The sequence below is a fragment of the Stegodyphus dumicola genome, chromosome 1 (assembly GCF_044657685.1).
Source record: "Stegodyphus dumicola isolate Sdum_Otavi_A_Nest chromosome 1, ASM4465768v1".
NCBI lineage: Eukaryota > Metazoa > Arthropoda > Arachnida > Araneae > Eresidae > Stegodyphus > Stegodyphus dumicola.
The window spans coordinates 117,654,444-117,798,622 of record NC_140768.1 but is presented as its reverse complement, the minus strand read 5'-3'; the positions used below and the strand labels follow the sequence as shown (position 1 = coordinate 117,798,622).

The 144,179-nt window shown below is 34.1% G+C and overlaps 2 protein-coding genes across 3 annotated transcripts in view; one reads left to right on the top strand and one right to left on the bottom strand.

The window, feature by feature from the left end:
• Positions 1-7,528, bottom strand: part of LOC146999216 (uncharacterized) — a 12,184-nt gene extending 4,656 nt beyond the window's left edge. The window contains 6 exon segments of the mRNA XM_085813750.1: positions 1-35; positions 992-1,507; positions 3,614-4,152; positions 4,154-4,501; positions 4,947-5,108; positions 7,376-7,528. The exon segment at positions 1-35 is cut by the window's left edge and continues 605 nt beyond it. Coding sequence (XP_085669876.1) covers positions 1-35; positions 992-1,507; positions 3,614-4,152; positions 4,154-4,501; positions 4,947-5,108; positions 7,376-7,528 — 1,753 coding nt within the window.
• Positions 7,529-76,044: 68,516 nt separating this feature from the next.
• On the top strand, positions 76,045-129,711 carry LOC118196724 (uncharacterized). 2 transcript variants are annotated; one of them, XM_035368182.2, is made up of 3 exons: positions 76,045-76,258; positions 116,129-116,894; positions 127,968-129,711. In XM_035368182.2, the coding sequence occupies exons 1-3, from the start codon at positions 76,225-76,227 to the stop codon at positions 128,347-128,349; spliced, it is 1,182 nt and encodes a 393-aa protein (XP_035224073.1). In that variant the 5' UTR covers positions 76,045-76,224; the 3' UTR covers positions 128,350-129,711. The 2 variants fall into 2 exon arrangements, with proteins under 2 accessions (XP_035224073.1, XP_085675853.1); XM_085819727.1 differs by lacking the exon at positions 76,045-76,258 and adding an exon at positions 107,513-107,587.
• The last annotated feature ends 14,468 nt before the right edge of the window (positions 129,712-144,179 follow it).

Below are 144,179 nucleotides of genomic sequence, written 5' to 3'. Positions count from 1 at the left end.
TACTTAAATTGGATTCGTTCATCACACCTAACCATCTTGGAATTTTTATATTTTTGAGGTATTTCAGTTGTTTTCCCCATTTTAAAAATTCTTCTTTATTTCATCATTCACTTCACCATCCCATGATTCTTTGCTCTTCCAAGCGACCTGCAGCAAAATCTTAGGCTGAATCATAACAGGTGCAAGGAAACCTATGGGATCAAATACTCGACTAACTAGTGAAAGCATTTTCCTTTTAGTTACTTTTTCTCTTTCATCAAATTTCAAAAATTCGGTGTCTATTTCCAAGGTATCTAAATCTTTGTCCCAAACCAGTCCTAATACCGGTGATGTTTTACTTTCTGAAAATACAGGAATGCCAGAACTTTCCCATCCTCTGAGATCAAACATTCCTTCTTTCATTACATTAGTTGCAGATTCGATGAATATTTCTAGTTCGTCATTATTTTGTACACTAGTTACGCAATTATCGACATAAAAACTATCTTGTAATTTTTTAAGAAATTCTTCAGAATATTTTTCTTTCCACGTTTCTTTGGATAAATGATGGTCAATAACCGCCATCAGCAAAAATGGACTACAAGTAATGCCAAATACCACACGGGTGTGACGAAATGTCTTCACTCTACCATCATCACCATACCAAAGAAATCGTAAAAAATCTCGATCTCTTTCATTTAGAGATATCTGTAAAAAAGCTCTTCTGATGTCTGAAATCACACCAATTTCATGTAAGCGAAATCTTGCTAGAATAGACGGAATAGTTTCAATCAAATTAATTCCAGTCTCTAAGCAATCATTTAGAGATGGCTGATTAGAAAGCTTTGCCGAAGCATCAAAAACGGGTCTAATTTTCATGGAAGATAGTGAGGACGTTTCCTTAATGACTGGACGATGTGGGAGGTAATGAACAACGGGTAAAGACAACTCCTTTTGGGGAACTTCTTCAATCACTCCTTCCTGCAGCCATTCATGAAAGACTTCATGATACCTTTCACGATATCCGATTTTTTCCAACTTCTTCGTAGTAGATTCGAGTCTTTTCAAAGATAGGTCATAATTGTCAGGTAAGACTGCATGCTCAATCTTCCAAGGCATATCAACCTCGTATCTACCGTTTTCTAATTGACGAACTGTTTCTTGGAAATGAACCATAATAGCTCTTCTTGACTCTTCTTTAGTTTCTTGTTCAACAGGATCTCGGATACCCAATAATTCTAAGTCCCACAACGATGAAATAGGCAGGTCTTCTTGAGATAACATAGAAACTATAGTCATATTTACATTGTGCTGATGTTCGGATTGAGGTACTTTACCCATCAAAGTCCAACCCAATTTTGTTTCTATAGCCACTAAACCTGTTCTTAGTTCTTCTCGTTTGCCAGTAAATAACTTCCCTGCAACGTCTGCCCCTAACAGTACTTCAATAGGGCCTGGATTCCCTTGGGTATCGGTTAAGCGTATTCCCTTATTTCCTAATTCGCGAATCCAAGAAGCGTATCTTATGCTTGAAATATCATAACAAATAACATCATGGTCTACAGCATCTAATTTACACGAATATTTACCATCAAGGCTACTCAAATAAATCTTGTAACATTGATGTTTATAAATTTCAGTTTTCTTTCCACCAAATAAAGAGTGACTAAATTCTTCCTCCCATTGCAAGTCAAAACCCATTTCTTCTGCAGTAGACTTTAAAACATAACTTTTTGAGCTACCCGTATCAATCATTAATCTAACTTTACGCCTTTTATTCTTACCCTCTATGTTCACAACTAGGGTCTGAAGGAAAACTTCATTCGTAGCACGCGAATGCAAAGAATCGATTGTTTTCTCTTTTTTCTCATCATTTTCCTGATTATGCATTTCACTAGACTTATTACATTCAAGACTAGGACAAAAAAAATTTCAAATGCCTTTTTGAACAAATCTGACACTTAACACTTGATCGACACTGGTTACTGAGGTGACCTTTAACCAAGCATATTCTGCATAAACCTTTCTTTTTTACCGCAGACATTTTTTCATCTAACGGAATATAAAACGCCTTTTTACAATTACGCGTTTCATGATCTTTTAAACAAAACGAACAAGAAGGTATTGCTTCATGATTCATCAAATCCGACGCGGAAGGAATATTTTGGCTAGTTGCCAAGTGCTTACGATCAGACTTAGAAAAAATATCCGCTCTGCTTAATTTTATTTTTTCTTCTGACTGAACTTCGCTTTTCAGAAATTCAATTATTGCATCAAGACTCGAAATGTTTCGTTCAGATTCAGTAATTTTTCGTTGTCTTTCAAACGATCGCAATACGTGAATAGGAATATCACTTTCCACAAGAGGATATAAAATTGTTCCACACTGATCAGTCGTTACACCAAGACTGCTCAGGGCTCTAAGTTGTGTTGAAAGTTTGTTATACAAACTACTCAAAGAATCCTGCTTCCTTTTCGCTGCGTTATCCAAAACAAGTTTTATTAACTCTCGAACATAAAAATCAATTAAAAGTTCTTTGCGCCCATATCTCTCAGTAAGGCTTTCTATAGCCAAAGGATAATTTTCGTTCGTCACCGGAAACGATTCTACAATATCTCTAGCTTCTGATTTAATTTTTGTTGACTGTATCAAATAATGGAATTTGTCTGCATTCGTTAAGTTATTATTTTTATATATGTTTTTAAACTGATTCCAAAACGTAAGCCAATTTTTTAAATCACCTGCGAACTTATAAAGTTCTACTTTCGGTAGGCGTTGGCACAAAGTTTTACATGTATTTTCATCAGTAACTAATTTCTGACTACTCTCTGACGATGTATTTTGGATTTCGTTTAATTTACTCTTAATATTATCGAGAAATCGTTCCGATTTTAACTGTATCCTAACAGCCTTCTCTCGATAGTCCTCTGTTATTTCAAATTCTGTTTCGAATTCTTTATCATCAGTTATAAATTCATTCATTCTTTATCATCAGTATATATGTTATTTATCATCAGTAGTATCTAAATAAGCACCGTGCGTCAATTCTAATGTTTCTGCTTTTTTCTTGAACAAATAAAAGCACATTTCTGCTTCTTCATAATCAACATTATCATCATTTAAAAGATCATCTAGTCTTTTATATGCTTTAGTAAAAGCTGAACGTTGCGCAGTTTTGTTTCTTTTCATCACTTCCATTTTGTCATAAAAGTTTAAAATATTCAGATAAAAATTAGGAAAGAAAAGTATTTTAAACTTCAGTAAAACAATAATCAATAACTTCAAAACGGAAGTATAAGGTAATCAACTTACCCTATCTATTCTTTCATCCAACATGTTTCCAACAAACACGCCCACCCGGGGGCGCCAGAAATGTCGTGAACATTGTGAGTTTAAGAGAAAATAATGAGCGGTTTGTTAAAATTTAGATCAGATGAAAGATCTTTTAATATATAGCATTTTAATACTATTTAGCACAGTGTAATAAGTTCATTTTACAGTACGCAACATCCTCAAAAATGATCGTTACAACGCAGTTCGATCATCCATCTTTTGAACAACAATCTCTCTCGTTGCCATTCCGTAACAGAGAAACTTACCTCTCATGGAGTTCGATAGTGGCACGACAAAGGCTATAAAGCTTTAAGAGTTAAACCATACCCATATTTAATTAAACTATCAAATTCAAGATCATGTAGTTTTCTTATAGTATTAAATGAGGCTGCATTAAATTCTTCACTGCCAACAGCGTTAAATTTAGGAAAATACATAAACAAGCCATCATTTTTTTGGCCAATCCAATTGTTACGAATACATTTTAACAAATGAACAGGATCAATGACAAAAAAAAGGGGTCTGTGTGGTTCATATGGATTTTGGTACATAATTTTAATTTCATGCTTCTCACTAAAGAAGGACATGGCTTTCCTGTTAATGCTATTATTATCACTAACCACACAAACTACCTTAAGACCTATCTTTTCAAGACCTACAATTACATCTCTTAAAATTTCAAACAATTTTTCTGCACTAAATGATTTTATTGGCAAGATGTGAGCAACATCTTTGTAAGATGATAATAAGCTTCTAATCATAAATGTATATGCTGAAGAAGCAGCAAATGCACTGTCATATGCAGAACCAACAATATTACCACCTTTAAAATCATAAAAAAGGTTTTAGATGAATTTCATCCATCATTAATATTACATTGTGCTCACATTCTTTTAAAGTTTTAAATTTTTGTTTAATATACCTTAAGAAATTAGAGTGCTGCTGCTCTTCAGAGACACTGACATTTAGATTAGAACATATGTTTCGTAGAGTAACAGTGTGAGGCATGATGAGATTTCCAGAATTTCGCATAAATTTATAGGCGTGGGGTGAAATCGAATTTAAAATACAGGCAAAAATTAAGAAATGGGGGGAATATCTTAAACGTTGTTTTGGAAGGCACAGCAAATTCAGTTGCTCTTTTAAAAATGTTAAAATTATCATCTGAAACAATGGCATCCAGTTTATCTATAAATATATTAATAAAATTAATTATATTTACAATACTTTTTGGAGCTCCTGCTTCTAGAAGTTCAAGTGCATTTAAAATATTATCAATTTCATGAATACTTTTAACATGCATGGGTAACTTACTATCATTTAACACTTTTAGTTCTGCAGATTGGTGAAACGCTGATAACTGCATACTATTATTGATAGAAATACAGTATTTAAATACTGGAGAAGGACTTATTTCAAAAATTCCAATAACAATTGTATTTCATTTCATGACAACAGTAAATTTTTGAGTAAAATTGTTGTAATTTAAACAGTTCTGTAATTCACTGAATGTTGTAAACACTGATTTTGAATCCTCAGATTTTTTTGACATAATGCTTTTGGAGATAGCCATTTGTAGTTGTCGGTTTTCACGGATTGTTTGTCGTTCTTTAACACTTTCTCTTATGGATACATCAGTGGATAAATATGATGGGGCACCAGGAAGTTTTGTTGGAACTGCATCTTTCCTTAGTCTTGGAATTTTTAATGGAGCTGATAATGTTTCACCAGTTTCTTCAAGATGCATATACGTCTCCTTTTCAATATCACAAGGGCTAAAATGAAGTTCACACACCTGTAAAAAAGTAATTTTCACTTAAGAATCTGTTATACATAAACATACAATTTACAAGATTGAAATCGGTTTAAAACCAATTCATAATTGTATTTTAAAACTTATAAAACTGAACTTACAGAATAATTTTCTTTTAATTTAGATGTTAATACTAATTCAATATATGAATGTAAACTGTTATGCACAAAACAACCAGATACAATTACAGTTTTAAACCCAGAGAATCAGTTTTTGCCCAAAGACAAATATTTTAGCAAAGAATTAAGGTTGTGATGCTTCTTTGGCGAAATGAAGCAACTCCAATGATGGAACACAGCAATAACTTTTATTTAACACTAAAAAAAATGGCGACATACAAACAAGAAGAGAAAACATATTCTAACATTTAAAAATAAATTACATTCTTCGCGCGAGAGTCGCACGAGGCACTCGAGTCTGGTTTCAAATATTGCCATTCACAAATACCTTAATGTTCATCTATTTAAACTACTAGATTTTAATATTATTTAAATCTGTTACAACTTCTTCCCCAACGGAGAGACTTTTACCGAAGGGTAAAGTTCTGTAAATTTCGAAAGTTTATACGCTCGGCTTGCTCAATTGCTTAAAGAGAAAAGATAACTTCTCTCATAAGTTTCCAAATTTTCAGGCCGAAAATTTTAAATTTTAAACAAATATTTTTACACCACATTTAAATAGGAAATGGACAGTGTTCAAATTAGTCTTCCTTTTTTTTCTTGACGGTGCCCAGATCTCTTCCATGGTGGACCAGTTCCTCGGCTATAATTCACAGCAAAGCCTTTCCTCAGTTCCTCTGTGCCTTTCGGATAATATTCATTTGTCATTTGCTTTCGACAATTGTTTTTTTCGTCTATTAGTAGCGGCTTTGATATTAAATCAAAAGCCGAAAGATGATAATAACGCTGCATTGCAAAATGATTCTCAATATTAATTTCTTTATCGTTTTTCAAATTTTCGTGAACATCTTCCTCGTTTAAGTCTGGTGATTTAACTTCTTCTTCAAATACATCTCTGGATGCTTTATTTTCTTCCTTCATCGGTTCCAAGATCTGCTCTTCAGCTATTTTACTTTTCCTTTGAGCTCTAGTAGAAATGGCATTAAAATGGTATCACTAAGTTTACGTTCAAGTGATAAACTAATAAAATAAGGCAGTTCAGTGTTAACAGGAAGTAATAACCTGATATCACTAATATTACGTTCAGTGATGAACTAATAAAATAAGGCAATTCAATATCAACAGGAAGTAATAACCTGGTATCACTAATATTATGTTCAGTGATGAACTAATAAAATAAGACAATTCAATATCAACAGGAAGTTATGTTCAGTGATGAACTAATAAAATAAGGCAATTCAATATCAACAGGAAGTAATAATCTGGTATCACTAATATTACGTTCAGTGATGAACTAATAAAATAAAGCAATTTAATATTAACAGGAAGTAATAATCTGGTATCACTAATATTATGTTCAGTGATGAACTAATAAAATAAAAATACGCACGATTATTCGATCTCGGTCGGTGCCTCCAAAATAATTAAGACTGTAATACTTCTTTGGCGATATGAAGCAACTCCAATAATGGAACACAGCAATAACTTTTATTTAACACTAAAAAAAATGGCGACATACAAACAAGAAGAGAAAACATATTCTAACATTTAAAAATAAATTACATTCTTCGTGCGAGAGTCGCACGAGGCACTCGAGTCTGGTTTCAAATATTGCCATTCACAAATACCTTAATGTTCATCTATTTAAATTATTTAAACTACTAGATTTTAATATTATTTAAATCTGTTACAAGGTGATAAAATATTTATGAATTCAAGAAATGAGTTTATAATGCATCACAATTTCTCCTTTCGGAAGAAAAAAGAACTTCACCAAAATGAGAATCGAAGTACATTATAACACAAGTTGCAATGTTTGCATAAACAAAAATAAAATACGTAATTTCTCTGATAAGTTAAAAATTTTGTTATTTTACATCGTGCTTTGGCTACATATTATGATTTATACATCATGTAATACAACCAATAGTACGATACCCCTTTAGAAATACCTTAACGTTTTTAAAAATATGCAAGAAAATCGTGTACTATAAGAAATTTAAGCAAATAATGTGACAAAAGTAGTTATTACAGCAGCATATAATTTTACAAAAGAATAGCGTTATCTTTAGGTAAGTAAGTACTATTAAAAATATTAACATTAGTAATAATAAATATAAATTAACTTACCTTAGAATTTTTAGTTGGCTCGAAATTGTCTCGTTTTATTGAATAAATCCATTTCTTCTTCAATTCAGGATCTCTTGGGAAGGAAAATACGCGGACACGAGGTCCACCATTATAGTTTCCTTTACATAGGGGTACACAACATTTAAACACCATAGTGAAATAATATAAGTGCCTTAAAACATAATACTATTATAAGAATAATTGACGACGATTTTAAAACACGTGCAAGCGCAACGGATATGCCACACACATCGACGAATTCACACCTGCAGCTTCGTTCACTGCTAAGCCTAAGTGTGATGACTCATAGCTTCATTCTCACACCAGTATTCCGGCTTTGTAGTCTAGGTGGCGTTGACTATACTGCGCGGTTCACTTAATTTTAGTTACTGCTGGCTGCACTGCCAGCGAAACAATCGCGCTGATAGATGTCTGTGGATGTGATAGCATCCACCAAAAATTAGATAGAACTGTACAAGATACGGAAATTATAGACAAATACAGAGAAGGTTATCTGATGCTAGGTATTCCAGAAATATCGTTCAAATTAAAACTAATGTTAAGACAAGTGCATATCGGCTTCAACGCGTCAAGGGACTCAGTAGCTCTTGAATGATTTAAAAAAAAAAAAAAAATTAAGCATTTTCATCTACTTTTTATGAATATTATTAAATGGTTTTGTGAGACAAAATAATTTTAAGCTGAAAAAAAGTTTTTTCTGGTAATTTTCTTCAATTTAAATTTTTGAAGAAAAATTTTACAATTAAAATATCTTTCTTCTCCTACAATTTTCAATGTCTCCCCCCCCCAGTTTTTTATTGTATTTATTAGAGTTTTCTTAATAACTTCAAGGAATGATTTTGCAATTAATGAGTTAATTTCTGAGAAAAAATAAAAATACACTTTTATCTAAAATCTTTAAAACAAATACGATCTCAGTCACATTTTTGATTTCAAATAATTTTTCTTTTCAGTATTTTGGAAAACCCATCCTTGTTTCTATAACGTATATAATTTTAAATAAGCAGTAAAAATAATAAATAATTTAGTCCATACCTGTATATGTTTTAGGACTTTAAGTAAAAGGATTTATCGAAAAAAATGCAAAAGGTTTCTCAGTTAGCACTTGCAGTTTAAAGAATACAAACTGTCTAAATAGACATTTAATCATTTCAAATCTTTAAAATTTTATTACTGAATTTCATTGCACACACATATATATATATATAAATCAAACCTAGTGCTATTTATTCAATTGGTAAATATAAACATAAATTACAAACCTTTTTTTTAAAACCTTATGCGGCCAGAAAAATTGCAAAAAATCATAAAACGCAAGCAAAAGTTTTTTTTACCTGTTTTTGTTTTGTAAAACACGTTCAAAACAATTTTAATACATTAATTAATCATAATATTATTACGTGCGTACGGGCTTGTAATAGATTGATAATAGTTCATAAATGATTGTCATTGCACTCAGATCCGATGATAGCTTAATTAAATTTATTTTATCAACAGAAACACTTCAAAGTTCTGGAATTTTCCACAGAAATACTCGTACAAGTGTTTAGAATATTATTATGTATAATCAGTAGTTATGCTTCAATCTAATAAGAACGTTAAACACAACGGAATACAAAACGCATCTTAAGAGAAAGTTAACTCAGAAATATCTCCAATCTCACGCTGAACTAAAAACTGGCAACAATAACAACTTATTTAGTATAAATAATGTCATAAAAATAGTGTGGTATAATGAGATTATTACTTTGAAACCGATGTTTCGTATTGATGTCCAAGAAAAACCAATATTTCCCATTCTGCTTCAGTGCATATCTTTTAAAAAAGTAAAAAAAAAAATCATCGAATTAATTTCCTTTATCATTTTTTTTAAATGCGAAAAGTTTGTTTTTGTAAATGCGAAAAGCTGTGAAAATGTCGGAAGTTTGTAATCGATATATTTTTAGATATGAATTTTTTTTTAAAATTTCATATCTAACGATTTTCAAAAATTCTCCCAAAATATTTTTTTTAAAAATTACGCTAAAAATTTCATTTAATTTTTTTTCCTCCACCGTGTGTTATGGTGCAAACTATAATATTCTGAGATTCTTAGTTTACTTGGTAATATTTGCAAAAAATCGTTTCAACTTTAAATTAAAAAAAAAAAAAAATCTAATCTTCTAAAAATCAAAAAAGTGACACCACATCCACAAGCAGTGTAGGTACAAAGTTTGAGTTCTATATCTTATCGGGAAGCAGTTTAAAAATCCATGACCATCTTTTAACCATAGCGACAAGCACCAAGAGTGAACTAAATAACAACTTATAAAATAATAATAATAATAATGAAAAAGCACATATTTTTCAAGAATCATTACGAAAGTTCAGGTACCAGTTGCGAAAGTACAGATTACAAAATTAACAACAGTAAACAACGTTAAAAATGTGTAAACAGTATTAGAAATCTACCAATTCGGAGACGTGATTGTTCACAGAGGCTTAGGTGTAAAGGGAAGGAAGACTGTGGTCTTCTGAACGGGTCCTAAAGACGAAACTCTTTCATGTCTCCTTTTTCTCCTCTTGCTAACGGCAGCTGTATGACTTAGACTTAGACTTAGACTCTATAATTGACCGAGCTATTGCGAAGAGCAATGTTGCCGGTTCCAAAATTAAAGCCCAAGGGCACTTGACATAAATAAATCCGGACGTGGAGAAAATCTCAGATGAGAAAACGGAGATAAGGGGAAGAAGAGAAGTACCAAAAGGAGCAAGACAATCCAATCGGACAAGTTCGCAAAAGGTGACGAGCGAACATAGCTTTCAAGGAGGACCCAAGACAATGGAAATCAATGACAACAATACGAGAAGATACACTACAGCAATAGTTCCAATGACAAATTCATATAATTAAACAACATCAATCAGTAGTGCTATATACAACACAATACAAAACAACTATACAACACAATACAAAACAACTATACAACACAATACAAAACAACTATACAACACAATACAAAACAACTATACAACACAATACAAAACAACTATACAATACAATTTAAATACAATTATTCAACGAAGCAACAGAACTTCAATCAAAATCAGATGCATTGGAAGTGTAAATAGCTAACAATTGAGGATCTAAGTAAAAAGTTGTCTCCTCCCATGAAGGTGTGAGCTGCAAGTGGTCTGACGCTTCTATCTTCGAAGAGAATTTCATAATTAAAAACTTGGGAGTAATTAACAAAGTCACATTGCACAGCTTTGTTGAAGAATTTTTCATTAGATCTTCTGATGTAATCTGGAATCGTCTCAAGTTTTAAGTCTCTGTGTAAAAGTTTATTGCGGATAAGATAGTGAGAATCAGTAATAATGCGCAGAAATTTGTTTTGCACTACTTGTAATTGATGCAGTTGAGTTTGAGTGACTGTGTTCAAAGCAGGAGCAGCATAACAAAGTATCGGTCGAATGCAAGTGGTATATATATGTTTTTTGGTACGCAAGCTAAGATTTGAATATTTTCCAATGACCGGGAGAAATCTGCATATTATGCCCATGGCTTTGCTCTTGACACTATTAATGTGATTAGACCATGTGAGCCTTTGGTTCAAAATAATTCCTAAGTATTTGGCCTTTGTGACCAGAGGAACAGCTTCCTGAAAAAGGTAGAGGTCTTTAAAAGCAATTTTTTTCTTAGTTTTGCTAAGAATTAAAAGTTGTGACTTGCTAGCATTGATTTTTACTCCCCAATTTGTGCACCAGTCTTCTACGGCATAGAGGTAATTTTGCATTTTGTCTATTGCATGATTAGCTTGAATGGATTTAATTGCAATCGCCGTATCGTCGGCATAACATGCTAACAGAGAGTAATTGTCCAAACCAGGGTGAAGAAAATCTGATATGTAGAAAAGATACAGTACTGGACCGAGAATACTTCCTTGTGGGACGCTGGATCTTATAGGTCTTGAATTGGATTTTTCATTTCCTTGAGCGACGAAGAAAGTGCGGTTTTGCAAAAAGGAGAAGATCAGAAGAATGAGCTCTCTAGGAAGTCCCAAGTTGATAAGCTTGAAGACGAGCCCCTCATGCCAGACGCGGTCAAAGGCTTTTGCCACGTCCAGCATAAGGAGCGCAACACTTTGCTTGTTATGGAATGCAGATCCCACAAATTCTACAATTCTTACTAGTTGTCGAGTAGTACTGAGGTTTTTTCTGAATCCGTACTGATCATTAGGTAGCAGGTGAAGGAAAGGTTCCAATCTAGTGAGAATAAGTCTTTCATAAATTTTACCAAGGCTGGATAACAAACTGATAGGACGATAGCAATCAGGCTTGGTCACATCTTTACCCGGTTTGGAAAGAAGAAAGATCTTGGCTTGCTTCCAAGGATCAGGGAAATAGTTGAGAGCAAGACAAGCGTTGAGAATACTAGCGAATTTACTGATAAGTTTTCTAGGTAAGTTACAAAGCATTTTATTTGTAATTTGATCACTTCCAGGAGCTTTTTTGATGTTGAGATATTTAATAATATTAGTAATTTCCATAGGAGAAGTAAGCCTTGGGATGTTATGAGCCGAAGAAGAATGAAGCCAGGAATACACATAGTTTTCGAGAACATCTTTAAAGGTCTGATTCATAGGCTCCATATTAGGAGTAAACTGCTTTTCCAGGTATTCAGCGAAAATATCGACTTTATCTTTAAGTGAGTAGGCAATTTTAGTATCCGTATGAATAGGTCTATTATTAATACTACTTCTTTTAAGATTTTGAAGATACTTCCACAGAGAACCGTCATTAATATTAAGTTTAGATATAAAATCTTCTCTTGTTTCCTTTTTAAAATCAGTGATAAGTTTCTTGATTCTTCTATTAAAAATATTGATTTCTCTTTTAAGGGCAGGGTCCCAGTTACGGTGCCAAAGCTTCAGCAATCGGTTTCTTTCTTTGATAATGTCTCTGATACTGCGAGGAAGTCGAATATTATTGTTAGTTAATTGAATGGTAACTGTAGCATCTCTGAAAGCTTTCAGTATACTGTCAGAGAAGATATGAATGGCAAGATCGATATCCTGTTTGGTAGAAAGTGAAGTGAAAATAGGAGGATGTTTGATTAAGATATTGTGAAAAGTAATCCAGTCAGTATTATTTCTGGTAATAGGAGGGTCTTCTTTAGAAACACCAAGAGAAGCAATGACAGGTACATGATCAGATGTAAGTTCTGCCTTGACTTCCAAGGAAATAGGGATAGAAGTATTTGTAAGGATAATATCCAAGATGTCCGAGAGATTTGGAGAGGCAGGACGATAAGTGGCTTCAGAAGGTACATGTAATGCGACAGGATGATTGCAGATAAAATTATGCATAATACGTCCATTGGTGTTAGAACGACGACATCCCCATTCAAGGTGCTTAGCATTCATGTCTCCGGCAATAATAACTTGCTGATCTTCAGGAAGTAAGTTTTTTAACATATTTTCAGAAAGTCGGTTTCGTGGTGGATTATAAATAGCCGTAAAATGGATGGTACCAAATTGTGGGAGTATAACAGCAACAGTCACACTTTCGAATCCAGAAGCAGAGTTTGTCGAGACAAGACAGGATTGCAGAGAGTTTTTAACAAAAATTGCAGCTCCTCCTCTTCTTTGTGAAAGTCTATCACCTCTGTAGGTGCGATAATTAGCAATATACAGTCTATCAGCAGGAACAACATGCGTTTCAGAGATCATGCCAATATCTATGTTATATTCTATAAAAAAGTCCGAAAGTTCATCAATTTTGTTAACAATGCCAGCAGCATTCCAATAGCAAAGTTTAAGCGAATCTGACTTATTGAATATGCTGGTCAGAATTAGTTTCATCTGATACTGTATTAGTGGCATTTTGACGAATGTTTTGCGCAAGGAGTTGTATTCCTGAGTTTTTCAGGAAGGTGACTAGAGTATTAAGGTCATCAAATATCTTTTTTGCTTCTGCAATAAGATTTGGAGAAGGATTGTTATTAGCTTTGATGGCTTCAGCAAAAGACTTATTGATAATAAACCTATCAGCATATGATTTGATTTGTTCTTTTTTAGCTTGCTTCGGAAACTTTTCACAACCTTTAAATGAAGCTGTGTGGTCTAGACCACAATTTGCACATTTAGCAGGTGCATTCTTGTCTTTTTGACAGGCTCTTGAGTCATGGTTATCACCACATTTAAGACATCTAAAGTCATTGTGGCAAGCAGCTTGTGAATGGTGAAATCCTTGACATCGGAAGCACTGGACTAGGCCAGAGCGTCCTTTATATGGTTCGACTTTGATATGTAATCCACAAATTTTGGTTTCTTTGGAAATTTCTTTAGATTTTTCATTTTTCTTCAGAGTGATAAGAAAAAGTGGAAATTTTTTAACTTCTCCTTTAAATCTACGAGAGAGTTGACTGACACTTATAACTTCGTAATTTTTGCTTAAAAGTTCTTCTTTGATTTCATCAGGATCTGTGTCCATTGTAAGATGACGGAAAACCACTTTATGATTCTTCTCATCAGGCAAGAGAAAGGAGTGATATTTAATTTCCTTTTTGTTCAGAACACTTGTCATTTCTCTATGAATGTTGACATGAGAGACTTTAATTTTAAAGCCTTCTTTTTGAATGTAACCTGTGTAATCAGATTTGTCTGATAATTTATGTTCTGCAAATAACGCTTTTAGTTCTTTCCAATCAAATTTTTTATCATTTATATAAATGGCAGGTGGCGCTTTGCCTTTTTTGTTTTGATCGTTTTGTATTTCTTCATTTATCTGAGATTCATTTGGAACAACAGGACTAGTGTCCATTGATTCTTGACTATGTCATTTCGCATTGTCATTGCCGCTGAATTTGCAGAAGAGGTTAGATCGATAAACACCAGCCAAAATTAATAATTTCCCTAAAATTGGACACTTTATTTTAAAATTTAAGCCAGACAAATAGTCATACTAGCTTAGCAGCACAAAGGTAGACAAAGAGAAAAAAGACAAAAACAGAATGAGATGAAGCAGTGTGCAATAAATACAACATATCGGAAAAATGGTAATAGGAATAAATAAAGTACAAATAAAATAAATATAAAAAAAAGATTTTTTTCATTTAAAAATAAATAAATAAATAAAAAGTGATTTAGGCAAAGTATTAATACATACTAAAGATAGTGGATGAAAAATAAAATAATTAAAAAATTAAAAATAAATAAAATTCATATATATATATATATACTTATTGTAATGCATAAACAAGGAACAAAGATAATTTAAGAAATGATTTTGAATGAAAAAGAGATTAAAATAAAACAGGAAAATTATAAACCTAAAAGGAAAAAAAAGGGCCAGGAAAAAAATAAATAAATAAAAAAGAAGGTTTTTTTTTAGTACTTAGGACAGAATAAAAAAGAAAAAAAAATAGATAACATAAGAAAAATGAGTGAAAACAGAAAATTGTACAAAAAGGAAATTTTATATTTATACGAAAAGGAAATTTAATGTTAATACGGTGTATTACAGAGAACTACAGAGTAGGCCAATCAAAGTGAGATATTAAATTAAATGAACTAAAAATGAATGTCAATATAGCAGATATAAGTTAAAAGGAATTGAGAGAGAGGTAAATAATTAAATTATGAAACAAAAAAGTGGTAAATTAAGACTTCCTTTTACTAGCAAAAATATATATATATATTATGCACGTTGCACAATGTAATTGCACTTATTTTAAATAATTTTAGAAGGTAAAATTTAAATAATGTTCATTATTTTAAAAAAGAAACTTAAAACTATTAAAGTTTTGAAATTTAACTGCTATATAATTACTATTTTCTTAATACTTAACAAATTCTTAATATTTGAATAAATGCCAGAAACATGATATAAGAAAATAAGTGATTGAAAGTAAACATATTTGTTGTATTTGGATGCAAGAAAAGGGGATAAAATAAAGTCATTCATGTCCCCCCCAAAAAAAACATAATTTTATGCAGTTCTTACACAGTGTTACATGAACATTACCAAGTATTAAATACATACATTACTACTTCACACATGTCCGCATAAGCAAACGCATACAAAGAATATTTAAACAAACGCATTCAAAGCAGTCTGTTGGCGTATAAAAAATGTCGCCAAAGCAGAATACTAGACTAATTAAAATTATATTATATTACTAAAATTTTAACATTTTTTTCAGAACACAGTTATTAGAAACATACATATATATTAAGATACTTTTATTTAAATGTTATTTCAAGTATGTATATATTATATAAAATTACAAAACCTATTTTTTATTAGAAAGTGGCAAGTAGAGTGGATAAAATAAACCTCTGCATTTTATAAAATTAGGTTTTAAAACATTGGGAAAAGCTCTCCTGTGAAATGTTACTCCTCCACCTTTCACGTATCTGGAATTACATCCATATACGGAGCACGACAGTAACATTTTTGAAGTCCGAAACAATGCGCGTACAAGCAAAACACTTGCTTCTCACAAATTCTCCATAGAACTGTAATGGTAAGGAAGATTCGCGGGAAATACGATCTGGGAAATGTTCCAAATGTCACGTGGTTCCCATTCCTGTTCCCCTTCAGGGTTGCCGTTTCTCTCTCTAGTACATTACAGCTCTATGATGTGAACAGGGCTTTCATGACCCTTTAACGGAATCTTTCATCTCTTAAATGTAGTAAAGGCTGCCATCGGCTGTCTCAACTGCTCCTCCATCGCTCTTGTTTGGTATTCAAAACCCCACTCCTGACTCCAAAAAGTGTTGCGTGCGTACTTTATTAGTAGCGTAGATTTCTCTTCAAATAAGTCGCGTGCAGCATTGCACGGGGAAATGAAACAGTTTAATAACAATTCTATTAAAAATAGCAAACTAAATAAATCAATACAAAAAGCGTAACAATATTATTTCTTTCAACGAATATTCAGAACAAAACTTTGATTACGGTTATCTCACAATAATACTAATGGTTTAATTCACTGTGGAACTGTGGTTGAATAAAACCGTATTAATAATAAGTAAATATATTATCTGTTATTTTGTAATCATACTGTTACGTTTTTTGTATTGATTTTTTTTCCTCGCTATTTTTAATAGAATTGTTATTAAATTGTTTCATTTCCTCGTGCAATGCTGCACGCTACTTATTTGAAGAGAAAGCTACCCCGGAAAAATTTAAATACAGAAGCACGCGGCATTTAACATTTTCATAATAGATATCTCGTAATTGTACTCTTTAATATCTAGAGAAATCGAGAAAATACCAGAATATCCTCGTGGTTTTTAAAAAGCTTATAAAAGCGGGGTCAAAACCTCTCAATTGAGTTGTTTAGAAAACTGTTCTTGCTTACTGTAGCAAATTCGCGGTGAAATCGGGTTAATTTTCTCTGTTTAGAACTAAGTTCTGTTGAACGTTTTAGTATTTAAAAAATAACTACTGTGAGATATTGCAATATTTTACGAATATCTGAGGAAATTTAAGCAGTTTGTTTTATTTGTCGTGATAATAATAAATTTTATTCATTTTTTATCGGACTTATGCATTCAATTTATTACGAACCCGTACGCACGCAACACTTTTTGGTGTCAGAAGTGGGAGTTGAATGCCAATAACAAGAGCGATGGAAGAACAATTAAGGCAGTTGATATCAGCCTTTCCCTCGTTTAAAGAAGAAATGAAAGCGGGCCAAGACGGGGCAGGAATCCGTTAAAGAAAAGATTAAACGATTCAGGAAAAGATGGAAGCTGTTAAAAATGAAATGAAAGTGGGCTAAGAGGAAATAAAAAGAGAAATTACTTGCATAATAGAAAACAAGTTTGAGGCTATGGAAGGCAGAACAGACGCGGTTGAAAATAAAGTTAGACAGATTGAAGAAAAAGTTTCTTTTGCGAAAGAGCAAATAGAAGAGAAAGTTTCGGCCGTAGAACTACAAATAGGTTACAGAGTTTCTTCTGTCAAAGAAGAAATCGAAGGAAGAGTTTGTTCCGTTCAACAACAAATTGATAGTTGCCAAAGACAAGGGTTTTTGCAGCTCCCAAAGAAGTTGATACTTTAAAGAGATTCGTAGCGAGGGCAAGGAAAAATTCGGATGATTTTAAATTTCTACCCATGCCTGCTTGTCCCTCTCTGAAGCTATCGACATATGATGGGAAGACCTTCTGGCAAGTGTATAAGACCCAGTTTTCTATAGCTGCCGACGCGAATGGATGGGATTCCAAGGCAAGGCCTGTCATCTCGCCGCATCTCTGAGAGCAGACGCAACGAATAACCTGTAGACTTTTCCCGAAAACAAGAGATTAGACTTCGAAGCTCTATCCGGCGCGTTGAAGCTGTGCGTCGGCGAGAAATGTTTAAAAGACTACAACAGGCTTCAGTTAAAATCCCGTCAACAGAAGTCCATCGAAACACTTCAGGAGCTCGCCACAGATGTTGAAAGGCTGTCCCGTCTCACCTTTTCGGAGTGCCCGACAGAAACAAGGGAAATCTTGTCCCTGCAATACCTTATCGACGGCATCTGCGATCCTGAAATACAGAAAGCTCTACGAATGGCAGATGTTAAAGATCTGAAACCGCCACTCAGTCAGAGCTGCTCGTCTCGTGAACGAAACTTTGAATTGTTGCGGGCTCCCGGGTAACAAACCCTATCCTGGTAGAGCAAAAATAATTCCACTTTTCGATTGTTATCTAGCATGAAACTGATGTTAATATCGTGAAAAAATCCTGTCGGTGTTGTAGACAAGTCGAAATTGAATACAGAGTCGAGTCCCTCAGAGAGTGAGTGCGTAGCTGGGAAGAGCTGGTAGTGAAGACTTGGGTAGGGTCTGTTGATATGTGGTGCCATCTATTGAGTGTTTATGCAAGTCTGAAATTCAGGAGAGGTAGAGAACGAACATCGGCTGCAGAGATTGTCAAGGTGATTGGTCAGCGAAAGATCCTTAGTGTGCTAGGGAAAGGGGCTCTTTTCATTGCAATACTAATTTAGAATGATAGCCAAAAGTTGGGGGAGGGGGAATTTGCCTGCTGAATTAAAGTAGTTTCAATGAAGGCTGAAATGAATTAAATATAAATTTTAAATTAGAAATAACTTAATAGGATATTTGATACGTAACTTAGAGAATTATGTTTGGAGTTGTTTAATTCCTCGAACATTAAGCATAAGATGTACATTTTCTCCATCATAGTATTAGCGTTTCTGAGTTCGTTAAGTTTTTGGTTGATTAGGTGGGTTATTTGGGAAATTTGTATACCAAAAATGGATTCTAACTCTTTTATTGCTTGAAAAATTCTAAGAAGACTGATGGAAGTGTGTTTGCAAGGTTTTGAGTGTGGTTTAGTTTATGTGTGTCGGAAGTTGGGTTGGGTTGAACTGAGTTAGTGTCTGATGATTGGGAGTTTGGCTTCTGAGATTTATATGCTATTGCTTCCGAGTAGAGTTTTCTGGGTTTATTTGGGTTATTAATTTTGGGTTTCGGGAACTTTAAACATCCACGATATGATGCTGGGTAAGAATTATTGCAGTTTACATAAACTGGATTTTCTATAAAACCTTTCTTAGGGCAGAATAAGGATTTATGTTCTCCTGCGCATTTCACGCAGCGTGGCATTAGAAAACATTTGTCTGAAGAGTGATGTCATTTTGGGCAGTTATGACATTGTGGAATGAGGTTTTTGTTTGTGTGTTTTTATACTTGAACTATGATAAGTGAAATGTGTGTAATATTGTATAAATTGTTTCAATGTTTGGAGTGGGGAAAAGTAGCACCTGAAATAAAGGCATTGGTTGGCGTGTGCGTATGCTTGTCATTTGTACAACCATATGAACGTTGTAGCCTAAGGCTGTTAAGATATCGCTTATTTCTGTGGTGTCCATATCTATCGGTAATCCACGAATTATTACTTTAAGTGGTTTTTTATGCTGTGCGTTAATGAGAATTCTATGGAGTGGTTTTTTTTAGATAGGTGGTGAGTGTTCTATGATTATCTGGGGTGGCTGGAAATATTTTAAAGAATTCTCCGCTGACTTTGCTATAAAATTGTGTGGCAGATTAAGTGGTAAGTTATTTTAAGTAAATATTTTCTTTGATGTCCGCTGGTGGTTTGATCATAATAGGTGGAACTGATTTAGCTTTGGTTTGTGGGGGTATTTGTTCAGTGGGGGAATTAGGGGCCATCTTGCGGGGCGGAGGTTGCCACATAATGAAAAGCAGATGCTACATGCAATCGCATGCTTTTTTCAACGTCAGAATATAACCTTATATAATATGTTTAATGTTTTGGCAATGCTGTTTTTAATTCATATTTTGTAAACAAAGCTTACAAATGTTTGATTGACAAACTCTACGATCTGAAAGCGAGCAGCCGCATGACTGAAAAGGGAATACATAGTTGCATTGTTTTATAACAGTATTTGAAATTTTCATCTGAAAATTCTGAATTTAAATTATTTTATTAGTAATATTAGTAATATATGAGGTATATAGTTAAAGAAATTAAAAATTAATCTGACTCTAAATCAATAACTTATTGATTAACAGTCAGATTAATGACACTCGCATGTTAACTTCTATATTAACTGCTAGCAGGAACTACAGTTAATACCAAGTTTGGGAATAAACATTTGTCTCCTTGTAGTAACTATGAATCGCCCTAATCTTTCTTAAGCTTTGAGCCCACTCTTGTTGTATCCGCTTCAATAAGATCTCCAGCGCACGAGAATCTTGCCAGTCGGAAAAATTAGGGCGAAAATTAGCATTTGCAGGTTTAAATTAACACTTTGGCTCATTAAAGTCGTACGAAGATGAGAATATTCGAAATGGCTTCCCAAGAATTATTGGAATCCGGGGTACTTCTCTCCAAACTCAACTCCCCGTCGTTCCGGAGAAGTTGATGTCACCAACAAACAAACAAACATGCATACGCACACAGATTTTAATACTATATATAGATTATTATTATAGTTATTTGTTATTGTAAAATTACTATAATCAATTATATTAATTATTATATTAGAATTCATTGTAATGAAAATTATACAATTAAATATAATTATTCAATAATTATAATAACAATTATCACACAAAAACAGTTATTTATTACACTTTATCATAAAATTATGTATACATAGCAAAATTATTCTTTGAAAGCACTCATATTTTTACCAATATATATATAAATGAATACATACATGCACAAAATTAAACCCAGTGTAATCAAACAAACTACAAATTATGATCAACATTTTATTTTAGGTTAATTAATATTAATTTTCTGTTTCCTTAAATCTGTGTTCTTTGAAAGCAGTGAAAATAAACAAGGAAAATATAAGAACAGAAAAAGCCCCTCCTACATAACAGATGTTCCATCAATACTATTTCATTAGTAAATCGGTTCGAATGGCACACGCCTATTTGTGATCATAGTAGTGGTCAGCGCGATTAAATTATACTCCTAGGTGGTATATCTATTCCTACCTCCGTGAGTTGAACTATTATCACTGAAACGTTTATTCTGTTGCAACCGAAATATTTGTTGTTATTTCGGCAGTTACGGTTTATTCCTCATTTAGTTCACAGCACGGCTTATAGATGGCAGCACCAGTAAATTCGATTCACTTAATTTCTCATTCAAAACCCTCATTTAGTTCACAACATCGTCTATAGATGGCAGTAGCAGTAAATTCGTTTCGACTTAATTACTCTTTCAAAAAAAGGCAAAATATGAAATCGCAAAGTGAGAACTCACCTGTTATAAGGTTGCTCGATGTAGGGCAGTATCGGATATCACGGGAATTCTGCTTAAGAAGTATTTTTAAATAACGCTGTCTCCGGATAATGCAATTATCTTTATATATATAAGCGGCCAAAGCGTCTGTCACCGATAGTTTATTGTTGCCACTCGGAAAAATGAGGATTAAATGTGTTTTGATAAATGAGGATTAAATGTGAACTAAAAGAGGATGAGACGATATCGATGGAGTCGGAGAATTTTTCGCAATCCGAGGATGCGCGTCTCGAATTTTAACTCGGTGCCGTTCCGTAGATATTCGAGAAAAAACAATTTGGTACGTAGCCAAATCCCTCTAATAGGGAAAACCCAAGATAGAAAGTGGAAAATGTAGAGAAAACGTAGGGGAAAATTAGTTTTTAATTAATATCTCGGCTAATTAAAGTCCCATGAAGAAGCGAATGGTCAAAATGGCGTACTACGGACCTGCGGAATCCAACGGTGTGCTTCGCTAAGCCCGGAAGCCAGCCGTTTCGGAGAAGATGATGTTACTTCACCCCATATATATATATATATATATATATATGCGGCTTAAGCGTCTGTTTGTCGCCGATAGTTTATTGGTTGCTTGCGTAACTGTACTAGTTAATGGGGTGAGGTTGCCACGGCACAGGGTTGCATCTTCAATTGAGACGTAGACAATTTCCTGTAAAACTTGCCTTTGCTATGACCATCAATAAGTCTCAGGGCAAAACGCTTAAGCGTGTTGGCATTTTTTACCTGAGCCTGCATTTGGGCACGGACAACTTTATGTTGCCTGTTCAAGAGTTCCTGAAAGAACGGACGTAAAATTAAAAATAATGCATGGATACTCTGCAAGGCGAGCTTAAAAATGATGGAAAGATGTACACAAGAAAAGTTGTGTACAAAGAGATCTTTGACATGTGAATCAACATTTTATTATTTAAATCACCTTTATTTATTGAGCTAGCGGTGGCTCTTAAGAAATGTACCGTCAATGGTTTCCTTCATTGCACTCTACTTTAAGCAATTAAGCAAGTAGAAAGGGGAAACCCGATGGGGCAGTAAGCAAAGGGGCGTCCTCGCCGCCTGCCCTGTGTAATTCAGTTTGAATTAGCACACACCTTTGCACAAATCATTTTAATTACAATTTATAATACCTAGAGCAGCGGTCATTTCGTATGAGCACCGGGCTTTCCAGTTAATAATATAATCATGCATACGACCGACGCCAATAAATAACGCGTTATGAAGAAAACCAGGCTTAACTTCCGATGATTCGACAATTAAAACATCTCTTGGATCTTAACAGTTTATATCTAAATAAAGCGCTACGTTATTACGAAAATATTTAAAATGGTTTATTTTAACACTGAATAAAAGATAAAATTTCGAAACTAGATAAATTTGTCTCAACTACCAGCCCAAAAGAGCTATTAGGCTCGAATCACGATTACGCGTTGATTCACTTTTCGAGCCTGTTGCCAGCTTTTCAACTGAATCTGTCTGTTATGAACTGATAAACTAAGCTATTTAAAAAACAATAAATACATCTCTTAAGAATATTAATTTTCAGTTAAAAGGGACAATTTGCTCTAAAGGACTATTATTTTCGTTTTGGCATTTTGCGTTGGTTCACTATAAATGTCCGCTTCACTTTTCAAATTGTTGCCAACAAATATTATTGCCCTGTATTATATTTAAAGAAATGAAATAATGAAGAATCTGCCTATATGTATGTATATTTCTCGCATTGTGATAAAATAACGGTACCTAGAGCCATCCAATTTTGAATAACGTACGTTTCCATCCAAATATGGGCATCTGGAAGCCCAAATTTGGAATTTGTTTTATTAACTATTTCATATTTTGTAAAACTTTAAAGAATTTTTGATTAAAAAAACTCAGCGATTTAAAAGCGAGCAATGTCAACACTTGAAGCGCGCGGAACTGTGTATCGGAAATTCTAAAGATATGCTCATTTTAAAATTATTTTGCGATATTGCTGTTGAACGTAATGTTAGGGTTTATGTGCGAAGAACATGATATTTAATAAATAAAGGTAACACACAAAACGTTAAAAAAAAGCCTCTTGGGACGTAATTCAAAATCTGAAACCTTTCCGATTATATATATATATATATATATGTAATAATAAAATTCCATAGTCAAGAATACACTTAAAATTCTAACTGTATGTTCTTTTCATTTTTAATGGCGACGTTCTCTTATTTGAAAGTAGGTGGAATTAAATCCACAGCCCCGTAGTCAAGTTGTTTTTCCAGCCTTTTCTACACGTACAGTTATAGAATGTTCTGGAAATATTTAAAGCGAACTTGATTGGTTGACGAGGCTGACGAGTTACAAATGGAATTTTATGAGTAGCTGAAAATAACTGACAACAAAAGTACTCTCGTGTTACCGATCCTTAATTCAAACGGAGAAAATATTTTAGTGACTGAAAACAACTGAAAAACATCGCTTCCGTGTTTTTTGCCTTTAGCGGCAACGGGTAGGATTTTTATCAATAACTGAAACAATGGTATGTTAATTGTCTAAATTTGTTTCGAATGAAGAGAAGTTGAATTTAGAAGGTCCGAAACGATGGCTAGAACTATTTGACACGACTTCGGAAAATGTTACCTTCTTTTGGGAGGGAGGAGGGATTCTGTTGAAAATTCTGTATGACTTTCTTAAGATTAATTTTGACTTAATACAAACTTCGATCAAATTTCTAGTTCTATACAAATCAGAGCTTTAGAAATGCGTGCCATTTCGGGCGGAGCGTATAGTGTTTCTTCAGTCACATGCATTATAAAATTATCACTCATATTTTCACTATCCTTGCTCTCTCTCTCTCATATATACACACACTTATGTAGTCACAAGAAACCTTACTTCAAAACAGCCTTTATGATTGTACTCCCGATTCAGTCTCTAAGTGGAAATAGCTTTTGATCATCATTTCCATATTAGCCTTCGTTTTCCACAATCTTTACCCTCGCATAGGAGGACGATACTTCAATTTTCCGTCTTTGTATAAAAACGATGACATGACGTTGTTAGCGTCTGAATTTCTTAAAGACCAATTTCTGATAGAAGTCTCCCCCCTCTTCTTTTTCTTTCGTTAGCTTGCCATTTCTTGTTAGCTATACTGGTTACGTTAGGAGTTCTTTTAACAATGTCCTAAAAAAAATAATACATTGAAACTCAGAAGGACCAAAAAGCCATTGTTTATGATGACAGATTAAAACATACAAATCAAAGTGGGAATTTCGGTTTGCGAATCTAACCGACGGGTGTAGCTAGAGAGGGTCGGAGGAGTACAATTTTAGGTGCGGCAATTTTTTGCGTGACAATATTATTTTATGGGGTTTAGTCAGATAAATGGGTCTTCGAGACACGTGAAGAATAATTAGATTCTAAATTCTCGTACGAAATTAAATCTAAAAGAAAAATAATTTTTAATCAGGATAAAGTATTCAGAGAAATCGCCACTTCATTTCAATAGCTACATACTTTCTTTTTAATTCCGTCGAAACTTTTGAATGCAAATTACTATATGAACGATGTTATGATATTAATATCGTTATGAACAATATTACGATAGAATTTATTACAGTTTTATGATATCGAATGTGAACAATGTAATGATCCTAGAAAACCCTTCTTACCACTAGTAACATTTACCGCAATTGAAAGCAAAGTTAGCAATAGTATTATAATGGTTTCGTATTTTGTTCTGGACATTATATTTTAGAATAAAGTGCAAAAATTCGAAAGGACTGAGCTTCCACATTTCGTTTTTCCTAGTAATAGCGGAAATAATAGATATCTGAAATAATATTTTCTTAATATGGAGTTTTTCCTTGTTAATGTCGCTGAAATCATAATTTAATTGATTTCATAATCTGCATTCAGAAGTTGGAACAGAATAAAAAAAAAAAGGTATAAATGAAAGTGTGTAGCCGTTGAAATCATGGAGGTAGGAAAGGAAGGAGGGGCCAACCGGCACCAGAAGTAAAGCACTGCTTTGAAGCTTGGGTCACCAGATGGGGTGTTCTTTGTTTACATTCAGAAGCTCCCTTGACAGGGTTCTGATAGTATTTCGACACACGACAGTTCCATACAAATCGAAAAAGGCCATTTCACATGAAAGAAACATTCATAGTGGGATGGATAATAGCAATTTGTATAGTTTAGTGACATTTACGCACAAATCACATCTTGGTTATTTTTCGATAACTAACAGGCAAGTAAGGCAATCAAGATTGCGATCTGATGACAATACGGTTAATTATGTGAATTGGATAGTTATTATTTATTATATTATCAAAGAATTATTAAACTGTGTAAAATTGCTAAAAGAGATACTGAGTGCTCTGCCAAAATTTATTTCCTAGAAGATTTGAAAAGTTTGAAACTTGATGGCTAAATGTAAATATAAAATTATGTATGTTAAAATATTTGTAATTAGGCACATAGATCAGATTAAGTTTTTATTAAATAGAGTAACGCATGCAAGGGCTATCTGCCTAAAGAGAGAGATGCAATCATGGAGGAATTTTGAAGAAACACTGACCTTTGAGTGGGTATTAAAAATAATGCATATAATTTTCATTCAAATTATATTCATATATATTTTTTATGTAAAACTTTCGGGTGTATGCTAAATTAGTGTAAATTACTTTACACGAAAAATATAGTGAATGCAGAGAAATTAAAGATTTGCACATGCCGGAAATGAAAAATAGGAAATATGTATGGGTATTTATGCATGTGCTTGCAAAAGCATGTATCTGCCTTTGACAAAATACATAAATATTCATTAAATTATTTATAAATGTATTTGAAATGAAGAATTTATTCACTTATAAACAACTGTGAAAGTACTGTGAAAAAATCTAATTATTAAATGTATCTAATTTATAATGATTATAAATTTTATCTAAATATATAATAACCTTAATATTGAATTGTAAACATAAATTGAAATCCTGTTGACAAATACGTTAAACTATTTAAGCAAGAATTGTTCGTACTGAAAAGCAATCTGTTAAAAGGTATTGTAAAGCAAATGCTATGAGATATACGCACTTAAGAACGTAATAAAGCGTTTTGGAATATGTATTGTTGAAATGAAGGGTAAAAAAAAATCTGATAAGTATAATTAAAAGAATTATTCCCCTTACATTTTATAATAACTCAGTTACAAGTTTTAAATAATACTTTAAAAAAAAAAAAAAAAAAAAAAAAAAAAAAAAAACTTATTTTATTCCCTTTCAGAAATGTTCAGAGAAAGTCAAGTACTATTTAAAGCATTTCGCTAATTCCTAATAATTCTCTAATTTAAAATGAACCGAATAGAGCATTAATTATAAATTGACTTACATTTTTCGATTTAAAAGATGCCTCAGAAGCCAAAAAATCATGTCATATTTAAGAAAGTATTTTAGGAAGAAGCTCTATAAATAGAAAAGAAATAATGCATAATTTTAATATTAATAATACAATAAACTTTGATCTTAATTTTTGTACCTTAACCGAATAAAATCGAATTACCTTAATATTGTTTTCTAATGTAATTAACGAAAACTTGTGAAAATATTTCATTCAAATTAAACCATTCTGAGAAAACTGTCCTGCGAAAAGTATAGTATTTAATTCCGTTCAGAATGAAATGTTGTTTAAAAATATGTTGTCTTCATATACTTAGGACTCTGAAGTGTTGTAGAAAAAGAAAATATATACATTTATATGTATATTTACGACGTAATTACAAAATATTTACATCCGAACGCGTCAAATCCCATTGAACTCAATGGTAAATGACCCAATGTTTTGGTCACCACGTAGGGATCGCCGGTGCTTCAGAGCAGGGTACGGGAGAAATTTGTTTAGGCCTACTCCATCTTACTTCCTACCTCCATGGTTGAAATAGTATGGTGTTTACCTTGAGTATTTTTATTTTTCTCCTCTTAATTACGTATGACAATTTAGAATCTAATTATCCTTGCCTTGCCTCGAGGATCCACATGACTGACACCTACAAAAGGATGTTTCAAGCATAAAATGTCGCCCGGGGAGGACCGCCATCCTATGGTTACGCCACTGGGCGTAATGCGAACTTTCACAAATCGGGACCTATCTGTTAGCGATCATTAAATAGCATTTCGCAGCTGAAATCTCCCAATTTGATGGCAGATCTTTCGAAGGAAAAGCATTTACCTTGCCAATAATATAATCGTACCATTCTTCCAGAAAAATAGCCAAACAAATCGAGACGAAAGAGAATGGAATTTTCTGAAAAAAAGGGAGGCACCATGGCAAATGATATTCCTTCTCGACCACTCCACCCAAACTCCCCACGGAGCGACGGACCTGAAATAGCAGTCCAGGTCGAACATGACGACTCGTGGACCCCCAGTCGTCTGCACCGCTAATCCTCTCTGATTTGAGGACAGCGGGACATGCATACCAAAACAAAACGTTGCGGAAGACATCTTGGGCAAGGGGGAAATCACAGTTATACACCGTTCCACCGTCTTTCTCGTTTTCATGTTCTAAAATGACCACAATGAATCAATCAAAAGGCTGTAAGTGCGGCGACGAAATTGCCTTCGAAGACCCCCACTGCGACAGAACGTCGAAGACAGTGCAAGATTTATGGAAGAGTGGCTTCTTGGTCTATTTTGCTTCTTTCTTTTTTTTTTTTTTTTGCGCAAAATTTGGCTTACAGCGAACACGTCTCATTTTTCTTTTCTTATGTGAGTGTGATGCCTGTTCATTTTTTTTGCTTTGGTTGGTATATGTTGTTGTTGTTGTCGATACAAGTGACTTCTGTTACTGAGGCAGATTTGTCCCTTTTCTTTTCTTTCCTTTCTTTCATTTTTTTAATAATCTTTTTAACTCCCGTCAGGCATTCTGTTATTTACGACCAAGATTGCTGAAGTCATTTTCTCTGTTTCGTTTCGCTGATTTGGAAAAAAAAGTTGCTTTGTCAGTCGTAGGAGGTTGGTCTTTCCCCCCACCCCTTCAGCCTTTCTTTTTGAAATGAATTCTGACTCTCTCGATGCCAGATAAAAGTAACCACGAATTAACTGTTTCTTCGCAATCGGAATAAACGAAACAAAGCTCTAAATTTATGACACTTCTAAAACATAATGATTAAGGTCGGTCTTTATAATCGGCTTACTGCAGATGGAATCCGCTCCCAAAACAGCCCTAATAGTTTTGTTCCCATTTGAGCCTTAGAAGAGAGGATTCAATAATTTTATTCCCAGCTGAGCCCTAACGGGGAATTTCCCTTCATGTGTAAAACGTTTTTATACCCCCTTCTTTAATTAACAGAACGTAAAGTTTATGCTTTCAACGGCCTAACACTGTGGTAATTTATCTTGTTGTGATATGATTATATACGAAAACAACATTGCATAATTATTCTGGCCGTAATTTAAATTGTATTATTTTATTGGAAGCTTTTACCTCATTTTACACGTGTTCGTCATTTCTATTTTTCACGTTTGTCGCAGAGTGATGCACACTTTCAGTCAGTGGAAGTTCAACCGAAAAGGAAAATAGTGTATACTTAAGCCGAAAATTTCCCTTCATTTAAGGAAACAGGTGCAAGTAACTGGACAACTAGCAGCTTTAGTCTGGATTTAATAGTTTCCCTCTTCTCTAAACTATCCATACGCACAACTGTTCTTCGGAGTTCGAAAATATGATCAAAGGGAGAAAACGCAAGTGGTCTTGCTCTGTAGAAGTGAACGTTGTTGATTAATATATTAAATTTGGCAAATGGTTCTTAAATGTAAGCCAACTAGAGACATCAGACTTAAAGAAAAAAAATAATAATAATATGCCTTAATAAGGCGGGCAAAGTTGGGTAATCTTGGCTAAATATGGGAAGCGTTTATTTACTTGCAAGCTGCTTCATTTCTCCTTCCTTGGGAAAAATTTTCGGTTCAAAATATACTATTTTCCCTTTCGGCTAATCTTCCACCGACTAAAACGACACCAAACCTATCGTCAGAATGGCTGTTAATTATTCCCGACATCTTCTAATGAAACTCATTTTGCGTTTCTGTACTTCAGTTTTTGCTTCATCTCTTATGCATACATGACTATTCTAGTCGATGATTTTTAGAACACTTCGATTCCAGTTGCTAATACTGCATTTTTTAAATTTCTATTATTAATATTTTTTTAATTTCTTAATAATTATATTGTATTTACAGATTATTTTTATACTAAAATAATTTATTATCTTACTTTATGTTAGAAATCCTACAAGAAACACACTGCAAATTAATTCAAATAAGTCAGATTTCAAAATCCAAACTAGAAAATACGACATTCAATTATCCAAAGTTTTACTGAACTTCTTGAATACGAGAAAACTTGACCACGAGAAACTTGAATTCGAATTACTTGAATACGAGAAAAAGTCGTTTCCTGGACCTACTTTTACGGATTTTCAGGAAGCGATGTTTACTCGCACTGTAGAAGCCAATAAAAAAAAAATTGACTCCTTTCGATGCCAACAAAAAATTCCGACTTTAATAAATTCTCTTTAAAAACGCATTAATGAAGAATCTCTGTCTATGTACAATACAATAGGTGCCACATTTGTGGTCACTTTTGTCCACGGCTGTTTTGATAACATTAACCTATGAGAAAAAATGTAATGCCCTTTAATAATAAAAAACGTAATGCATTGGGATTTAACTAATTTAAAATAAATATAATAATTTGCATATAAATACTTACTTTAGAATTTTAACAAGACAAAAAATCCTTGCTGATGGATTGCCTGTAAGCATAATGCAAATGTTCATTTGTCAACTGTTTCTAACGTTTCGGGATATTATTTGACCGACCCCTAATCTTAATATATATATATATATCTAATGGCGGTCACTTGTCCATGCTGGCATCGGCCACTCCTAAGGCCAGATTGGTGGTCTCTTTATTATGGAAGCGCCTAATACGTGGGCCATGGGCCACCATCGCCTCCTATGAAGGTACAGACAATTTTTACATCCATGCCTTCTCCTGGATAACCCGAGCCCTTCGGTATCGCAGTGAGGCTCCCCTAACCACTATATCGTCTGGACCGCCCTAATCTTAATATTGGGAGATTGTTTGGGGTTTTGACTCGAGGTCGAATTACACGTATCGGCCACTCAGCTATTATCTACTCATTTGCGATATGTAGAATCACGAGATGCCTAACTATGATACGAAACTGAATTGAAGAGAGAATTGTTTACGGCTAGAACATTAAAAAAAAAAAAATAACAAAGACACTTCAGTAGCTTCACTTTCTTGTCACAGTGGAACCTCAAGACACGATTTTAATTCGTTCCAGCATTGAGCTCGTATAGCGAATTTCTCGTATCTAGAAACAAACTTCCTCATTGAAAATAATGGAAATGCTTATTTTCACGTTAAATGTAATGAACAATTGACTCACAAACGCACAAACTTTTTTTTTTTTTTTTTTTTTTTTTTTTTTAGGAAAAGTTTTGGAATAACAGTTTCTGGCAACAGTTTATTATCTGAAATGAGAAAAATCGTCTGATACAATTAAATCGATTCTTCTTTCCAAGTGTCGCATGTAAACTAATTATGGGCTTGAGGCTAAGCAACATTTTTACGGAAAGGAAAGGGAAAAACCATCAGTTGAAGCCGTCTTCTGCATGGAAAGAAGATTCCAAACGAATACCCAAAAAAAAGGTAGGTACTGTTTTCAATGTTTCTAAAGTTACATCATTGGTAATAAAAGAAAATCCACCGATGCAGAAATCAATTGCAGATTCTTTAAATACATGTGTAGGAACAATAAATAAAATAAAGATTTACAGCTTCAAAAAGCTAAAAAAAACATAATGTTCACTGGCTTTTGTCGAAGCATGTGGCTCAACGCAGAACAGTTTTTAGAATTCTGTATGAATAATATATGAAAAAACATTGTGATCCTTGATGTAGCATGATGTTAGCTAAATGACTGCCACACACAAAAAAAAAAAAAAAAAAAAAATTCTATTTATTATAGAAAATGAAAGGAAAGCGTACAAACCTAGATCCGTCGATGCAAAGTAAGCTTCACTATGGGGTTTATGGTTGTCGCAGGATTCTCTTACAACAGGAATTTACAAATAAGAAGAGCGGGGAACAAAATTAAAATCAACTTAACATACTATCAAGATAACATTTTACATCCGTTTACAGAAAATATTCCATTTCTTTAGCCCGAGGATTTTCAAAGAGTGAAACTTCATCAAGACAAAGCAACAAGTCATACTTCGAAAAGTACCACTGCCTTCCTCGAAAAATTGAAGAGTGATACATTATTGAATATGTATACCTTTTCAGTATATTCGTATGAATTCTCCTTGTGTCTCCCTTCTAGGCTTTTGTGCCACTGGTCTCTTGAAAAGAATTCTTTCTAAGCGAAAACCCACCAGGAATGTAGATCTGCATCCCTGGAAATTTTACGAAAAGTCCTTGTGTCATGGAAGTCACGATGCAGATTTATAGACCAGAAAAAAGGATTAATATTTTATAGATTTGGGGGAGTGGGTGTATTGACAGCGTAGCTAGAACTTTTGCCTCCCTGAGCAGTCCCTGAGTCTACCGCCTGAGGTGGTTCTTCAGTTTACCGCCCCACTTGATATATAAATAAATAATTTTTTAAAAATTGCATAGGCTAAAATGAAATTAAACTCTACGTTTCTTTTAGAAGTCAAACATTCATTTCGACATTCGAAATTATGTAATTACTTTGCACGTTTTTCTATTAGAAAACCATCGATGATATCGTAGAGGTCTATTCCATTGCTTTTGCTGTTATATAGATAATAGAGAAATATTTCTTAAATGCAAATGCTTCTTTAATGATTTCTATTGAGAAAACTTCGAAACTTTCAACTAGTAACATTTATCGCAATTCAGATGAAAGTTAGCAATAGCTTGGAACTTTGTTCTGAACATTGTATTTTAGAGGGAAAACTGCAAAAATGCAAAAGAACTGACCTTCCGTGCTTTAGTTTTCCTAGTAATAACGGAAACAGAACTCTGAAATATTGCTTTGTTAATGTCACTATGATCATATATTAGTTCCTAATTGATCCTAATTTGCATTCGAAAGTTGTAACAGAATAAAGAACGCATGACAAAAGTATATAGCCGTTGAAATCACATGGTGATTACTTTGAATACTTTTATCTTTTCTTGTTCGAAGGGAATATTTACCCAGAAGGACTATTAATTTCGTTTCGGCATTTTGCATTGATTCACTACAAACGTTGTTTCATTTTTCAAATTGTTGCCACCAAATATTATCGCCCTGTATTATATCTGAAGAAATTAAACAATGAAGGATCTGCATAAATGTATGTGTGTTTCTCGCATTGATATAAAACAATGGTACCTAGAGCCATCGAATTTTGAATGACGTATTCCTCCTGCGAATATGGGCATTTGGAAGTCCAAATTTGAAATCTAGAATTTGTTTTATTATCGATTTCATATCTTGTAAAACTTTAACGAATTTTTGATTAACAAACTCGAGGATTTCAAAGCAACGCTGTACAGACAAAGCAACGCTGTACAGAGGAAAAAAAAAAAAAAAATATCTCCAGCGCGCAAGACTGTGTATCGGAAATTCTAAAGATATTCTTATTTTAAATTTATTTATTATATTGCGATATTGCTCTTGAACTGAATTTTATGGTTTAAGTACGAAGAACATGATATTTAATAAATAAAGATAACACGCAAAATGTTAAAAAAAAACGCTTCTTTGGATGTAATTTAAAATCTGAATCCTTTCAGATTTTAATTAATTTATTTATTTATTTTAATTCCGCATGGCAATTTATAATTTAATTATTCTTCACCTGCCCGGAGGATCCACATGACTAATCCCTATAAAATAACGTTTTACGCGAAAAATAATAGCCCCTCTAGCTAGACCATTGATTGAAAAGGGCGGCAAATAGACACCCTCAGGCGACAAAAGCTCTAGTTGAGCCACTGGCACTGCTACGAAGCGTTTTCCCTATAATAAAATTTTTGCATGAATGCAATTCTGAATCGCAAATTAAATAATTAAAAATTATGAAATCGCAAATTAAATAATTAAGTATAAATTTATGGATGCAAATATCTATCTCCTGTCTGTACCTCTCCACAAAAAGCTTTCTGCGGACGCCCATGTGAGCAGTAATGCTTTTTTCTTTTAATTTTTTACTTGCAACCTTGCCACAAAAAAGTGAAAACAGGAATTAGTGATTGCGTGAAACTATTTCGTCTATGGCGCCCACGAATTGCAATCGGAGAAGGTTTGTTACAGTATTTCCACAAGTAGCAAAGTTGTTTGTTGTAGCAATGCCGTTCCACGCCAGAGAATTATCTAGTCCGGTAGGCGGCGTCCTGCACGAGGACGGACAGACGCCGCCGCCGCCGGAATCACGTTAATTGTCGATGCCACAGGACGCGGATGTGTTTTCTGCGAACACGGTAGCCGGTGATCGTGACCCATCGCCGGCTTACCCGCTGGCTTCCATGAATCCGCCATTTTTAGACATTTTCTCATAAATGTGGTATAAAATGGCGAGTTACAGACATGTAAGTAAATGCAGATTTAACGTAAGGTAATTACATGAGAGGCTAAGTTTCGATAACCTGCAAAACTACTATTTCTTGCTCTAAAAAACTATGCTCACAAACTTATGCAAATCAGCTTCTAATTTTAAAAAATGTAGCTTGCGTAAAGGTGCTGGAAATTTTATGCAAGTTGGCTATTATTCGAAATTATAAAACCCTTCACAAGTTTTGGGGAAAGTATAAAATTGACCGCAAGGTGTGACTCCAGCAAAAAGATGCAGGCATTTTTCTGCAAGTTGGGCATTATCCGAAATGATAGAAACCTTCATAAGCGTATTCCGGTATAAGGGTGCCCACAAACTTACGCAGATCAGCTTCTAATTTAAAGAAGGAATTTTTAGGCAAATCAGCCATTATTCGAAATGACTGAAAACGTTTCTAATGTTTTCCGGGGTAAAGATGACCACAAACTTATGCAAATCGGCTTCTAAATTAAAATAAATAGCCTGCTTATAGGTGTTTTTCTAGCGAAAGTGTGAAGGCATTTTTACGCAATTAGGCATTATTCGAAATGACAAAAAACTCCACAAACGTGTTTCGGTATAAAGATATCTATAAACTTACATACACCAGCTTGTAATTTAAAAAAAGTAGCTTACATATAGGTGCTGGAACTTTTACGCAAGTATTCGAAATGAGAGAAAAGTTCATAAAATGTGTCCCGGTATAAAGGTGCCCCAAAACTTATGCAGATCAGCTTCTAATTTCATATTTAAGTAATAACGGGGAATTTATCAAACACGCGCCTGTCCATATACAAATATAGTTTTAAACTTTATTGTCAGGTTAACTTTAACATAAAGGCCTAGTTTAAGCTATAAATATTATATTCTGTTCATAATGGCTAAGCTATTAAATTACTAAGGCTTAGGTTAGCCTATGATAATTTATGTATATTCCTAACATACCATAAGAGTTGAGTTACTAAGGCCTAACTTAGACTATGAAAGTTATGTTATGTTATTCGAGATATATATATATACGTCACGAAAAAATTCATTTTACAGTCTGTTTTAGAATTAAGAGTCCTTTATTCTGTCCGTACATACAGAAAAAGTAATCAAAATTGATGGGGGAACGGTCAAAATAGATATTTCCGTGACAATCTGGAAAACAAAATTTGTCACGATTACAATACTTCCTTAACTTCGTACAAGGAAGTAAAAATACAAATGTATAATGTTGCTAGTGCATGACCTCTCACCAATTCTATGTAACGATATGGAGTTGGCGGAATAGCAACGAGCTTTAGGTAAACTATGACTTTCGGTTGATCGTTTGCAAATAAAATTTCATTTGTTTGTAAACATTACTGCTTCAATGTTAATTAAGGCACTTTTCAATTTTAGTTATTTTATTGTAGAATCGATGTAGGAACGCCTTTATCGATGTAGGAAGGTGAAAAATGGGCAGTGTCCTCTCTGGGATTCAAACTGCGGACCTTTCGAATACACGTCGAGCGTGCTTCCAATTACACCACCAAAGCATGCGGGAAGGCGGGAGAAAATACCTCATACCGTTCTTCTGTACGATGAATAATGATAACTATATGTGCTCATGTATTCATCCACTTCAGCGCTTCGAACTGAAAATATCACTTCGATCGTAATATAACCTCTGGTACAAAACTCTTTTCCGAACTTCAAAGCATTACTTCCGGTTTATCTATTTTACCTAAAATATATTGTTCTCAGGCCCATTCCTAGGAGATCGAGCCCATGCTTGCAGTTTTTAGCCCAAAGGGGCAATTTGATCAAAAGGGATATTAATTTCGATTTGGCATTTTGCGTTGCTTCAGTATAAACAGCGAATGACTTTTTAAATTGCTGCCACCAAATACTGGAGCTCTGAATTATATTTAAAGAAATCAAATAATGAAAAATCTGCATAAATGTATAAATAATAATGTATAAATGTATAAATAATAATTGCATAAATGTTTCTCGCATTGTGATAAAACAATGGTACCTAGAGCCATCAAACTTTGAATAACGTGCGTCTCCACTCGAACATGGGCATCTGGAAGCCCAAATTTGGAATTTGTTTTATTATCTAATTCATATTTGCAAAGCATTTATGAGTTTTTGATTAAGAAGCTGAACGATTTCAAAGTGAGCAACGGTAACACTGTACGGAAAAAAAAAAAAAAAAAAAAAAAAAAAAATGTTTTGTCTCCAGCGCCCGAGACTGTGTATCGGAAATTCTAAAGATATGCTCTTTTAAATATTTTCTGATGTTGCTGTAGAATCGAATTTTATGGTTTAAGTGCGAAGAACATGATATTTAATAAGTAAATGTAACGCACAAAACGTTAAAAAAAAAAGCGCCCCTTTGGGTGTAATATAAAATTTGAAAGCTTTCAATTTTTTTTTCCTCCTGTGTGTGTGTTTGTGCGTCCGTATATAATTTTAAATATATAATTTAATAACTGATCTTGCCTTCGAACAAATACCGCCTTTTTCACCACCTTTCCGGGGGGGGGGGAAATTAGAAATTTTGCCAATTGCGTGGTTGGGCATTCGTTGTATAACAGCCAGAACGGGCCTAATTGTTCCTGTCGATATAAATGTCTTAAAGACTTAAAACGAAAAGTTTGCGCAAAGATTCATGGTATGAATTCGGATATTTTCCGGCAACATTAAAATTTACTTCAGGATTTTACCGATGGATGGCGCTACAATGTCATCTTTTCCTTCGGATGCCATTTAACGAAAGGAATCTGTGCTGCACTTTGGTTTTATCGCAGTGTTTTCGACTATTATGTGTCTAGTGGATCCTCCTCCCATCCACACACACACACACACAAAAACAAAAAAAAAAAAAAAAAAAAGGAATGTTAAATACAGCATACAAAAGTTTAGATTTTGTGTATCGCTAGAAAAATCTTTCCTGTAAGAAAAGTTATTTATTTTATATTTATAACTAAACGCATGCTGATGCTTTAGTGGCCAGCTGTCCAAACTGGTTATTAAAAAAAAAGAAAAAGTATATTATAATTTTAACGCGTGTATGTAGTGTAATAATAACAGAAAGTATATAGTCTATAAATCGCTTAGCTTGTTAATCTATATTAGAGAGATTAAATTTAAAAGAAATATTAACGTTTTGTCGAACGGCAACAGACTGTCTCAGGGAAGGTAAAAATATATTGTTTCCTGCAGTGGCAGCACATTTCTTTAAAATCTCAGAGTCTGTGAATTAAATTTGAAAAACCAAAATCTTCCATTTTGCCGAGTGGCAACGAATTTCTTTTAAATCACCGAATTTGTTAATGAAAATTTCATTAAGTTGGCGGCCCACCAATGGCTGAGCGGTAAAGCAGCTGAATACTGATGGTAGTTTGGTTTTGGGGCGAACGGGCTGGCTGCATAGGTATTTTCGTATTTTTCCCCATATGTAACGTGTATATCTGCCAGCCTCCATTAGAAAGTCCTCCTGGAAGGCATTCCTTCCTTTAGGCCGAAGCCCTCGAGCGCTTTGCCATAAACAAACCAAACCAATTATAAAGTTCGCACGAAACGTAAAATAAATAAAAAAACTAATTCAAAATTCCGGCTTCGCGAGAGCAATGCAAGAAACATAAATGCATATATATACATACATGCATATGTACATACACTCTACGTGCATACGTACATTCAGATTTTTCATAATTTAATAATAGAAATAAATCACCGCGTTAATTATAAATTGCGTTAAGTTAATAGAAACTTTCCTTCCCCCTACTCTTAGATTGTTCTCTTATTTTATAACGATACAAATATTTAGTTTTGTCTCTTCTATTTTCCTGAATTCTAATAAGCGGCTCATCCATACGTATCGATGAAATCGGAAACATATTGATGAACATATCGAAATGAAAATATCGAAAATCGGAAACATATCGAAGTTTCCCTGCTATATTCTATAACAGGAGTGGTCAAACTTCATGTCAGTAAGAGTTTGGTTTTGGCTTATTTAATTCGGGTCACCCGAAAGCTATCTGTTTAAGGGAAAGATGCCTTCGTGGAGGAACTGTCTAAGGAAAACTGGCTCGTGTACACGTCACACATGAATCCGCGCACCAGATAATCCCAGCCCTGATAATGATAATGATAATCCCAGCCTGATTCATGGAAATACTGTATAAACAAGTTTATAGTGAATTTGATGGCTGCACTTGAAGAATTGATGAAATTTTTTTAACATTTAGCCTCAAACTCCTTAACGTAATCATTAAATCACCTAGTTCAGAAATTTCGGTTAATGTGATTACGGGCTATCTGTTTAAGGCAAAGGATGCCTTCGTGGAGGATTTTCTAATCGAAATTGTCTTGTATACATGTTACACATGGCGAAAACTATAAAAACGCCCATGCAACCAGCCCATTCGAACCTCAGACCGAACTACCAGCATTCTGCGACTTTACCGCTCTGCCGCTGGTGGGCCGCCCTCGTTCAGAAATATTCAGCCTATTTCTTGTTTTCCGTAGTAAATTACTGACTCGACAGAAACCTGCTCCTACCCAACAAGAGAGAAAAGTCAATAATTTTTTTCTATAACAACGTATATTTTAGGATGTTTCTCTGAAATGACTTTAATTCCAAAACTTAGCGCACACATGTATTTTGAAAAAGACTTGTGTTTGATCCTTCTCCTTCAATGCAATCAAATCTTCTTGCATCATAATATCAAAATGAATATATCGCCTTTGAGCGGTTCTGTGAACCAACCATCCAAATTTTCAATGGCTTGGAAGCGATCTTGAAAATCTTCTTTTTAAATTTCGGTATATGATAGTATTTCTTCTGATGAAGTTTTGCGCTCTTTGTATTCATTTGGTTATGTTTTTACTGCGTTTTACTTTTATATATTGCATTTTTCGCATAAAAAATTATATATTTCAAAACAATATTATTGAGTTAAAAAATATTCTAAATAAATATTATGTATTTTTTCATCATATTTATTTTATACGATGCTTTCCTACATGATAGCTTTATATCCACGAAATCGTTTAAATCTTCATGCAAATACATGCGTATCGCTCGCTTATATCCATAAAATTATCAAAAAATATATTTGTAATGCATGTGATCTTGAATATGCCGTTTGAACCACTGCCAATGTATAGTTGGCTATCGACCAGTAATCGACCTCTTGATTATCATTGGCATCTCTGAAAATTTCATCGATTCCTAGAAGGTTAATACCGACCACACTCGGAATCCCTAAATTGAATAAAAAATCATTGACGTAATTACTTGCTCCCAGTTTTTGCAGCCACCCGGAAAAAATTCTGTGGCGCTATTGCAACAGAAATTCTAGTTATATTTCCGCTATTTTTATAATGGAATTGATAGGATTCCGCAAACAGAAACATAATAGCTTATATCACGGAAAGGGAACCGTATTTTGACATCTCCGTGCCCACACATTGTTTGGGATGAGCAGCAGCTCATTTCTGAGCCATTGCACCTAGCCAATGACGTCACATCCACACATAAGAGATCGTCACACGGAGGATCAATCTACAAATGAAGCGCGCCAAAGAAGCAAGCCACAGACAAATCATACGGGCTGAGCGCATCCAAAAAAATAAAAGTTGTGGTGGGTGGCATTTACGGCCTAAGTACCACGGTGTGGGGGAGTGGGCGCATACCTGGGGCCGAAAAAACGTGCGCAGTCTCCCGGATTTAGCGGCACGAGGGGCGGCGCACCCTACCTAAGGGTCAGCGATGGCCGCGTGACGCTCGTGACCCGGCCACACGTCTGCAGCTTTCCACAGCGGGCTTGCAAGTAGCGCTCGCTGTCGCTTGGCGACTAGTCCGAGGCATTATTTGGCAACTAATCGCTCACGATTACAGTTACCACATTCCATGGGTGAAATTTACAGCTAAAAAAAAAATAAAAAAAAAAAAAAACCCAGAAAGTGGCACATGCCACATGTCTATCGAATTTGTTGTTTGAAACATTCCTAGCGTTCACTGTCTTTTGTAATTTTTGGAACGTTAAGTTACGCAATCATACATTTATCATTCACTCGCCCATTTAAATATTTGCCCTACGTATAACGACAATAAGTTAATCGTGATTTTTTTTTTTTTTTTTTTCGCCGATTTTGGATTTTAGACCTTTTCCGTCAACAGGTTTCTCTAGTTTTGTAATTTCAACTGTGGTAAAAGTTTGCTAAATGGAAGAAATGTATCTTTTGAATTAGGTATTTCAGTAAATGGTGAACGAAACAAAATGATATATTACGAAATTTTTTTACTGACAATAATTACTTTAAAAACAAGAACACTATCGTAAGAGAATATAATTTTACGGTGTTTAATAGGCAATGCTGGCGCATATCTCATTCCACAGAAAATTCTTTAACGCGTGTTTTATAATGGAATTTTGATTTTTTCCCTATTACAATGTACTCTCGATTATCCGGACTAATGACGGAGAAGCAAGTCAGGGATAATAAAAACACGGATAATCCAAACTAACACTTTTCATGCATATTATATGTGTCGATTTCTTTAAAAAATCAGTAATTTTACTGTGTATTTGATGTCTTGTTTACTTTGTTTTTGTCAAATTTCAATGCGCATTTTTCGCAATGCTATTCTAGCAATGTGTTCGATTTCCCTCTTCTCGACAAACTCCAATGGAGTTTCATCAACAGAAGTCATTGCTGTCCCGGGAATAATGTAATTGTCAGTATCTTCTTCGCTTGTATTTTCAGTATCACTCTCTAACTTTTCTGTTCTAGTGACATTTGAAACGATATTCGCATCACTCGCCTCCCAGGGGGTCGACGTAGAGAATTCTGCGAAGCTACTGGCTAGGATCTGTACCTAGGCAGTCTCGGCCACGGGGGTATAAAATTTATGAACCTAGTGGTTCTGGAGGCCCGGAAAGGTCACTTATGGCCGGCCTGGTGCTCTGGTGAGTCCTACAGCGGTGTGGCTCTAGTAGCCCGAGGGATAGCGCCTTCGAGTTGGCTGGGTAATGTCCCGCTGTGACGGGCAGCCCGAGCGACTGACAGGTAGGCAATTGACGACCAGTGCTGTTTGGGCAACGTGTCCCAGGCGGTGCGTCTTCTCTCTAATGTGCGAGGGTGGAGGTCGAACCTCTGAGGGGAGAGGAAACCTGAAGTGCGGTTCAGTCTCGCGAGGCAAGGAAGCCAATATCTTATCTTATCCGCATCACTCGAGCATTGAAAGCTCGGCCTTGATGTTTCTCTGATCAGCATTTTCGAAGAATTTTCTATTTCAATTTTTTGGCATACAGCTTCAGTTAAAGCCTCGACTTCTTCATAATTAGATAAATCTGCACATGTGGAACGAATTGTACAAGCTGATCGTTGAAACTAAACCTAAAGATACAGTTAAGTGTTTTCAGTGCATGCTCGGATTTGCGCATGTCGTTTTTTATACACTCTCGCGCACAACGTGAAGTATGAGTGCATGAGCACAGCCATGCACGAATTACCTGCACTCAGATAATCGAGCGTACACTGTATTTTAAAATTTCTTTTACAGTTACTGTATTATTTTTATATATAACTCAATTGCATAATACTTTCCATTAAAATGTAGAGTGAGCCAATCCAAAATCCAAACTAGAATTTTGAACTATCCTCAGTTTTGAGGTCCACCCGCGACCGAGCGGTAAAATCGCTAACACTGGTGCTTTGACCTACTTTCAAATCCTGGCAAACGGAATGGTTGAGCAGGAGCTTTGACGGTTTTCCTCGCGTGTAACGTGAATATTAGCTAATTTCCCTTAAAAAATCCCCCACAAATGCTTTGGTTTGGTTTGGTTGGTTTGGTTGATTACCGCTAAGCACAAATAGGCTTTATCTCACTGAGAGGTGGGATACTTTCGTGGGGGATTTTCTAAAGGAAACTGCATCGTGTCCAAATAACACATAAGAAAACACACGGAAACGCTCATGTACCTAACTCGTCTGCCAGGATTTGACCCCGGGTCGATCTACCGGTGTTTGTTTGTTAAATGATAGCAAAGCATGTAAGGGCTATCTGCGTAAGGAAAGGGATAAAGGTCTTTCTGAGGGTAAATGACTTGTATACACGTTACACATGGGGAAAACACCCATGCAGCCATCCCGTTTGCAGAGACTCGAACCCCGGACCGAACTATCGGTGTTCAGCGACTTTTACCGCTCGGCAGCTGTTGGGCTCAATTATCAAGGGTATAGCGAATACAAAACAAATGTGTCAGCCGGGACATATTCGGTTGCTCTTTACAAGCAATATTTTCGAAAATGAGAGTAATCAAAAAACAATATCAGAAGGATCATTGAGCACTCAGAAAATATTAGTTCTCTCTGGACGAGGTAACCTCAATATCAACACATCAAAAAATTATTCGAGGCGGATGTTTGGGGACTGAAAACAAGGAATGAACGTTGAACAGAACGTTGAACACAGGTACGTCGATTGGTCATTTTAATTCAAAGCATTATTCTATTCGTTAGAGAATCGTAATAGTAATGACTAGTACAGAAATAAGCCTATCTGAAGACAAAATTATTAAAAAATTACAGTCGCGCCAAACTGCCAATTGCTTCTCTTTATACGCCGAGACGACTTTCTTTTTCACGGCAACCCTAATCGACGGTACGTTATCGGAGATGAGTCGAAATATAACAACAATTACAAAAACAAGAATAATAATAATAATAATAATAATAAAATTGCCCCCCTTCCACCCGTCTCTTAAAAAAAATGAATACGGCCGGGCATTCGCTGGGGGTAGGCAAGGGGAAAGTTGGAATTTGCACAAAAAATTCCATTGAGAAGGGGGGGGGGAGGTTGCGCGTGCGACCACTTAAAAAGAATGCGATGAATCGTGCCCAGGAGTGGCGCTCAACGATTGTTGAGCGTCGATTGAAGGATGGAAGTCGTGCGGCGTGGGTGGAGCAGAGAAGTCGGAACCCGCATTTCTGGTATTGAGTGCTACGCCGGAACCCTATTAATAAATTGGTGCTCAAGCGGATATGCGCGCTTTGCCTTCTGGGATATCGGAGAAGGATTGTGTGGGGGGGGGGGACGTCGCTCAGAGTTGAATCAAATGATTTCGTGTATTTCCTGGAGTTGTTTATGGTTGCCAGATCCAAATGATGATTTACACCTTCAGTTAATTGACCGTAGCTTACAGTAGCCCATACCGAAAGACATATAGTTGGTGACTCAAAAAATGTCCTGACACTATTTCAACATACAAAATACAAAATTAAAAAAATTAAGTACGTTTTGAAAACGTTTTTTAACTACCGCTTATCCTTCTTCTAGTACTTTATGAGAATGTCTCGTTAGATACCAGTGATCTCGATGCTCATTTTTTGTCCCTTTCAAGTAGCAGGATGTTGCCACCCGATACTATCACTGTGTATTATTTTTAAAGAAGTAACATAGCAAATGTAAAAAACTGTATGACATTCCATCGGGAACTCTAAAAACAGGCTGCTTTTAAATATTTTGTGATTTCTTTGTTGAATTTTATGAGGCGCAAGTGATATTTATATAAAAGTTAAAAAGACAAGAAGTTTAAAAAGAAAAAAGTTGTATGAATCAATCATCTTACTAAGAAAACTGAATACTGATAAGATGAACTGGGGGGATGAAAAAAATAAAAATATATATATATATAACAACTCTTAACACTCTATCGGGAATTCAAAAAATAGACTGCTTTTAAAAATTTTGTGATTTTACAGTTTAATTTTATGTGCGAGAAAAAAGTTCGAAGAAAATGATATTTAATAATAAAGTTAAAAGACAAAAAGAGTTGTATTAGCCGGCATGAATCCAAGGCCGGTCTGGTAAACTGCTAGCTCAGCGTCAGGATTCGGTTTCCCTTGCTTTGCTCACAGTTTATTACGGAGTAACTTAAAATGCACAGTTTATTCCCTACAATGTCTCCGTCTTCCAGTATCTTCCCACTAACTTCTATAATAAAAAGTTAAAAATAGAAATGCTTAAATGGTACGGTTTTCAATGTTCTCATCCAGAACATATGCGGAAAGAGGGGGGGGATTCCTGAAATGGCACAGTTTTTATTGTTACTTCCAGAAAGCCTGAATCGGGAAAGCCTGAAATGGAAATTACTTTAGATGCAGTTATGCAAGCTGGGTTTTTGCTTTGCAAATTTTATTATTGAAATGACTTTATAAAAGTTGCTTTTAATCTAGTTAAACACTGATCTCAGTAAAGATGCCTTTATCTCAAACTGATCTCAGTTAACACTGATCTCAGTAAAGGTACAGGGAACTTTTGTGAAGATTTCTATGTTGATAAACAGTGGCTCTCTTGCAAAGGGGAGAAGATATTCTCACGATGGAGCACTCTTAAAAATGTATCTCTTACAAAGTAGAGCCCACCAGCGGCCGAGCGGTAAAGACGCTGAACACTGGTAGTTCGGTCCGAGGTTCGAATCCCGCGAACGGGCTGGTTGCATGGGCGTTTTCGTGTAACGTGTATACGAGCCAGTTTTCCTTAGAAAGTTCTCCACGAAGGCATCCCTCCCTTTAGGCAGATAGCCCTCGTGTGCTTTGCCATAGTTGAATATTCCAATCCATTCCAATCCTTACGAAGTAGCAAAACAATAATAAATAATACATTCTTAAAAAAAAAAAAAAAAAAAAAAAAAAAAAAAAAAATTACAAAATCGTAACAAAAATAATTACTTGTAAATAACTTAGATTTTGATACAAGAAGGTGTGTGGGTAAAGGCAGTAGAATTACAAGTGGCAGCATTTTACCGGAGTACATATGCAAAGTGTGCGGCCCTGGAGAAATTGACCCAACTTCCGTGATGTCTCAAAATAGATTTATCCCAAAACATCCCTTTTTGGCACCTTTATTACCAAATCAACACGAACCGGAAATAGCTTTTTATCATTCTTCCCATATTAGCTTTAGTTTTCCATCCTCTTGCATAAACGAAAGGATATAGTATATATGCATCTCGTGTAAACCTGAGATTATGACACTTCACCCTCCGTCCGTTATACACCAACTACCAATAAGTATTTGGACGCTTATGCAAATGACGATATCTGCGGTCCTAAGGTACGTCACGGACTCCGTCGGTATATATCGTGTAGGAAACAGCATTGACTTTAGTCGCATGCAAGATGCCTCGCAGTTCGGAGCTCTCTGATTTCGGGAAAGGTATAATTATCGGGTATCACAAATGCGGCCGATCCTTAAGGGACATATCTAGCGATCTGAAGTACCCAAAATCGACAGTGGCCTATGTGATTAAGGAGTGGAAGGTGAGCCGTGATTGTCGGAATGTGCCCCGAGTCGGCAGACCAACGAAACTGGGAGATAGAGACCGACGAGTGCTGTCCAGAGAAATTCGGAAGAACAGCACCCAACCGATGGCCCTCATTCGCGAGGAGTTTCACAGGCATCTGTGAGTATTGTTTCAATGAATACCATCCGTAAGGAAGCACATCTGCATGGTTTTCATGGTCGTGCTGCTGCCCATAAGCCTTTGATCACAAAGTCCAACCGCGCTGCTCGGTTAATGTGGTGCAAAGCACATCGAAATTTTACCGTAGATCAGTGGAAACGGGTTCTTTGGGGAGTGACGAATCAAGGTTCACCCTTTACCGTTCAGATGGCAGGGTCTGGGTCTGGCGTCTACCTGCAGAACGTCTCCTGCCAGAATGTATTGTGCCAACAGTCAAGTTCGGCGGAGGTGGAATTATGGTCTGGGGGTGTTTCTCCTGGTATGGGCTGGGACCCTTAGTCCCCATTCATGGTAAGCTCAACTCCGATGCCTACTGCACTATGTTGGATGACAATGTGCCTCCTACATTGTGCCAGTTTTACAGGTTGGACCCCTGTTACTTTCAGGACGACAATGCCAGTTGTCATGTTTCGACGTTAACCAAGATTTGATATGGTGGCAATGGAGTTCATCGAATGGACTGGCCTGCCCAGAGTCCAGACCTGAACCCTATCGAGAAACTCTGGGACGAGTTGCATCGCCGAATTCAGGGGTGCACTACCCGTGCAAAATCGGTGAAGGAACTTCTATGTCTTCTCCAAGCCGAGTGGAAGAATATACCACTAGCTGTCATACAAAGACTTGTGGAAAGTATGCCCCGGAGGGTCCACGCTGTAATTACCTCTCGTGGAGGCTCTAACAACTATTGATTTTGAATAAAGTTAGTTTTAATTTTCTATCACAGGTGTCCAAATACTTATTGGTAGTCAGTGTACTAAAACAATCCTGTGGTTTACATTAGTCTAACTCCGCTTTTGACTTTTCTTAAATGTCGGTTTCAAGCAACCCGATTTATTCTTTAAAACGTATTTCTTTTCACTTAATAAATGTTCTTGAAATCAAAACAATATTAACAAATTTTGTGAGAAAAAAAATTCAATCTCTTCCGAAAATCTTTATATCTCCCTCCATGCCAGAGATCATTTCAAAATTTAGATAAGGAAAAGAATTCTATTTGAAAAGGATAATTTAATTCATTCATTTCAATCACAAATGAAAATTTTGCAGATTTTATAATGCTTCTAAACGCATTAAAATTTCTATAGTATCTTTTAAAGAAAATTAAATAAAGAAACTTATTTAGAATTCTTTAGAGTCATGGCCAGATTTTCTATAAAACGAATTCCGTATTTTAAGTAGAATTCCGTTAGATGATTCTATGAACATTTAATAATGTTCAATACATGGAACCTTTACAAACTTTACAAACACAGTTTTATAGAACCGCTGCACAGATCTCTATAGAATAACTACACATATTTTTATTCGCAACTGCATAAAAGTTTAATTTAAGGTTTTATAAAATTCTATAGTATATCTTTGACCCAGTTTGTCGAAAATTGAGTCAAAATTCTAAAGGATTTCAAAGAAGTTTAATTTAAGAACTTTTTTAAACATAATTCTATGAGATATTTCCATAAGTGATGGCTTCTACATTTTTATACATATTTATTTATTTATTTATTTTTTACTCTGTGCGAGTTTCATTCGTCTCTATTTATCTAAAATTTTAACTTCAGCACTTCACCCTTTCCCAAGAGAAAGCATGGAGATAGGAAGTTAGATGGAGTGGCCCTAAACCGGTTTCCCCATACCCTGCTTTGAAGCACTGGCGATCCCTTCTTTGGTGAACTTATTTGGTTTACTCTGCAGAACAACTTTATAAAAAACATCAATAAAAATGTATTATATGTATAAAAAAATGACAATAAAATATGCCAATCTCTTAAAAACAGTGACACAAGAAATACGATGAAAAATTGTTGCCAAATCCATATTTCTAAAAGAATGAAACTATTCAAAATGATGCGATTTCATCAAAATCTATCAACAACAATAAGAAAGGAAAATTGTTGCCAAAATCATATTTTTAAAGATGTGAGAGGTGAAAAGTGTACTCGGAAGCTTCATTTAAAATTTTTTTTAAAAATACAAAATATTATCCTTTTTCCAAAATTCTTTTTGTAAAAGCAGTCGCAAGGATGAAAGTTTGACGTGTCCAAACATCAAAGAAAAATAAAATGTGCATTTTTTAAACATAAACGTTTTTAGAATAAATCCCATTGAAAAGGTGTTAAGCTCCCTTTGTTAAATAAATTGGTATTTAATCGATTTATTGAAACACGAAATTTATTTTAAGTTCGTAAAATAGCTAAGTGCCTACATTTCATGAGGATGTAAAAATGGAATGCGTAGAGTAAAATCTCGCTTTCCTATAGCCCATTATGTCTCAAAATAACGCGATTTCGTCACAAAACATAAAATAAAAAAAAAAATAAAAAAATCGAATTCGAATTTCGAAAAAATCGCTTCGAGGTGCACTGGCTCTTATCTAGATGCACCTATATACCAAATTTCGTAGCGGTGGGTCTATTAGCTTACGCGGAGCACGAACGAAAGACACACACACACCATCTCTTTGTTTTATTATATGTAGAGATTTATCAACAGGATGTCAATTGATGTTTACAATTCAATGTTAAGGTTATTATATATTTAGATAATATTTATAATCATTATAAATTTAGATACATTTAATAATTAGATTTCTTCACGGTAATTTTCACAGTTATTTATGAATGAATAAATCCTTCATTTCAAATACATTTATAAATAATTTAATAAATATTTACGTATTTTGTTAAAGGCAGGAACCACATGCATAAATACCCGTACATATTTCATATTTTTCATTTCCGGCATGTGGAAATCTTTAATTTCTGTGTATTCACTATATTTCTCGAGTAAAGTAATTTACACTAATTTTAAAAAGTACATGTTACAATAATATGTGGATGTGAAAAAAAAAATTATTTTATTTAAAACATTTTGGCGTTTGGAACATAAAATAAAAGTAGCGAATACTGTATTAAGGGTATCGAAAAATGTATACAATTTTAAAGGTACCGTGAGGTATTTTTCATTCTTTAAGCATAACGTTTTTGCTAAAATCTATATTTTTATAGTTCAACAGCTGATAATTTTATGAAACAAATTCATAATCTAAATCGCTATTGTTAGTTATCAAAAAATAACCAAGATGTGATTTTTGCGTAAATGTCGCTAAACTATACAAATTGCTATTATCCATCGTACTAGGAATGTCCCGTTTTTCGATTTGTATGGAGCTGTCGTGTGTCGAAGTACTACCAGAGCGCTGTCAAGAGAGCTTCTGAGTGTAAACAAAAAACACCCCATCTGGTGACCGAAGCTTCGAAGCAGTGCTTCATTTCTAATGCCTATTTGGCCATTCCTTCCTTTCTTACCTCCATGAGAGAAAGACTCATCGATCTCAAAATTGCCATCTGGGGTGGAAATTTTACACAATTGTAGGGGTTAAATGGGGCATGTTAGCCCCTAAAAGACACCCGTTGCTTCGTGTTTTCCGAAATCCTAGAATCCAACGAAAATGAAAGGAGGTGATTGACAACTGTCCCGAATGACTGACTTGTGATTATATAATATAAAATAAAACTAAAACCATGTGAGTATTTATCTACTTATATTTGATTGTTTTTCTGTCGCTCTCTTTTCACCCACGCTTTCCATCCCAGAATGTAAATGAGACAGCGAGCGTTTATTCAGATTGAGGGAGAAGGAAGTGCTATTTAAGAGAAGGTTTCGCAAGTTGATTTTTAGAGTGTCTTCTGCCTACTTGAGGCAGTGTTAATAGCGACTTGATGCTGTGGTGTTGAGTGCTTTTAGCCAATAGGTTTGTCTCGCCAAGGTTCGTCCTTGTCAGAGGTCCGTGGTTCGATTCCTGGCAAAGGCGGTTGCTAATTTTTCATCTCTCTTGCTTCCAAAATATCTAATGTCTCTACAGTGGCGCCCGAACTAAAAGGGTGGTGGATGATGATTTCTCCCTACCCAGGATTTGGCGATTGGGTCCCCTAAAACCCCCAGTCGCCCTTTAAAAAGGGGGAGTATATAAGGTATTTCTCCCACTTTCCTAGCGCGCCTTCGTGGTGTAATGGTTCTGCACGCTGGGCCGGTATTCCAGAGGTCCGTGGTTCGATTCCTGGCGAAGTCGTTGCTCCTTTTCCAGATCCTCTCCGGCTTCCAAAAAATACCTAATGTCTCTACATCATAATAAGACTCGAAGATAATTAATTCTTCTACATTCTTTTTAGAGCTCTTTAGTGTATGCTTCTTGTGAATACCCGACTCTATAACCAAAATAATTATTCAATATTGTTTTCAAATATAATCCCATCTCAGCAAGATAAAGCATTGTATAAAAAAAATGTTGGTGGTTGCAATCACTGACTTTACAATAATTTTAGTGGAATTATATGTAAATCGTAATATCTCTTTTATAATGTAACATGAAAGGCCTCAGGATGCAAAGAATCAGCAGAAAAATAGGGCTATAGGGATAAGTCCATTTAACATTGAAGTAAATGGCTATCTCGCTAAATTTGGCGAGAAATCACCGAAAGTCACCCAACTTAGAGATCATTTGACAACATTTTGATCCGATCCTTGTGCACTTGTAACTGTAAGTAGCCCTATGTAACTGTAACTGTGTATGCCTACAAGCAATTACGAGAAATCGAAGGTACTAGAAATTTCTCTGCGCGTGTGGTAAAACTAAATAAGAACAGAAAGAGCATTAATTACAGTTCAGAATATTGAGTTCACAGCCGTGCGAGCTTACGTATTAGAGACTATTTGCATTGCCTTGTCTTCAATGTTCTTAGTACTTTAGTGGTAACTACTGATTGTGTTGTGCCTTACTGAGAAGAATTGTATAAGTACTTGTAAGGATCCTAAGTTTTACTAACGTTTATTTTATTTTAAAACTGTACTATCACTTCTTATTTTCTACTTCCGGCCAGAATTAAATGCTTTAACTTGTTTATGCAAATTGTCTTGCTCACGCCCAAGTACTTAAGTTGTGGCTTTTTGCCAAGCGAGAGAGAGAAGGAATTTTAGGAAGCGAGCCGCTTGCCACTGTAGTTTCACGAGTTTTCACTCGGTTGCTGGTTGCCTTCAAGGCCAGAGGTTTAGCCCTCTTGATATTTGCAGACGTATCGTAGTTTTAGCAGCTCGGCGTACTACATACGTACCTTTTTTAAATAAAGGCCAGTGTTAGTGCTAGGCATTTGTATACTAATTCAAAGTTAGCTTTTAGTTAGAGTTTTAGTTAGTAGTTTTTATATTCTTACATTCAGACCACAAGTGGTTGGTCTCTGTATTCCGAAGTTCGGAAATACCTGTAAAGTATTGAAAATAAAGGGTTTTGTATATTCTTCCTGCTTGTGCTGTCTTTGAACATACTACTTCACACCTTCTTTGAACATAGCTTGAGTAAGCTCCCTGTTCCTATTCAGGATCATTCATGTTTCTAAAGCAAATCAAGAGAAACACAAGTCCTGACATACTTACGCGTAAAAATTTCCTTTTATTTACTTATTTATTAGTCCAAAGGGGCTTTGTCCCTGAAGGACTATTCTTTTCGTTTTGCGATTTTGCGTTGAAAAGTTTGAAAGGATGTATCACTTTTCAAATCGTTGCCCCAAGTACTATCGCCCTGTATTATATTTGAAGAAATTAAATAATGAAGAATCTACATAAATGTATGTATGTTTCTTGCATTGTGATAAAACAACGGTACGTAGAGCCATCCAATTTTGAATGACGTAATCCTACTGCGAATATGGGGCATCTGAAAGCCCAAATTTGAAACTTGGAATTTGTTTTATTATCCATTTCCTATTTTGTAAAACTTTAACGAATTTTTGATTAACAAATCAAAGATTTAAAAGAGAGCAATGGCAACAGTCTACGGAAAAAAAAAAAAAAAAAAAAACTTTTCATCTCCAGCTCGCGGAACCATGTATCGGAAATTCTAAAGATATGCTCATTTTAAAATTATTTTGCAACATTGATGTTGAACTGAATTTTATGGTTTAAGAGCAAAGAACATTATATTTAATAAATAAAAGTAACACACAAAACGAAAAAAAAAAAAAAACTTTGGGCGTAATTTAAAATCTGAAACCTTTCAGATTATTATTTATTATTTTTTTTTAAGTAAAATTATACAGCTATCATCGGTTTTGTGTGCATTCAATCCATTACGAACCCGTACGCATGTAACAATACGGAAACAATATAGAAAAGGATGTAGAAACAGATTCTTACAAATGAAATGAGGAGATATTTTCGGATGGGACTTAGCTGTAAATAAATTTACTGAATCCTGCTTTCTAAGGCTCAAATGGGAAAAAAAAAATTCTTCAGGATGTTTTGAAACAAACACACTAAGTTGTCGAACATACGCCTGCCAGATTATCGAGTGTTCGATCCTAGGGGTCAGATTATTTGCAATTTTTCTTTTTTTTTTCCCATAAAAGTCGGGTTAATAAATATCTTCATCATGATTAGTTGATAAATACATTTCTAGCATGAAATATAGACTGTTACGAACTCAGCATCGTTCGCTTACATCCTGGATCCGGAATCAGTGACCGTCTAATTTCTTTCAGGGAGAACTGTAATTCTCTTGTTACCGGCTTAACGCCACTAAACACCTCTTTACCCACAAGGAGCTTCATTGTAAACAATGCCACCCAATAAACCGGCGTCTCCTTCAGTTTGCTGTTTCTCGCCCTTTAAACCAAACAATAAGACGTTTAAAAAAAGTTCAATAGGTTATTACCATGGGGCTATAACCCTCGAAAGTGTCAGGAGGGTTACTTACATTCCCCCTATACGCACATTTTTCTGATATCACGTAGTATCTATTATATTTTCCCTTTCTGCGGAAACTTGGAGAGTGAAAATTGTAAGAGAACATTAAAAAAACTGAAGAAAAAAAAAAAAAAAAAAAAAAAAAAAAGTGGTTTTTGAGGTATAGAAAAGGGGAGGGTACTTATCTTTTACCTCCCCCCTCTCCACTCAAATTACTCTTTCTGTTTAACTAAACCGAATGCGGCTTGTTATTGTTACAACATTAAGAGACTTGGAGTAGCGAGAAGGGAGAAAAGATCACGATGTTCCACTGAGCATCGGTAACTTCCTCTTTATTCCGCCCGAGGGCGCTTGAGATGGTGGAGTAAAAAAGGGAAAAGGGAGAATCTACAAAACGAAATTTGCTTACAGGAGCCGTTTATTTTATAAAAGTCGTGAGAGGAAAATTATGCGAGCCATTAAATTTCCCCAGAACGTTCTTATATAGTAATGAAAAGGAGTCATGGATAAATTACTAGTTAACTATCACAATAATATTTCTTTAAACGAAACCTACATTCCAATAAGAATACGTAGCAAGATTAACACTACAATATCTAATAAGACATCTTCATTTCTGCTTCCCCGTAACTCGAATCTTGGTCCTTATTGTTGTCTTTGCTACTCCTTAGGTCTCCAATCACACTGGCGAATAATCTGTAATACATTTTCTGTGGAATTCGATTTTTGAGCTGTTTTAGAGTTAAATATGCATGCCGATTTGAAAACTTAGTTTTCTTCTACCATGTGAAGTTTTTTCCCTGCACCTTATGTGAATGTAACCATTTTCCGCGGCATCGAGACTGGATCATAAAAAGTAAAACTGTTCTCCTACTGGAAGATAAAATTCCTACGACTGTCTCTAGGTGAATGACGCCGTAGGGGACCAACGATAGGTGCACACTTGTCTAGACTAGTTCAATTACGTCTGAGATACTGTAGTGAAACGTTTGTGTCGCACTGATATAGTGAAGCGCACTCCGACGTGAAGTCCGAGTTCTTGTTTATATACAAGGTTAGCAGTGTTTAGTTTTTATTTATATATGAACTAAAACCTTTCCTGATACCTATCTGCCTCTCCTAATTAGCTTCGTAAGTGCTTAAACAGCCCCGATTCGTTTTGTTATATATGTGGCAGTTTTACTATTCCCAGTCAAAAAACAAAAGTCAATACATTGTCAGGCAAACCTATTTTGCCTATTTTAAAATGAAAATTGGTGATCATGAGTCTTTCATAAAGAGTGCAAGCAGTGTGTCGAAAGTTTACGGATGTGCAATGAATGAAACACTATCTAAATTTCCATTAAGTATACCTATGATTTGGTAAGAGTCCGAAGATCACTCAAATTATTGTTACTTTTGTATAGTGAAAATGCCAGGATATAACAAGAAAAACAAATGGAAAAGAGAGTATCCTAGTTTACCATCAGCCATACACCCAGTGTCTTATTCAACTGAACTCTTAGTGCCAGTTTTCAAAGAATTATCTTCTTTGGAAATACAGGAATACGATTCTGGCGAATATGGAATTGACCCAACGACGAAGATTTGGAAACTGAAGATGGTGCCTTTCGTAAGGGATTTGACCAGCATGAGTTGAATGATTTGGCGTGAAATTTGGGACTATCCAAAAAAAGATCCAGGTATGTTAGCATCAAGACTGCACGAGAGAAACGTGCTTGAATCAGGACCTAAAGTATTCTAGCTTCGGGAGCAAGAGTTTCTGTAATGCTTTCGAAGAAATTATGGATATTACCATAACATACATGGTTTAATGGAAGAGTTGGGAATTTCAGCCTATAACGCAATTCAATGGCGATTGTTCATCAATAGCTCAAAGCGGAGATCGACGTGTGTCCTTCTCCACAATGGAAATGTATTTGGTGCAGTCCCAATAGGTAAATAGATTCAGATAACCAACGTTTATGTTTACAGAGTGTTAAGTGTTGCCACACATTTTTTTGTATATTCGCTATACTGTTTATATTTGGGATGTAAACTTATGAAGGATTTGCTGCGAATATTTTCATCTGTAAAAAATTGTTACTACTTCGTATTGCGAAAAAGATTCCAAATCTTTGGTTCATCTTTTTGCTCTTCTGGCATGTTTATTCATAAAGTTTATACGAACTCTTACCATACAAATTCAGTATTTGAAAACACTGGAAAATATCAAAATGTTTAATTAACTATTCTTTCGTTTTGAAGCTATGAATGGCAATCTTTGTAATTATGCATCTATGAATGGCAATTGTAAAGCAATCTAAAATAGAATCTTATGTTTTAAAGCTTTTATTTTGGGAAAGAGGTGATGTTATTTTCCTTAAAATTGTGAATTTTAAGATTCAGATAATACCATCTATTATGATGATCATCATACTAGATGGATACTCATACCATATAGTATGAGCCTTAGTGTGATGATCTAATTTTATTATTTGCATTCTGCGAACTCTTTGAGATGTTATGGGATGATGAGCTTTAAGGCCTGAGTTGCCTAGTTTTGTTATTCTTTATTCTCACTTTAGTTATCCAACGTTAGCAGCGACATCAACATCTTGGCAGAGTTTCACCGTTCATCTATTTGATTCGATAGATAATCGGGGGCTTGCTTGTTTTATCATAAATTGCATATATTTATACAAATGGCTTTAGTCATCGCAGTATATCAATCTCTTTCCCTAATATCTTATTAAAATTAAGCCTATTAATACTACTGTTCAGCAAAAGAAATTTTACAAAAAGTGGCAACATATTAAGCTTAATGCAGTTAACAATTTTATTAGTATGAAAGAAAGCTATGATACAATTAGGCCTGAATAAGATGAATACCAACCATCAAAGTTGGATTAAAAAATCTGACCTGCACATCACATGACTTCCTAGTACGGCTTATTAAATTATACACTTTTTTTTTGTTGCGTTTTATTTAAACTTATATTCTAGAATTAATGTAACTTAATTAACTGATTCTTCGAGGCAAGTTCAAAATGACATCAAAAACTACAAATTTTGAAATTAAATAACCCGGTCCATTTTTTGTCGTACGGTTTTATTTTTTTATTTTTTTTTTTTTTTTTTTTTTTTTTAAGTTATGCGGGTTGTCGTATAGTTTTATTTTTTTCGTCCCTTTTTTTTTTTTTTTAAGTTATGCGGGATATATACATATACACGTACGGACGTCACGAAAAAATCCATTTTACAATCTATTTTAGAAAAAGCAGCCCTTTGTTCCGTACGTCTGTACAGACATCAAGCAAAAAATCCGTCCGAATGAATTCGAAAATTGTTGAAATATGATACCCGAAATTTTTTTGCGATTACAATACTTCCTACGAGAAAGTAAAAATCTGACGTACCCAGCGCATCAGGTGGGCTTCCCATCAATTCCATATTTTATAGGCTCACCAGCGGCCAAGCGGTAAAATTGCTGAACGCTGGTATTTCTGACCTAGGTTCGATTCCAGGCTGTCTTCCGTGCTGCCTGCAGTGGCATTTTCGAGGTTTCTCCATGTGTAACGTGTATGAGCCAGTTTCCGTTATAAAGTCCTTCACGAAAGTAACCCTCCTCTTAAGCAGATAGCCCTAGTGTGCTTTGCCAGAATCAGCTAAACGGAAACAGCCGTAATATATATAGCAATGAGTTTTAAGCAAACTATCACTTCCGCCTGATGTTTGCAAACAAAATGTAACTATTATTGAAATTTTGTACTAAAGTGAAGAATAATGTTTCTCATCGTTGAGCGTTATCTTTCGGCTTAAAGCTGTCAAAAGAGACGTAGACAAATGTGATCACACTAAACGGCGCCTAATATACGCTGGCAGGAGATAAACCTGGAGAACTTTCAGCAAAACGATGTGGAAATTAGGTAATGCTCCCTTTCTTTATTTGAAACTGGATGAAAAAATGAAACGGGGTGAAAGTTTGGGGGTGTAGAAGAAGAAACAAGAAATAATAATAATAATAATAAAGAACAGGGGGAGCCCCAAACCACCTTCTGCCTTTTGTAGAAGCAACCAGCATTCCTCTACTGATTCCCTTCCCCTTTATCGCAATTCCCTCCCCCCCTGAACTTAAATTGCCCTGTGAATCGAAGGTCAAATACGATTTTCTCACCTCTTGAACTTCTCGGGAATGGGAGGGTGGGCGAAATACATTTCCTTACTTCATCCCTACCAGAAGGGGGCGCTTAATTTCTGCCTTCAGAAAATGGTTTAAAAAATGTTAGGTTGAGGGTGGGGGGAAGAAGCTTCGGATAAAAAGAATGTTCCACTGCGCGTGCCTGTGCGCGTGATGTATTCTTTGAGGCGGCACGGGTGAGGCATGCGCTGGTCGTGCACGATGGTGGACTACCAATTTTCGTGCCTCCTCAGCTCGTAATAAGAAATGAAAAAGAAAAAAGCAAATTAAGAACAAAAAGTTTTTTTAATCCCTTTTGTTGTTGATGATGAAACAGACCACAATCGTGACAACTGTTTTTGCCAGTACTTTTTTTTTTTTTTTAAGTTATTACAAATTCTGTTGTTTTCTAAAAGAGGATAAGTTTCGAAAGCGAAATTAAGTTTGTAACCATAGAGGCTGAAATTATGTACAATAAGTCTCTGCAGAATGCGGACTTGAGGAGCTCGATTTTGCGTATATACGCGTTATCTTAATTGTCTCCATTTGATTTGTCCTAAGCGAGAATTTCAATCAAAGGCGGTATGCTGCAGAACGTCGGCCGCGTTGAAATATTATTCTTTAATGAGTAGTTTGAAAATTTATTCATTAAAGAAATCAAACATTGCTTAGAACAGCAAAGCGTGAGCTTTAAAGTTCTTCTAATTCGCTATAATGTTGCAAGACAAAGTGCTGAAGTCCTCAAATCATTGCATCCATATTTAGAGTATTACCTCTTCTACCGAACATTATTTTCTTAACCCAACCAATGGATCAAGGAATTATAAAAACACTGAAATCCTATTATGTCAGGAAAGTTTTACATCTGCGCAAGTGAAGCGCAGGTCGAAGGAAAGCACGAATCACAAACGGCATTTTAGGAGCAATATGACATATGACACATGACACATAGAAATGATTAAGCTCGCATGGGAACAAGTGAATTCACAAACAATGAATGTTTGCCCTCAACAATGAATATTTGCTGGCGTCAGCTGTGACTGGAAGTTGTCAACAATTAAAGTATTTTCATCGATTGAAAATGAAGCCAAGGAAATCGTACAAATTGCCAAAGCAGTTGGTGAAGAATTTTCGGATATGGAAGAAGAAGACATAAAAGAATTAGTCAAGAATGACGGTCGGTGAAATGAGAAATGAATTAGATGATCTTATAACACCAGCAGACAGAGAAAGCAGCGACAGTGAAGAAGACAAAGAGCCTTTAACGTACAAAAAGTTATACGAAATGTTATAAAGGCACAAAAAATGTCTGATTTTGTAATGGAGATTGGCAAAAATGAAGAAGGAAGATGATGCTTTGTGACAGGTATGAGAAAACTTAGCACTTTTTCGCTGAACGCGAATTTGCCGTATGCGCCGTGTGTTAATTTCGTAACCCCCATGTTCGGCAAGGGTTCGCATATGTTTTTTTCTACTTGTTTCTGGTGCAGACCTTGTAAGTTGTATAAACATGTTGTTTATGACCTTGTAAAGTGTATAAACATGTTGTTTATGACCTTGTAAATTGTATAAACGGTGCTTAATTATACTTGCTCAGTTTTATACCCACGTATATGAATAAAAATTACTATGTTTTAAAACTGTGTTATACTGTGTCTAAAAACAGTAACTGCCGTATATGTTTAGGTATAAGCTGAGAATTTCTGTACTTTTTTATAAAGTACGGAGGTTGGCTTATATACGGATTCATTAATCTCGTAAAAAACGTAGGTACTTTTCCGTTAGCCAGACGCAAGCGATGAAACGCCAAATATGCATTTTTTTTTATTTAATTTAATAAAAAAATCCTTTTAAATTAACTGAGTTATTCGTTTTATGAAAATGATTTATTTTATTTTTTTTTTAAATTGTTTGTATTGCTGGTTTATTGCGTCGTCACCAAAACTCAAACAAGATCGGGACAGATACCACAGATCGCATGCAAAACAACAAATGAATGGGAAAAATATATTAGCTTAAAGACAGGGTTACAGAGTTAAATTATCGTCGTTGGCGCCTGGTGTTTTACTTTGAAGCGATTTCATTGGAAAATATTCCATCTCTTTTTTATTTAGCTTATTACTAATGTACTCAGTATTGTTATTATTACATATATGAAATATTGTTGCAAAATACCCAGCTGCGGTTAGGTAGCTTCCTCGCAAAGCGGGGTTAGGGTTGCCAGGAAGTGGCAGGGAAAGGCAAGGTTGCCAAATTCGGCGTGATATTATTAATAATAATATTTTTCCTTTTTATATAGTTATTTCTATTTTCGGGAAAGAAAGAGCACATCTTATGTTCTCACGTATTTTGCCCTTCCCCTTGTCCCCCCTCCCCGTAATTTCCACCGTAGCAGAAATTCGTTGAAGTTATTGAAGTTCAAAGCTAAAACATAGCTGCCAACCTTGAAATCTTACAAACCGGGAGATTTCGTTTTATGTGATTATGGCAAAGCCTCGAAGGCTATCTGCCTAGGGATAGGGATGGCTTCGTGGAGGAGTTGCTAAAGGAAGCTGGCTCCTCTACACGTTACACATGGAGAAAACCACGAAAACACCCATGCAGCCATCCCGATTGTGGGATTCGAACCTCGGACTGAACTACCAGTATTCAGCGACTTTACCGCTCGGCCGCTGGTGAGCCTGAAAACCGGGAGAAACCGAGAGGTTTTCACGCTGAGCAACGACACTGTTTCAAATTAAAGTAACTTTATAATGCATGATTAAGATTATTGAACTATTTGGTAATACAATTCTGATGTAACATATTAATTAATATTAGTATTAAATCATTAATTAAATCCTTAATATTAGTATTAAATCAGATTTCATAAATTTTATGATCTTATGCTAATTTCATTTTTTTTTTTTTTTTTTTTTAAACTTCTGTATTGAGAAAATTCCAAATAGAGAAGCTTTATTTATCAAAGTACTTTTAAATACGATTAAAACAAAATAAATAATTAATATACATAGCATCTGTGCTGATATACTTAGTATTGTGCCATATATGGAAGTAAAATAAATTTATATACAAATATTAATTGATTAAACATTGCCTGAATCTTCATAAAAAAGTCTACAAAAGCCTACAGTAGATTAAGAAAACCTAGATAAAATAAAATTTAAAAAGATCAATAAAATGTAATAAGAAAAAATACAATTCAAATGAAATAACATTTTAATAAGAAGAATTTTTCTGAAAATCATAAGAGATGGGGAAATGATTTGCCTAATTTAAGATTCATTAATTTAATAAATTTCATTTATTACTGGGAAAATTTTCCTTAGTAAAGGCTAAAAATTAAAAACTGGGAGATTTGGTGATTTACTGGCAGATGTGATAAAAATCGGGTCTTCCGGTAAAACTGGAAGAGTTGGCAGCTATGCTAAAAGAAGCATTGGATTGGAATACTTTATAAGAATGTTATTCAAAATTTGAGGCACAAATAAAAAGTGATCCACATGTTCTCAACTCTGCCAAAAACATAATTTTAAGTTTAGCTTTAGTTTAAAATATTTGTAGAGTTCTTTTAAATTTTTTATTTAAGACATTTCAAATTTAATTCTAATAATAATTCTAATAACGCATATTTTGTGTTTAATGATTCGATACATAATTACCTAAATTACTAAACTAAAAATTTTTTGATTGTCTTCAAAGTTTTAAGAAATTGTTCGTTTATATGAACATTAATTAAAAAATTGTATTCGAGTAATTTAAATAATAATAAGAAGGAATTAAATACGTTTTATAGTGTCCTTCATTGTGACTCGACAGAGCTGGCAACCCTAGTTATGATATTAACTCAACTTTAGCATCCTTTTCCGATTCATCTTCAGGTCAAAATAGTATCGATTCGTCCCAACTCCCTCTTTCCCGTTTCATCTGCTCCTGTAAAAGTTAATTTCTAATACCCGCAAATACTTGCTTTTGCCAATTAAAACGATTTAGAAGAGACCATGACAAGTGGCGTAGCTAGAGCTTTTACTGCCAGGGGCGGTCCTTGAATTCACCGCCCCTTTTGATATATGAATAAATGGCTAGAAAAAATGTCAAAATTACATATAGGGAAATAAATTTAAACTTTATATTTATTTTTGAAGAAAAATTTGATTTCCGTTATTTTAAAATTATAGTATTAGTTTACTTATTTTTACATTCGCAAAACCATCGGTGACATTGTAGATGTTTACTAGATTGGTCCATTTGCTGTTATGTAGACACTATAGAAAGATTTTTAAAATGCAAAATAAACACATATATTTCTTAAATGCCTTCTTAAGTAATTTTATTTTAGAAAGCTTTTCGCATAACTAGCAATCGCTTACAACAATTCTGAGGAAAGTTCGCACTCGTATTTTAATATTTAGAACTTTGTTCTGAAGATTATATTTTATAATTAATAAACTGCAGGAATTCAAAAGGACCGCCCTTCCACGTTCCATTTCTTTTTTCCTCAGCAATAACGGGAATAAGACTCTCGAAATACTTCTTTCTCTGTTAACAAGGAATTCTTTCTTATCAATGTTACCGTGATCCTAATTTATTTGATATTCGTAATTTATAATCAAAATTTTCGATGGTATAAAAAAGGTATAACATGGGTATATAGCTGTTGAAAGATTTTGGTGATTTCTTTGAATACTTTACTTCCAGGTAAACTAATTTTTTTCCATCTTAAGTTGGATTCGTTATGTAATTCGGAATCTCATTATTCCGTATTCGATAATCCCCGTGACTAATCCCTATAAAATAACGTTTCATGTTTTAATAACGTTTTAAATTGCTGCATCCAAAAAACGTGAGGACCGGGCTGGACCGCCCCCTCTATAGCTAAGCTACCTTAGCTTTGATTTCTATTATTATTCATTAAATATCTCTTTTAAAGCACTTATTCTGAGCAGAATAATGTATTACAGGCATTTTGTGTACGTATACCTCAATCTAATTAAGATTTTGTTATGTAGTGCCATTTTTTTAGTTTTACGAACTTTCAAAACATCAGATCTATAGTTCCACTGTTTTAAAAAAAAGCAAAAACATAGCAAACGAATAATTAAGAAGTACATTCAATTGAGACTAATGCACACTTGTAAAAGTTTTTTAGAATGCGAATATGACAATGCCTCTCGGTATGGAGTAAAAGTCTTTTTTGAATCAATGAAATTATGTATTGCACAATCTCCTTGCGTACTTCCCCCCCAAAAAAAATAAATAAATAAATTATATAAAAATTTATTGATATAATTATTTGTCTACAGAACACCCTAGAAAATTCTGTACGGACAGTCATTATTCTCATAAATTCAAACATGTTTTTGTCCTCCAAAAACTGAACTCATGTTTTATTTCCGGTATATGTCAAAAGATGGCGCTGTAAATGCTTTTGAATGCTCTTGAAACGACAGATTCAGAATGATATCAACAGATTTCCAAGCTCTTAATTTTTAGATTTACGAACATAATCTCTACTTGTATTTTCAAACGCAAAACTATATTTCATCGTATAAATCACTGATTTATTAACAAAAAGAGATTGTTTACTGTAGATATAAAACTTTTCCGGCAAGTTTCACTTCATGCTCGAGTAAATTTGTTTACGTTATTTGAGAAAGCCGATTTTAAGACCATAAGATTTTTTATAATAATAAATAACATCGGGTTAAAATTATAAAATAGCATAACATTTTTCTTACAAGCATTTCTTACAGAATTCTATTAAAAAATTACAATGTTAAATAAATTCTTTAGAAATAGGACCCAGTTTTTTATAAACTAGGTTAAAGATTTTCTACAGAATTCTATAAAATTTTAGATTTAGCTTCTATAGTACGTACAGAGTATAGTATGTATAGAGATTCTATGGAGATATGTGTACATTTCTACAGAGACAAGTGTAGATTTCTATACAGACTTGTACAGAGATTCTATAAAAAGTTTCACAGTTTCTGAAGATCTCAGGAATAAAATGTTATATAATGTGTATGAAGCAATTAACAGAATTCTACTGAAAATATCAGATCTAGGTTATAGAAAATTGGGCCATTATTCTAAAGAATTCTGAACAAGTTTCCTTCATTTAATTTTCTATAAAAGGTACTACAAATGCTTTTGGCTGTTTAAAAGTATTATAAAATCAAGAAAACTTTCTTTGGGGGGATTAAAATTATTTAATTTAATTTAATTTTCTGATTATACTTTTTAACCTTGTCTAAATTCTGAAACAATCTGTGATATAAAGGGATTAGAGACATGAAAATTTTTGAAAAAGACATTTTTTTTTTAAATAAAAACTTTTAGTATCATTTTTGATTTCAAAAAATATTTGTTCTTTAAATAATAATTAAAATCCAGAAACTATTCTAACCGGGGTATACACACCATAATTAAAAGTATTCAGTTTCGGAATTAAAAATTTACAATTAGTAGCAAAAATTTAATCTTTTAACTAATTTTAAGATTTAAATTGATCTTATGCTTTTACAAAATTTTATTTTTGTATTACACACGCAGTACTGACTAAAAAAAACTGCTAAACATTACGTTTATTTAATTTTGGGGAAGCACTCCATGGCTATCTGCCTAAGGGAAGGTGTGCTCTCGTGGATAATTTTATAAGAGAAAACTGATTAGTATCCTCGTAAAGGGCCGTTAACACTGGGGTTTATCTGAGTCAACGGAGACATCTGGCACAGTCGACGCAGTTTCAAAAGCAGCTTTTCCTCAGAGCGCAGCGAGTTGAAAAATTTGAACTTCAGGTATCAGGAGTTAGTCGACACATGGAACTGGCTCCCTTAGCCCAGGTAAACCCCAGTGTGAATGCGCTTTTAGACATAGGTAAAGCCACGAAAATGTCCACGCAGTCATCTCGTTCGCCTGGAATCGAACCCAGATCGAAATACCAGCGGTCAGTGACTTCACCGCTGGGGCACTGATGGATCCTGCAAAAAATTTAGAAGCTTAAAATTGTTAAGCTAGACGGGGGGGGGGGAAGCAAAAAATTCCATTTAAAATTATCTAAGCCTTATGAATAAAAAGTATCCAATTTTGTTCTTCTGTACCCCAAATAGTACATCAGAAACTGAAAATTTGCTTTGTACAAATTTGTCTAGACTAGCATTCTATAAAGGCTTTATAAGATATCTATGTAATTTTGCAAAGCAGCATTTCTACAGAATTCTGTTCTGTGAAAGCTTTATAAAATTTCTACAGAATTTTATAGGTAGAATTACTTATAGCCTTCTATAGGAATTTGTGCAGAGATCAATCAGCTTCTATGTATAATTATTAGGTATATTTTCATTGATTTATTTATCCTTTAATTATTTTATGCAAAACTGAATCCATATAACTTTTAACATAGGACCCCCTAAAGTGGAAATCGACCTTCCAATAAGAGCTGTCCTTGAATTGTAAAACTCCATTTTCTGAAATCGGAGTAAATTCACTCAGTAAAGTGAATGGTTCTTTGAAACAGTTCTGGAGCCAATCGTCCAACTCTAATACCTGTGTGTCTTATTAAAAAGTATAACTATTTTATTACGGTATGATAATTAAAAGTTCTTCCAGTCATTCTTCAAATCCCTTTTATAAGACCCCATCAAATTATTAAAGCAAAAATATAGCAAAAACATAGTGTCTTATTTTTGACTGAATACATCATTTTGTCAAGAAGTGTATTATTGTCATTGTTAAGACTATAATATTTAGATATAACTATGAATGTGAATATTGTGGGCAGGATTTTCGATTTACCAAAAGGCGCAATATTATTATTATGACTATTATTAACACTATTTAAAAAAGGGTATCTTATTTTTGAGTAAACACGCTAGTTTGTGAAGTGATTACTATGCTTATTATAATACGACCATGGTGACTATTATAGTATATTACATTATAATAGTAATAATTATAAAACTTATAAGAGTAATATAATAGTCATTATAAGTAACATATTGTAATAGTCATTATAACATGAAAGTGGATTATCTGGTCCGCACTTCTTAAGCAAAAGTATCACCAGAGCCAAAGGCTAAGAAATTTTCAATTTTAAAGCAAAAGCTCAAAGATAAAATAATGCCAATTAAAAATTTAGAAAAACCTAGTTTGAATTTTGATGTCTACTGACTAGGAGATGTGTTGGCCTCGCCAACATCTTTATTAAAAATTACATTACAGTATATATTTAATACACATATAAAATGATAGAATTTTTGAACATAAAATGAAAGGAAGAACAAACTAATATAAGCAAAGTTGATCGTTACACAAATTTGAATGACATATTAAGAATAGTAAATATAAGTACAAAAATGATTCATATGAAGATACAATTTATAAGTACAAATCTGATTCATTATGATAAATATATTCCATAAAGTTTGACAACAGAGAACGTCCCTTGTCGTTCTTTATTAATTGTTTAAAAGTTTCTAGAGTCATGGTTTGTTTGAAGATTTCTCTTCGTTTTGTAGATACACTGGAGCATTCTATAATCCTGTGGAATGCGTCTGCAGATTCTTGTCCACATTGATACTTGCATGTCGATTCCTTGAGTTTGAATCTGTTAATATACATCGGAAAGGCTCCGTGATTAGTGATGAGTTGATTGAGGAAAAAAATCACTTAAATGGCGTTTTTCCGAAACATTCGGTAAAAGTATGAACGTATGTCGTCCTGTTTCCTCGTTATTCCAATTTCTTTGCCAAATATTGAGAGCTTTAATCTTAGTCATCCTGATGATATGACTCATAGGGATCTTGCAATCTAGGTGCGTGTTCGAATAAATCCCTTGTTTGGCTAGCTCATCGGCTTTTTCATTGCCGGCTGAGCCTTGGTGCCCTCGTATCCAATGAAGCTTTGCTTTTGTAAATGCCAGTAGTTTCTTTATGGCGATAATATTCTGATTATAAATATTGTATTTATTGATAGACTTTAGAACGGCCTGGCTATCCGAGTATATTGCCGGCTGAGCCTTGGTGCCCTCGTATCCAATGAAGCTTTGCTTTTGTAAATGCCAGTAGTTTCTTTATGGCGATAATATTCTGATTATAAATATTGTATTTATTGATAGACTTTAGAACGGCCTGGCTATCCGAGTATATTGCCGGCTGAGCTTTGGTGCCCTCGTATCCAATGAAGCTTTGCTTTTGTAAATGCCAGTAGTTTCTTTATGGCGATAATATTCTGATTATAAATATTGTATTTATTGATAGACTTTAGAACGGCCTGGCTATCCGAGTATATATGCGCAGGACTGTGATGTGATTTTAGCCATAATAACGCCGACTTTAATGCCAAAGTTTCGGCTTGGTACACGGTACTAGTCTTATCCAGTTGAAACATGAATTGTTCATGACAAACACCATTTATGAAGGAACAGAAGCCCGCTCCAGTACCGTCTTCGCTCTTTAAACCATCCGTATAGATTTCTAAACCTTTATTAATTGGAGGCTTGTTGTCCCATCCGAAGACTTGAATATGGGCTGGATGAGAGTGCCATTTATGTATTGGGAATTCTGTTTGTTCCCGTGTAAATTCTAAGTCCTCGAATTTGAAATCAGTCCAACCTCGTTTTGAACGTTGGATAATGCTTTCCATATCCAGTTTAAGATGGAGTGGCATTATTCCGGCTATCACTTGGAGAGCTGCGGTAGAGGCAGTCTTATAGCATTTTGTCATCGCAAGAAGGGCTATGCGTTGTATAGAGTTTGTTTTGTTTCTCATTTTCACCGTGGGTGGGTACCACCATGCTGGACACGCATAAACTATGGTGCGTTCTATTGCACGTTTATAAAGTTCTTTCAGAACGGGTTTGGGCAGCCCAGGTAATCTTAGGAGATTATTCATTATTTTGCATACTTTAGATTTGATATAATCTAGATGTGGGAGCCAAGTAAGGCATTCATCTATAACTATTCCAAGATATTGAATAGATTTTTGTCTCTTTATTGTATAATCATTCATCTTTATTGTCGGTGCTGAATATGCTGCACCGCGTTTCTTGATTGCTATAAACATAGACTTTGACTTTTCGGGCGAGAATTGGAGTTTGCACTTGAGTGCCCATTCTGATAGTTTTTGAAGCGCCAACTTAGCTTTAGTTTGAATTTGCAAATGCGTGGATCCTGATACTAAGATTAGGACGTCATCCGCATAAGCTAGGATGTGAATTCCGTCTTCAAATTCGAGTCTTAATGCTGTGTTCATTACTATGTTCCAGAATAGAGGTCCAGAGTTGGATTCTTGGACACATCCTTTTTCTTGTTTTAAAGAATATTGAACGTTATTTATTTCATAGGTAATGTGTCTATTATCCAGTAAGCTTTCAATGACTTTATAAATATTGAGAGGACAGCCCAGGTTGCGTAGTTCCTGTAATAGGAACGGCCACCAAATATTGTTAAATGCACTTTTGATATCTAATGAGATAACGTTTGTATAATTATAATTGCGTCGATTTGCTTCTATTTGTGTTACAATGTCCTTGATGGCATCCGCGGAACATTTCCCCGCCGTAAAGCCATATTGCTGTTCACTCAATTTGGTATTTGAGATTAGAAAATAAGTCAGTCTATTAGTTATTAGTTTATCATAAACTTTACTCCAAGCATTGAGCAGGCAGATAGGGCGGTAAGCATCAGGAAGCTCACCATTTTTTCCTTCTTTTGAGAATAAAACTAATTTCGCTGTCTTCCAGCAGTCAGGAAATATACCTCGACGGAGGAGTTCATTGAGTAACGCTACTTGTAGTTTTGGGTTAGCATAGAAAACTTCAGCTATATTTTCTTTGGGAATATTATCCATTCCAGGTGCTTTACCTGGATTAAGGGATTTGATGGCATTTTCCACTTCTGGTATCGTGAAAGGTATATCGTTTATAGAATTATATGGATTCTTTAGATTGTCACGGATTGTCGAATGAAACTCCGTGTCTTCGCTGATTATATCTTTAGGAAAGTGATAATCCATTAAGAAACGAATAGTTTCTTCTATTGTGGAGGTCTTAGTTTGGTCAGGTTTGAGTAACGCTTTTAATTGAAGAGGGGATTGTATGTTCCCCTTAGCTATATCATAATGTACCCCGAAGGGTGAACTGGGACTTAGTCGCTCCAGATATCTTTTCCAAGTCGTTCTTTTAGCTTGCATAAGCTTTCTTTTATAAAGAGCGAGGTCTTTTTTGTAGACTTGCTTGTAGTGAGCCCTCAGCTCATCGTCATGAGTACACTTTTGGTAACGCTTTCTCAGAGCAAGGATTCGTTTTCGTAATATTGAGAGTTCCGGAGTCCACCAGGGGACGCCTTTATGTTGAGTTTTAACATATTTTCCCTTGGCGTGAATTGCCAAGTCACAGTATTCTTGTATTTTCTGAGTCCACTTAATTATAAGTTGATTAAGATCAACTGTATCTTTAGGCAATTGAGATTCCATTGAACCAAAAAAAGTGTCCAAGTTTTGCCTTAAGTAAGAGCCAATCCATTTGTGCCAGTTTATATTTGACTCTTTGAGTAGGGCTATAGTTTTGAAACATAATTTCAAAATAAATATAGCAGTGATCACTTAAAGTGATACTGTCCATTACTTTCCAATTGTGAATGAAGGGCGTGGAAGAAATTGATCTAGAAGCTGTGATATCGATCCAGCTTTTTCCCCTTGTGCAGTTGTAAGTAGGGGGACCGTCCGGATCATTTTCAACAACAAGTCTGTGAGTTGTTAAGAATTCTCTAAGTGTGCGTCCTCTGGGATTCTCAAAGGGGAAGCCCCAGAGCTCACTCTTCGCATTTAAATCGCCAAGGAAGAGAAGATCATGTTGATAATCGAAGTATCGTTCTACTAGGTTCAACAAAGTAATCAAGTCTGTTAAGTCCGTTATAGGTTGACTATAACAGTTAAAGATAGTTATTGTCCTGTGTTCAATCTTTAGAGTGATAATAATTGAAGTAGAAGAAGCCTAGGTATTCAGGACCGTAAGACGTGGATTAACCACTACTGTTGCAGTTTTGGGATGTTCATTTGGAGAATAAATGACTTTAGTTTGAGTCGGAAAGCCAGACGGCTTATCATTTATGCAATACGGTTCTTGAATAAAGATAAGGTCATATTCAAAGATACAAGTCTTAAGTTGTGCTGTTGCGACATGTGACCTCGCTAAGTTAATCTGCAACACTTTTATATGTTGAGTTGGATCACTAGCCATAATTGATTTTTCTTCGGAGATCTTCAATTTCTAGCTGTCGGCTAGGACAGCCTTTTGAAAAACTAGAGTGCTGCTCGTCAAGGTGCTTGTCACTATTCGCGTTTCTTTCTGCACAGTTAATGCATCTTTGATAATTATTTTCACAATTTTTGTGGGAATGTCCCACTTCTCCACAATGTCCACATGCCTCTTCTGTTTGGCATTGTTTGGAAATGTGTCGATATTGACAACATTTAAAGCACTGTGTTGGTCTAAGGTATTCTCGTAAATTGAATCTTTCCCAATTAACACACAGTTTGCGTAGTTTAGTTAGGTGTTTGAATACCTCTGGTGAGGTTTCACAAACCCAATGATTTCCGTTCTTATGTTTAGTAGGAAATTTAACCTGGAGGCCATCACCATCGATGCCTTCATTTTGGGCTAATATAGCTTCCTTGAATTCTTCTTTAGTCAGATCTTTTGGAATATCATAGACTATAATTTTTGGAAGCCTTCGTGTAGGACGAACAATTTGTAAGTCCTTTTTGAGTTCTGGTAGAGTGTTAATCTCGTTTTCTAACGTCTCTATGTCTTCCGCTTTATTGGTCTCTATTAGGAGACCGCCTTTTGCCACATTTTTTAATAAATATAGCATTAACTCCTATATGGAGCTTTGTTGGATCAATAGTTTTTAGAAGTTTCTTTCTGATGTGACTCATTTGTGGGGGTATAAAATAGTGACATGTTGTTTGTCAGGTCTTCTCCGTGTCTTTGATCGATCTCGAGCTGGACGTTTAAGTACGTCCGCATAAGAGTCTTTGATATTTGCAGTTTGGTGAATTTGTCCCGCCATGTGCGCCATCTCAACACACTGTTCTGTTAGGAGATTAAACATCAATTGGAATTGATGTCGAATGTCAGCAGCTACTCACTTATTAATGCCAGAGGCTTGATTTGTTAAAATTGTCTCTAAGGTGGCAATGTATGCCTGTGCTTCCTTTAGAATGTCTTTAGAACTCATTTTGAAGTAAATATAATTATTTATCTCTTAAAGAAGGCAAGATGCACTAGGTCTGTAGACCGACCTGGTACCCTGGGGTTCACACCAAGTCAGTAAGTAGTAGGCACTTTTGCTCAGGCTTTCGACCCTGCCTGGAGAGGGAGCCCCCCGACCTCGCCAAGGTACCCGAGCACTGGGAAAGCACAGAGTAACAACTGAATCAAGTATTCAGAATTATATCAATCGCACGATAAAATCGCATATCAATCACATACAAATCGTATTATTCAAATCGCTTTCCCCGGGGGAAATAGTCATTATAACAGTAATATTTTATAATAGTCACCATAACAATAATATATAGTGATATTTTACAATAGTCATCATAGTAGTAATACATTACAACAGTCATCATAGGTTCTTTTATAATAGTTTCATTCATTCATCATAATGACTACCATATCGTCTTTAGTCGCGTAATATTCGCACTTTTCTTATTGTGAAAGTCTAGGTGCGACTATTATGAGGGGAAATCTACTACACAATCTTATACACTTTTGACGATTTTTTCTGCTTCAAAACGGGGCATCGACTATTAGCGAGGGTGAGTATTACGCAAATAAACACAGTAATATATATTATTATAAGATTATTATCATGATAATTTTAATATATTACATTGTAATACGTATATGCTATTATAAGATGATTGTCATGAGTGTTATAGTAGTCATCATAAGGACTATCATCATAGTCATGGTTATAATGTGTATTACATTATTATTATATGATTGTGATGAATATTATGACTATTAAAAGATGATTATGATAGCATGACTATTTTAAGATAATTGTGATTTGTCAAGATGATTGTTATAATAGCTACTTGAAAACCAATAAATTTTGAACGCAGATTTTGTGGGTGTGTTATTATCAAGGTATGCAATAATATTATTATGACTATTAGAACTACACTCGCTTATTAATACGAATTCTGTACAGCGTTGGCCAAAATTTATTAAAGTGGAATCATTTAGTTTTCAAATTAATAGTTTAAACACCTTTCAAGATATACAGCTGTCTTCCTCTGTTTAGGTTTCACGATTCTCATATCTTAAACAGACTACTTATTGGGTTATACTGGCCAAAAACAATTTCTTCTTCGCTCATATCAGAAGTTACGTCAGTGGCTTTTCTTATGCTATTTTCAGTAGACTGAACTAAGAAATTACTGATTATGTCCTTGAAATAGACGGGATTTGGTAGCATTTACAGATTTTCTGATATAACTACTTTTTCAAGCATTCATTTTTATGTTGAGTCAGCTGATTTTCAAGGATTTTATTTATATTCAAGCGAGAAATTCTGCCGATGTTGCTGGATGACTCCATTTTTCAAGGAATGAAATGAATGAAATTTTCAAGGAATGAATGAATGAAATGAATGAAAATTTTTGAAGGCTCTAATAACTTATATCGTGTTCACGTGTGTTTCTGTACAGCATTTAAAAATAGCATTTACAAACAATAGGTGTGTCAAACATTGTAAACTCTACAAGTCTTACACAATAACATAAATTAATCTATATAGAAAGAATATACTTTATAGTATTATATTTTTGCGGCAATGTTTAACGGCTTTTTAAGGGACCGTTCAAAAAAAAAAGATGTATAAATGGTAAAGATCTGAGCTATTTTAAGTGTAGAATTTGAATCCTAATATTTTAATATTGCTTTTATACAAATTTAATTTTATTATCCTACTTATAATTTGTTAAAACTTCTTTTTGTATTTTAACTATTTAAAATTCATTTTTTAAATCATAAGAATTTAAGTTCTCTAATAATTCATTTATAAATCAAAATGACCTTACCTTTATTTTAGTTTCTCATCTTGAATGAGTAACAAAATTTTCCCAAGAAGATTTTAGTCCAAAAGTAGACTTTAATTTTCTCTTAAAAAATAAAATAAAATAAAATGAATAAAAAATTAAACAAAATTAAAGAAATCTGAAAGCTTTCAGATTTTACATTACGCACAAAGGGGCGTTTCTTTAACGTTTTGTGTATTACCTTTATTTATTAAATAACATGTGCTTCGTGTGCTTAAAGCATAAAATTCAATTCAACAGCAGTATCGCAAAATAATTTTAAAATGGGCATATCTTTAGAATTTCCGAATTCCGCTGGAGATTTTTTTTTTTTTTCCCGTACAGTGTTGCCATTGCTCGCTTTGAAATCATTGAGTTTCTTAATCAAAAATTCGTTAAATAGTTACAAAATATGAAATAGACATTAAAACAAATTTCAAATTCCGAATTAGGGCTTCCAGAGGCCCATATTAAGTGGAAGATTACGTTATTCAAAATTGGATGGCTCTAGGTACACTTCTTTTATCACAGTACTATAAACATACATACATTTATTCAGATTCTTAGTTATTTAATTTCTTTAAATATAATGCAGGGCTCTAATATTTGGTGGCAACAATTTGAAAAGTGAACCGACATTTATAGTGAGCCAATGCAAAATCCCAAAACGAAATTCCTTCTGAGTAAACTACCCCTTTGGACTAATAAATAAAATCTAAAACTTTTCAGACATTAACGTTCGCCCAAAAGATCTCTTTCAAAGCTTAATATAGTTTATCAATAGATATTATCAATAGAGATGCCCAGGCGGAATAGCGAAACATTTTGCAGAATACTAGACGAATATACATTTAGACTAACATCAGCAAGTTTTATATCCTCTGCCTATATGAAAAGTGAAAAAGGACAGAACATCATTCTATGAAAATATCAAATGTTTTCAATTTAAGATATTGTGAATCAACTGCATTTTTTATTGAAATCAATTCGATTCAAATATAAAAAATACTCTTCTTAAAAACTGCATCCGTTGCTTCTAAATACCTTAGTTTGTTAATCAACAACAGACGCATTCTATTGTAAAAAAAATCTGATGTGTACACCACATGACTTCCTTGTACGGAATATTAAATTATACGCATTTTTTCTTGCATTTCATTTAAACTTATTGGATTGAATTAAATCTACTTCGCCGAGAGCGCATAAACCACAATAGAATAAATGCATTCTTTAAAATTCACTCTAGTATTTGTTTACCATAGCGACACTCTGGCGCTATATTCACTTACAGTATTATATTTCGTTCATATTATAACTCATAATGCACAAAATTTATATCATTTAAAGAATAGAATTATCTAATCGTTGCCACATGTTCTATTCAAATACTATAATAAAGCTAGATTGATATATAAAAGAAATTAAGCAAACAAAACAAAAAACAAACAGTTTTTCACAGACGATTGAGTATTTCTCATTCAATTAATTCAGTTATCACTTCGCGAGAAGGCAAAAATACATAAAAACTCAAAATATCTATATTAAAAATTACGAAGTAAATCTTAAACACTTATTTCCTCGAAAAAATTCCAGAAAGGATTAAGCATGATTTAATTGGCAATAATAAATGAAGGCGTTATCTTTGTTGTTGCGAAGCTAAGTTTCTCTAGATTGGCAACAAATCCACTATCCTGCTGTTTCAAATGTAAACAAACAATGGCCGCCATCAAGAGAAGTATTAGGCTTAGCGGCACTTAAACAACTTTAAAATTGTTGATAATTCTAAAAATATTGCATAGAGATTTACTAAAGGCATAAAAACCTTAACCGGAAGATAAGAACAACATAATTCAATCATTTTTAAAGCAAAAAATGCACAATTTACAAACATATAAGAATAAAGAAACTGAGATCACTGAGCCGAGTGACAGAGTGGATATATATATATTTATATACATTTGGTATGGCCGATTGCAACCAAAATACGAAGAGCACATCTACATGTTATAGCAGTCCTATATACAAAATTTCAACGTTCTGAGGCTACTCGTTTTTGAGTTATGCGAGATACGTACGCACGTACATGCATACGTTCGTACAGACGCCACGAAAAATTCTCTTCAGAATTAATTTTAAAGCAGTTTTATAATTTTTTTTTGGAGGAAACGAGTCTTTTATTCTGTCCTTACGTACAGATATCACGCAAAAATATCGTTAAATTGCATTCGATTGCAGTCAAAATTGATATTTTAGTTGAAATATGCTGCCTGAAACTTTTCGCGATTACAATACTTCCTTTTTACTTCGTACAAGGAGGTAATAAATACATTATATTTTTCCGAATGGTAACAGACTCGAATGAAAAGTTAAACAACAGGAAATCATATTTCGAGACTAATAGCTCTTTTGGTCTGAAAATAAAAACTTCGAATGGTGTTTGATTTTGAACTTTTAGCAAAGTCCTAAGATCGGAAAGGGGAAACAAACAGTCTCTTTAAATCATGTTTATTAAATGATACAGGCTCATCATATTTTAGAAAAAACTGTTTATGTTAATTGGAGATGCGGAGGAACTATTTCTTATATCCAAGTTAAGCAGAAACTGTTTGAGCTGCGAAAAGATGATTGATGAATAAGTCAAGGAAGAAGAAACATGTAAAGGAAGTTATGAGTCATACAAATGAAACATTTTCCAAGTAACGTGAATGTAAGTGGATAAATAATATGAATAAATGGAAAATAAATATATAAACGGCATCCGAAATAATAAAAATAAATGTAATATAAATGAATGAATAAATGGAAAAAAATGTATAAACGACATCTGAAATAATAAAAATAAATGTGCAAGTGGTTTATAAATATATGAACGGTGAAGAAAATGTATAAAATTTATTTAATCCCAGAAACAATTAGGAACACAGAAATCTCTTTTACTAACTAATGAAAAATCTGCATTTATTTATATTTTCCAGGCCCACCAGCGGCCGAACGGTAGAGTCGCCGAACACTGGTAGTTCGGTCCGAGGTTCGAATCCCGCGAACGGGCTGGCTGCATGGGCGTTTTCGTGGTTTTCCTCATGTGTAACGTGTATACGAGCCAGTTTCCCTTAGAAAGTCATCCACGAAGGCATCCCTTCCCTTAGGCAGATAGCCCTAGTGTGCTTTGCCATAATTATAATACACATACAAATTTATGTTTTCCTCAAAAGCCTTGTTAAAAAACAGCGGCGCCTATAGTCACCAAATTTTGAACATACTTGCACCGGAAAAACGATTCTCATTTTTTTTTAAATTTATTTTATGTTGTGTAACTTAATAAAATTTTGATTAGCAAATTCAGCAATTTAGAAACAATGTAATAAGGGAAAATGTAAGATATTTATGTTTCAGATTTAATAATAAAAGTTAGAAATTTAAAACAAATAGTTTGACACTGCCCGAAATTAAATATTTTTATCTGTTTGTTGCCTACTGGCAAAACGTAAGTTATTTATTTATTATTTTTTTTTTTTTTCAGATTTAATCTTTCTGTTACTGATTAACAAAATAAGCGATTTAAAAGCAATAAACACAGTTCTTCATTTCTATTATTATTAATTACTAACCGGAAACTAATTGGCACCATTAAATCATCATATATATATTTCTTTTTTTATAATGTTTCTTTATAACATTTTAGGCGACTAGCAAATTAAACAACGAACATTACTTGGCCCATAGGATGAGCGAGTCGGATAATCTTACATTCGAAAAGGCGGAAAGAGAAGAAAATTGGGGGGGGGAGTGTGTGTGGCGAGGACGTGCTCAGCTGATCAATATTTACGTTAACAGAGTGTTAAGAATTGCCCTATTTTTTTTTTTTTTTTTTTTTTTTTCGTATTCATTATATTATTTATATTTGGGAGGTAAACTGATAAAGATCTCTGGATATCTTGATAGGCAAAAACTATTACTGCTTGGAGCTGTAAAAGCGATTCCAAATTTTTGATCGGTTTTTTGGCTGTTCTGGCATGTTTATTCATAAAGTTTATACGAATTGTTAAACACACAAAAAGACCATCAGCTAACTCAGTATTTGAAGACACCGGAAAATATCAAAATGCTTAATTTAATTATGTTTCGTTTTGAAACCGAGGATGGCAACGATTTGTAAAGCAATTTAAAATGGACTCCTAAGTTTTAAGACTTTTGTTTAGACAAACAGATAAGATCTTATTTTTATATATTTATTAAGTTTCCAATAATACAATTGCTAGGTTGTTATAAGCTTTATTTTGAAGCTAGTTTTAAGATTTTATGAGATAAATGAGCCTTAAGCTATGTATTGCCTACTTTAGTTATTTACTTTAATTATTTTTTATTATTACCTTTGTTATTACTTCCAGCCTTAGCAGTGATATCAACTTCTTGGCAGAGTTTCATGCGTTCTTTTATTCGATTCGTTAGATAATTAGGGGCTTAGAAAGTCGATAATTCTGGGATGTTAAAATTTTAGATGATCTTTCCTCATCGCAGATGAAAACTCCCAAAGAAAACACTAATTCCTCCCCGATAAAATCCAGAGCAATCCGCGTAGTAAATTACCTGGCATTTAAAAGAATGAAACTTAAAAAAAAAAAAAAAAAAAGTTACCTTCTTTTAAAGAAAGATTCCTTGGGTCCAACAGCAGACTTAAACACAGCCGATTCGCTCTTGTAGGGACCGCCCGTTGGGCCACCCCTACATCCGGGTACCGCCTTTCCTCCCTCCGAGCACGAAGGGAGGGATAGCAGAAACCAGCAGCCGCAGTCGCAGTCAGTAGCCAGCTGCGTAAACGTCAACTGACTGAAAGTACGCGAAAAACATCAGCAGAAGTTGAGCAAGATCGTCCGCCGCGATACGTTGACGGAATAGCCGCTGCGCGGAAGAAACGTTTCTCGGCTACCGGAGTAGGCCTAACTCGGGATGCCGGAACACACCGTGACGGTTTTTATGGAAGGTAAGTGGGGCTACTCGTACTTTTAAATGCCGGTGTTTTTTGCATGCGTTGTTACAGCATACTCTCCCTGTGAGCATATCTGAACTGAGTTCGGATAATTTAGTGTTACGGATAATGGATCTTTGTTAGTGTGTATTTTAAATAAATGTTGTTTTATATTATTCATATATATTTTGTAGAAAAACAATGGAAGTTTTTATTTTATTTAAAATTTGAACAAATTTTAAGAGTCTTCAATTACAGATTGTTTGGGTAATTAGAAATTGCAGATATATATAGTTCTATGAACGTATGGAACCTCATACGCAAATAGTAAAATCGCAATTAGTATAAGATTTTCGATTAATCTTTCAACTCTTCTTACCCGAATCTCTTGTATTTCTTTCTATCCCAGACCGAATATTGTTGTTATCCTTTACTTCCCCCTTTCTCTTTCTGTCTATTTTTGTAGTGGTGGTGGTGGGTAACCCCAAAAGGCTATTAGACTCGAAACACGATTTTGCGTTCACTTTGAATTGTTTCGCTTAGCATTCGAGAGTGTTGCCATTCAACAAAATGGAAGATACTTACCTTTCGAATTGAATCTGTCCTTTATTGGGTTAACAAACTAAACTATTGAAAAGCAATAGATGCAGTTCCTAAAAATATTTAGCCCAGATGGGCTATTACTGTCGAAATGGTATTTTTTATTGAATCACTTTTCAAATTGTTGCCACCAAACATTATTGTTCTGCATTATATTTCAAGAAATTAAATAATGAAGAATCTGCATGAATCTATGTGTGTTTCTCACACTGGGAAAGCACAATGGTAACTTGAGCCATCAAATTTTGAATAACGTAGACCTCCACCCGAATATGAGTGCCTGGAAGCCTGAATTTGGATTTTGTTTTATTGTCTTTGTTTATTTGTCATAATTTTTTTTATTGTATTTATGTCACGGTATGGTCTCGTACCAGTCTCGTGCGCTGGAGGAAAAAATTATTAAATATTTCTATCTCAAGCGCATGAGAATGTCTATTGGAAGTTCTAAAGATATGGTGGTTTTAAATATTTTTACCACAAAGGGACATTAGCTCAAATGCTCTCGAAACCTGTATGTGTGTGTAAATGAAAAAGAAAAAAAAATGCCCTTTCCAGCATAATATAAAATCTCAATGCTTTCAGATTATATATGTATACATAATATCACATAATTTTTGAAATGGATCGATTTCGATAAAAATGCATTTCGTTCTTGATATATCTCTTTAAAAATATTCAATATTTTCTCAGAATGACGTTCTGTAGTTTTTCTATTGTTAAATAGAAGATATAGTATGTTCCCATGTCAGAAAAAATGTCTGTTTATATAATATCTTCTAAAATGCTTTTGCTCCTCCATCTGGGACTCTATATAGATCAGCGTTGCGCCCCCAAATGTGATAGCAAAGCGAAATGCCAGGTCGCGAAAATTTAGTTCAGAAACTGAGCTTAAAGAAATTATATTAATGTGACTTTTAAAGAAATTAAATTTATTAATATTAATGAGATTGATCATCTGCCAAAGAAAGCCCAAAAGAAATTAGTTGAGTTTTCGAGTGACTCAAATTAAAACTTTTATCAAAAATCCTTGATTGAATTATGTATCTGTGCAACAGCTAAATTTTCGACAATTTTTGAATATATAATTTTCATTAAATATTCTTCACCACATACTTATCTGAAACGATTTTTCAGCTTTAGAGCTTATTAAATCCAAGTATCATTCAACGCTGAAAAACGTTGAAGATGTTTTGTGTCCAGCAATGTTAAATATTGCGTGAAGATTTAATTTGTTATGCAGCAAAAAACAAGCGCCTCAGTCTCTTTAACACCTGATTTTCTTTCATTCATTCCTAAAACTATTATGTATCTATATTTACCAAGAAATAAATTACTTGTAGGAAAATATTTATTTATATACCTTTCGCCATATTTAATATCTCGGGTAGCGAAAAATTTCGGTGATGGAAAGAGGTCATGAATAAAAAAATTAAAAAGCCCTGCTTAGATAATATGTACTGGTAAACAAACAGTTCTTAACTGCGAGTATTTATAGTTAAATCCGTACTGGACAGTGATATTCAGTGGGTTCAAATTGAATGCATATTCACGTGCCGTTTTGACAAGCTCACTTCGATAAATACTTTATGAAATCTTTGAATTATTATTCTATTTTCGCACTGCATGATGAGTTTTAATTATTTCATATGTTGCAAATGCAATACGTACCTAAAATGTTTTGTGCATTTTTATCAATTGCAGATATTCAAGGAAGTGTTTAAATAAAATATGTGTTTAAAAACTGTTTAAACTAGCGTTCTCAAACTCAAACTGCCCATGGTCTGGAAACTGCTGACGAGCCAGAATTTTTAATTTATTTTTAAAGAAATTCAAATTTTATATTAACAAAATAAAAAATGCTTTAAATAAATTTTACTTACTAAATATTTACGAAAACATAAGTTAATAATAATATTACTAATATCTCAAAGAGAAAAAAAAAAAAAAAAAAAAAACTGAAATTTATTTTCTATCTGAAATATAAATTTTGGTACCTGTAAAATACTTTTTGTAATTCAAATACACTGATTACAATTTGTAATTCAAATACACTGATAGCTAAACATTAAAATTTTCATAGTAATATTTGTTTAAAATAAACGTGTTTAATTAATCATTAAATAACATTAATTTAAACTAAAAATAAACAAATTATGAAAGCGTTCCAAAAATTTAAGAGAAAATTTTTCAATGGGACAAAACTTGAGAATAAATCATGACAACCTAATCTCTCTTATCTATTAAATTTTTCTTCGACACATAAATAAAAATATACACGGTTGTGCGTAAATAATTACAAACTTTTATTTCTTATTACAACTTGACACTTGATAGCGTTTCGATTCCGTTAAAGTTTGTAGCGTGAGAGAAAAATTACTAGAAATTATCTTCATTGGCGATTGATTGTAGATGCCCATCTGTTAATCATTCCACTTTTTTTATTACGTTTTAACTGTGTAAAAAGGTTTTTCATATATAAATACATGACCCATCAGGGGCCGAGCGGTAATAACCACTGAACACTGGTAGTTTGGTCCGAGGCTCGAATCCCTTGAACGGGCCGGCTGCATGGACGTTTTCGTGGTGGTTTTCCCCATGTGTAGCGTGTATACGAGTCAGTTTTCCTTAGAAAATCCTCTGCGAAGGCATCCCTTCCTTCCGTGTAACTAGTGTGCTTTGCCCTAATTAAATACACCACCACACCGCCACCTTCCTTGTAGAGCCTAAGCTTGGAGCATGTAAAATAAATAATATATATATATATATAAATGCATTCCTGGAACAAAGCTTATATTCGTAATGCAAAAATCGTAACTGAGCTGATTTATTTTTTTGACAAATTAATAAAATCTGTGTCTTCAAATCTCTGAATAAGATTTATATCGCATTGTAAAGTAATCAATCCATTTATCGATTTGCTGGTACGTTATCATAATTATTTTTTAAAAGTATAAACTCTGACTTCAAATAACTAAAATCTTTACAACACGATATATGCAACAATTGCATAGCTGAAGTTATTCGCCGGTCGCATAAAATTGCTTTGGGGCCTCATGCTAGCCGCCAGATTGAGACCACTAGCTTGGACAGTCAAATTTTTTAAATGTGTGCTTATTGCACATGTCCTTCTCAACTTCACTCTCACGATTTATAAAGCTTTTGCGCCCCCCCCAGCTGAAAAATAATCCCTATAAGTGGAAAAAAGTTCAAGAAACGCTGCTTGGAGGGAATCAAAAAACAACCAATAAATAAATAAATAAATAAAAAAATGTAGGATTTTTCTCCATCTCTAAAAACTGCCTTCATAAAAATTGTAGATATAGTATCTAATTACAAAATGATATATAGAATGTAATATAACTCTAGTATATAGCAGAAGAGAATAGTAGAGATATATAGTAACAGTATAATAATATATATAGCAGGAGCGACCAAATTTCATGTCAGTGAGAGCGCATACTGGAATTCAAGAAAGTTCGAGAGCCGCAGATAGACCTTTCCAAAAGAGAAATTCCATATTTGTATTGTTTTAAAAGGAATGAAACAGATTTCGAATAGAAAGAAACAACTGATAACACTGTAAAAAGAAATGAAATATGAAATAAATTAATTATTTTCTTTTTCGACTCTGAATAGTTTTAGTTTACCACATTTAATACATATTTTTAGTAGCATAAAAACTACACCACTCGTCTGCGAGATCCGTGCTCTGGAACCCCTGGTATATTTGTAAAGTAGTGTAGTATACGAGCTTTAGTTTATTTAATTACGGCAAAGCACTCGAGGCTATCTGCCTAAGGAGAGGAATTCCTTCGTGGAAAACTTTGTAAGGGAAACTGGCTCGCACTCCTTACACTCCTGGAAAAGCACGACAACCACCCCGTTCGCTGGGATTCGAACCGAACTATCAGTGTTCAGCGAATTCGCTTGGCCGCTGGTCGGCGTGTAGTATATAATAGAGTAGTATATAATATAGAATAGGAATAGTATCTAAATATGGAAATTCTCATACATGAAACGTTATTCACTGAAAGAAATGTACTGTTGCGTGCGTACTGAAAGTGACAGAGCAGAATCACTAAGTACCACTTCAAACTACTAAGAAAGTCAAACACAAAGCAGTGCATAAAAAAGATCTAAAAGGATAAGCTTGTACGGAGATCTCCCAATATTCCGAAGTCAGTTCTGTACAAAAAACGGAAAACTGATGCTGTGTGATCTAGTTTTCCCCCGACCGCCGAATAATTTCCAGCACCCACCATTTCACGAAATTACTGGAAGGCATATACGGTTAAAGTTACGTATATGGGCCGGATACGGTTACAGTTACATATAGGGATCAATTACAGTTATTCAACTAAACCACTTACAGTTAAAACAGGAATTAGACAGAAATGTCGCCAAATTGTCTTGGGCGATTTCTCGACAAATTCAGCAATAAAAAATTAGTCGTCAAAACTATGGCCTGCTTCGTGATATCTCGTCAATTTAGCCAGATAACCATTTACCTCAATGCAATAATGACTTGACCATGTAATCTTATTTTTCCGGCAAAGCTTTCTCACTTTAGGCCTTTCATGTTACATTATACAAGGTGTATTACAATTTTAAACATAATTTCACTAAAATTACAATTTTAAACATAATGACAAAATTCGTAACAATACCTTTCTTGATCTCGTTAAAACTTCGAAGATTCAACTTTCACTCTACTAAATTTGCAAACACATTCACTCAAACAGAAAGATAAAATTATTAAAACAGAGATAGGAAGTAAAAAATTCTGGTATTAGGAATGTGTATATTGTTTTTTAAAAACAGATCTTTCAATAATCCAAACCAACATGCTGACTTACACCTCCTTGGATTAATTATTAACATCTGTTTCTCATAAAAATAGTAATTTTTTAAAACAAGAACTGAACTAGTAAACCTTTGATTTATTTGTTACATAAAATACTTTAGTTCGTTGGCAGAATTACGACATTTTGGAACTTCCTTTAGTATGCATTTAATGGTTTCTGGCCCTTTAGAGAGTGATTGTCTTAAGAAAACTTACGATCACCAATACCAGAGTTAATTATGTTCAGAAGCAGTATGGCAGGGATATCAAACTGGCTGACCGAGGGCCACAAGCCTTAATACATTTTATGCGGCCCGCGAAGACATTTCAGTTACGGTGTTGCAAATTTTCAAGATTTTAGTTTTTTGAAGTCTGAATTTATATTATTTTCATTCATGTCGAAAACGAATAGCACACCAGAAAATCTAAATTAATGGAAGTAATTTACCGTATTTGCCGGCGTATAAGACGAACCGACCTATAAGACGCAGCCCATTTTTATACACATTTTTGAAGTATAAAACTTTACTACTGATCAATAATGAATTTACAGTATTTTAAATATAAAGTATTACAAATACAAAGTAATACTCTCTGAAAATACCCAATCTATCTGAGAAAGAAAAGTCACTTGAAATCTCTTCTAAAACAGCATCTAGAGTTCTCATACAACAAATTGTCCTCTGTACCATCCAGTGCATTACTAATGCCACACTTCGTAAATGATTTAACCACTATCTCTGTTTTCACAACAACCCGTGAAGCTTTGACCCATTCACAAACATGCAAAACTCCGAATAAAGGGAGTATCGACGTACAAGACGTACCCTGTTTTTCAGACCCTATTTTCAAAGAAAAAAGTGAGTCTTATATTCCGGCAAATTTGCATTGGGATATAAACCTTGTTCAAAGATTTAAAGGTACAAATCTGATTAGCTTTTATTCGTACTTTTGCCAACAACAACAAAAGAAAAAAAAAAAAAAAAAAAAGAAAAGAAAAGAAAAGAAACAAAATCTGAAATGTTTCAGATTTTAAATTACGTCCAAAGGGGCGTTTTTTAACATTTTGTGTGTTACCTTTCTTTATTAAATATCATGTTCCTCGCACTTAAACCATAAGATCCAGTGCAACAGCAATATCGCAAAATAGTTTTAAAACGAGCATATCTTTAGAATTTCCGATACAGAGACTCACGCGCTGGAGATAAAAATGTTTTTTCTGCACAACGTTGCCATTGCTCGCTTTGAAATCCTTAAGTTTGTTAATCAAAAATTCGTCAAAGTTTTAAAAAATAGGAAATCGATCATAAAACAAATTTCAAATTTCAAATTTGGTCTTCCACATGCTCATATTCGTTGGAGGATTACGTTATTCAAAATTCGATGACTCTATGTACCGTTGTTTTATCACAATACGAGAAATATACATACATTTATGGAGATTTTTCATTATTTAATTTCTTCAAATATAATGCAGGACTCTAACATTTTGTGGCAACAGTTTGAAAAGTGAACCGACATTTATGAGTCCGACGCAAAATGCCAAAACGAAACTAATAGTCCTTCGGGATTCAAATCCCTTTGGACTAAAAAAAGCGCTCCGTTTCTGTGACGAAGATAGTTTCTAGTAATTTCGCTCTGAGGCTGCAAACTGTATCAAAACCGAAACGCCGTTCAGTGTTTAGCTGTAGTAAAAAATAAAGGCATTTAAAATACAAATACATGTATATTTTTATTTATACGTCGACGAAAATGTAGAAAATATGAGAAAGGGATTAGATTGTTATTTTATTTATTCTTAAGTTTTATCCCACTCGGGAAATTTTCTCTGAAAACTTAGAAAATTTTCATAATTTATTTATTTTAAATTTTAATCAAAGTAAGTTATTTAATCATTAATTAAAAATGTTAGAATTATTCGAAAGAAATGTTAGTCTGAGAATTTAATATTTAGCTGTCAATACATTTGAATTTGTAGCTGACAAAAATGTCTTACAGGTAACACACTGCAGAATTCAGATAGGAAATAAATGTAAATTTGAATTTTTTTCCTTTGCAATATTATTACTGTTGTTTATATATATTCATAAATATTTAGCCAGCGATATTTAAAAGTTATTCAAAATGTTTTAAATTTTGTTATAGAACTTTACCGTAAATTTCATTTTGTTAAAAAAAATTTCTGCCCCATCTGTTTCAAGACTAGGTATTCGGCCCGCATGTAATGGTCTACGAAGTAGAGGTTGCAAGGAAGAGTTATTTAAAACTTCTAGAACTATTAATGATTACTATTAATTAATTGTAACTATTAATGGTACCTATTAATAGTTCCAGAATTATGTTATTCTGTTAATATTTAATAAAAATGTTGTTTCACGTATTTGATGAATAGAGATGTGCAGTGAACCCTCTCCAAACCGATCACCCTCGATTCCAAATTTTATCTTCTCTGAGGTAGCCGTCTTAGAGAAGCTGTATTTAATGCCTCTTGTTTATTTCTGTTAACAGAAATATTGGAGGCTTTCGGATGTGCTCGACATGGTAGGATTCACTGTGTTTTGCAGATGTCTAATATTCTTTTTGATGTATTTTACGTAGTTTAAGTTAACTATCATCTTTCTATGTGTCTCTCTTCATTGTTTATCGGATTTCATGGAACATGCAGTGGCATACCTTGAGGTATCGTGCTTTAAATTTTGGTCCTACGCAATAAAGCGAACGGCGTACTTTTTGCTTTATTTTTAATATTATAAAACAATAATGGCAACAATTCTTTGCCTTTCGTTTGAATATTAGTTGGGGAGCGCTTCTAAGGTTTCCGTCGCAGCTCTGCTTACTGTGTGGCAGCACATTTAGTTTCCTCAAAAACTTTACTCTAGCAGCTCGGGTATTTGTTTAAAGCAAAAGGCTAGCTGTCGGCCTGTCTCGGCATTCGATAGGCCTTTCTGTGAACGAAAATAGTAAACACTTATAAGGTATTTCTCCCGCCTTCTTAGCATGCCTTCGTAGTGTAATGGTCAGCACGCTCGACGCGTATTCGAGAGGTCCATGGTTCGAGTCCCGTCGAAGGCGTTGTTTCATGTCTCCTGCTTCGAAATAATCTAATGTCTCTACACACTTGCCGAATGCCGAGATTACGTTATTCGTGAATACATTGCGCGTAAGATGAACCCACGATCCGAAAAATTAGACTTGCTTTGAAAAAGAAAGGCGTAATTCAGATTAAGAAAATATGTATATTTCAAAAACGAGCCGAAATATTGTTGTCATTAGAAAGAGAAAACATTAAGTAAATACTAAATTGTGAGAATTGTTATTACTGCGTACTTTTATAAGTACGTTATAAAATTATTTAAAAAAACAACTGTGATTTTTGATTGTAATTTTTGTAAGTACGTGATAAAATTATTTTTAAAAAAAACTGAGATTTTTGCTTGTAACAATGACCGACACAGCTCTTTAAAAGTTAGATTTTCGCTGTCTCTCATAAAGTGTCCTAGTCTTTCTTCATTTGGTTCAGTTTCCATTGCAGACTGAGTGCCTGTGCTTTTTTTTAACAATTCATTTACTTTCTTGTAAATTAAAGGCACTTGATCTCTCTCTCTTCATTGTCGCTGCTCTCAATATCCTCTGGTGTTGTAAGATCCCCCAGTTCTTCGTTGGTCATTTCTCGATTATTTTTTGACGATTGATTCCGCCGTATCTGAAAATCTTTTACCACCAGTTGCTTTGAAGTTTGTAGGATTTCATTGGCTTCATTTTCATTCTATGGAAATCCTTTAAAATTGTTTAAAACTTCTGGCCAGAGCTGATGGCAACAAGTATTCATTGTTGACAAATGAATATTGAACCGTATGTAATTAAATTCCAGCACTGAACAAATTAAATGGGAACAATTAGAGTAATGCGTATAGGAGATATCGCATTGCGGAAATCCGTCTTTGGCCAGGCTTTGCTGTAAACCAGTTTTAGCTCTGATTTAAAATGAGAGACGTAACATGTCCTCCATTCTCTTGGACGTGTAGCAACAACTATGTTATTATACTTTTCAGCAATACAATTCTCCTTATGGAAATGATGGGTATTCTAAACACTGCCCTAAAAATGTTGTAAAAGTTACCACATTTCCGGAACATGTTACAGCAGGCAGTGGTTAACGCACGGCTATTTTGATAACATTAACCAAATTATGAGAAAATATATCCTTCAAAATAACAATGAAATTTAACTAATTTAATAAAATATCCAAGAAATATATAAATGGGTATTTTCACAGCATTTTAATGAGAAAAATGCAAAAATTTGTTTATGATCTGTTTGTAACGTTTCTGGAAATTGTTTGATAGATGCTGTACCCTTAATATTAATATTCATGAAGCATATATCATTGGAAGAGATTATCTCAATGGACAATTTTAAATGAAGCAAAAAATTATTCTTAGTTTGTCTTATATTTTTTTCAAAGGAAGGCAATACAATTCTCCTTATGGAATCATAGGTCTGATCGCTGATGTTTTCGTAGGTCTGATCGCTCTAAAAGAGTTATTCAAAATCTCCGAGGCTTACCAGCGGCTGAACGAAAAGTCCCTAAACACTAGAAGCTCGGTCCGTGTGTATGTGTGTGTATTTAATTATGGCAAAGCACACGAGGGCTATCTGCCTAAGGGGAGGGATGCCTTTCGTGGAGGATAAGGGAAACTGGCTCGTATACATGTTACACATGGGGAAAACCACGAAAACGCCCATGCAGCCAGCCCGTTCGCGGGATTCGAACCTCGGACCGAACTACCAGTGTTCAGCGACTTTACCGCTCGGCCGCTGGTGGGCCAGGAGCTCGGTTCGAATTTTACCGAAGGGCTGGCTGCATGGGTGTTTTCGTAGGTTTTCCTTATGTGTAATGTGTGTACCAGCCGCATTTCCTTTAGAAAGTCCTCCACGATAGTATCCCTAGCCTTCAAGTACTTTGTCCGTAATGAAATAAACCAATTGAAAATCGACGAAATAGTTTGCTTTTTTTCCCTTAATTTTAATGGTTGACTGAAACCGAAAGCAAGATGTTTGGCGATTAACACCTCACTTGGCGACATTTCGATGTCACTTGACAAATTTTTATAATTTATTTTGATCTTAACTGGCAAATTTATTGTTCATTTAGTGACTTTAGTTTAAAAAATTATTCTATAATAATTTGATCTTTTTAACCGAATTATTGATCTCAGTATGCGATGTATTTTCCCATTTTTTTCGTGCACAAATGGGCAGGGCTTCGGCAAATCGATAACAATATCCGAAGAAGAAATAACATTAACGGAATCGCATCAAAAACAGCGTCTACTATATATATATGTGAAAAAATGTCACTTTCAAATTTCATTCGAGCCATCAGGCATCAGGTTTTAAGTGCTATGAGAATACAATTTTTTTCCGATGAAACCGTAGATACAAATCCCGTGAATCATTCACCACTGCTGCCAACATCGAATTTTACTGCGAGCGAAGTTTATGCAACATCCCTTCCAATTAACGCCCGTAATTGCAACATAAAACTTCCAATTAGAGAGACGCGAGGATAAACATTCATCAAAGACGGTGTCAGCCGCCAACCTTGCTAAAAAAATACCATGCAGAACAATCGTCCAAACAGTTGAATGATGAATCTAAACAAGGGCCGTGGAAAATAACGTTAATTATCTACTCGTATATCTATTTCTACAAAATCCAAACATTCAGCTGGGAAATCCATAAACATGGACCTTCGGGGTCACAAAGATCACCCGATCAAGCCGAAAAATCGCAACCGTAACGGTTCGCGGCCAGAAGTCGATAAAGATGTAAACGCAAAATATACATCCGAGTTGATTGATTTATCGAGCAATTTATGTTTCGCCACCTCAACCCAGATGCAGGCCCTGCAAAGGGAGCCGCAGAGGAATTGTTTATTTTAAAGTACGCTCTTCAGAAAAACAAATAATTAAGGGGAGATTCAAGCTGCTTGACTCACTGACGATTTGACCACAGTTGAGGCAGCTATCTGTTGCTGATAAAGTACGATCGTCTTGTCTCGTAACACGCGCGATAAGATGGTGCGTCGGCGAGTAATTTTGGATGAATTTTTACGACATCGCTTTGATGACGTCAAATTGAAGAAGCTGCCTGCTTAGATCACAGCTACGTTAAGCTGCAATATGATGGCCTAGGCTAGGCTGTTCTCACGAAACCCCCCTTGGTAATGAGTCTAGTAAAATATAATTGTCCAAAACTTCATTGGCTCTCGGAACTCTGAGAAATATAACGTTTTTTCCGGGAAACCTCCCAGCCAACCCTTAGAAAATTGTATCTCAATATAACATTTAAAGTAGATCAATATATTATAATGATTTCATGTACAATTAAGGGAAAGTATTAATTTTTTATTAAGAAATTTTAACATAAAATTGTCATTAACTCATTGATAGCATTAACTTGTGCTCCAGGAGCTACTTTACATTTAATGACTGAAGTGTGCTTGCATTGTTTTGTACGAACTGTCCAGGTAATGAAATAAATAATTATTGATGTTCTCTGAAATCTTATTTCATATTCTGCATTTAATATGTTTTTGTATTGTGTTTTTGGTGCCGCCATGTGTGGAGAAAGATTTTACTTTTAAATACGCTATTCCGTATCACATTAAAATATTTAAAGCTGAGTGAGAAAACTGTACGTATTCTGCACGAATCTGCTACCAAAAATTTAAGAGCTGCTTTTACTTTTAATTTAGTGTTTAATCGAATTTTAACATCGAATCTGTTCATATGTCGATAAGTTGTTCCTTTTCCTGCAGTGGCAAGGCTCACCAGCGGCCGGGCGGTAAAATCTGTGAATACTGGTAGTTCTAACCTGGGTTCGATTACAGGCCGATGGGCTGGCTGAATGGTCGTTTTCGTGACTCTCCCTATGTGTAGCGTGCATACGAGCCAGTTTATCTTAGAAAGCCCTCCCATTAGACATATAGCCCTAGTGTGCTTTGCCATTAATCAACTTCTAACCTCCAGTGGCAAGCATTGTGGTAATTTTTACTTCTTTAGCCAGTTATGCTTAGTTTCTTCTTCTGGGAAATAGTCTCTTATAGTTTTTTTCAGTTGAAAAAGGTGCTGCATTGTATAATTTTTAATGCTGTCGTTTAAATTCAGTTCATTTTCCATTAGAAAACTGCTTAAGTTTGCAAAGCATTGCACGTCAGTTGTTAGGACTTTATCTTTGCTACTGGATATTTATATGATAGGCAGCGTGACTAGGATAATATGAGAAATTTTCCACGTTCGTGTTGTCAGTTAATTTGCCAGCCGACAGTTTCTGGCGCTTCAGTATTCTAAGCTTTTTGTAACCGTTAAGGTTAAAAGGAAATTATTAAGTGGTTGACGAAACGTATTGGAATTATCTGAAATAAATGTCTGTCTAAAATTTAATATTTAGCTGCGATATATATATATGTTTGAACTATTAAATATAAACAGTAGAAATTTCTTCCAGAGATCATCCACTTCAGATAAAAACGAACGTAAATTTGAATTTTCTCTCTCATGTTGTTATTTTTGTTTATGTATACCGTTGTAAATATTCAGTTAGAGAAAATTAAGAGTAACTTTTAGTTTATTTATTTATTACTTCCTTGTACGAAGTGAAGGAAATATTGGAATCGCGAAAAATTTCGAGTATCATTATTTCAACGAAAAGAACCATTTTGACTTCTCTCCAATCCATTTCAATGAATTTTTTTCCGTGACATCTGTACGTACGGACAGAATAAAGAAATCTTTTTTCCAAAACGGTTCGTAAAATGGATTCAGAAGAAATTTTTTCGTGACGTCTGTACGTACGTACGTATGTATCTGGCGTAACTCAAAAATCAGTAGTTGAAATTTTGTATGTTGGGTTTGCTATAACATTTAGTTGTGCACCCGGCCGCACCAAACATATATTCCCACCCTATTACCCGGTTCGGTGAGCTCAATATTTTTATTTTTATATAAGTGGCACTAGGCCTAACGGGGCCGCTAATTTGTTTGCGTTTGAAACTTGTAATAGAAGAGTGAATTAAGTTAGTTGGTGCACCAACTTAAGTGACTTTTCCCCCGTGGGATTAAAAGTTAACTTTCAATTTTATGCACCGAAAATTTTATCTTTTTTCCAATTGGGCCAAATAGCTTTTTTTTTGACGTAGAAACTTAAGTTTTAATTGCTAAAATTAAAAAGTCTTTAATAGCATTTGGTGTTTTAGGATTTTTGTTTTGACGTGAAATGAAAACTAAATTGATTGAATGAGAAATATATCTCTAATGAAATTCGAGGAAATAAATTGAAATTGAGTGCAGCAAAAATTGTATATAATTTAATAGGCCTTATATGGAAATCATGTGGTGTCCACATCAGTTTTTTTTTGGGGGGGGGGGTTAACAATGTTTTTAAATTTCGTTGAAAAAAATTTTCTAGCTTGTTAGCTGTGTTCAGATCAAGCATGCGCAGTTTTGAGGTTCAGACCACTGGCTTATGCCAATCCACCATTTTTCGTATTTACTTTAAGTTACTTATTAATTAAACAAGAGACGAAATAAATCTTTGGGGTTTTTTATTAAAATCAAGGACTTAGTACGAGGGAAGAAGGGAGAAATATCTATATCTTTGGGAACATTGGTACTTGTGGAATGGTTAAGACACCCGGGTAAATAGGTAAACCCTACTCCGAATGGAAAAATACAAAGCTTCGAAATAATATCTCAACTAACTTAAGATTGACTGTAATAAAATTATACATATATACTATTTTTTTTTAATATCTGATAATATAAATAAAAGGAATTTTCAACCGCCCAACATTGGACTGGAACCCACGACCCGAGATTAATAAGACTTTCGTGCTCTACCGACTGAGCTAGCCGGGAGACTTTGCACTTGTGGGAGATATTAGCTTTTCCTACGAAGTCTCCTTGCGTAACTGTGTGTTGTGTTGTTGCTGTACTTCAACTGCAATGACATCGTTGCTGAAAAATATAACATAGCATTTAAAACAAATTTCAGGTGGTGGGCTACCACACACTATCATTGCGGAGGTGTTCACCAGCATGTTGGCCTAACGGGTGGTAGACTTCCCCTCTTGCAGCGAACGAAACCTTGCTGTGAAATGCATAAATGTAAACTCAACGGCGAAGTGTTTTAAACCTCCAACAGTTTGTTTAAAGGGAGAAGATGACTGGATCCAAGTGGTTATTTCTTGAACATTTTGCAGTCATTCTACATTCGTGTGAATTGCTCGAATGTGCGCAGGCCAGTGTAGTTTCTGTGGTGATGTGACACTTGCGCACATCATCCTTGCGGGAACATGAAACTTTCGAATAGGTGTAAACAGTTTTGGACAACAAGTGACACTTTCGCAAGCCTGTCAGAAACTATCAATCAGCCTTATGTATGAATATATTCACATTATATTCCTTAAGTGGAGACCATTACTGGCTCTGACCGGTAACTATAATTTCCCTGCTTGTGTGTATGGTTTCTTCGAAATAGTTGGTCAGAATTTTTTTAAAAATTTCACTAATCGTATGCCCCCCTAAATGAGTTTAATATGAGCAACTACTATATTTCTCTCCTAAGAGTTTTAGAAATTATCTTTAATTACATTAAAAAATAATTGATTGAAAGTAAAAAAAGAAAGAAGTTTAAAAAAAATCTGAAAGATTTCAGATTTTAAATTACGCTTAAAGGGGCTTTTTTTAACGTTTTGTCTGTTACCTTTATTTATTAAATATCATAATTCTTTGCACTTAAACCATAAAATTCAGTTCAATAGCAATGTCGCAAAATAATAATTTTAAAATGAGCATACCTTTAGAATTTCCGATACAGAGACTCACGCGCACTGAGATAAAAAAAATTTTTTTTTTTTTTTTTTTTTTCCCTGTAGAGTGTTGCCATCGCTCGCTTTTAAATCGTTGAGTTTGTTACTCAAAAATTCGTTAAAGTTTTACAAAATATGAAATCAATAATAAAACAAATTCCAAATTTCAAATTTAGTCTTCCACATGCCCATATTCGTAGGAGCATTACGTCATTCAAAATTGGATGGCTCTAGGTACCGTTGTTTTATCACAATGCGAGAAATATACATACATTTATGCAGATTTTTCATTATTTAATTTCTTCAAATATAATACAGGACTCTAACATTTGGTGGCAACAGTTTGAAAAGTGAAACGGACATTTATAATGATTCGGCGCAAAATCGCAAAACAAAAACAATAGTCCTTCAGGAACAAAGTCCCTTTGGACTAATAATAAAGGAAGAAATAAAAGTGTTATTTTAATGTAGCTGACTTTAATTACACAGTATGTTTTTGATTTGGGGGGAATAAACAATTAGGTAAAAATGCTGATTTTTTTATTACGCAATACATTCTACTATATATTATGTGGATGACAAGGAAGGCATTTAAAAAAAAATATTTTAATATTTAGAATTTAAAATAAAAATCGCAAATACATTATTAAGGATATCGAAATAAGTATGCAAAATTTCCCGCTCATAAACCAGTTATAAAGGTAGTAAGCTTTAAAATGTGTTGTATTTAGGGGATATTTTGATATTTTAATATATTGATCCTGTAAAGCAGGAGACAGCAGATTTTTAGTAGTATTATGCCGAAAAAAATATTGCAAATTCATTCAACTCTCGAACTGAAGTTTGTATTTTCATGTGCAGTAAGTACTGAAAACATTATATTGATATTGTATTTGCGTACACCCAGGATATTAAAAATCTAAAGTACATAAGTAATATATTTCACATAAGTAGCTTCCGGCAAGGAAGGAGAGATCTTTTACATTCTCCTCCACTTATACGGCGACTGAGGAGGAGAAGTGTCGGTTGCTAAATTAATGGAATTATCGTCCAACACAGTTTAACCTAGAAGCATGAAACATCGGCAGCTACCTCGTTAGAATTCGAACGCCGGTTCTCCTGATTATGAGCCGAACGTGCTTCCAATTACAATATACGAAGGCTGGCGTTAAGGAAATTACGTACACATACATATAAGTAGGAAAAAATCCAAAATACTATGTCACAGTCAATTTCAGTTTTCCTACTAAGTAAGCTGAATTCAAAGAAAGTCCTACCTTCCCTTTGATTCATATCACATATATCCATTCGGACCAGAAAGCTATGCCAGTTTAAAGCAAAGGCAAGAGAGTTAGAAAGATAGCAATGTTAACTGTGTCTCATGCTTTGTGGAGTAAAGTGCCACCTTAATGCTCGTAAGAGTTAGCACAGATTTGTGTGGAAAGAGTTAGCATTAGTTGGAGATTCCATTTTCTGGTCGAGGATGTCTGTGTCAGTGTCGTCGATCTCCTGCCAGTGGCAATTCTACCGAGTGTTGCATCTATGACTACGTCTAGTTAGTGCACGATTACATGTAGGTGACAAATGTGCATCATAATATGCAATAATGTCCATCATTATTACGCCATTGTCAAAATTTCTTTTTTGTCGTGTCTATTGTATGCAGGTTACTGGCGTAAATTGTACGCCGATGTCGACTCTGCTGCACTGCGAATTTCCCGACTCAACATAGTTTTCGCAACCATGAAAGAGAAGTTTTTAACGTTGAGCCAATGGATTGCGTTGTGTATGAGAATCAACTGTCAAATTCTGTTGTTTCGTGCAAATTTTGTCGTTTAATTTTATTTGCGATATAATTAAAATTAAAGTGACATACAGAAAGAATATAGTACCGGATTATATGAATTTAGAAAGAATATGAAAGCACGTTAGATACTTCATAAAAGTTCAGAAGATGAATCCTTGTTTCCACTTTCCTACGAAACATCAGTTGAAGTCCACTGGTTCGTTTGAGAAACCACTGCCATGGTTGCAGTAGCAATGTGAACTTGGTAAATTTGGGTGCAAGAAGAATGGCATAATTCATAACGGTTATACTTTGGTAGTAACATACACAAAAAGGCCAGGTAAAGGATTACTTAATTCTTTAACAATATTGAGAAAGGTTCATTGGGCCAGAAATGTGTAACTGCATCGGAAAAAGCTATATTGAAAATTCAGAGCTAATCCTTCCTCATCGTACCATGGCTGTCTGAGAATATATAATCACCTTTTTCAAGAAAGAGACACAACAAGAGAAACACGTACTATTTCACATTTTTCTAACCGCCGCTACATGATAGCTAAGGTAAAAAAGAGAAAAATACTGAAAAGTTCCACTGCAGTTTTTTCTTGCTGCACCACTTCTTGCCGACTCATTCGCTGATATTACATGCATAAAAATAAATTCTGTCTAATGGTCGAAAAAGTCATAATAGGACAGTTGCAAATGGTGTGCCTAACAGCGCAGTCGACACCCCGCTGGTGTTCTCATCCGGGTTTGAACGGCTTCCCCCCACTCCGTTCCCCGCTTTTTCACTTTACCCTTGTTCTCTTCTAATTCGGCGTATCATTATGGTTCGTATTAATTTGTCCCAGCTAAACGGAAATTGTTAGTAGTCAGATTGTAATTACGGCGGAGAGGCGTATCCCGCCGTTTATTTGCTAAGGTAATACGTTCTTCTCATTTGCATATGAATCACATGACAGAAGTTGGTGAAGTATTTTCCTCGCTCTCGTATTTTCGTCATAATCTAGACATTTAATTAATGCAGTGAGAGATGCAATTTTTTTTCTCTCTCACCGAGCTTTATACTGCTTCTTCAAAATAAATGTATCGAACAGGTATTGTGTGGGGTGCAACAAAAGGATACGCATTTCAAAGTAAAGTGTCTTTAATTGTATTTCATTTTATCTGGGACCGTATCACGTAACGATGCCCCTCTAATTAAGTATGCCTGTGCCGTGAGCGTCATTTAAACATAAATAAGTAGCACCCTATCATAACAACGAATTACATACATCTCCTAATGTTATTCAAAGAAATATGATAAAAATCTATAGATTTAACGCAAATTTTGATTACCAATGCACTGTATGGGTAATACTTGTAAAAACATTTTGGCTGATTATTCTTTTAAGCATTATAAAAGTATGATATGATTGTAAAAGAAATTCATTTTTACTTTAGCAAATACCAGATTTTTTAATAAATTCATTTTTACTTTACCAAATACCAGATTTTTTAATTTAATATTTGTTTTGTATGCACAATTTTTACATCTCATAAACGAAAATAGAGGGTTCTAGTCTCAATGAAATATCTCATAATAAGGATAAATGACTTTTTATAGCACCCGTATTTCTTTGTGAGGAAAAACATAGTCGCGCAGTTCATGGGTTTTCTTTCTCCTGTTCCAGCCTTCAGAAAGGTGGATGGAAAAACTGGCTATTGTTCGTTGTGGGGCAGTTGGCACTAAGAAGAGGGTCTTCTATTAGATAAGAAGGGGGTTTTCAATTAAATTTCGCGCAGTTTGTATCCTACTACACACTAAGTGATTTGAAAACAATAAACTCAGTGCTTCATCTCTGCTTTTAATAATTACTAGCTAGGCTCATTAAAATCATTATAGATTTTTCTTCTTTATAATAACTATTTTAGGGTATGACTGCACAAGTGGCTAATTATTAAAAAATTTCAGTTATGCTGATATCATTGCGACTGGGTACGATGGCTACGCACTTGATAAAATGTGTATCATTAATTATAATACTCAAAGAATTAGATTTCACTTAATTTTGAAAATTAAGCGTGAAACGGTGAGAGTAAAATTATTTATGTTATAAATATTTAGCATTAAAGACATTCCTTATATTGTCTTTTCAGTAGTCAAAGTTATCAATGTCATTTTCATAGAAATGGACCAGAAAACATTTAAAAATAAAGATAACGATAAATGCAATGTTTTAAAGAAATTATCAGATAAAAGATGATGTAAAAGTTTGATTAAAATCTACATTGACATTCATTAAAAACTGGAGGCGTGCGGTTTTTTCCAGTGTAAACTGTACGTGAGACTTCTCGAAAATCAAGTGTCACGTGCAGATTATGTGTTACAGGAAGACTGCCATCTCATTTGTATTCAATTCCTTGATTTAGATGAATTCAGAAGACATTTTTCAGATGAAGTTCTAAGGGGTTTTATGCGAAAAAGAATTTTTTGTTTGCTTGTTTAGAAATAAAATTGATAAATAGGAATTTTAATGGTATTTATGTAGAAATGTTTTTTTTTTTTTTTTTTTTTTTTAAGAATATAATAATTATTTGTCAATATGACAGTTTTGTTCTTACACGCTAAGCAAATTGCCGTAACTCTCGTATAAACACGGTTTCATTCTAGCACGTTAGTGAATATGCGTAAACCCTCTTTTAACAGTTTGTGTATGTACATACTTCGATAATACGATTTTTCTTCTAAACGTTTACAAAATTATATTTCGTACTCTGCCATCGTGTGTAGGTAACGCCATCAGTAACTTCCTATTAAATTTATACCCACAAATTATTAAAATTATATAATTTATATACACAAATATTTATAAAATATTTATAAACATTTGTGTATATAAATTTATAATTGTGTGTGTATTGTGCTATATGTGTGTGTATAGTGTATATTTCCAATAGTGTATATAAACTTTATAAGGTATTTCTCCTGCCTTCTTGGCATGCCTTCATGTTGTGATGGTCTGCACGCTGGGCGCGTATTCCAGAGGTCCGCGGTTCGATTTCCGGAGAAGGCGGCTGCTCATTTTTCATCTTTCCTGCTTCCAAAAATACCTAATTTCTCTACAACTTTATAAAATTTATATACACAAATATTTAAATATAAAAAATAAATAAATAAATTCCCAAAAATACGCATTCTCTCCCATCGAAAAAATTGTGTCGTGCCCATCATTTATACAGTAGGTAACTTGTGCTCCAAATATTCATTGGGTAAATTGCAGAAATTGCTGAATTGTAATTTTGGAAAAGAACGTTTTGGGTAAGGAGTATTTATTGCGAAATTTTATTTCAGTCCCAAAGTACATCTGAAAATAAGAAAACAACTCTTTCAAAAGATAATTTATTTCTTTGGAGATGAAAATATAAATTAGGCATCTCACGTTACCGAAAGGCTAAATTTAAACAGACGACAGTGAGAACCGTTAAAAACCATTAAAAAAGGGTATTTTATTTTTTAAAGTTTTCGAAACGCAACCCTCCATTTGGTATTGGTTGTTAGTCTCATGTAACTCTGTTTCACACGACACGCTATTTTCTAGGAACTTTAGCGTGTTAGAGGGATAATTTTTTCCATATTTAAAATTTAAGCTAAAGCTACATATAAACTATATTTAAAATTAGATATATATATATATATAAAGCTATATATAAACTATCCTTAAAGTTAGGCAAATATGTATGAATTTGTTTCTACTTGTTTATTGCATGGTTAAAATCTCGTATCGAACACCCCAATTAGTTTTGTTTTCAAATGATTACTCCTCGCAGACGTTCAACAGTTTTTGAAGTTTTCACATCTTTCCTGAGGGGGAGGGGAAGTGTTTTTCGCATCTTCCATGTTTGCAAAAACGGTGCTATAGTAAGCGTATAATATGGTACTTAATATGGTATTTATATAAATGTAATTTTCTTTTTTTTTCTTTCAGAACTTGTTATTTAACATAAATAATATGAATTTGTAATTTATTATTTAACATCAGCCTTTAATTTTAAATCCGTCAAGCTGTATAGGTATTTGTATCGTTTTTAGCATTTCAGTATTTTGTAATTACACACAAGTCTCTTTTCTTTTTTCCTTCTTAAATTATCGTTATTATTCTTATTATTGTTACTATGTTGACATAAAATATATTTGAAATGTATGAAGATTCTTATTAAAACATTATTAACTGAGATTATGGAATAATGTAACTTCCGCTTATAACATACACATGCCTGTAACATATATTCGCTTGCAACTTGTAAACGTGTTTCTGAGCAAAAATGCGTGTTAAAAGATTTCATAATGCATGCGATGCATTATGAAATTTGACGCATTATGGCGCATGCAATGCACATTTGTTATTGTATGAGCGATAAAAGACCCACAAAAGCTTATATTCGAAAAAAGAGACTTTAAGAAGCATTTAAAATTATTTCTAAATTATATATGTCTAAATTCTTTAAAATGTATAATGACATTTTATATTATATAATTTAGTTATTCTTCAAAATTAATATATAAAAATCAGTAAACATAAATTTTCAATTTAAGTAACAGTTCTCTAAATAGTTATGTTATGAGCTTTATTGTAAACATTGCCATCTATGTAAACACCATAAGACCTGTATAATATGTCTCTGTATGTCATATGTATATTTGCACAACCATTGTAACTTTGTAAAATTTTATTTCAAATAAATGCCGCTGATAGCGGAAGGTAAATAGTTTCCACCGATAGAGCACAAAAGCTGAAAATCGTAATGATGGTGCAGTTGCTCTGTTGATGGTCTCCTGCATTTAAAAAGCAAACAAATATTCTTTGATATTGCATGCTGTGACTTCTATCTGTAGGCGTACAAACCTAATTAGTGGCGAATATGTGGAATGGTTTTATCATAGTGAAAGAAATAACACGAACGAACCCTTGGATCACGAACAAATTTTCTAAACAAAAAATGTCTTGTATGACGAACAAATGTCTCTAGATATGAACAAGTAAGATGACAACAGCAAATGATATTCCAAAACGCAGTTAATGCAATGGAGGAAATGTCTGCAGAAGAAACAAGATCTGACAATGCTTGTCATATCTTGCCTTAGGAACATTTTAAAACATAGATAGAAACAAATCACAATGGAGAAAATTTTAATGGGTCAAAGACTTAATGATTTTCAACAAAAGACCAGCAGGATTAAGTGAAAGGCAAATGATTATTTTTACGGAATAAGTTTTCGCTTTCAAACAGTAACATTTTGCTCTCTTGGATTCTTCCCGTTTCCTACTTCTGCCATCAACTTTCCTTCGTCTTGATACGATACAATCTAATTAATTTTTTTTCTTCAGATATTTTGTATATGTTTAGTAATGTGTCAAATATTGTGTATTGGTTATGTTTAATGAATGACATCAGTTTTGCGTTGCGAATGTTCAAATTTCTCTTTCTAAGGAATCCTTTGGGATTCGAGAATGGATTAATTCATTACATTAATTCTTATAGGGAAAATTGCTTCGGTTTACGAATATTTCGGATGACGAACTATCTTCTAAAACGAATTAATTTCGTGAGCCAAGGCTTCGCTGTACAGAGCTTTAAGGTCTCCATTTTCTTCCAGAACCAACTTTCAATACCACAGTAGTGAAAACGTTTTTCCAAACCTATGCAGAGAACACTACTAAAAGTGTTTAATTGTACGATAGCAACAATGTTGATCCAAGTTCCTGTTGAGAGAACAAGTCAGTTATCCTTGGAAACAATTATCTCCGCAGGTGCAAAGAAGGCAGTGATAATTGAATTGAAGCCGCCCACTACCGTGTTGGAAAGATGCAGCAACAATACTCAGAAAAAAATTGAATTGGCCGAGAATTAATTCAGCTGGCCTCAATTCCAGCAGCCGATAATATAAGTCTGAAGATTTATGGCCAAGATTGCTTTTTAGAAGAAATTCTCCTTCGACTTGGGAAGTTATTAAAATGTGGGTGTTGAGAAAGGAAGGAAAGTAAGCCTTCTTGTTATGGAATGTTTAAATCTCAAATTGCGGTCGAGTTACGAAAGGTCATTTTTTCATATCCTGTACGATTGCTTTGCTTATGAGGTTAACTCTTGTTATCTTCATTAAAGATTTCGACATGCAGTGAGTATTTAAACTTATTTTCTGAAGTTGGGTTAGGCTATGTTTTTTGCATTTAAGATGAGCCCATGAGCACTCTTAACGATTTATTGGCACTTGCGCAAGCTACACTCGTAACGATTTAGTGGCACTTGTTCATAAAAACAGGGACACTTGTTCATAAAAGAAACGTTCTTTGCTGGATGGGTAATATTATTTTGTATAGTTTAGTGGCAGTTCTGCACAAAACTGCGTCTTGATTATTTTTTGATAACTTGCTGATTTTTTCCCGAAAATAGAAAAATTAATGTACAATTAAAATGACCTGCATTAAAAATAATACAATTATATGAATATATATTTAAATAACATTTTTTTTTTTTTTTTTTTATTTCCGTAACTCTAAAATGAACTATTTTTCAACATAACTAAAGATAGTTTCTAAAATTTTTAGGGAAGAGGCCTAAGTAGCTGCTTATTTTAAATTTAAAGAGCAACTGTATGAATTCCCCCCCCAAAGGAACTATTAATTTCGTTTTGGCATTTTGCACCGATTCACTACAAGCGTTGTTTCGTTTTTCAAATTGTTGCCACCTAATGTTATCGCCCTATATTATATTTAAAGAAATTAAATAATGAAGAATCTGCATGTGTTTCTCGCATTGTGATAAAACAACGGTACCTAGAGGCATCCAATTTTGAATAACGTAATCCTCATTCGAATATAAAGCACCTGGAAGCACAAATTTGAAATTTGGAATTTGTTTTATTACCGATTTCATATTTTCTAAAACTTAATCGATTTCATATTTTCTAAAACTTTAACGAATTTTTGATTAACAAACTCAAGGATGTCAAAGAGAGCAGTGGCAACGTTGTACACAAAAAACATTTTTATCTTCAGTACGCGAGACTGAATATCGGAAATTCTAAAGATATGCTCATTTTAAAATTATTTTGCGATATTGCTCTTGAACTGAATTTTATGGTTTAAGTGCGAAGAACGTGATATAAAATTAAGGTAACAGACAAAATGTTAAAAAAACGCCCCTTTGGACATAATTTAAAATCTAAAACTTTTCAGATTTTAATTTTTTAAAAAATTTTTTATTTATGATGTAAATTAAAATTTTAAGTTATGTGCCTACATACCGATAGTGGTTATAGATTGCTATGATTGCCTTTAGATATCTTAGTAAGAGTGAAGTCCATTGTCCATTTTACGCATTTTACGTAAATGTTCCAAAAAGAACTTGGGGAGGGGGAGGACTATTAAAAAAAAAAAAGGTCAGAGCAGGAATGGATAGTCCTAAAAATATCAATCATAAGGCTGATTTATTGTTTTTGACAGAATGTGCGGAAGCGCTGCTTCTTGCCTATAACTGGTTATATCTAACAGAAAACTTTGTTTCCGCAGAGATAATGTGCGCAAATGCCACTCATGTGCGTAACTGTCATGTGCTCTAATGTGACAGCACTCTTTTAATTACTCTTTGGAAAGGGTGGAATTCGTAAAGGCACGAATATAAGTCTGATGTTTTTTCGCTTAAAATGGCTTTCTATAAAATGCACCCACTTTATATGTAAATAAGGCTTAACAGTTAAAAGACATAGCAAACTGCTCAATATTCCTTAGCTTGCCGCGTGCCTCACGAAATCGCCTTCAACTTTTATGTTAAATGGGGACATATTTACTTAGTTTTAAGCTGGTATATTGATTATATAACATGTTACCTGCCGTGCGAGTCTTATAGTAAGACCTCTATTAACCGGGCTTCTATCACCCGAAATCTCTATTAATGGTTGAATTTTCAAGTGATTATGTGTTTTTTCATTGTTAAATTTATTAACAATGACTTTTAGGAAAGTTAATGAGAAGAATCGAGGAAGGAAGATAATTCTTAGGATCGCCATGGAAGTGCAATAAGAATGCTGGAAAAGTATGAAGACGGCATGCGTATACGGGAGTTGGCTATGGCGTACTTTACGCAGACTACGATGGTAACTATGATTTTGAAAAACCAAAGACGTTATTAAATCGACTAATGTTGCGAAAGAGGGTGAATCGATTACTAACGATAATCAGAGCCATTAAAGCATAATGAAAGTTTGTATTTGATCTAGATAGAAGCAAAACATTTATGTAGAATATATATATTAGTGCAGTGCGTCATTGACGTCATTTTACAGTAAATTTCACCCATAGCATTTGTATTTTTAGTATTAAATGGCGTTACTATAACAACAGTATAATTATAGTAATAAAAACGGGTTAATTATTTCCCTTTTTATTTTTCATTAGAAAAGTTGGTTTAGATGTAGACTAGATTAATAACATATACCGAGCTACCACACTATATAAGTCATTATGGTGTTCTTTCGAAATGGCATCGCCACCCAGAAATCTCTGATTTCGAGCGAGAACCTTCTTTTTTTTCATACCTCGTTAGCAGCCTCAGATTACCTGCCAATACGAGGCCACTGCTAGATACAAAAATTCATCTATTATTTAACATATCCTACAAACTGTCTGAGGCTGACCGCAATATCCTTTATGTTCCACAAATCTACATTTATAGCTTCTTTCAAATGGAATTACCTCCTTTGCCGAATAAGTCGTAACACCACCACAAGCCCTTGGGCAGTTTCTCACCCACCCACGTGCTTGACGTGTCATATACTACTGTTGAATGAGAGGCTCGACATTTCTCATGGTTATTTCTTATTCACTGTGGGAAAAAGGTGTTTGTTTAGGGAGAATGGGACCATAAAAGTTACTGCTGTGTATCCGCCTCCACTTCTTTTGGACATCAGGGCACCCGCCCTCGTCAGGGTCCTGGGGGCGGTCCCACCGCAGCAGAGGAGTATTCTTTGGAAAGAGATTTGCTTTTCTCTTGGGAAATATGGTTTTCTTAAGTCACCGAGAAAAGGTCTTCGGAGAAGATCTTTATGTAACTAAGATTAAGTAATATAGTGTTGCTATCATTCGGTAATATAAAGTTCTGTTTCCGGAGATGGTAAAAATAAAAATCAATCATTTCTACCAATAAAACGAAGAAAATGAGTATGGTTAAGGCGGTATTAATGAAATTAGGATGAACAGGCAAAACTGTTTTATCTTACTTCGCATCGTTTGATGATGTTACTTCGAATTTCCATAAAAATTTGCAAGCCAGGCACATTTTCGATTATTCGAACTGAGACGAGGATAGATTCAGGTATCCAATCTTCATGTTTGTCAAACAAAATGATTACCGTATTCACCTCCTTGAGTACTTTTCCCCTTATTTTTTAGCGTCAGGTTCTAAAAATTTTTTAAATATTCTTTTAAGTTTTCCCTTCCTCAGTGCGTTCAAGGAACAAACTCCACTAAATTTGAAATTACTTCTTTCGCGTAGGGATTTTTTTCGGTCTTACTAACAAAAACAAACCTTGCAAATTAGTTGCGAAAGTCACGCCGAACCTTTCTCTTCTAACTGTTGAAATTTATTTTATATCAACCTAATCCAAGAACTAGCCAACACAGCGAAGCAAACACGAACTAGTATTTTAATGGAACACAAACTAGTACGAACTAGTATCCAAACACGAACTATTCAGTCTATGACTTTGCCGAATCGACTACACATTCACCTTCTCTAATTATTTCTAAATGATCTGAGGCTTAAGGTATAGCAGAGATAAGAACAAGAACGGGCGAGATTCAAATCTAAACTAAATCTTTATCCAATCTAAACTACAATGTTTTATCTGTTGAGGACAAGTTACTTGTTATGCCTGTCCACTTTGTAAAGCAAGAAGAAAAACTGTCAAGAACTGCGCTTTGCAGCAAATTACAAACTCTCCTCGGTACGTTCATAACAATAGAATTCACAAAGAAATAAAAAGTGCCCAGTTGCGAGCATTTTACTATCCTTTATAATTTTTATGATAACCAAGGAAAAATTAATAACTAAGTAATTAGAATTTGTAGCTATGACTATAACAGTTCAGTAAACAGCGAGAGGCCGAAGGCCATTCTTAATCTCCTAAATATGCCTACTTTTTCGTGTTCTATAGTTATATGATTATTTTGTGCTTGCAATCTATTATATTTTAATTATTTCCGGGCATCACTTGATCGAATTATACCAATATTCTCTGTAATATTTTGTGTTTCTATTCTATCGAACCATCTTATCGCTTGCATACCATATAAGGCATTCTTTGATAATAACATGTAAGTTGCATTCAACTTGGGGTAAGGCCTCGGGCCCAAACACCCAGATTTTTAACGTCATTTCTACCATTCTTCTCTTGCTCTAGCAAGCGGAATAAACAAGATCATTGCTTGGCTATCCATATTCTGTTTTCATGCGAAACTAAACACTTCACAGCTTGATTTTTCAGTACCACTTCCAACAAATTAGTAACTGGCGAGTCCTGCCCTAAACTATATGCGTCTTCCGGTTTCTGAACACCCCCATCCGTGGTACAAAACCTTTCAATTAGTGCCCACTTTCATCCCTTCCGGCCGTTGCTAATTAAAACCCCACATCGCAATCAATTCCCTAATCTTGCATCTGAACGTGGGAACGATTCCGATTTCTCCGCGTGTGGCTAACAACTGCAAAGGGGCAATCTCAGATCTACTTTGTTGAAGCACGAACCGATCAAGATATACCTCCTCGAAACCTCCGTGGAATCAGCACACGCTGGCTGGTGCCGCGCTAATTGGAAGAGTTCTTTCGGTCTCCTGGTGTGCCAATCCTCTGTAAAAATGCCTTGGGAAGCGTGGGAATGCAGCAATTTCGATGAAAGCTTGTTAGGCTTCTGCGTAAAATGCTTAAGCAGCAAATGGGCTTCGTTTAAAGTCTTGCTGGCTAAAAAAAGCCGATTCTAGGAACTGCATGTGTAATTGACGCCTCTCAAAGATTTTTCAAATGTAAAATAAACATTTGTAGTACTGAAATATTTCTTAAAGGAAACTCTTCTTGCAAAGCACTTAGCAATTGTAAGAAATGTTTTTCAGTAGTATTATAATATCTGGAACATCGTCCGAAGATTATATTTTAGAGTGAAATGCGAAAATTCAAAAGGACCATCCTTTCACGTTCCTGTTTCATTTTCCTTAGCCATAATGGAAAAGAAACTCAAATACTTTTTTCTTAAGGAGGAATTCTTCCTTATGAATGTCACCATGATGATCATTGAGTTCATATTCGTAATTTATAACCCAAAGCTTTGAAAAAATAAAAAAGATATAACAAGCTGAAATCTCTCCATGATTCTTTAAAAAATGAAAAAAGATATAACAAGCTGAAAGCTCTCCGTGATTCTTTGAATACTTCATCTGCAGCAAAAACTCTTTTTCTTCTCAATTTAGTTCCACATGCAAATTCAAAACCTCATTATTCTTCATCTGGATCGACGATCCACATCACTATAAAATAATATGTCATTTGAAAAATGTGCCCCCCCCCCATCCACAGAAGATGCCGCCACCGTATATTCCTCCGCTTCCTCAATTTGTGCCACTGACCTAAGTGAATTCTCCAGATAAGGTCAAAATAAATTTTAAAAATTGCTAAATGACTCAAAAAAAAAAAATGTCTCTAATTAAGAAAATAAGACAACAACTGCTTACTTTTTATTTTAGTCGACCATTTAAAATTAGTCAAAAGAAGCAACCTTTTGTTTAGTTTCGCGCATATTTTTAATAACTTTATTGATTTCGAGAACGATCAAACCAAGTCTCTCTTCTTCAGAAAGAAGATGAAAGGAGATATCTTCTTTTTGAAACAAATCCAAGCACATCCCATAATAAACTTTCTGAGGAACGTAAAAATGAAATCTGTGTATTCTGCGGAATGCCCGGCAAGTATTTGAGTATGGGGAGTAAAATAATTTCTAGAGCAATGATTTTCAAATTTTTTTGCGGCATGGCCCACTTTTCACCATTCCTAGACGATCATGAATTCCTTCCTTCCAAAACTCGAAAAATACAAATATTAAATTATTTAAATTTAGGTAATTTTGTTATGTGTTTTATAAATTACATGGAAAAAAGTATAGAAAATCTACCAAAACTTGAGTAAAAGTATCTTTTTATATTCATAATCTGAAACTAAATATTTAGCAGGTAAATAAAAGACTAACCGCATTTCCCTCTTCTGAAACTGTGAAATTAGTTGCATAAGTGAACTTTTGTGTAACGTTCGCAGACAATCCACTAGTAACAACTTTCTTCCTAATTAAAATGCTGTGAAAATAACCATTTAAATGTTTCTACTTATATTAAATTTGTGTAATTTTATCGGTGTTTTGAAGAATATTTTTTCTTATCGTTTAATATTGTTATTCAGTTAATGTTATCCGACAATTACCCATTTGCGAATGTCGGAGCAACAAACGGTTAACTATCTTAACTAATTTTCGTAATTATATTGTGTCAGGATAGCGGTTTATCATTGTAAAATAGTCATTATGCTTACGGTTTTCAATTTTCTATTAAAAAAGAAGCTATAATTGATGTTAGAGGCATTATTAACAGCAGCTGCTGAATTGTAACCCCCAAGAAGGATCTGTCGAAAATTATTTCCGGTACGTTTTATAAGTATAATTCTTCGTCATATATGCTGTTATATTATATGTTACTTCATATATGCTTGTCATACATGCTGTTGTCGTTCATATATGCTATTATAAAATGCGGTACAATCTTTCAAAAGTGTTATAAACATTAAAGGGGAATAGCTTAAAGAAAGGATGAGACGTAAAATGAGGATTTTCATAGCTTCCAACCTTGAAATCTTGAAAACTGGGAGAGACGGGAGGTTTTCATGCTGTGCAGCGACACCATTTCAAATTACTTGAATTTAATTTAATTTAAAACGTAATTTAATTCGTTTTATAATACATGACTCGTACAGATGAATTATTCTTAATGTAATTATGATGTAAACTGTATTAGCATTTGATTAGACATCCTAAATTTTATGTTTTCATGGTAATTTCATTTTTTAATTTTCCTAAACCTTTATATTAAGAAAATCCGAATAGCTTTATCAATCAAAGTACTTTTAAATACGATGAAAACAAGATGAAAATTAATGTACACAGTATCTGTGCGTATAAACTTAATATTAACACCAAGTAAAATAAAATGCAAATATTAACTGATAAACATTACTTGAATCTTCATATAAAAATCTACAGATGTCTACAATACAATAAAACAACTCAGATCGAATGAAATTTAAGATGAAAGATTTAATACGAAAAAAGTACAGTTCAGATGAGAGAAAATTTAATGAAAAAATTTTATGAAAATTACTAGATGTGGCAGAATGCAATTTGACTAATTTAAGGTTCAATGAAACATTTTCCTTAGTAAAGGAATAAATTAAAAACCGGAAGATCTGGGGATTTACCAGGAGACCTGAGACGTGATGAAAAATCGGGTGATTAAGGCAGCTATGGATTATGAATCTGGCTTCAAAATATGAACAAGAATTAGAATTTCCTGGAAAACGAGATCCTGAAATTCCGGGTAACAAACCTTGCTCTACACCCATCCTGCCACAATCTGCAACCACTCTCTTATAGGACTCCGTCACGTTCTTCACCCTCCGCCTTCTCCTTGCATTCTGGCCATCTCCATGCTTCTGGCGGCTGTGAATCATTTACTTGTAAAAGCCCTATTGTCCAATTTAAAGAAAGTAATTGTAAATAATCTCCGACGCACTGCCTCATTGTTACTTCTCCAACAACGTCAATTATGGCTGCACTCGCGGACAAGTCTGTAGTTTAGCCTATGGGATTTTATGGGTGCTTATCGTAGCAGTTCTGCAGGGGGTTGAGAAGGCGGGGGGTAGCCAGGCGAAGCCTCTAGGCGCCCTGCCGCAGCAACTTCAGCTCTGTGGGTGCCCACACTTTTAGAATTTCTAAAAGGTTAAACTTGGAGATTCCCCCCCCCCCTCTTTGCGAAGGTGGTGGGGTAGCCAGTTCCTGATTGTTCAGTTCAGAGACAGTGGAAGGATGAGGTGAATGGTTTTTGAGGGACCGGACTCTGTGAAGATATTTTCCTCCTGATTTGCGGTTTTCTGAGGATTACTGTGCCATCACCGGTAAAGTTTTTTTTTTTTTTTTTTTTCTTTCCTTTTCATTTTCCGTTAAGGCATTAATCTAGGTGACTCTCGCAGCATGACATTTAATATTTACAATTACAATTTTGAGTTTACAGTTATTCGATGAATCATATATATTTATGGCAATTCTGTTTGGGTTATGTTTCAGTTGCTTAGGCAATCGAACGCGGGGATTACCCCATTGCGCGTACAACAGAATCGCGCTCCGCGAAGTTACTTATGCGGAGAAAAAAACGCGTTAGGATAGTTCAGATTAAGAAACTTTCTTTAGTTTATAAATGAACCTAAATATTGTGGTAATTAAAAAGAAAAAAATGATTGAATGGAAATTTAATTGTGCTTAATATACATGATACAATTATTTTTTTAAAAGGTGGTTATTTTTCATTGGAATAATGACCGAAGTAACTCTGAGTTTAGCGGTAAGGAGTACAGAGTTTTTCAGTGCATGTCATTGAAAATTCCCATTGCAAAATCAGAACTTATAGAAGTTAAACGAATCAGCTTATAGAAGTTAAACGAAGCTGTTGATTTTCTTCATTATTACTGCTTTCACTGCCGGCTGGTGTTGTAAGATAATCCAGTTCTTCTTATCGTTATTTCTTGATTTATTCTAATTCTTTCATACCAGAAAATCCTTCGCCGCCAGTTGCTTTTACTATTCGTACGATTTGACTTCATGGAAACAATGGAAATCCTTTGAATTTGTTGATAAACAAAATTTCAAACTTTGAAAAATAAATTAAATTAAAAGCAAGGTAATTATAGCTATTGATCGGAAATTAGTTGACTTTTCAAGGGGAACAAACCAACTCCCGTTTGCATGTTTGGTTAAAATGTGTTAACAGATTTTGCTTCCTCTTCGGAGAAAGACAGTTTGGCATAACCATTCTTATTTAAGTAAAAGACGAAACACCTTCGTATTTATTAATTATTGTTCATTGAACGGGAGTTGGTTTTTTCCCCTTGAAAAGTAGACTAATTTCCGATCAATAGCGATAATTTCTTACTTTTAATTTAATTTCTTTTTCAAAGTTTGAAATTTCGTTATTCATGATTTAATTCAAGTCCCCGTAAAACATTTTTAGCAATTTACGTTCAAGTTACTTTAAAGCGCAATTTTCGGAATTAAACTTCCTACATATGGGTTCACTCTATTTAGATACTTGTACTAAATTTATATTAGGAGATAATATAATCAATATTTGTTTAGTAAATAAATTATTATTATCTTACTTTGCAGCTATTGCGCAAGTATTAGAAAAACCTGTTTTCGAACTAAGTGAATTTGAGATCATACAACATTATATATATATATATGTATCTGTTTGTACGAGAAGAGATTTTTAAGTATTGGAGACATTAATTCCCCTCACCTTAGCTCTATTTATAGAATTTATTATCAAAGTATAAAATGCATATGTGCTTTTTGATACAAGTTTAAACATTTTTCGTTATTTAGAAATGAAGGTGACTACATATAATTTTTAATTAGTTGCATGTCCGTAAATTGCTTAGCATTATTATGACAAGTATTAAAAAAAAACTATTTTATAATTTAAATGATTTGGAGTCTAATTTTACATTTTCATTACCGGAAAAGAAGTAATACCTCAGCAAATCTGAAGTAGACGCTAATTACTTTACACTGTGACATAAATCTTATTGAAAAATCTGAAGATAAAGATTTGATTGGCATTTTTTCATTCTTGCCAAAGATAAATAAATGCTTTCAGTTGTACACTAAGAATAATCGCTTTCTTTGGGAATACAATATATATGTGAACAGTTTTTTTTCCGCGTTAAAAATTAATTAAGTTTAAGAAAATAACAGATTCAGCAATGAATATTTACTGTTCGTGAAGATAATTTCTAGTAATTTTTTTCCCCAAGTTTAAAATCTTTATTAAAATCGAAGCGTCATGATTTGTTATAGCTAAAAGTTTTAGTAAGAAATAAAGAAGTTTATAGTTATTTACATACCGGTATAAATGTGTTTTCACTGTATGCGTCGAAGGAAAATTTAATAAATAAAAGAAATGAAAAAATAGGTTGTAATTGTGTGTTCTCATGTTCTGTCCCACTTTGAAATTTTTCGTAATTTGTTTATTTTAAGCCAAATGTTAAATGCTTGCTTAAATATATTAAAATTATTCGATTTCAGACTCAAAATTTAATATTAACTGTCAATACGTTTGAATTACGAAGTGTAATCAACAGAAATCGATACTAAACTTTAGATTTCAGAAAGAAAATAAGTACAAATTTGAATTTTTTTCTTTGCTTCATTATTATTACTGTTTTATTATTGTGATTAATATTTAGTAATACAATTTAATTAAAATCATTTTATTTTATTAAAATAATAATAAGAATCTGAAAGGGTTGATATTTTAGCGATCGCCCGAAACGGCTGTATTAAAGTTTAATTATGGTTTATAAATGGAGATTATCCCAGGGGGAATATGGCCCAGATGGAATAGCGAAACATTTTATAGTATATTAGATGAATATGCATTTAGACTAACATGAGAACGTTATAATACATCATCTGTATATTTGAAAAGGGGAAAATATAAGCTACTTGCAGTTCTATAAAAGTATTGAATGCCTTTAATTACATATATCACGAATTAAATGCATTTTTTTTAGATCAGTCCAATTAAAAAGTACAAAAGTAATTTTCTTACGAACTGCATCTATTGCTTTTAACTAGTTTAGTTTGGTTATGAATATTAGACAGATTAAATATGAAAGAATAATAATTAACTTTTTTCCGAATGGTAATGGACTCAACTGAAAAAATAAACATTTCATTTTTTATATAAATTCCAACCCGTCGGCTGCTTTCAGATTGTGTAATCTCTTCGTTTGCAATTTGAATTTGAGACCACTGATATATACAACAGGGATTAATTAACTGTTCATACTATCAGTAGGATTTCCGGTCAGTTGCAAAGGCTGTTAATAGTTATGTTTTCATAAAATCATATTTTATGCAAGATGTGCACAAGTTCCTGAACAACAGATCCAACATGGCTTATCTTTTTTCTGTAATTCAGTATGATGAAAAACATGAAAACTGGTAATAATATACCGTTTTATAGTTCAGGTGACTGATATATTGATCAGATACGTATACGGATTACCTATTTTACTTCATATTTTTTACTCCATCAAGGTGTGACTTTGGGGATACAGGCGAAGACATCAGGAAGAAAACAGCGGAAGAGCAAAATCTCGTTTTATAAAAAACATCGTGGGAGAAAAGAAAGCAAGGAAAAAATATCATGATAGAAAATAATGAGGTCGCAGTTTTAAAACATCATTTACAAAATATCACAGTTAAAAGAAAACATTGCATGATATCAGAGCAAATATGCGTTTTCTGACTTAAAAAAATATTTAGTGGCACTTGCCACAAATCGAAAAACAAAGACACTTGAGCACAGGAAGCATTAATTGCTAGATGGGTGATACTAATTTGTAAAGTTTATAGAGTCATTAGAATTTTTAGATGTCAAGAAGCTGAAGAAATCACCAATGCCCTCGCCAAGATTCGAATTCCGGACCTCCCGAATACGCGGCGAGTGTGCTACCAGTTCTGTTCATTGATACTTCCAAACAAAATCACTGACGCTATTGGTTTTTAAGGAAAGCTGTTCATCATGTCAAAGACAATTACGACTAAATATTTGAACAAAATTATATGTTTTTAAGCAAATCTCTTCTAAAAGCGTCATATAAATGATTAAATACTTGATTTCATATAGTGTGACAAAAACCCGGTTTTCCTCTAATTTTTCTTAAAGTTGCTTGCATACGAGTGAAGTTAGAGCCACCTGTACCATTTCGCACGTGCGCAAATTAAAAGAAACCGCACCATTGTTCTTCGGACCGCCTGCATTTATCTGGTAAGATTAATCAAATAACAATAGCTATGCATAAGGAACACTTCTTGTCTACAAAACCACAACTACCTATTTGAAGACGTTGTTGAAGACCCATTGTCTTCGCATTGTTCAAGTGTCAAGAAGCTATTGCTTCACACACCCAAACATTACTACTTCCAGTTCGCTTCTGAATGACAGCATTTTAGAACGATTGCCACAGAACAAACCCCCGACATCACCCAAGGCTCTTCCAAACAAGGAGGCGGGGTGAGAAAAAGGAGAGGGACTCGTGCACTTCACCTCTCTGTTGTCTTCTTCCTGTTGCTTCTCGATTAAGGACGCGTCGTAAAACTATTAGTTGATTGATTGCCCGGGAATCAGACTCTTTTATGTTGTCCCATTGAAGCAGGTGTAAAGGCCCTAATAGATGAAGAAGATCTGTCATTCAAGCATCGAACGGGAGGAAGATGGTAGTTGATCGGGCTGATTTACAGTAATCAGTTTTTGACATTTTGACAATGTACCTCTCGTGGGTGCCATTTGGTTTTCATTCTGCGATCACACGGAACGATGAGGAAGCCCAATGCGGATGTGCTTTTATGAATCTACTGCAAGTAGTTTTGAGATATGGCGATAGGATTTTCTTTGCTGCGCATTGATTTTTCATTCTGCGATCACTCAGAAGTGCGGCGATAGTAGAGATATCCTTGTGTTGTCTGAAACTGTGTTATACCAGAGTAGTACCTATACTGCAACCAACACTAGATAGAGCAGGGATTCTTAGCTGGAGAGAATTCCCCCTAAGGAGAAATTTTATGTTTTCTAGGGGCGGGGGACGCAGTCAGCCATTTTGTGTACCTGTTAAATATTTAGTTTTGGCTTAGTTTTGGAATTTAAAAACTACTTTTTTCTCAGGCTTTGGTATTTATCATCATTTTCTATACTTTTCTTGTTTAATTTACAAAACAAATTAAAAAATAATCTAAAATAAAGTAAATGTATCTTCAAGTTTGGGAAAGGAGGGGCTGTGAATGGTCGTCGAATAGTCGTGAAAAGGGTACGTGAGGGTGAAAAAGGTTGAGAACCACTGAAATAGAGAAATGCATTCCGAAAACTTTTTAAAAAGTTTTTTTAATAGTTCTCACCAAAGCCTCATTTAAATTTAGAATTTTTGCAACATTTTAGATTTTTTGGAGAGTCCTTTTCTTTTAAAATACCATTCAAAATCTCCATTTTCATCTCAAAAGAGAAAAAAAAAATTTTTTTTTTCCAAAGTTGTTTTATTCTTTTTAAATATCGTATAGGATTGAAAGAGAATTTCGCAATAATTACTCCTAGAAACGACAAATTTAATTAGTAATACATACCCAAAACTTTTTTGAAAAGTTCTTTCTAAAATTACAATTACGTAATTCATGCAGTCTCCTGCCTGAATACTTCGAGCATATGATACATAACGTCGCGACTCAGTTACGAAAGAATTTCAGTGTGAAAGAATGAAGGTATTTCCGGAATTTATTTTATTTTATATGCATAAATATATAGATATTTATTGTGTACTACAAACAATGGCGTTTTATGTAACTTAATTTTGTAAATGTTAAGAATAAAAATCGTGTTGTCGAAATATGTACAGACATGAAGCGTTACAAGAAGGTTTACGCTTATTCATTAACGTGTTAAAATGATTAACGTCTTAGTATTGCGGTGCTTATAAAGCTTCCGCTGTTTTCTTACCGTGTAAAAACGAAACCGTGTTATAAGAGGAATGAATACCTGTACATTATCGGGAAAACACAGCAATCGAATTTGTGCGATTTGACAATATTTTTGTTGTGCGAGACGTTTGACATTTTATTCTACGATAAAGCAAATGTATGGTAATTTTTTTGGTGTATTGAGAATACGGCAAAGCACACTAGGGCTATCTGCCTAAGGGGAGGGATGCCTTCGTGGAGGATTTTCTAAGGGAAACTGGCTGGTATACACGTTACACATGGGGAAAACCACGAAAGCGCCCATGCAGCCCGCCCGTTCGCGAGATTCCAACCTCGGACCGAACTACCAGTGTTAAACGATTTTACCGCTCAGCCGCTGGGTCCAAATGTATGGTAAAAGAATTGGTTTAATATTTTTTTTTTTTTTTTTTTTTTTGATATTTCCTTTGAACGAAGAAATACAATAATTGTTTGATTCATTGTTTTACAGAGAAAAAGTAAGTATGCCGTCAAAGTGATTCCTATCCTAACCTTGAAGAATTGAGATGTCTAGGCATGTGTTTTTTTTTTCTATCAGATCGCAGCCCTAGAGCTGGGTTGGCTTAAATCAGGGGTCGTTAAACCTTTGAAGAAAAGGCCAGATTGTAAAAATTTTAGGCTCATCGAGTCAAGTGGCAAACAATACACATTTTACTAAAACTTACAAATAAAAACGAATAAAAGATTTACATTTAGATATTAAAAAGTTATTATTCAATAGATTAAAATTTCTAATGCAAAGAATGTAACTGGTTTTTTTTTTTTTTTTTTTTTTTCTGAGATACTGCATTTATCTTCCAAAAAATATTTACAAAAGTGGGTAGATTCATTTCTTTAAACATCATTTTTAACACATCACTATTTTACAAATCAATTGCTTCTAACTGAACGTCTGATGAAAGCTCCTCAATTACACAGTCAAATGGAATTTGAAACGTGCAAATGTCTTTTGCACTTGCATCAAGATCAACAAAACGCAGCTGTAACTGTAAGCATAAGTTCAGAAACTATATTATATCCTGCGCGAATTTTTTGGGGGAAATGGGATTTCGTTAGTATTTTCATCAGTATACCTTTACAACGGAATACATTTCACATATGAATTCTATTTTCCCTTGCAGTTTTAAATTGAATTCGTTGAGATATCACACGACGTCTGAGGAGTTCGCTGTTGGATAATAAAAGGTGTGGGCAATTTTTCTTATTTAAAAAAGTATCTATGCCTTCTCTTAGTTCAAAGAATCTCAACGAAACTTTCTCATTGCTGAGCCTTCGAACAGCTGTATGATAAGGCAAGTCAGGATATTCATCTTCGATCTCTAAAAAAAATTCACGAAATTGGCGATGCCAGTTCTCTAATAAAAATTTACGATATATCTGTTCCGCGAAAGCGAACCGATACACAATAAGCACAGGACAGATTGAAGTGTTTCCCACAAAGAGCTTGCTGGTGAATAATACATTGACTTAACATTTAGCATCTTCACAAAACTTAAAAAATTTTCCAAATGATCCTTTCCTCGTTCCACGTATTTTTTTCCCCACCATCATTTGTCACAGATCTTAGTTGATTTCATTGCAAATTGTTAGCGTTTTTTCCATTACCTTGAAGCTATATTCTCCTGTAGATACTCCACGCAGACTATTCATAGAAGCTATTTCTTCAATTCCCTCAAATTCAGCATTGACGCCTCGATTAAACACTAGGAATTGAGCAGTATCGGTAATATCTGTCGATCATCAAGAGCCAACAAAAGCCATTTAGGATATTTTGCCTTGTCTGGAAGCTTGATGTGTCTTCCTGATATCTTAAACTAGAAGTTTTTCTCTTCGAAAGACTGGCAGATCGAAACATATCTATTTTTTCTGGGCACATTTCTTCGGCTGCCACAAATAAACATGATTTAATTAATTCGTCATTGGTAAATTGTTTTCTTTTCGTGGCTAATAAATGAACTATTCGTAGGCTGACTTTAGTTAGTGCTTCATTGTCATTTTTTATTTTTACGAATAAATTGTGTTGTGAAGACGCATTCTGTTACAAACTTTCCAGTTTTAATGATCGTTCATTTTCCGTGAGGTTTGAATACCGTGTCACATGTTTAGTTTGATAATGGCGGCTTATATTGTATTCCTTTCGCACAACTGGTTATATATATCATTGCGTATTTAACACAAAATTTTGTCATGTAATTCTACAACAAAATAATTGGCCCTCGATTTTGTTTTAAAAACACTACAGTCTAGGTCTACTTTTTCTTCTTATTTGTTTTTGAGCGTGGTAGTGGTAGATAAAGACTAGAACATGGTAATGGTAGATAATGTATAAAATAAATAGAACAAAATACCGCTATCGATATGGACTATCTATGGCTATCTAAATATCGATATGGACTGATCTAGAAATGACGCAGTACAGAAAGAGTTTATTGCTAATTTTGGAATAGAGGAGGGGAAATACCCAAATTAAAATAAGTGGTTAAGGGTGTGTTCCAAATTTAAGTTATAATTTTGATTTAATAGGCTTTATTACTTCCTCATTTTAATTTGGGTAAGTTAAATCCTTTGTTTAAATTTTGAACGGTGATTGGACAAGAGCGTCGCACTGCAGGTAACATAATGCAGGTCAGTTTTGAAGTTGCGCTGTGTAGATTCCAGGGAGGAGACGTAACTTAAGTAAACTGAGGAATTAAAATGATATTGTCAAACTAAAATTAGTAGTATACTTTCATGTTTTATATTTCACATATAGATGGATATATGATTAATTGAAAACGTTAATTTAATTTAAATTTTCCGGTCTGTCCCCCCTTATTTACAGATACATAAATATAGTTCATTAATTATTTATTCGTTTTCTGCTTTTCCAGATGATCTTCGAGATATGCAGCACCACCAACGCTTTCTTCCCACTCCACCATTAACACCGACCAGCCCACAAAGCAGCTTGGGCAGCGGATCCCCTTCTCCGCCGCTACCTAGAGACGATCCATCCGCTGCGGCTACAACAATTTTGTCGTCTGTTCACCACCCTGTTGTGCCTCTGCCGCTTCATCTTGGATCCGCGTTCACCGCCTACCTGCCGGCAGCTTGTCCGGCATTCCATCGGCACCCCTCGCCGCCAAAGACGAAGCGTCGCAAGAGGTTCGACTTCACTCGCCTTGCCGAATCTGCAACGAAAGTCGACGACGACGACGATGAGGAAGATGGTGGCGAATGCCCAGCTCCAGCAATTTCTCCAGATGATGTCGTCCACCATCAACCACCACCACCGCCATCCCATCATATTGGAATTCCCACTGGGACCATAGTCCCATCTATCCACCGGTTTCACCACGCTCACCAAAGGCATCCGTTGTTCCTCCCAAATCCTCTCTACAACCCTATTTTCGGGTCGGACATTAAGTCTCACCAAGTGAACTCTAGTAGAAGCTCACTCCTGCTGGAGCGGAGGTTCTTTAGGGCGAGAGTGTCCACAAGACCAAAGAAAGAATTCATCTGCAAGTTTTGCCAAAGAAGATTCACCAAATCCTACAACCTGCTGATCCACGAGAGGACACACACAGATGAGAGGCCATATACGTGTGACATCTGTCAGAAAGCTTTCAGGAGACAAGATCATCTGAGAGATCATAGGTAGGTGACCATTTACCTGATTGAATGCTTATAATTCTTAATTCAATGAACTCACGCTATAATGACCTTCTAGGGAGTGGTGAAAAAGAACATTTTGTCAGATCGCCCGTGTATGTAATGTAACTTGAAAGGACGGGGGGGGCGCGAAATATCTATATGCTATTCTATGAAAGCTTTAATAACCTAGAACTCTGAAATCCTTATGCTTAGATGCACTTTATGTTATACATTATCTTGTCCTGTAATGCATTGTCGAATAGGAAAAAAGCAATTTCTTAAAATTAAAATATCGTTTGACTTGATATTATGTGCGGTTATTAATGATATCGGATGGCAACTTCATGTTACCAAAAATGATATTTTTCCTATTCTAAAAATGTAGCAAAATGTATTCCCTGAATCTGGAAGTAGTTTTGGATTGAAGGATATTAGTAATATTGGTTTGAATGTAAAAGTTTTTATGCAAATTTTAATCAAGGCAAAAATAAAATTATTTCGAATATGAAATGTAATCTAATAATTCGAATAAAAATTAGGAAATAATAGACACAGATTTTGATTTCGAAGATTTATTTTATATTAGCGAGAAAATTTGATACTTGCGAAGAATGAGGAAATTTTAAGTAATGTCTGCGATAAACTTATCATTCTACATATATCGAATATATATATTATTCTACCTATAATATATCAATTGTAACATTTCTGATTCAGATTCTTTAAATTATCTTCTACAAGCAGAATAAAATCAAATGACGATGATGAAATTGCTTAATAATGGGCAGATTGTTATCCTCTATTTACAATACTTTTTTTAGCTCGAAAGGGCTCGAAGTACATTTTTCTATTGAGTCACTTAAATTCGTTGTTTCACTTTTTATTCGAGTATAATGACATTCTGAAAAAATGTAAGATATTTATTTAACTTGCAAATTAAATCTGCCTATTACACATTAACAAGCTAAATTATTGCAAGGAAGAGATGAAATTCTTAAGAATATTGTTTTTTATTTTGAAATCGGATTGATTTTGATAAAAATGCATTTCATTTTGATATATCTAATTTAAAAAGTTCTGTATTTTTATAGAATTGCATTATGTGTTTTAATACAAAGAAGATACAGGAAGTTCCAATGTTAGTGTGAATATCTATTCATATAGCTTCCTACAAAATGTTCCGCTATATCACCTGGGAACCATCTCTATTGAGCAATTATAAAATTTAGAAAAATAGATTAAACTTATAACAGCCTTCTCTTTGATTGAATTTCCTACAACTTTGATGTTTTGATAGTTTTTGTGTGTATCATTTTTACATTTAAAAAAATGAAATGTGAAACAAATGCTGGAGTTTTAAAAACTGGAATGTTTTTTGAGATGAATTTTTCAGCTATAAATATTTATGAATTGGCAATAACAGGGGTTACTTATATTAAGAGAAGCATAATATTTGCTAATTTATTATTTATTTAGTTATTATATTTTTAGCTAAAAAAATTACCGATAATTCTTTTTGATGTGTTAGTATGAGGTTTTGAGGTTAGAGGTTACACATTAAATTTGTACTCTCCCTTCCCCCCCCTCCAGAGTCCTTGAGAAAGTTATTATCTTGTTCGAGGCTAGCATTTAAAAATAAAAAAAAGTGTTCCTTTTCAAGTTTTTATCAGCATGTTGTTACACATTCTGTTGTTTAATTCATAAAACACGTTAAAAAATTATCTAAATCTAGATACAATATACTCTCGATTATCCGAGCTAACACCTGGGGAAGAAAGTCACGGATAACTGAAAAACGCAGATAATCCAAACTATCAATTTTCATGCATATTGTGTGAGTTTATTTCTTTATTTTTGAGAACGTTTAAATATTGATCGAATTTCAATGCGTATTTTTCAGTGTGTTAGTATTTCATGTTAATATAATAATGCACATACAGAATCAATCGCACGATGTAATCGTTAAAACTAAACCTAAAGACGCAGTTCAGCGGTTTTCAGAGCATGCTTGGACTGGCGTGTATTTGCTTGTTACACATAGGGACATGCACGGATAATCCATAAACCGGATAATCGAGAGCGCACTATAAATGTATGCATTTTTTTTTTTTTTTTTTAGTTTTGAAGAGGAAGGGACGGGAATGATCTTCTGGTACAGTGAATAGGGTGCATGTTGAAAGGGGTCAAAAATGGCTTTACAAAACCTGATTTAAACAAACATGGGGACATTCTATATCTTCTATCTATTTGAAAAGAGAAAAAGTATAAAACGTTCTATAAAAATGTTGAATGTTTTTAATACATACGTCTCGAATTCAACACATTTTTATGTAAATGAAGTTGATTTAAAAGTAAAATAAATACTTCTCTTAAGAACTGCGTATGTTGCTCTTCAATAGCTCAATTTGTTAGTCGATAACAGAGATTCACTTGGGAAGATAAATAACTTACTTTTCCTGAATGGCAACGGACTGTAATCAAAAGTGGATCATTGCACTGACAGTAAACTAAAGTTAATCAAGGCTAAATCGTGTTTTGAGACTTATAGCCCTTTTGGTCTAAAAAAGCCTCATAACATTTTTTAGAATTACATCCTACAGCCCATAGCTGCTGCGTCCAGTCCTAAGGAAATCGGCCGGTGCTTTTACCGGCCCAGACCGGACTTTGCATTCCGGACCCCAGTCATATCTCATTCCACGACTCGCACGAGACCTCGTGTTTCTCCATCATGTTCCGTCGATATCCAGAATAACGTCTCCAAGAGCGCAGCAGCAAAAAGTACGAACTTCGTGCACCCAGGGCCAGAACAAAGGCAAGACCAATATCCATTCCCCAAATTCCTGGAGGTCAGGCACGAGCTGACGTCACGCTCCATCCGGGTACAGCGATCACGTGGAACCTCGCGATCGGCACGAACCGCGCACGATCGGTCCCCGTACGGTAGTCTGGGGAACACGATATTAGCCTAATTTCAATTTTTTTTTTTTTTTTTTTAACATTCCTGCTGGTGGCAGCCTATGTGTCAGTCGTTTAGTGTAATGTACGATAAGCACAACCCTCGCCACTAGAGATCTGCTACCGGAACTGAGCAGATTGGATTATTTCTTCCTTTTCTCTGTTTTTGTCTTCTTTTTAGCACCAGAGGTGTTATTAGTCTCAAACTCATTTTTTATCCGTATCACTTTTGTATCCGACTCACTTTTCAAACTGTTACACCCAAATGTTGTCGCCATCTGTTATTAAAAAATAATAAAATAATTTAATCTGAAAGGTTTCAGATTTTAAATTGCGTCCAAAAATGCGTTTTCTTAACGTTTTGTGTGTTATCTTTATTTATTAAATATCATTTTCTTCGCACTTAAATTTAAAAGTCATTTCAACAGCAATATCGCAAAATAATTTTATAATGAGCAGCATAACTTTAGAATTTCTGGTACACAGTTCCGCTCGTTAGAAATAAAATGTCCCCCCGCGTAGTGTTGACATTGCTCGCTTCAAAATCGTCGAGTTTGTTAATCAAAAATTCGTTAAAGTTTTATAAAATATGAAATCGATAATAAAGCAAATTCCAAATTAGGGCTACCAGACACCTATATTCGGGTGGAAACGTACCTTATTCAAAATTTGCTGGCTCTAGGTACCGTTATTTTATCACAATGCGAGATACATACATACATTTATGCAGATTCTTCATTATTTAAATTCTTTAAATATAATGCAGGGCGATAATATTTAGTGTCAACAGTTTGAAAAGTGATTCGGACATTTATAGTGAACTAACCCACAATGCTAAAACGAAAATAATAGTCCTTCAGGACAAATTGACCCTTTGGACTAATAAATAATGAAGCATCTGTATCTATGTATGTACGTAATTTCCTCGCATTGTGGAAAAACGGCAGCGAGTAGTGTCACCGAATTATGCTCATATAATCTGAAAATGTTTCTGTAACATAATAATGATAATTCAAAACTTCGGTAGGAGCCGTTAATGTAATCACGTTTGTCCGCGGTCATTTTCATTACATTAAACGATGAGGAAAAAATATCCTTCAAAAACAGCAGTGGAATCAGTAATTCAATATAAATATAAGTAGAAACAGGTAAATAGGTTATTGTCACAGTATTTTGATTAGGAAGATGGGGAAGTTTATTTCTGAACTGTTCATAAAGTTTCTATACTCGGAGAACAACCCTGACTCGAAGAGAACTTGCCGATATAAAATTTTAGCCAAAAAAAGCAACCTTGGATGTTTTCAGGTAATGAAAAAAAAAAATTCTATTTCTCCCGCAATCTTAGCATGTCTTCGTGGTGTAGTGGTCACTATGCTCGACGCGAATACCAGAGGCCCGTGGTTCGATTCCCGGCGACGGCGATGCTCATTTTTCATCACTCCTGCTTCCGAAAATTCTTAATGTCTTCTAAAGTGGCTCCCGAACTAAAAGGGTGGTGGATTCTCCACACTCAGGATTTGGCGATTGGGTCTCCTAAAAACCCCAGTCGCCCTTTACCCCTGTAAGCGGTAAATAAATATAAAAATATATAAATTAATTTAAATTGTGGTAAAATTTTGCATGAACTTATAGAGCCTAAGGACACAAAATTGAAACTTAAGAAAAACTAGAGCGAAATCCTAAATATTGAGCGCCGATATACCGGCTCTCAAAATTTAGACATTTACCGACATTTTTTTCCAGGTAGCTGCCAATTGTTAATTTTTGTTTTTTAAATTAATTTTGCGTACTTTTAATGTGCATCTGTAGAGATGGGTGCTTGAATATAGTTATGTAAGTCTGAAGACAAAAACTTTTAAAATTTTAAAAATAAAATTTATGTTTTTATGCACTTTGATGATGCAACCCGGCTGAACATACTTATGTAAAATATGGGTAAAAAGCTTTTGAACTTGATTTAATTTCAATATTATTACTTTATAAAAAAATTAGTAAATATGACACTGCATGCGCAAATCATATCATGCTGTAACTAAACTAGATATAACAGCCGCCCCCCTAAAAAAAAAATTGAAAAATGAGACACTAGGACTCAGATAAGAAAGTATGTTGCATTTTTGAAGTCATATTTTATGCTTTAGATAATGTGTAAAAAAAAAAAAATGTTTCATCCTATGATACCAAAAATCGTTCCCCCCTCACGCACACACATTTTAGATTATCGAGGACCGTAAGGTCCCCTTTTTTATTTTTTGTTAATATAGGTTGTAATATATCTTTTTGTTCAGGAAGAAACGCCGTTAAGCAACTTTATTATTTTATACACCTCAAAGCTCTTATTTTCATTTTCAACCCCTTTGGCCTCCTAGGGCATCCTTTTCAACATTTGGATAAATTCTAGTTTGCATCTAAAACCTTCCTCGGAAATATTTTCCCTCATTTCGTGAAATTTATTTCAAAAACAAGCTAACCCTAAATTTCTCTTGCCTTCCCTAGTCTTTCATCTGAAATTAACAAAGACGATAAGAATAAAAGCATGCTTTCAAATCAGCAGTTTTTATGATTAAACTAAGAGATGGACCTTCAGTGCACTTCCATTTCCCCTATTTTTAAGTGTGCTTTCTCTTTGTGTGATCTTATCACACCATACAATGGGAAGAAGGCGTGACTCCCGAATGACAAATCAGTTGTCAATCACCTCCTTTCATTTTCCTTGGATTCTAGGATTTTGGAAAAAACCAAGGAATGGGTGTCTTTTGGGGGCTAACATGCCACATTCAACCCCTACAATTGTGTAAAATTTTGACCCCAGATGGCAATTTTGAAATCGATGAGTCTTTCTCTTGGGAAGCTGAAGTTAAAATTTTAGCTAAATAGAGACGAATGAAACTCGCACAGAGTAAAAAAGAATTTAAATATATATATATATATATATATACTTGTATTCAGTCCTAGTGCAGGGTCAATAAACTCCCATCCCCTCATGAACATAATACTGAATCTTAAACAACTTGTAAATTAATCATAAACAAATTATTACATCATAAACTATTATAATGTAAAGAAATACAGTCATCTCACACAGTTGAGAAGGAGAAACCTGGTGCTGCCATCTATTGGCAAGGTAACCTCAGTAGGGGCGCCGGTATATAATACCGGTATATAATATATACCGGTATTAAAAACGTATACATAATCTTTTAACTATCAGTTTTAATTGAAATGCAGTAAATATAAAAGGTTCAGCATGTGTACGGCATGTATTTACAAATTTTGATTTTTTTCTTTCCCTCCAATAGAATTTATCAATCTTCAAACGTGATACCTTGAAACGAGGTATATTAATTTCATAAATGCAAAATATTGAGCATTCATAGGGTGGTGCTGCCATTTAGAATCGAAAGGAAACACTAGAAACTTACGATTATAGCTTTTGGTGTAGAGAAATTAGAATTTTTTCCGAGGTTAAAAAATTGACAAAAAGGGGGGGGGGTATATAAGGTATTTCTCCCGCCTTGTTAGCATGCTTTCGTAGTGTAGTGGCCTGCACGCTTGGTACGTATTCCAGACGTCCGTGGTAATCGTACCGCTCAGAAATGCCATATACCGGGCAATTTCACTTCTCTCGGTTTGCAGGAGATAGAATGCGCAAAAAGTACAGTATTCCCATAAAACTGCGAAGATGTAGTATTTTATCCAAAAATAACCTACAAAATTGCCAATGCGGATAATAAAACAATTTTCATGTATAACTGTAAGCAAAGATTATGAATAATCAAAAGTGAGTTCTTTAAGATAACACGATAATTCAGTAATGCTTTTCTAAAATAAGGAGGTTAATTTAAACGGAAAATCGTTTTTGAGACTAATGGGATTTGAAGCTTAAAAAAAAGCGAAAAAATCGAAATTCGCTGATTATTTGACATTCGCTGAATATTTTAATTTACGCAAAATCTTTAAAAAAATTATTGAAAATTCATGCCACGATAGTTTTTGATATAGTGAACAGTAAATCAATCGAATTTCAATCAATCTAATTATTTAATCAAGAGTTAATCCAAAATTTGTGGATTTATTGGACATTCGAGAAAAAATTTAAGTTATAAATTATTATATATCTTATAAAAATCTTATAAAATTTATTTAAATTCATTTCGCGGTAACGAAATCTTTAGAAAATTTATTTCAATTCATGTCGCGGTAAATATTAATTTAATCAAAACGAGTTGAATTCTAGACAATCAAATTAAGAGTAAATCAGTTCATTTCGAATCAGTCCATTCAAAAGTAAATGACGTGAATTCCTCAATCAAGAGAAAATGCAAAATTCTCGGATTTATTTTGCATTCGTAGAAAAATTTAATTTAAGCGAAATCCTGAAAAAAAAATTTCTTAAAATTCGCTCCACGATCATGACTACTTCAATCAACAGTAAATCAAATTTATTGCGAAGGACATAAAAAAGTCTCGTATCTCCATGTCTGTATAAAAGAACACATAATTGTTCGAGCCATTTCTTTTAGATATGCTGTTTAAACTGCATTTTTCGGTATAACTCCGAATTATATCCATTTAACAAATCCAGCGGACATCGTTTCACGTCCATTTACTTATAAAGAAGTACTTTCTCTTTAGTGAAAATGAAGTAATTTTTAGTTAGCTTGCGCTAGCGAGTGAGTGATAATGCTCGTGAAGCACGCATGAAAATGTCTACCCACCCACCTTGAATTCCTTTCGCTCAAGTTTTACTTTATTATATATTTTTTTATTATTATCAATGTGATAAAATTTTATTTTTTTAAACATTGCGCAGCATTATGCAAGGGTAACAAAGTACACGTTAACTGACGAGACTTTAGAAGGGTAAAGAAGCCGGTTTTAGATGACATTATTCTTTTGATAAAACTATAAAGATAGTTCACAGACGGGTATTTGAAATTCTGTGTTTCGAACTGGTATTTTTTTTAATCTCTCCCCCTCCAATTGCGTAGCTCGAGCTTTTGCCGCTCGGGGCGGTCCTTGAATTTGCCGCCCCTCTTAATTTCCAAACTAGGAGGAAAAAAAAAAAAAAAAAAAGTTAAAATGGCATAGAGGAAATTAAATTTAAAATCTATGTTTATTTTTGTAGAAAAATCTTTTAAAATTATATTATTAGTATTTTAATTATTATTTTAATCTCAGAACCATTGATGGTATTGTAGAAATTTATTTGATTGCTGTTGCTGTTATATACACAGGAGACCACTGAGTAGCTGTGCCTCCAAAGACTTTCAGCTTTATTGCTCACTCAGTGGGGCCATGTTTATTTGAATTTTTATAATATTACAATAAAAATTTGATTTTGATATTTACATAATTTTGACATATCTGTTATATAGACAGTAGAGAAAGATTTCTTAAATACAAAATATACACTTATAATTCTAAAATACGTCGTAAATGATTTTGCATTTGGAATTTGCAAAAGCGTTGTAAATGATAACGTTACAATACTTTGTAAATGATTTTTCAAAAACTCTTCTGACAACCAGCAGCAGTTACAGCCATTGTGAGGAAGTTTGCAATAACGTTACAATGTTTGGAACTTCGTTCTGAAAAGTGTATTTTAGAATAAACAAAGGACCGCCCTTCCAGTTTTGTTTTCGTAGAATGGAAATAAAACTCTTGAAATACTTCTCTCTTAATGAGGAATTCTTTATTAATAATGTTACCATGAGTATAATTTAATTAAAATTCGTGTCATTCAAAAGTTTCCATGGAATAAAAATAGTATAGCAAGGTTATGTGGCTGTTGAAATCCTGCTGTGATCCTTTTGAATGCTTTACTTGAAGTAAAAGCTATTTTTTCCCTCCTCAATTTAATTTGGAATGCAATTCAGAATCTCATTATGCTTTACGTGCCTCTAAGATCTATATGACAAATCTCTATAAAATAATGCTTCCCGCGAAAAATATCGTTCCAAAAATGTTCTGCCTGAGTGACTGCCATCTCCTTCCCTCTAGCTACGCCATTCCCTTCCCCAACATTGTTGGATAAAATTTAATGCCAAAAAGTCAATACTTGTTTTATTTTGAAATAAAAAAACAAGCAAAATAATGATATAATTTGAAAATATGGGAATTGAAATTTTTCTTTAAAACTAAACATAGTATTTAAATTTATTTCCATGTATGTCATTCTAGTATTTTTTTAGTTACTTGTTTGTATATAAAGAGGAGCGGCAAATTCGCACACCGCCCTGCGCAGCAGAAGTGCCAACTGCGCCACTGAAGATATCTTCTTCGCTTCTTCCATGTGACTTGAAATCTCGCGCCTTCATGCTATTGTCTGTGCTAATCCTTAAGTGTCAAATCATCCAAAAATAATTAGAGAAGTTTTTTTTTTTTTTTTTTTCCCCAAGAGTTTCTGAGAAATCGTGCACGGAAGCAAGGAAATTATAATTACCAGAAATCAATCATCAGAGCAGGAATGGGCACTACTTAATCCAATCAGATCATTGATTGTTTCTGATAGGCTATATGTCACCTGTTAGAATATTTCATGCTCCCACACGGATGATGCGCACAAATGTCACACTTGTGCGGAACTGGCATATGCGCAAGTATCACATCACCTATTACAAGTGCTCAATACTTTGTGTATCAAATCGAAATAATAGCCCAATGTATGCACTTTAAAAATAGAAATGTTTTGTTCTAATGCATCGTTTTATATTAAATTAACTTCTTTGGCTCCATTTAATTGACAAACGTGTTTTGTTTCTTAGACGTTCCTAGCAATACAGTGTACTAGGCTCCACTTATTGGGATCACTTTTGCTCACAGCTATTTTAATAATATTAACCGAATGATAACATTAAAGCTTTTTCGCTCCCGACGTCGAGTGAGTGAAATAGTGTGTCCTCTGATTGTCTCATGAACTATTCATATTGTTTATTTTTTTCCCCTCCCTCCTGAAGAAGAATACTCGTATCTCTGATCGCTCTCAAAATTCGCAGAGTAATTCAGAAAACATACATAAAACTAAGGTTGTTTTTTTTGCCTAATTTTAAATAGTGACTGAAATCGAAGACGACTTAACTCCTGCAGTTGGTGTTTTCACTTCGTAGAAACGATTTCGGGGCCGTTAAAATAATTTTTAAAAATGTAAAGAGTATATTAGATTTTTCATCTGATAGCCATTTTTTCTAGACTGTAAGTCTGCATCGTGATTTCAACGATAAAAGGACTTTTCGTTAAATATCCAGGGGGGATTTTCATTCCTCTTCCACTACTTTCTAGAACCTATCCATCGGGGGTGAGTTTGCGCTTAGAAAAGAGCTCTTTTCAATACAACAAAGGCACAATAGTCCATAGGTGAAACATTAGCGGACTTAGCAGAAATACGTTGAAAAGGTGTATATATATATATTATATATACATGTAATATCCGTATTTCTTTTTATCTTTTAAAGGTGTAGAGGCATTATGATTTTTTTTTGGGGGGGGGAGGCCGGAGAGATGAAAAATGAGCAACCGCCTTTGCCCGCAATTAAACCACGGACCTCTGGAATACCGGCCCAGCTTGCAAAACCATTACACCACGAAGGCACGCTAGGAAGGCGGGAGAAATACGTTATATACTTCTCTTTTTAAAGGGCGACTGGGGTTTTTAGGGGATCCAATCGCCAAACCCTAGGTGTAGAGAATCCACATCGAACACCCTTTTAGTTCGGGCGCCACTGTGGAGACATTAGGATTTTTTTTTAGGTCGGACAGATGAATAATGAGCGCCGGGAATCGAACCACGGACCTCTGGAATACCGGTCCAGCGTGCTGACCACTACACCACGAATGCTTGCCAGGCGGGAGAAATACCTTATAAAGGAATGCAGTGGTACTTTTATCTCCTGCTAAATATTTTTCATACAGAATTCTACAAACTGGTCTGGGTTGAGCCTCGTATCTCGGCAAAACATTATGTTTTTTTAGCTTTTTAAACTATAAATCTTAGCCTTTTAACAAATTAGAAATTAACATAAATATGCAGTACGTAAGTGTATTTTAATGTCAGTCATTTTTAGAAATGATTGTGTGCTTGTGGTTTGTATTATATTGTTAAGATTCTCTTTGTTATTTTAGATACATCCATTCAAAGGAAAAACCTTTCAAGTGCACGGAATGCGGTAAAGGGTTCTGCCAATCTCGAACTCTGGCTGTCCATCGAATTCTGCACATGGAAGATTCTCCCCACAAATGTCCAACCTGTGGTCGGACCTTCAATCAGCGCAGCAACCTCAAAACTCACCTCCTTACCCATACGGATATCAAACCCTACAACTGCGACTCTTGTGGGAAGGTCTTCAGGCGGAATTGTGACCTCAGGAGGCACAGCCTGACGCATAGCCTCATGAGTGATGGCCTCATATCCAACAGCGATTCCTCAGGGCCAGAAACAAACTATGGAAGTCTTCCTCTGAATCTAGCTCATATACCACCTCCAGAAAGGATTTCGGTTTCATAAAACTGTGGTAGATTGTTGGACAAGCAACCATATCGACTGAGCAAAAAATCCAAAACTGTAGTGTTGTTATTCAGAAGATTATAGGCATGTTATTGTTTATTGATTGTCATCGAACCTTTGGACCAATTCTCAGGCCTTTTCTAGATACCCTTTGGGGAACTTCGAAAGTTCACTTCTAGTAAAGCATGGCTGTCATTTATTAGACATTTTGTTGCAGATAGCAGAGCCACTGAATGTTAGTAACCTAAAATATTTAAAAATGCAATTACATGTTCCTTTATTAGACACTTATTCTAGAAAAATTAAATTTTATGATCTATCTTTTTTTTATTAGTATGTCACCAAAGGCTTAGATGTATTCCAAATTATAGACCTTTTAAATAAGATGCATGGTATTATTAAGCATTTCATAAGACGACGCGTTCTAAGTTGATATTTAATGCAAGAAAAATCTAATAGCTGTTAATTTTAAAACTTCAAATTGGATTAAATGTTTGTTGCTAAATGAGCAAGCTCATCGCCATTGTTTTGAAACATATCTTAGTATAATCAGATACCTTAGTGTAGTCATCATTTGATCATCATCCATTTGCTACCATAATTATTGTACAAATAGGACAGAATGTGTGCTGCTTCTGTTCATGCCTCAAAAAAAAGTGGGACGGAAAGTTTTATTGATACCCCCTGACTTTACTAAAAGATTTATTTATTTTGGAAATGATAAGCCACCAGGAAAGTAAAGCAGCGGACTAATAAGTTCTAGAGTCTCATTTAAATATTGGACTATTGTAACTTAAGTCTTGGAATGTTATTATATAATATATAATAGGCTTGAAACTTAAGTCCTGGAATATACCTGAAATCAAAAAGCTTTCCACACAAATCACCTACTTATTCTATTAGTTAATCATTCACTCTAAAGGTAATAACAGCCTCGAGTGGGAAATAGTAATTGTGGCAGCCTGTGACAAATACGGCCTTATTCTAACCAATTTGGCGCTAGTACTCAATACATGAAACGTAAATCAAATACAAGATAGAACAGAGCGCTTAGTAAAACTTTAAATAATTGTCATCACTAATTAGTGGCAACTTATCTCATGTATCATATGATTTTGTGCTACCTCCTTTTTTTTTGTACATTTTGTCATCGAATCGAAAGTTGTTGCTTAAACCTTTTGTGTACATATATATTTTTACGTTTCGAATTTATTTTGCTCAATATCATGTGTATATTCATAGCGTTGTATAATTTTTGTTCTGAGAGTGTTGTAAATAATAGTTAATACTCTATTGTGAATTTCGTAATTAATTAATGGAGTCAATATAATGTACATAGCAAATAAAGAATGGCTAACTGGAGTATACTGTTGTATTTGATTATTTTTGTAAAACGTTTGTGTCCGAATCACTTTTCAGTTAGTTGCCACCAAACATTATCGACACGTATTATTTTTAAAGAAATTAAGTGATGAAAAATCTGTATGTATGTTCCTCGCAATGTGGAGAAACGACGGTACTTAGAGCCACCGAATTTTGAATACACGTAGTTCTCCGACTGAACATGTGCAACTGCAAGCCCCAATTTTGAATTTCAAATTTAATTTTTTTTATTTCTTTCATATTTTGTACAAATTTGACAAATTTTTATTTCACAAACCGAGCGATTTGAAAGCAAGTAGTTGCAAGAAGCGATTTGAAAGCAAGTAGTTGCAAGACTCTTCGGAATAAACATTTTTTTTCTTCCGGCGCGCCAGGCAGTAGCCATTCAGCAAAAGGTAAGATAGTTTTCCTTCAATTTTATAAATTTTAATTTACAAATTCGTCTATTCAAAAGGAATGTGTTACCATTGCCTTATTTTATGTCCACGCACCAGCATGCTGCCATTTAGTAAAGCATAAGGTATTTATTTAACTTTCAGATTTAAAATTTATGTCACTGAATAGCAAACCAAGCGACTGTAAAGCAATAAACGCAGTTCTTCTATTTTTCTACTTTTTAAATCCGATTAATTTAAGTAAAAGTGCATTAAAATCACGAGATGTTTAATTAGAACTACTAAATTTTTTTTTTAAATGACACTAGCTGGATTCATTAAAAATCATTATGTAATTTTTTCTTTTTGATGATAAATTCTCTAGACGGCTGGCCGTTCTAACAACTGATTTTCAAAGAAGTAATGTAACGACGACACAAAAATGCATGGCAGTCACCTAATACTCTATCAAAGATATACTGTTTTAAAATATTTTGTGATTTTGCTTTTTAATTTTACGTGACGTGAGTGCGAAGAAAGTGATGTTTAATAATAAAGCTAAAAAGAGAAAAAAATCGTGTTAGCAGAAGTGAGTTCAAGTGATTGGTAACTTGCAATGCTCAACGAGAGCGTAAGAAACCTTAACAAATCCTCACGTGCTGCGTTAAAATCTGAATCCTTTCAGACTTTTCCATCCTACCCCTGTTGATAAAGATATTGTGTATATATAGTTCTGGTGAATAGCTAAAGAGCAATTAGTAATAGGACAGAAGTAACTACTCAGAATGATCGCTTCTCCTTTTCAATTAATAGAGATTTACGTTAACTGCGTCATCAGTTTCGATGTTAATCACAATTATATATTGTTAGACCGAAAGTGCTTTTAATTTCGAAACTTTATTTTTTGTTGATTCATTTTAAATGTCGTCCACTGTTTCACTTTTTTCGAGTGTTTTGCCATTCGGCAAAGTGTAAGACAATTATCTTTCAAATTTAATGTCTGTTTATGGATTAAGAAATTAAGCTATTCAAATTAAAAATACATTTCTCACGTGATCTATCTAATTAAAAACATCCAAAATCTTTATAAAATGACGTTCTACACTGCTTCACTTTCAAATAGTAAGAAGATATAGAACGTCGTTAGTCTAAATCAATGATAGCCAACCTATGTTTTGGACCCTATTAAAGGAATGGCTTTCTTAATCAATACCATTACTTTTGTTTCTCTTTAATATACAGCATACAATATAATCATAATGCAAACAAGTGCTCATATATAACTTGAAGTTAAGAATTAGAACCAGTTTTGAAAAAATGCTATATTAATTATTTTTACATTATTATTATTAATAAAAATTTTATAAATATGAACAATTTTCAGAAACAAAATCACAGATTCTAACAGCACAAAAGTTCGATTTCAATGAATGTGAGGCTTGCAATCAATTTACTGATAAATATAGAAAAAAGAAGTTTATAACTGTTTACATAATATACATAATGTGGGAATATTTATTAAGTAAGTTGTTTAATGATTAATCAAACATGTAGAACTATTTTAAACATGTCTGAAAATTTAATATTTAGGTATCAGTATATTTCAATAATAATATATACCTAACAAAAATGTTTTGCAAGTACCAAACTTTGCGGCCAGAAAATATAAATTTGAAAGTCTTTTCTTTGAGATATTATTATCGTTTGCGTATATTTTAATCAATATTTAGTAAACAAAATTTTAAATTCATTGAAAATATTTTTTATTTTATCAATAAAAAATTTTCATTTTGTTAAAAAAAATAATTAAATAAAAATATTTTGGCCCGTCAGCTGTAGATCGTGCCTAGGCCTACGTACGATTTGAGTTTGAAACCACTGAAGTAAATTATGCAAAAAATTATATGCCTGTAATATTCGAAAAATTTTATGTACATACAATACTTAGTGCATGAGCTCATAACATTAAACTACTGGAAATCATTAAATTTGACACATACGAATCTCCCCCACCAAAAAATGGTAATTACAATATTCTACTAATAGGCGAAAGTCATGTACATTTCTGAAACTGAAAAGAATAATATTAAAATATAACGGATACCCTTTTGCATGAAATAAAAGTATAAATAAATCGATGGTAATAGACATTATGAAAATTTTTAATAGAAGCTGATAGAGCTCTATAGAAATTTCTATAAATCGTCTAGAAACTCTCTCTATAGAAACGCTTCTAAATAAAATTCTATAGAAATTTCTATAAAACTCTATACGTGATTCTTTCTAGAATTCTAACTTGGTAAAGCTTGCAAGGATTTTTATAGAAAAGAGATTTTTATAGAAACATCTTCGCAGAATAGGATTCTATAGAAAAATTTACAGAAAATTCTTTACTTAGCAAAATTGCATAGAAATTTTATAAAGCGTTCGTACAGTTGTATTTTAGTGAAATCTGGAAAATATTCAAACTTGAATGAAAGCAGTTTTTTAGTTCCTTGTGTAATATATAGGATATAGAAGTGCAAAAGTAAACACTACTTATTCATAAAACTTCAATCATATTTGATTGGAAAATTTTGCCCCTTTTCGTCTAGTTTAAGTTCTTAAGCTTCTAAATTGTGCGGAAGTTTTTGTATCACAAAATTTAGAAGCAATATTAGTACAAATATATACATAGTATTAGTATTGCTTATATAATGCAAAATTAAAGCTTGTAAAAGCATAAAATGAGTTAAGTAGTAAAACTAGTTAAAATATTAACATGTGTGAATAACTATACATTTTTAATTCCAGAAACGAAGGTATTTTTGCATATGTATCCTGGTTATAAGCAATGGTTTCTTAATTTTTAAGTAAATTTAACTATTATTTAAGACGTAAATACTTTTTGTGCGGTCTGACAGCTCAATCAAAGAAATCGAATGGAATTAAAGAACCGATTCTTAATTTTTTTTTGTTTCAAGGAATCAATAGTTCTTTGGCTCAGTAGTTGACACCCTAAGACGGATTTCCAGCCTTTTTCTTGCATCGACCACTTTTTAAAAAAATGGTTTTCCTCATCGATCCCCTTGCATTTATTTATAATGTACACAACACAACATAATCATAATACAAATAATTGAGGATTAATAACTTAAAAATAACAATTAGACTAAGAATAGGAATAAAAAAATCTCAAAAAAACCCGGCTGATTATATTTATGTTTTATTACTTTCTGTATTATTATTATTTATAATTTTATAAATATAAATAAATTTTCAAACGCAAAACTAGTGTTTGAAACAGAAAGTGCGCGACTGTAATTCCGTGCAATTTTGTATCTGTGTCACACACACACAGTCACATAAAAAAAAAAGGAACGGATAAATACTAGTTGGTTAAAATATAGTGCCTCGCTATATTTTGTATCTGTGTCACTAGAGAAGCTAAATTAATAAAGAATAAAATAATATGTTTTCGAATAGAAAGTGTGCCGGGAGGCAAAAAAGTTGAAAATCACCTAATCGGAAATACGGCCTTCATTTAGTCACTAGAAATTTCTGAGGAATACATGCAAAATATGTAACTACCGTGGGCTTAAAATCCGAAAAGCTGTATTTCTTCGGATATCTCCATCCCGTTTTTTTTTCGTTAAGACCTGAAAATTTGAAAAAAAATTCCCGTAATTTTCACATCCTTTAGTGGGTTCGGAGAACGAGAGCCCCTAAATTTTAAAATGGATTCGTTCATATAGTGAACAAAGAGAAACCTTCGCAAACTACTTGCGAAGCTCACGCCGAAACGTTCCCTTCCAACGGTTGAACCGACCCATCACAACGAAGCAAACACGAACCTCGCCGAGTCGACTGCGCAATGCCTCTTCTCTAATATGTAGTCCGATGCTTGCTAAGCTTTCAAACTGCCCCTATTTCCAATAATAGTGCCATCTTCTCTGATTATTTATGGATGATATGAGGTCTGAGACTATCGCCGTATTTTATAGTTCTCTCAGGACTCAGACAGCTGTACGGCGCAATTCGAGTTACAGGGAAACAGAAAAGAATATATCTTATTAAATATTGTAATGTTAATATTATAATGTATTCTTTCCGGATTGTAGGTTTCTTTGAGAGAAATAATATTGTGATAGTTACTTGTAGTTGACTCATTTTCATTTGTTATACTGTTACTGTAACCGCGTCCTTCGAAAATAAATTGTTTGAATAATTTCCTCTTTTGATTTTTGGCCGATAAAAATTAGTTAAAAACAAGGTGAAAAATACTTGAAGAAATACAGTAATACCAAGCTCGCAATTTATATACAGAAAAACATCTTCCGATTTTGTAAATGTCATGGGAATTCAAGCAAGAATTACTGTAGCATATAACTAGTGATCTAACTGCAAAGCAAATGCATGCCATGGCACCCTGTTTAGAATCACTATCCTTACCCCCCTTACATAATTCACAAAATTAAGAAACGTCATGCTGTAGTTATACAATTAGTATCTCCACTTCCTACTTGCAAGACGAAGATGGCGTATTATGATGCAACCGCATGGTTAGAACTCAACATAAACTCCAGTTCTCAAACGTCTTAGTTCTTCGTTCTCGTGCAAATAAGTTGCTTAAATGACAATTTTTTGCTGTTGTTATATCTTTTCATCTGAGAGTGCTGCCAAGTGCTGTCACATAATTCTTCATTTTCGTTGACCAGCTCGTAAAATTGGTCATGTGCAAGTGTCGCGTGGCCAAAGTTTATGGCTCACGCCATTGCCTTTCTTGAATTACTCAAGAACGGAGGCGTTTTAATAATAAAAGTAACTGCGCATTCAGCTGCTATCTTGATAAGAACCAGGCGAAAAATTGTCGTAAAGTGGCTGCAGAAAGTAAACAAAATTATGATGTCTCTCGATTAAGTTACTGATACTGGAAGTTCCATGTACACAGCCTGAAAGTAAAAAAAAAAAAAAAAAAAAAATTAATACCAGTTGAAGTGGTGTAGCTGAAGCTTTTGCCGCCTAGCGCAGTGCTATCACAGTGGCGGGCCCGGAAACAGTTTTATGCAGTCCTCACGTACATTTCAATTATGTATTTGTTGCAAATATCTTGAAGTAAATATTTCAAGATTTTTAGAAATTTGAAGTCAGAGTTTGCATTACTTTCGTTACCATTAAAAGCGAGCGTGACTAATGTAATAAAAAAAATCTATAAATAGAGATAATTAATTTACAACTTTTTAGTCCAAAGTGGCTTGTTCCTGAATGACTATTGTTTATATTTTGCGATTTTGCGTCGAATCACTCTGAATGTCCGTTTCACTTTTCAAACTGTTGCCACCAAATATAATCTCCATGTATTATTATAATTGAAGAAACTAAACAATAAAGAATCTGCATAAATGTACTTATGTTTCTCGCATTGTGATAAAACAACGGTACCTAGAGCAATCCAATTTTGAATGACGTAATCCTACTGCGAATATGGGCATGTGGAAGCCCAAATTTGAAGTTTTGAATTTGTTTTATTGTCGATTTCATATTTTGTAAAACTTTAACGAATTTTTGATCAACAAACTCAAGGATTTCAAAGCGAGCAATGGCAACGTTGTATAGAAAAAACATTTTTAATTTCCAGCGTGCGACTTCGTATCGGAAATTCTAAAGATATGCTCAATTTAAAACTATTTTGCGATATTGCTCTTGAATTGAACTTTATGGTTTAAGTACGAAGAACGTGATATTTAATGAATAAAGGTAACAGAATTTTTTTTTTTTTTTTTTTTTCAAAAATGCCCCTTTGGACGTTATTTAAAATCGGAAACCTTTCAGATTCTTTTTTTATTTATTTATTAGTCCAAAGGGACTTGAATCCCGAAGGACTATTGCTTTCGTTTTGGCATTTTGCGTCGGACGGATAAATGTCGGTTCACTTTTCAAACTGTTGCCACAAAATGTTAGAGTCCTGCATTATATTTGAAGAAATTAAATAATGAAAATCTGCGTAAATGTATGTATATTTCTCGTATTGTGATAAAACAACGGTACATAGAGTCATCGAATTTTGAATAACGTAATCCTCCAACGAATATGAGCATGTGGAAGACCAAATTTGAAATTTGAAATTTGTTTTATGATCGATTTCCTATTTTTTAAAACTTTGACGAATTTTTGATTAACAAACTCAAGGATTTCAAAGCGAGCAATGGCAACGTTGTGCAGAAAAAACATTTTTATCTCCAGCGCGTGAGTCTCTGTATCGGAAATTTTAAAGATATGCTCGTTTTAAAACTATTTTGCGATATTGCTGTTGCACTGGATCTTATGGTTTAAGTGCGAGGAACATGATATTTAATAAAGAAAGGTAACACACAAAATGTTAAAAGACGCCCCTTTGGACGTAATTTAATATCTGAAACATTTCAGATTTATTTATTTATTTATTTATTTATTTTTATTGCATCCTTCTCCATTAGGCACGATACGGAAATTTAGGGATGCCCGTTTTAATGTAAACTGGCTCGCATCCTCGTTATAAAAACATGAGAGAAAACCGCAAAAATGCCCATGCAGCTAGCTCGTTCGACGGGACTCCAACGTCTGATCGAACTGGTGGCTGAGCGGCTTTTATTGCTCGGCCGTTGGCAGGCAATAAATTTACAATGTGTTGTAAATCTTATTCAAAGATTTGACCATGCAGATTTTATTGATATTTATTCGTACTTGTCGAAAAATATGCTCAGTAACGAATTTTTGCATTAAGAATAATCGCTAGCATTCATTTATATGTAAGCAACTTTTTTTTTTCAGAGTTAATTCAGATTATTTCAGAGTTTAAGAATTCGATTAATCAAAAAAAGAACTCCATTAATCAATAAGCTGTAGAGACATTAGGTAACTTTAAGGCCGGGAGATGAAAAATTAACAACGCCTTCGCCACGAATCGAACCACGGACCTCTGGAATACGCGCCCAGCATGCAGACCACCACACCACGAAGGCATGCTAAGAAGGAGGGAGAAATACCTTATAAAGCATCTAAACCGCAATGAAGATAATTTCTAGAAATTCCTCTTCAAGGCTACAAATTTTGTCAGACTCTAAATACCATCAAATGTCAAGCTGCAGTAAAATATAAAGATTTTATAATTCTTTATACACTAACACACGTATTTTTATTTATGGGACGAAAAAAATTTAATCAATAAGAGAAGAGTGACTAGGTTGTTATTATTTACTCTCAAGTTTTGGACTACTTGGAAAGGCTTCCTCTGAAAACCTTTAGTGTAAACGCAACGCATTCATTTTATTTTAAATATATTTTTCCAGAATGGCAACGAGAGAGTATTTTTCATGGAAGCTAAATCGGCTAATATTTATAAATATACGGTAATAATATTTATAAGGTGCACATAGTAATTTTGCATTTTTCGTTGCATAGTCTCAGTGATATGTAAGTAATGCGCGAATAAAGATTTCTATGCATAAGTGAAGAATGTTTCTTAATGAGGAAAGTAAGCTAACACATGTTAGAATTATTTGAAAGAAATGTCAGTCTAAGAATTTAATATTTAGTTGTTATGATATTTGAATTACAAAGTGTAACCAACAAAAATGTATCACAGGCACCAAAATCAAGAACTCAAGTATAAAATAAATATTAATTCGAATTTTTTCCTCTTTGCGATGTTATTGTTACGAAATGTCAAGGCGCGGTGAGATGGCTTCCCCGCAAAGCAGTTTTAGAGTTGCCATAAAATGGCAAGGGAAGGCAGGGTTGCCACATTTGGCGAGAAATCGCCCATTTGGCGACAAAATTGGCGATATGCCATGGACTGATGTAGAACCTTCTGGAACGAATTCTTACCGGTTTAGCCTAGAATGTTCTTGAACACAAGCCGAAAGCTATATAAACCCTGCTGGTCCGCAGTCCGCAGTATCGAGTGTGTGTGCCTCGTCTAGCGAGCTGATAGTCAGTCATTGAGCGAGTGTGTCGAAGTCTAGCGCTGAGTTGGTCGTCGAGTGCATCGAGAGAGTCTTTTAGTGCATCGACGAGTTTTGTCTTAGACTGTGCTGAGTCGAGAGCTATACTCTAGTGCATCGTCCAGTGCATTCGCGTGGAGAGTCTCGAGAGTACGTGGAGTTTCGACCAAACAGAGTCGGAAGCTGTACTCTGGTGCTTTGCAGTGAATCTATCTCCACCGTGATAGCCTGATAACCTGAAGGTCGCTGATTGTTCCAGAGTGTTTATGGTAGATTTTCGACGACTGTAAAATGTGTTATTGTAGCTGTCCTGATTAATATTGGCTAAATAAAGTGTGTTTCGATACTTCATCAAGTGTCATCGTTATTCACTCCAAATCCACACGAACCCCGTACGAACGTGGAGGAAGAAAATAACGTAACAACAGGTGTCAGGAAGAGAAAAACGTAACAATACGTTTCGGTAAATATGCATACGGCCGGCATGTAGTTTGATTTTAATACCACTGCTTTGCAGAGCATAATAAAAGCGTTAATAGGTAATGTAGTCTGAAACTACTCAAGCTGGTTGGAGAGAGCTGACTACTTCTTTGACAGAGCTAGGCTATAGCGCGTAACTGCAAGGCGGTTTTGTCTCTTAAACAAGGGTGTCAAGATCAAACTGTATGCTGAAAGCATACATAATCTAAACATAGCTAAAAAGAAAATTTCTGTTTAACAGAATTTAAAAAATTTAATAAATTTAAAATTTTTTTTTCTAAATATTTAGAAAAACATGATGTAAACCATAATGATAACAATAATATCATAAAGGAGAAAAACTCAAATTTCTATTTATTTTCCGTCTTAAATCTAAAGTTTGGTACTTACAAGAGATATTTATTGGTTACATTTTGTAATTCAAACATACTGCCAACTAAACATTAAATTCTTAGAATGACATTCCTTCAAATAATTCTAGCGTGTGCAATTAATCATTAAACAACTTACTTAAATTTAAACTAAAACAAATTATGAAATATTTTTAAGTTTTCAGAGAGACTGTTCGAAGTGGGACAGGTGTGTACGAGCCTTTTTCCCTTAGAAAGTCCTCCGCGGAGGCAACCCTTCCCCTAGGCATATAGCCCTTAGTGCTTTGCCATGACTAAGTAAACCAAACCAAACCAAACCAATTGGGACAAAACTTCAGAATCAACAATTACAACCTAATTTCATACCCTTATTTATTAAATTTTTCTTCAGCGTATAAATAAAAATGCGTACGCTTGTATGCAAATAATTATAAACTCTTTATTTCTCACTACAACTTGACACTTGATGGTATTAGACTCTGATAAAGTTTGCAGCCTTGAAGATTGCTGGAAATTATCTTCATCACCGATTGTACATGCCAGTCGGTCAATCGGGTTCTTTTCTTATCAGTTTTCAATTGTGAAGAAAATGTGTTCTCACATAAATGTATTCCCAAATAAAACGATTATTCTTGGTGCAAAAAAAAAGTTCGTAACTAAGCTTTTTTTTTTTTTTTTTTTTCTTTGACAAGTACGAATAAAATTCAATGAAATCTGTATCTTCAAATCTTTGAATAAGATTTATCACACTGCAAACATTTATAGATTTTCTGGCGCGTTGTTCACGTTTGTTTCTTTAACGGAAATGAAAATAACCTAAACTCGAACTTCAAATAACTAAAATATTTAAATCTTTGGAACACCATGCACACATAATTAAAATGCATTCATGGGCCTCACAAAATTGCTTCGGGGCTGCATACGGCCCGCGGGCTGATAGTTTGACAACCCTGCTCTAAAATATTCAAACCTTCAGCTAAATACACAAACAACTTATTCTCGTTCTGGGGAAGACTACGGAAAAGAGAAGATAAATTAAAGGTTCAAGTAACTGGTTAATTAACATAAAACCCTATGCATTATTCATTTTTTATACTTTTTTTTTTTTTTTTTGATATAATGCATTTTTCCTATCATATCGGGTATAGAAAACCGAAATTCTGGTCATTATCACAGAGTTCGACTGTACTTTTGTAAAGTAAATATACTACTTCCACTTTTCTTCAGTCTACACAACACATAAATTTTATTGCATGCATAAAGTTACTTCTGGACAACCACCTTATGAAAATACAGTAGACGACGCTTAATGTGATTGATTAATATTATCATTCCAATATTGTTAGGGAACTGCTCAAATTCTGCCCTTTGTATTCGAAAACATGGAAAATACACCGCTTATTAGGATCAACAGTTTGGTTAATGTTATTAAAGCATTTCGGAATAATTTTTTTTACTGAAGTAAAATCTCTAAATAAAGCCGACAAATAAGGTCAAAATTAGCTATAGAAATTGCCAAGGGTCAGGAAAACGTCGCCAAATAAGAGTTTACGTTGCCAAACAGCTTGTTTTCGATTTTAGTCAACCATTAAAAATTAGACAAAGAAAAGCAACCGTACTTGGGCTTAGATTTTGAGTAACTGTTTCGATTTTGATGGTAATCAGATACAGGCCCCTCTTCTTCAGAAGCAAAAATGTTTCCACGGCATTACTATCTACCTGATTCCTTGTTGAAAATATCTAGAACATGATGAAAACACCAAGATTGCTTTTTGCCTATTTTATATTTGCATGTTCTCTTTCAAATGAGAGATGCCCTCCGAGTACTGAGATTAGAGGCATAGCTCGGTTACATAATTTCCAGAAATGTTATAGACAGTTCATAAATGAAGTACTGTATTAAAGGTATTTATGAAGAGCTCATTAACAAATTTTTGTATTTTTCTAGTAAAATCCTGTTTAAGTACTTATTTATATGTTTCTAGTTGAATTTATGTTAAATTAGTTATAGTCCATTGCTGTTTGGAAGGGCACTTTTTTCTCGTCTTTTATTATTATCATTCCGTTAATTTTATAAAAATAACTGTAGGCAAATGTGATCACAATAAGCGGCGCCTCCTTTAACATTTACCAACCGCTGTTAGCTTGCTTTTCGGTCGAAGAAAAGAGAAATTTATGCAGAAGGAAACATAAAGCTCACCTTCCTCAAACACACCGACCTTCGGGCATTAAATTCTCGCTTTCGAGTTACGCGGAACCGTGGTGGAACCATAAATTCAATCAGAACACGCTCGAAAATAAACTAAAATAAAAAATGTTTAAGGGTAAAAACGCCCAGTGAGTCAAAGTCTAGCAGAAGTTTTCCACACCCGAAGAAGACCAGTTTGTGTCGAGCAGTTTTTCTCAGAACAACCAACTTTTCGCGTTCAGGGTTATTCATGTCCTTTTTATTTTTGATTTTTTGCTTTGCTTTTAAAGAGAAGCTTCTGTCATTTTAAGTGAAACAGGAGGTGTCACGGATGTCAGTGTCATGTAAAGATTCCTGTCGCCGCGGACTTCGTGAACACGTAAAGATTCTCATTCATGTCCATTTACTTAATTTAGAATTTCCAATTATCCAATTATTAATTCCAATTTATTAATTAAATTGAATTTGCTTAATCGCTAATACAATGGCCCGCGTTCACAGAATCGACAAAACATAGAATCCGTACGGCAATGTATCGATACTTTCTAGAGTTGAACATATGACTGACACCAGTTACCGACATACGATCGACACCACAAGGAAGAAATCTTGACAATGATATAATAATGAGTAAGCGTATTAATACATATTTATTACTTTCCAAAAGTTTTCACAGACGTACAGTCAAAGCTACCCTGTATCGATACTGGCATGGCATCAGAGCAGCTCAGAAACAGCGTTGCGCGGGACTAAAACTGTGCGAAATCGATACTATCTCTACATCCAACAGCGCAGAATCGATACTGCAGATGGCTGAAGCTCGTTATATCGACACTGGCATAACATCGGCGTAAGAATGATACTGCATTAGGACTGAAGATGCGCGGGATCGGTATTAGCATCTACACAATGTATGGTCGACACTGCATAAGATTGAAACTGCGCGGAACCGTCGTTGGCATAGCATTAGCACAGCGTAGGATCGGTGCTGTGCAGGATCGACACCGTCACAGCATAGGCGAAGCGTACAATCAATACTGCATAAGACTCAAATTGCACAGGTTCGGTATTGACATAGCATCGGCGCAGCATAGGATCGATACTGCATAGGACTGAAACTGTGTGGGATCGGTATTGGCATAGCATCCACAGCGTAGAATCGACCCTGCACGAAACTGAAATTCCGCAAGATCGACACTGGCACTACATCCAGAGCACAGGATCGACTCTCAGGAGGACTGAAATTGCGCGGGATCGACATTGGCATAGCACTGGTACAATGTATGATCGGCACTGCATAAAAACTGCACTGAATCGACATTGGCGCTGCATACACAATGTAGGATCGACGCTGCAGAGGACTGAAAAGAGGGGAAATCAACCCTGGCACTACATTCACAATGTAGGATCGACGCTGAACAAAATTGAAATTTCGCGGGATCGACATTGGCAAAGCATTGGCACAATGTATGATAGACACCGAAAACAGAAACTGCTCGAAACCGACACTGGCGTAGCATCGACACAACGAGACATTGAAATTGTGGAACTGAAACTGCATGCCATCGACACTGACATAGCATCAGAACAGTCCAGATCGACGGAACTCTCTTGTGTAATGCTAGCGAACAAATTCTGTTTTGATTTTTCATCAAGTGTTATCATCAATAACTCCAAATCCACGAAACCGTAGAACAACACAACATTATTATTTCTATATAATACAATAAATTGATAAAACAATGCGAAAGCTATAATAATTTCATAAAAGTCCATTCATAGGTATAGCAGCTTATGCGGCCTCTTGTATTTCTCCTAATTTAAATGTGGCCTCTAATTGTAAGAAGGTTCTTCACCTCTGCATCTTTTCCCTGCAAGGTAGGCTGAAGTACCGATCCTGTGCTGCATTCCCAAAGGAAGTGGTGAATTTTGAGTTAGTGTGGTTGAAACTTATGAATCCATTAAAAACTACTAGAGTATACGATAGAAATAGTGTGCACTTTATTTTCCAAAGATTCAAAAAAAAAGTACTGTTAGGTTACATTTCGGGGGTGGTGTCATCATTTCCTTTAACTAGTGCTAGCGCGGGGCCATTGTACAGTTATTCACTTCCTTTTATTTTCTACCCACATAATCGTATACAAGATACTGAAATACACTGAGAGTTATCCAAAACATATATCGGACAACCACACTTTTAAACCTTACGAGAAAAATTACGGGAAACATTTCTTTTTAACAAAAAAGCACAAATTCTTTTTAACACAAATTCTTTTTAACAAAGAGCAAGAACAACAACAGCGATAATAATAATAACAGTAATAATAATAATAATAATAATAATAATAATAATAATATCTGAAAAGATTCAGGATTTTTGAACAACGAAAAAAAAAAAAAAAAAAGGACAAAAGTCTCAAAAGATTCAGGATGCACCAAAGGGTATATTAAGATTTTTTATACACTCGCTGAGTTCGAAGTTTACCATTCTGCTCTTGGACTCACTCCTGCTTATAAATTTGTTTAGACTAAAAGGGTTATTAGTCTCGAAACGCGACTTTGCGTTGTTTCACTTTTCTTTCGAGTCAGTTGCCATTTAGCAGGAAGAGATTTATCTTTCAAATTTAATCTGTTCATGAACAAACTAAGCTATTTAAAAGCAATAGATGCAGTTCTTAAGAATATTATTTTTTTACTCTTGAATCTGATTAAGGAAATAAAAATGCATTTAATTCCTAATATAGCTTGCAATAATCCAACCAGTTAATATGATATAGATCTTTACTGTCACTTCTCTTTTCCGTTTCTCAAGACAGATTGTAAGACAGAGGGTATATCTGCCTTTCCAGGCCATGTTATTAGGTTTCGCTAGCTGTGATCAGAATTAAATTCTTCGGATTTGCATTATAGCTGTTGTTATTAAATTGCTATGCCGGTGAGAAGTTTGAACCAATTTCTATTTAAATCAGTTATGTAATCTTAAGCTAATAGCCTTAGCTTGAATATGACTGTTACGTTAAGTTACTTCACCACAAGTGGTGTCTGGGCTTGTGAAGCATGAGTCGTGCGTTTA

Excerpts from the sequence above, each read along its gene's own strand:
- LOC118196724 (XM_035368182.2), top strand. The coding sequence starts at position 76,225 with ATGCCGGAACACACCGTGACGGTTTTTATGGAAG. Across the intron at positions 76,259-116,128 it reads CGTGACGGTTTTTATGGAAG|ATGATCTTCGAGATATGCAG; the intron begins GTAAGTGGGGCT and ends CTGCTTTTCCAG. Across the intron at positions 116,895-127,967 it reads GATCATCTGAGAGATCATAG|ATACATCCATTCAAAGGAAA; the intron begins GTAGGTGACCAT and ends TTGTTATTTTAG.